At 43.4% G+C, this 123,291-nt stretch overlaps 7 protein-coding genes across 9 annotated transcripts; 2 read left to right on the top strand and 5 right to left on the bottom strand.

Moving 5' to 3' along the window:
* Positions 1-3,755: 3,755 nt before the first annotated feature.
* On the bottom strand, positions 3,756-24,704 carry upf2 (UPF2 regulator of nonsense mediated mRNA decay). Of its 2 annotated transcripts, none has more exons than XM_033614889.2 (21): positions 24,639-24,704; positions 21,658-22,026; positions 19,811-20,590; positions 19,564-19,724; positions 19,267-19,458; positions 19,035-19,184; positions 18,704-18,807; positions 18,420-18,505; positions 17,608-17,716; positions 17,363-17,476; positions 17,162-17,278; positions 16,482-16,871; positions 15,656-15,931; positions 14,917-15,100; positions 12,944-13,098; positions 12,176-12,280; positions 11,942-12,040; positions 10,552-10,725; positions 8,210-8,351; positions 6,575-6,695; positions 3,756-4,205 (listed from the first exon to the last, which is right to left on the bottom strand). In XM_033614889.2, the coding sequence occupies exons 1-21, from the start codon at positions 24,668-24,670 to the stop codon at positions 4,196-4,198; spliced, it is 3,870 nt and encodes a 1,289-aa protein (XP_033470780.2). In that variant the 5' UTR covers positions 24,671-24,704; the 3' UTR covers positions 3,756-4,195. The 2 variants fall into 2 exon arrangements, with proteins under 2 accessions (XP_033470780.2, XP_033470781.2); XM_033614890.2 differs by having other exon boundaries at positions 3,756-4,202.
* A 2,368-nt stretch (positions 24,705-27,072) lies between these two features.
* LOC144461800 (uncharacterized) lies at positions 27,073-28,299 on the bottom strand. The gene has a single exon (XM_078165400.1). The coding sequence runs from the start codon at positions 28,209-28,211 to the stop codon at positions 27,174-27,176; it is 1,038 nt and encodes a 345-aa protein (XP_078021526.1). The 5' UTR covers positions 28,212-28,299; the 3' UTR covers positions 27,073-27,173.
* Positions 28,300-29,098: 799 nt separating this feature from the next.
* On the bottom strand, positions 29,099-38,027 carry slc35e3 (solute carrier family 35 member E3). The gene is made up of 8 exons (XM_078165271.1): positions 37,835-38,027; positions 35,517-35,973; positions 34,007-34,117; positions 33,818-33,877; positions 32,554-32,652; positions 32,356-32,438; positions 30,593-30,677; positions 29,099-30,498 (listed from the first exon to the last, which is right to left on the bottom strand). The coding sequence occupies exons 2-8, from the start codon at positions 35,916-35,918 to the stop codon at positions 30,397-30,399; spliced, it is 942 nt and encodes a 313-aa protein (XP_078021397.1). The 5' UTR covers positions 35,919-35,973; positions 37,835-38,027; the 3' UTR covers positions 29,099-30,396.
* Positions 38,028-39,229: 1,202 nt separating this feature from the next.
* On the top strand, positions 39,230-48,578 carry nup107 (nucleoporin 107). The gene is made up of 27 exons (XM_033615398.2): positions 39,230-39,306; positions 41,553-41,632; positions 41,861-41,956; positions 42,071-42,165; positions 42,328-42,451; positions 42,534-42,637; positions 42,767-42,882; positions 42,963-43,008; positions 43,126-43,197; positions 43,302-43,390; positions 43,480-43,555; positions 43,832-43,945; positions 44,202-44,292; positions 44,993-45,072; positions 45,244-45,303; positions 45,533-45,678; positions 45,781-45,829; positions 45,928-45,997; positions 46,144-46,259; positions 46,474-46,663; positions 46,757-46,863; positions 46,964-47,066; positions 47,250-47,410; positions 47,537-47,662; positions 47,786-47,899; positions 48,048-48,215; positions 48,369-48,578. Exons 1-27 carry the CDS (start codon positions 39,299-39,301, stop codon positions 48,474-48,476), a joined length of 2,709 nt encoding a protein of 902 aa, XP_033471289.1. The 5' UTR covers positions 39,230-39,298; the 3' UTR covers positions 48,477-48,578.
* Positions 48,579-50,925: 2,347 nt separating this feature from the next.
* On the top strand, positions 50,926-65,583 carry mdm2 (MDM2 proto-oncogene). 2 transcript variants are annotated; one of them, XM_033614962.2, is made up of 13 exons: positions 50,926-51,066; positions 55,698-55,735; positions 58,540-58,607; positions 58,728-58,802; positions 58,918-59,051; positions 59,463-59,512; positions 60,584-60,642; positions 60,736-60,826; positions 60,915-61,108; positions 61,217-61,354; positions 61,575-61,646; positions 61,738-61,918; positions 63,069-65,583. In XM_033614962.2, exons 3-13 carry the CDS (start codon positions 58,557-58,559, stop codon positions 63,575-63,577), a joined length of 1,554 nt encoding a protein of 517 aa, XP_033470853.2. In that variant the 5' UTR covers positions 50,926-51,066; positions 55,698-55,735; positions 58,540-58,556; the 3' UTR covers positions 63,578-65,583. The 2 variants fall into 2 exon arrangements, with proteins under 2 accessions (XP_033470853.2, XP_078021570.1); XM_078165444.1 differs by lacking the exon at positions 55,698-55,735 and having other exon boundaries at positions 50,933-51,066.
* Positions 65,584-69,668: 4,085 nt separating this feature from the next.
* cpm (carboxypeptidase M) lies at positions 69,669-103,294 on the bottom strand. The gene is made up of 10 exons (XM_033615194.2): positions 103,108-103,294; positions 98,855-99,037; positions 96,069-96,166; positions 83,369-83,541; positions 80,099-80,198; positions 77,910-78,015; positions 76,357-76,527; positions 75,641-75,793; positions 75,361-75,509; positions 69,669-73,987 (listed from the first exon to the last, which is right to left on the bottom strand). Exons 2-10 carry the CDS (start codon positions 99,021-99,023, stop codon positions 73,718-73,720), a joined length of 1,389 nt encoding a protein of 462 aa, XP_033471085.1. The 5' UTR covers positions 99,024-99,037; positions 103,108-103,294; the 3' UTR covers positions 69,669-73,717.
* Positions 103,295-116,153: 12,859 nt separating this feature from the next.
* LOC117249598 (E3 ubiquitin-protein ligase TRIM21-like) lies at positions 116,154-122,032 on the bottom strand. Its single transcript, XM_078165478.1, has 2 exons — positions 121,883-122,032; positions 116,154-119,490 (listed from the first exon to the last, which is right to left on the bottom strand). The coding sequence occupies exon 2, from the start codon at positions 119,479-119,481 to the stop codon at positions 117,874-117,876; it is 1,608 nt and encodes a 535-aa protein (XP_078021604.1). The 5' UTR covers positions 119,482-119,490; positions 121,883-122,032; the 3' UTR covers positions 116,154-117,873.
* Positions 122,033-123,291: the final 1,259 nt, after the last annotated feature.

Below are 123,291 nucleotides of genomic sequence, written 5' to 3'. Positions count from 1 at the left end.
TGAATCACTCATTGTGTGTGGAGACCTGCCAGCGACTGCAGGGTGGAATTGTTTTAATACACAATGTGGTCAGGCTGCATGGAGTCTAATTTCACCTGCTGAGGTTCAGTCACGATGTGTTACACCTGCGTTAACGGGTTCCTACTGATCCAGACTGAATTTAAAGGGGAGCTACACCCAAAATACAAAACTCATACATGTTGTTCCTTTGGTCCAAGACTGTCTGAAAGTATTAATAAACCTGAAGAACATGCTCCAAAATCCAAACACTGGATCTGTGATGTTAGTCCCACTGTGACACTGAATGTGTCACAGTGGGACTAACACACCCAGATCATGTGACTCCTGCGTGTATACAGTCAATCAGACCCAAACTGGCCGAGGCGCTCTGAGCATGCTCCACAGTTTCCGCCCCGGGCTTTGACCCGGAAGTTGAACGCCATGAGAAGGTCTGTGGTTGACTATTAAAGGGATAGTGCACCCAAAAATGAAAATTCAGCCATTATCTACTCACCCATATGCCGAGGGAGGGTGCACCATCCCTTTAAATCACTGACATTACAAGTTATATGTTTTTACATGATGTATTTTATCATTGAAACACATTTCAGTGTGCCATCTGATGCTCCCACCTCCCTGCAGGTGTTGTAAAATGGTGCGCTCCGGCCATTGGTACCAACTATCTTGTCAGAAAGGGGTCAAATAATGCTCCAAAATTAGGCTAAATTTTGGCGAGAGAAAAAGGAGCATTGCCATTTCTTAAACTTATTCCTGCACACTGTGGTCCCTGAACTGTCCTGCAATTACATAAACTGAGAGTTAACAACGACACAGTCTGAACACCATGACCAATATTTGATTAAAGTATTATTTTTTCAATCATATTTTTTGATCTTACGGTGTAGTAATACCTTGCAGTAATTCCTTCAGTCAGTGTTTGATTTTACTTTTCTCTGATCATTCATTGGAGGATTGATTTGACCTGACCCCGCCCATATTCCCTGACGGCTGGCCTTGTCCTCTGCCTAAAAACTCTGAAGACCACTGAGTTAAAGGACAGGTCCACTCTGTTGTCCAGTCTCAGGTGTTCATATGAACTGTGACAGGTTTTAATTGATGTAATAATTCGTTCTGTTTCCACAGAGAAACAGGAAAATTCTGTCCAACAAAACTGACTTCAAATAAACATAGAAATAACTTTTCTGTAATCTGTGTCTTCTGTTCTGCTGAAGGTGTGACTATGAAGAAATGTTTTAATGTTACAGCCAGAAAAAACCTGTCAGCGTTCAGACAGACGCCTGAGAGCTGGAAACAACCTGGCAGTTACCTGATGTGCAGAGGGTGGTGGGTGGGTTGTGGGGGTCACCAGCAGATCTCGGCCCTTGGGCCCCTGAACAGGTCAGTCCGGCCATACTCGAGCACTGTTGCACACATGCAGTGTTTAGAGGAGTGAGGGCAGGAAATGAGGACATACTTATGTTCACTGCCTTGTAATTAGACCTCGACCAACAGGCGCGCCCTCTCAAAACACGCAAACGACCTCATTTACAGAGCTGGCACACAGCGATCATCTTCATACTTTTATTGTGATGCTTCTTCTGTCTGTCAGAGCCGACACACACAGATGGTTATTACTCTGCAGGAAAACAACAACAGACAAACAAACTAAGGCGGAGCCACCGCAGGACGCTTTACTACAACGACTAAAGATGTGGAGCAGAAAAGAGCCATGCAGCAGAACACAGAGAATATTGATCCATCTAAAATAATGTAGTCGTCATAAAGGAAGACCTTCAGGCACACGGTTATCCACGGTAACACTTCACAAATCAAAGCAAGCTGGTTATTGTTAAACTAACTCTTCAGATGCTCCTGACTCTGGAGGAGGAAACAAAACATCTAGCAGGAGAGAAGGTGGAGGAGATGAGGAGTCTGTACACCCAGGTGTCCGTCAGTGATCAGGTCTCAGGTCTCAGGGTGGACGAGTGTCGGCTGGGTTCACACTCGTGTTCTGGTTGTTGTGTCGCTTCTGAATGTGTCACTCATGTCCCACTGACTGGTTTCAGTTTCACGGAGCGATGAGACGATCGACCACGTTCACGTCTGTACGATAAATATGAAGCTACAGCTGGCAGCTGTTAGCTTAGCTTAACATAAAGACTGGAGACAGCTACAAACAGCTCTGTCCAAACATAACAAATCTGTCTATCAGCTCCGCTAAAGCTCAACAGTTATCATGTTGTTTTGCACTCATTGGTTATGTCTTTATCGTTACACTCCAAGACATTTGAGCTGTGAGACAACTTTTGTGCTTAAAGGGATAGTGCACCCAAAAATGAAAATTCAGCCATTATCTACTCACCCATATGCCGAGGGAGGCTCAGGTGAAGTTTTAGAGTCCTCACATCACTTGCGGAGGACAACTATTTATGTCGGGGCTTCAGGACACTTGGATCACTACGGACGAGCAGTATGGAGATATTTTGTGGTTTCAATGATGTGTTTTTGGACGTTTGAATCTGGGGCGCCGTCAGCCTCCATTAGGTGGAGTTGTGTTGCTACCTCCTCTCCCCTTGGATCTCTGCAAGTGATGTGAGGACTCTAAAACTTCACCTGAGCCTCCCTCGGCATATGGGTGAGTAGATAATGGCTGAATTTACATTTTTGGTGCACTATCCCTTTAATACAACACAGTTCAAGAATGATGTCGTTCCAATTTAATTATTTTTGCATACTGACATTCTTGATTTCGTCGTCTCTGAAATGAAGCCAGGCTAACTGTTTCTATTTGCTTCCAGTCTTTGAGCTAAGCTACGCTAACCAGCTGCTGCATGTAGCTGCATGTTCACTGCACAAACATGAGAGTGGTGTCAATCTGATCGTCTACGTCTCCGCCAGATAACGAATAAGTGTGTTTCCCCAAATATTTAAACTGTTCCTTTAACGCTTCGCTGGATGGAGGGCTGCTGTTACTGACATATAACGTGAGCAACATGATACCGATGTGCATCATGACGAGGGGTCAGGAACCAAAACCTGGTTCCAAATTAGATCTGAATCCTGTGATGCACATTCACGGTGACATCAGTAGACGCGATCCATTCTTTGTGAATTTACCCGTCAGTTGACTTCAGAAATCAGCAACTGCAGCTAATGATCATTTTAACTTTGTATTAATCGGATTATATTCTCAGTTATTCATATGGTCTATAAACTCTCAAAAGAAAAGTGAAAAATCCAAATTTTGCTGAGCATTGTTTTCATGTTTTTTCGGGGGGGTTCAACCAACCGCCCAAAAGTCGAAAATATTCCACTTAGAAATAATATAAAACAGAAAAACACTGGAGCGGCTACAAGTACAAAATGTTTCTTCTTCTCTGGAAGAATTAACGCTGGAAATTGCAGATCAGTTAAAAAAAGGTTACCAAATTGTGATCTGCTGATCAGAAGAGGTGTAGGACAGTAAAACATGAGTGTCATGAATCAGTAAACAGGAAGTGACGACCAGAAACCGTCAGTGACACAAACAAACCTCCAGAGCACGAGTCTGAAACCATCGGACACTCTTCATCTCCTCAGTCACATCATTCATGTACGAAACACCTCCACGTCACTGGGCGACCAGTTTATGAACCAGTGTCAACTGTCTGTCCCGCCCTTCGTCTCCTCCTCAGCGCCGCCTCGACGCCACGCTGCAGTGTTCCCGCTTTTATTTTGAAAGTACCAAAACAAACAAACAAACAAACAACAGGAAGTTCCCCTCACTATGTCTGGTTTAATGTTTTTCCACTCGCAGGTTTCTATCTCCTAATTATGAGTCACGTTTCCTCCAACTGGTGACGGCGGGAAGCGATCCATCCGTCCCTTCGTCCCGCCCCTTCATTCTGTCCCGTCTCGCCGTCCGGTCGGACGCTCACGTGTTGAGTCATCGTAGTTCTGATCCAGTTTGTTTTGTCGTCTCCCAGGCAACAGACAAAAAGAAAAGAGAGCCGTCTGTCTGACCCTGACCTCTGACCCCAGTGTGTCTCTCCTCCCTCAGCAGGGGGAGCAGTGTGTGTTCAGGTCAGGGCTTTGTCTGTCCCCGCTTCAGGACTCGTCCCCCGTTTGGACCGCTGTCCCTTCCGATCGTCTCTCTCTCTCACGCTTGTTCATTCGCTCTCTTGCTCGCTCGTTCAGCCCGGACCCAGAACTCCGATCAGCGTCTCCTGGAGGACAGAGCAGACATTACTGTAGACGTGATGGACAACAGGGACACCAGGACACTGTCCACCACCTCCTGAGGGGACATCTGTCTCTGTAGATCCACCTGCAGGACTCTGTGTCTGCTGTACAGAGTACCTGAGCAGGTAGAGGACAGAGTACCTGAGCAGGTAGAGGACAGAGTACCTGAGCAGGTAGAGGACAGAGTACCTGAGCAGGTACTGTGGTGTCAGGTGGTGTTTCACACAACTGAATGCTTTTATTCACATGGTGTATCAGATGAAGGACTCTTGGTGTCATCATTTTTAAAATTAGCCCAACTCTTTCTGGCTAATCCAAAAATTACGTATGTTACAAATCCTTTTCCCACATCCATCTAGGTAGAGAGAGACTAAAGACATGAAGTCAAAGACGACACATTTCCTCAGTATTTTAATCAAGATTCTTTATTTCAATCTTTTACAGCTTCAAAATAACACAAACTAAAAAGGGTCTGAAGCCAAAGTTTGGCCCCTGCATGGTCAGTGCTCAGCAGCGCCCCCTTCTTCTTGTATCCAGCTCAGAGTCTTTCAGTTCTTGTTTGGAGGATTTCTTCTTGGGCCGTCTTCATGTTCTGCTCTTTGAGCTCTATCCACAGATGTTTAATGATGTTTAGGTCGGGGGACTGTGAGGGGCGTGGCCTAACCTTCTGCTGGCTCCTCTTGAAGTCGTCCATCCACCCCCGTCTGTAACAGGTGGACAGGTGTCCCTTTGTGTCCACAGGACTTGTTTCCAAAAAGCATCAGGCGTGTCTCGATGTTCCTTCACAAACGTGTGAGTCTGAATTTAGTGGTGAGGACACAGGACAGGTTTTCTTCTGATGACTCTTCCATGAAGGTCATACCTGTCCAGGTGTGTCTGCACAGTAGAACAGTGCACCACCACTCTTCCTCTCTAACAATCCTACGAACAGTTCTCAGAAAGTTTTCAGCTTGACCTCCACAGTTCCTGTTAACCGCCATTTCTTAAAGGGATAGTGCACCCAAAAATGTAAATTCAGCCATTATCTGCTCACCCATATGGCGAGGGAGGCTCAGGTGAAGTTTTAGAGTCCTCACATCACTTGCAGAGATCCAAGGGGAGAGGAGGTAGCAACACAACTCCACCTAATGGAGGCTGACGGCGCCCCAGATTCAAACGTCCAAAAACACATCATTGAAACCACAAAATATCTCCATACTGCTCGTCCGTAGTGATCCAAGTGTCCTGAAGCCCCGACATAAAAAGTTGTTTGGAAAAACCTCATTTGAACTCTGTTTTTAGCCTCATTGTAGCCTGTAGCTCTGACTGCCTCTCTGGGCACTGCGCTCACGTGTGTGCGCTTGCATGAGACCATGAGACATGGGCACCGCCTTCATGTGTGTTCACGTGCTTTCGCTGGTCGCTTTGCCTCCCTCAGCATATGGGTGAGTAGATAATGGCTGAATTTTCATTTTTGGGTGCACTATCCCTTTAAGGTCAAAAGCTGTCTCACAGCTCAAATGTCTCGGAGTGTCCAAACGTTTGGACGGGGCTCCTTTAATTTATTCACTGTAAAACTGCACGAAACAAAAATAAAACACTGATCTTAAAATGTTAAAAGCATGTTTCATCTTTAACTTCATGTCTTTTGATTAAATTGAATTAAAGGCCTCTGCACACTGACTGTTTCTTTCAATTCATTTTTTAATCTGTCCTCCCAAAAATGGTGGTGCTCTAGTGAGTTTGTGTCAGCAGGTGTAAAATAAACAAGCGTGTGTTCATGGTGATGAAGGAACGTGTGTGTCTCACTGTGTGTTTTTGACAACAGTGGAGGAAGATCAGTAGCCTGTTGATACAAACATTTATTTATTGTCGACTTCAGGACTTATTATTTTTCTCTATTTTAAAAACTTCATGCTGTCGTTCCACTTTACAGAAACAAGAAAGACACACGGTGCTGCTGGTGTTCAAATATAAACTTCAAGTAACCTTTATTCAAACATGTTTCCAGAACGTTTAAGAAAAAGTCTCTTTAATAATCTTTAGAGTCTGAAAATCAGAATCTCTTCAAGGTGCAAATATGAACAGGCACTCCTCGACAGAACCTTCTCTGGTTTTATCCCTCGTCCTCCTGAAGCTTCATCTCTGGTGATAACGTTTAATTAGAGCCTTTACTGACGCTTGTCCTGTCTATTCCTGCCTGTCCTGAAATCCCTTCTTCTCCTGTCTCTCATGACTTTCTCTCTGTTTCAAGAGACACGTGTGGAGGTGGAGAGTCAGAACAAACTGCTGTCAGATAACGAGCCCTAATCCTCACATCACACACACATTCTGCCGTTAGTGTCTTTGAGTGTCGGCACTTCAGTGACCTCACCTTCCTCCGGTCTTGAAGATGAGGTCGGCGTTGGGAGCGCCTTTCGGGTGCTGGTAGCGAGGCCGGCGCTCCCGGTTGGTGTTGGCTGGAGCCGGGCGCTGAGCGAGGGACTGCATCATCTCTGTAACACACACACACAAAACACACACATTAGATGTGTGAATAGATGTCAGAGGTGACGGGCACTGAAACCTCCAACACAGAACATTATGGTGTGTTCAGGTGCATCAAAAGGTGTAAGAGGTAATGTGGTGTGTTCAGCAATGCCAATGAGGTATCATGGTACGTTCAGATAAACTGTGGTGTGTTCAGGTGCATCATGTCAGTGCTATGGTGCATTCAGAAAAATAAAAAAATCAGTATGGTGCATTCAGGAACATTTAAAATGCATAATGATGTGTTCAGGGACATAACATGTGTATTAGGTCATACTATGATGCATTCAGGAACATTTAAAAGACGTTATGATGCATTCAACAACAGTGTTAATTCTGTCAAGTAAAACTATGATGAAAAATATTCTGACAACATTTTCTGCACGACAAAAAACAGACCAGGACTGAGGACAAATGTAAAACCAAGAACCGTGACCACGTTAAAAACATTTTCATCAACAAATTAAAATAAAACAAAGTCAAATTAACTGATTATTTAAATTCAAATCCGATTTAACGATCACCTCCATCTGCAGAGACATCACTGCAGCTCCTGGTCAGTGAGAATTAACCGAGCCTAACGGTTTCTCACACAGAGTTACAATCTATGTGGCGTTAACTGAGGACAGGGCTGTTTTGTGCAGGTCAGTGAACGCAGCACAGGTGGGTTTCTCCTTCTTTCCTTCAGCAGCAGTCTAAGTCGTGGGGTGGGAATCCCCAGAGGCACCACGATACGATATGATCACAGTACAATGTTGATACGATTTTAAACAACCAAGTCATTATTTCGACAAAGTTAAGACCTTTTTTTCATCGCACTGGTGGAACTGGTCTTCCACAGAATCCCAACCAAACCCAGTATAAAGTTTTGAGCTTCAGTGACGGCAGTGAAGCGACAACGAGGAAATAAAGCTGCTTTTTTCTTATCAGCATCAACAGTGGGGTCAGGAGTTTAAAGAGCCTTAAAAGAAGTGAAACAACGCAGAACGACACTCCCTGATGTCGTGATAAAGGTCAGTTTATATTGTCTTTGAGGTGATTATCCTGTTGGTCAACTTTCTGTTGAAGGAATAGTTCACCCAAAAACGTCCTATCTATCCCTCACGTCCCCAGGGCTGATGGAAATCTGTAACTATCACTGGACAAACATCTTCAACCTGTGAAGGAATCTGCTGTGCAACAAACTGCTTCATGGGTAACAAATGTTTATCAATTGTTTAGTGAAAATAGTTGTGATGCTCAGAAAATGCTGCAGGGGAATTTTCAGAAAGTTGTTTTGGACATTTTCTAAACTTTACTTCCTGACTTTTGTTCAGTGTCTGTTTGCACTGGTATGGTTTCATTTTCATAACCTTCTCAGGGACGCAACTACTGTGTACAGTTAATAATTGTTTTTGAGTGAACTCTCCCTTTAACGCTTCCCATTCAGCGTCGCCCATTACAGTGAACAGTGACAGTTAAAGTGTGTAACCATAGTTACCTTGGTAGTCCTCCTGCTCCTGCCTCTCGTTGATGTCCAGGGTGAGTTTCTTCATCCTCATGCGCTCCTCCTGCTCCGCCTGCTGCTGGTTGAAGTGGTTGGCTGCCAGATGGGAGGACAGCGGCACGTTCAGGATCTTATACTGTCGGACAGACAGACAGACACACACACACACACACACACACACAAAGGTTCATGGATCAGCTGAGAACATTATCTGCAGATTAATCAGTCATTACAATCTGATGCGACCCTCACAGTCTGTCTCACTCCGCTCTGTTCCTGTGTTTCCTGTTTCTCTACTGACTGAAAGACAAAGACGTATTTCCGAAAAAATAATGTTGATTTCTTTCCTGAAGAACTACGATGGCACATCAGGGCCAGTGAAGGAGGTGGAAATGAAAATACTGAGCCAGAGGAGGGGGAAATAAACCTCTGATACTTTCTGAGATTTATGAAGTCACAAATTTACCAGCTTCCTGCCAGAAAGTCGACTGACACAGTGTAAAGAGTGACCAACGCAGGGAGGAGGTCACAGTGGATGAATGAGTGAAGTACAGGACTTTCACCCAGGAGGCCAGTGTGTGTGTCCTGTGTGACTTCACACTGACTCATTATTTCCAGATTTTAGGACGTATGAAGCTGAATTCACACTTCAGCAGAACAGCTGAACAAACCCGTTCGTGTAAAGCTTGTATTTCAACGTTGCCAGGGCGCCTGAGAATGACGTCCACTCAGTAACATCCTGGACTTTTATTTTGGAACTATTTTAACCATGACACGTTTTGATCGGACGTTCAACACCTCAATATTTGGTGGGATTTTCAGTTTACTGCCAGCGTCTCTGGTGTGATTCGTTTTTCTCGTAAATTTGTGACTTTAATTCCAGAAATTATTCTATTTTTTTCTTACACATTTGTGACTTTAGTCTCAGAGAGAATGCACATTTTCTCATATTAACTTGTGACAGAATTTCTGAGAATACACGTGTAAATTTGTGACACTGATATCAGAGAACATGGAAGACTTTTTTCAGTATACATTCGCGACTTTATTTTAGAGAATATTTGAGAATTTTACTCGTAAATTTACGACTTTAATCTAAAAAATTATAATGTTTTTATTTGGTGTATTACCTACAATGACCCTAATTTGATGTCATAGCAGATAAAATAATGAGTCAACCGTGTTTTTAAGCACCGCTGAAATCTCAGAGTCAGACGAGACGATCAGTAATGTGCGAGGTATCAATCTTCTCATCCGTCTTTCCACCAGAGTGACCAGAGTGTATCTCACACACACATGCACACACAAACACACACACACACAAACACACACAGGATGCTTTCATTCACCACTGACGCAGTGTGTGTTTACAGAAGTCATTTCCATCCACACACTCCTCACCTACAAAGATTTTCTGTGTCCTCGACAAACTTTCATATTTTCAGATGTAGTTTTTTTCTGCTGGTGTGTGTGTGTGTGTGTGTGTGTGTGTGTGTGTCTGGCTGCTGTCCTCTAAAACACACTGAACGCTCCATTAAACCTCAGAGTCCTAGACACACCCTGCTGCAGCACGAGAACCAGTCACTGGCCTCAAACCACACATTCCACCGCTCTCTCTCTCTCTCTCTCTCTCTCTCTCACACACACACACACACACAAACGCATGCACACACACCAGAGTCAATATTATTGCTGGGCTCAGTCAGACTGAGGAGAGTGTGTGTGTGTGTGTGTGTGTGTGTGCGGACAGTGAAAGTGTGTCAGTGCTCTCAGATGTTGAGTCGTCGACACACGGTTCATCAAACACTTAATAACTTTAGTTTCTTTTGCAGATTCAGATTATTAAAACATACAAAACTGTTTCAGGTTAAAAGCAGAACTACAGACTAACGACATCTCGTCCTCTTTGAGGACAGCAGAATGTGTTAGGAGGGACGGAGATCTTCCTCGGGACGCCATCGGGACAAACGGACACAGTAAACTCACTACGGACACGTCAGAGGACGCAGACTGTTGTTTACTGATAATGTTACACTGTGGACAACAAATCTGTGATGACATCAGCAGCAGGAGAAGAGCTGGTTAACGTTAGCAGCTAGTTGATGTTAGCTGTTAGCAGCTAGTTGATGTTAGCTGTTAGCTGGTGGCTGCAACTAACAGCTGAGGGAGGTTAGATTGAGTTACATTATGATGCGTTCATTCTCTATTCAGTAAAAATGAGTTCTGGGCAAAGGTAAATTAAAACATTCTCATGATGTGTTCACTGTCATCTTGTATAATGGACTTTTGAACTGTAACTGTTGTTCTGTATGTGTTAGTGTTTGGGCGCTCCTCACCTGCTGCTTGTTGCCTTTGCGTGTCAGCATGACGAACTGCATGGTGTCGGAGATGTCCGACTCCGCCTCCCCGATGCACGGCTCTCTGGAGCCGCCTTTCTTCAGCTGACTCTTGAGCTGCAGAGGAATGGCCACGTCCAGCTGGTGCACCTTCACCGTCTCACCGCTGCGCTGCTGCAGAGGAAAAAACACCCGTCAGAGTCGACCTGGGTGCTTCTATTTGCTTTTCTTTCATGGTTTTGTTTATTAGGGCGTCAGGGTATACAGGGTACACATGAATCAATCGTTCAGAGTCCGAGTTTGTAATAACTGTCGAGGTTCACAGACAAAACACTTGTTATTTTCCTGGTCACTCGTTGTTTTTAAAGATTATTTTTTTGGGCTTTTTGCCTTTAATATACAGGACAGTGTGAAATGGGGAGACAGAGAGGGTAGGGGGACGACATGCAGCAAAGGGTTGCAAACCGGAGTCGAACTCGCGACCGCTGCAGCGAGGCATCGCCTCTATACGTGGGGCGCCTGCACTATCCACTAAGCTACCGACACCCCCTGGTCACTGTCAGCTATACATTGCAGAAATCAGCCTAGCGGCTAGCGGAGACGTCCTCTCCTCATAGTTACACAATTTATATTTATTGATAGTTTCTCTGATTCACCGTTGGTTTAAGTCACTGTGTCTCCTGACAGAACAGTACAGCTGAATTTCAACCTGCTTTAACCTTTTTTTAGACTGAAACAGAGCAGCTGATGTTACTTTAATGAGAAGTTAGCGGAGTGAGATGCTCGTCTAAGCAAGTGCACCCTGTTTTATCTCATAACAGCATTGTTTACATATGGCACGTTCTTCGTCTGTTGACCTGTGTTTGCTCCGACATCAATAATAATTTCACTCAGCTGATTTATTCCCAAGTAATTAACGTTATTCTTATCGTCTTTCTCTCGGCTGCTCGTTGTCAGCCTGCTGCTGTTTGATGGTGACACAGACCTTCAAAATAAAAGTGTATCCTAAAGATGACAATATGGATCGATGTTTCCACTTTCAACACTTTCACTGTTTTCACCATCAATGACACTGGATCATTGAATCGATATATCGATGCAGATCGTTGGGTTGTTACACTCCTGTGCTCTGCTGCTCTGTATCCTCAGACAGAGTTCAGAGCTCTGACGTTAACAGAGTGTGGTGCTCTGAATAACTGAACGGTGCATTTCAACAGCCCTCAAATTAACAAACGGTCCAGTTTCTGCCACAGTGCTTGAAAATTAGCTATGAGCGTGTTATCAACATAATTTTAACTTTAACTGTGACCCTCTGTCGTCATTATTGTCCAGCCCTTTATTAAGAAATGCTTAGATGTGGCTTCAGCAGTGAGTTTACAGGACGTCGTACCTGCAGGTTCTCCAGCATCATCTTATCCAGAGCCTGAATGAAGTCCTCGTCCTCAGCACACGCCACGTGCTTCAGTCCTCCGCCGCGGATGGTGACCTCCTACACACACACACACACACACACACACACACACACACACACACACACAGCACATGTACAGGTTGTTACATTAAAACTGAAACCAGGGTTTGTTCTTAAACATTTCTGATCAGCAGCTCTTCTTATTGATCTCACATTGTTCTCCTCGTCGGTCTCGTTTTCTTTGTTGGAGTCAGTCAGGTAGTCGGTGTTCTCCTCCTCCTCTTCCTCTCTCTCCTCTTCTTCGTTCTCTGACCCTTCCTGTGGAAAAACAGTAACAGCTCATTAACTGACTGGATTCAGCCCATAAGAGTGACCAATACATGACTGATGATGCAGGATATGATAAAACCAACTTGTTTCATTCAAGCTTCTGACGGAAGCCAGTATAAGTTCTCCACCTGTGATATGAGGAAGACTTCTGTCTGATTAATGAAGCATGAATACAGATCACGCTGCACGAAACAAACACCAGCAGGTAAAAATCTTCACGTGCGGCAACATTTGTGCTGAAAAGGTTAAAAAAAAGTTTTTAAAAAAAACCCAGAGCTTGGTTCAGATCCTGGACTGAGGTGTTGGGAGCAGAGTCAACTTTGTCAACCAAAGCTAACTTCAGGTAACTGTTTACTTGCAGGTGCGTCACCCTCAGCAACACACAAGTGGCGACACCAGGTCTGAGTCCTCCCCCCTCTCGGCACCTCAACATCCGAGGGGTGCAAACATACAAACACCTGGGCGTGCACTTGGACAGGTCGGTGAAGCTCAGACCGCTGACACTTTTCTCTGCATCACTCTAAAACAGTTTGATCTCGTCGTGAATCTTTGGTCTGAACTGGGATTTTAACAAAGACTCAAAAACCAGCTGAGCAACAACCAGGATGAAGTTTTGGCCAATGAGGTCATCATCATAACAAAAGGACTCACATCCTCTTCCTGTTCATTCATTTCACTCTCGTTGCCCGACTGCTCCTCGGTCTCAGCGCCGCCCTCCTCGTCATCATCCCCGTCGTCGTCTTCCTCGTCGAGCACTTCCCCTTCGCTCATGGCACTGGACCGACCGTCCTTCTCCATGGCCAGACCTTCGCCAACACACACAGTACGACAGAAATGAATCTCTAACACACAGAATATTAAAGTGACACAGAAACAGGTGGCGATGACAGATGACATCATAAATACCTCAGAGCCGACCCGACCTGCAGAGCAGCTTCACTCAAACAAAAGCTTCAGTTATAAATAGAGAAAATATTCAGGAGGGAATCATTGTTTCATTAGTGTTTCATTAGTGTGTCCCACCTGGATGATGACAAGTGACCAATTAAAGAGCCCATTAGTGTAATTGTGATGACAAGTGAAGAAGAAGTGAAGTGAGGTGGGCGGAGCTGCAGATCAGGTCCTGTGTGACGGAGGAATGTCTGATCCTGGATAAAGTATGAAAGCTTCAACAATGACTCCACTGTGAGCTCAAGGGGCCTCCGTCAGCCTCATCAATCACTCTCACATACAGTCTAAGTGCATTTAGTTATGTAATGACATGAAATACAGGCAAACAGGAGCGGATACAAAGTATATATATAAAAATACAGAGGCAGCAGATCGCTCTGTGTTCCTACTGGTCAACGTGACGGCGGTGACGGGAGAAGTCGTGAAGGACAAAAGAAAATCAAACATGCTAGACTTTCTGTTGGGACGTCATGAGGCATAAGTCGCACTAACATGTTAACGTCTGTTTTGAAAGTCCGGTTTAAGTCGGACTAACATGTTTACGTGTCTTTTAAAAGTCGGGTTTAAGTCGCACTAACATGTTTACGTGTGTTTTAAAAGTCCGGTTTAAGTCGCACTAACATGTTTACGTGTATTTTAAAAGTCCGGTTTAAGTCGCACTAACATGTTTACGTGTATTTTAAAAGTCCGGTTTACGTGTATTTTAAAAGTCCGGTTTTAGTCAGACTAACATGTTTACGTGTCTTTTAAAAGTCCAGTTTAAGTCAGACTAACATGTTTACGTGTGTTTTAAAAGTCCAGTTTAAGTCAGACTAACATGTTTACGTGTGTTTTAAAAGTCCAGTTTAAGTCAGACTAACATGTTTACGTGTATTTTAAAAGTCTGAAAAAATAAATCCATTTCCTCTGTCGTCATGAAAACAGACTGAGTGAGTTATAATGAACCTTAATGAAACCTTAGTAGGTTAAAGTATAAAGTTCTACATTTTCCCGCCTCTGTCAAAGCTCACATTTCGAGTGCTTTAATTTTGGTGACAGCTGCACTTCATACTTTCATCATCTCTGGAGAAACATCTGGAGACATGACAGAAGCTGGTGTTTGTACTGCTAAATGACCAGGGCTGCGACTAACAGTTATTTTCACAATCAATTCACCTGACTGTTATTTTCTTAATTCATCATTGCATCAATAAAATGTCACAGAACAATGAAACATTTTCCAGAGCCCAAGATGGCGTCTGCAAATTGCTTGTTTTGTGGGACCGACAGTCCAACAGAGTTCACAGAGATAAATGATTATCAGTGAGCAGCTGAAGTTAACATTCCTGTCAAACGATGCATGTTATTTTTGGTGATGAGGACAAAACTATTTGGGTGAGCCGCCTTAATTTAACTCGGCATTCATTTTATTTCCTTATTTAATTATCATTCCTGAAGCCTCTGCACTGACTGAGCCCTTCGATGAGTGCATGTGTCAGGTATGTGTGTGTGTTTCTATGAACTGGAACCTGTCTGACAGATGAAGCACAGCGAGGAGTGACGCGGCAGGAATGCTGCTCAGCCGGGATGACAGAGAGCGGCTCGACCAGCGACACCGGCTGCTACTTTAACACTCTCACATGCCGGATACGGACATACGTCTCGATTACAAACACCTTCAGACATGCTCCTACCTAGTTTGACGAGCACCTCCCTCTCCAGGTCAGCGACCTGTTTGGTGGCCTCCTCCAGGGAGCAGCTGAGCCTCATCTTGGGCCGCAGCAGCTCCAGGGTGTCGCTGATCATGTAGTCGATGTCGATGGGGAACGGGTGGTCTTTGGTCCAAACATCGATGCTCTTCTTCCACCAGATGTAACGCTGCAGACACACACAACATCGTCTCATTTATTTACCCTTATTTCACCAGAGAGCTGCTTGTAATTCATCCTCCAGGTTGTATATGTTGCAAATTCATCTACCTGCCTGAGGCCAGTTTCTACTTACCCCCTTATGAATTGTTTCATTTATTAGAAGCTATCACATAATGACAAAGACTAAAGTTAACGTCATATTTAATCTGTCACCTGATTCTCACGTGCACTTCAGCTCAGAAACTTTGTCTTATCGCCACCCTTTACTCACAAACGATCTGTACCGAACGTATGAAGCTCTCTACAGAGATGAGAAGGAAGTGAGATGGCTCACTCCTAAACTACTTCCACCATCTGCTCCACAAAAAAGCGATGTGTTTAATTGATTCACTGGCCCTGGGGAATCGGTCAATCCTTATTTTTGAGCCCTGGAGAATGAACGAGGAAGTGATTTTTTTGGACGCAGAGACAGCAACAGACTATCACTATCCTTTAAAAAAGATCTGGATGAAATCATGTGAGAGGACACAGAGGAATAAAGACAGGGACTGGAGGTGCGCACCTGGAAGTAGATGAGGAAACAGTCCAGCTTCCTCTTGCTGGAGCCTCGGTCAAAGTACTGGCCGCAGGTGTCGAGCAGCGTGCACACCAGGCGGATGCGGAACAGGTGCTCCGGAGGGTCCAGCACGCTGGGGCTGCCGTCCTGATTGATCCCGAAGGAGATGAAGGAGAAGAGGGTGCGGAAGATGACGGCCGACTCCACCATGCGGTAGTTGTAGAGCTCGCCCAGGAACTTGGCGCTGCTGATCCGCCGCTGGTTGAACTTGGGCTGGTTGACCTGAGGATGGACAGCGAAGGAGGTCGTATTCAGATACTATGTTGAAGTAAAAGTAGCCAGACAACATTTAAAATACTCCTGCATTCAAATCTGAATCAGAAATACGAAGGCTCTGTCGCTTTTATTTTTACTTTAAATGTCTCTGTTTCAGATGTAAAAACATCGGCAGAGCTGGTTGAACCGGCGCTGGTTCTGGGATCAGTTGCGGGGCAGATTTGAGACAAATGTTTTGAACATGTTGTCAGGACCTGAGCTGTGGATTCAAACACGTGAAACAGTCTTAAGTGTTGTGTAAAACAACATGACTTCAAACTGAGGATGAAGCCAGACGACATTCTCACATGTCCTGCAACACGTAACAGTGTTCTTCACACTGATCACTGTAACAACACGGACTTTCTCATCACTTAACCCGTCAAAACTGTCAATGAAGATTAACACCTGGCTTTGTCTGTCTGTCATCGTGTGTTACATCACCATTCTATCAGCAGTGGAGAAATAAACCTGTCACATCTGTTTATCTTTAGTCAGTAAATAACACAACTATTACCTCCATCCCCAGCCGGATGTCCTCCAGCACTCCGTCCACCACGTGGATGCCCACGTCCTCCTGGTAGGCCACCAGGCCGGCCAGCAGGTTGGCCACACAGTGGATGCTGTTGTACTTGACGTTCCAGATGTTGACCATGCAGCAGATGAGGTAGCTCTTCACCTCGGGGTCCTGCCAGGGCAGCTTACGCATCTGCCTCAGCACCTTCTCCGTGGTGACCTTGGACAGGTCCTTGTAGAGCAGCTTGCGGATGTACTCCTGCAGCGGGGGCCTCTTCTTCTTCACTGTCTTCTCCATGGGCGGCGGGTTGCAGTAGTAGTAGGCGTTCTCCACCATCGTCACGTAGCGGGCGTCCAAATGCTGCGCCTGCTTTTTACGCATCATTTGCTCCTGGAACGCAGATGAGAAAACATCAGGCTAAAGTCTCAGAATGACCGATACTGTGGACAATATAACGATTAATAACAGATTTTCAGGAAGCTGCAGAAACTGTTGGACACAAGCACCCCAATTCCAATGTAGGAAAGGTGTAAAGAGACGCCTTCAGACGCTGTTCCACCATTTGGCAAACACTTGAGTTTGTTTTATTTGAGCTGGTGACAGACCTGAAAACTAACTGAAACCTTTAAAAACTGGACGAACAAAACATAGCGAATATTTTGTGAAAACAGTGAACTGACCAGCAGGACGCTGGTCCGCAGGTGAGAGTCGGGGGATCTGAAGAGGAAGCGGCCGCAGGTCTCCAGCAGCGTGCACGCCATCTCGATATGGTGATGGGTGAAATCAGACAGCAGCATCTGTTGGGACACAAACACATTTAATATAACTATCTTCCTCACATTGATCAGCTCAGAGATAACGGACAGAATTATTTCACCCACCTTGAGACACTGAAGCGTGTCGGTTTTTGAGAACATCTTGAACTTGGCCAGTTCCCCAATAAATCTGACCGTTTTGTTTTTGGTCTCGATGTTGATCTGGTCCTTCTTCCGAATCTACAGCACACAAACATTCACACAACTAAATTATTAAAATGAAATCAACTTCATAACTCAGAATATTATCATAGAAAAACTTCCAGCTTGAGTTTTTGTTGAAACTCTGTATGTGATTCAACAAGACGTACATGAAACCTGAAGTCTCCCTTCAGCATGGAGCAGAGATCTTCAGCCACGTCTGACATGCAGGGATGAAGTGTCGCCACCAGGCGAGAGTAGAAGGGCAGAAGATCCAACCTGCAGGAGGAGGAAGAGTCAGTGCTCATCTTCAGACTATAAACTATGACGTTAGCACCCCCTGGTGGTCTTTAAAGGTAGACTATGAGGCCAGCAACAGTCTGTTGTTTTCTTATTGTCAATAAAACTCAACCCAGTGAATGTGTCTCCTAAAAGGTGTCATGTGTGTTTACAGTCTGATATCATCAGTGAGACACTGTGTGACTGGCCGACATGTTCCTTCATCACCATGAACACACACTGTAGTTTATTTCACACACCGTCCTTCTGACACAAACTCACCGGAGCACCACAAAATAAAATAAAACAGAAGTGGCGTGGGGCTTTTTTCTGATCTGAGCTGAAGTTTTTTCCAACTCTAAAAATACATTTTCTACATTTATTTGGCAACTGTTTTTAGATGTATAATTTATAGTTATAGTAAAAAGTAAGTTATTAAAGCAGCTGTTTGGTCCTGAGCAGGATGTGTACGATACATTTATTATAACAATACACTGAACGAGGCAAAAGCGTTCATCAGAGCTGAGCAGAACTCTGCAGCGTCATGTCGTAACTCTCTGTACAAACACCTTTCACACACTCATTGATCCGCAGTTTATTACAGCAGCTTTATAAATGACTGGAGCTGTTAAAAGTTTAATCAAAGTTATAATCTCCACACACGATCCATCAGATGTACGGTATAAGGTGTGTGCAGCTTTACCTCTGCCTGGGGACAGTGAAGAGCGCTCGGACCAGCTTCCTCCTGTTAGACTTGGTGTTCATGTTCATGCAGAAGTCCATGGCGGCCTGTGGGAGTCGACACAGAGCTCAGACATCTTTACATAATAAATTCTTAACCTGTCAGCAACCTGTCGACACTCATCTGTTACTTCAAGAGTATCATTTGGTTTATATAAAGTCATCTAAACACGAAGTAGGCATTTACTCGTCCCAACAACATGGACATTGTGTTAAATATCAGACATCTTGTTTGTGTCTCCTCACCTTGTCTATGAGGTCTCTGTTGACACAGTTGGGCAGCTGCTGGATGAAGGCGTCCACGATCAGCTTCAGATGGGACCCTGTGTTCGCCTCTTCATCCTCTTGTTCTATGAGAATAAAGGGTCATAAAGTCAGGGCTGTTCTGATGACTCAGGAAAGATTCAGTCATTTCTCCGTTCTCGGCTGAGGTAGACTTCACAGCGCTGCGACACATAAATTCATTTTTACAGATTCTGTTTGAATTCAGGTTCAATGATTTGGAAAAAACATCTAACTGCAATTACTGTACTATGTTTCATTGTTACCACGTTAAATTCACCGTCACAGTGTTTACCTTGCTCATCCAGCAGCTTCTTGGCCAGTTCTTCGTTCTCTGCCTCGTCTGGTCCCTCCAGTTCCAGAGGTTCGTCTGTGATGTCCAGAGCCTCCAGCTCCAGCTCCAGCTCCTCTGTGGTGCTGGCCAAGTCCTTCCCCTCTCTGCCGTCTGAACCAAACAGCAACAGTCAGAACAAACCTCTGAGTGAAACTCTTTCCTCATCTGTCTGTGTCCTTTCTATCACATATACCTTTGCCATCCTCCTTGTCTTTGCCCTGGCCACTCTTCTCGTTGTCTTTGAAGAGGATGGCGGGGACAAACGCCTTCAGGTCCACCAAGTTCTCATAGAAGTTTCGAGCGTCTTCGTCCTCCCAGATCCCTCCTTCCAGGTCGTACTCTCCGGGCTTACCAGGAGTGAAGATGTCAATGCCGGGGCCGTGCTCTGAGAGAGCAGAAACAAGACGACGTTACATACATAAAAACAAATGTCATACTTTAAAGACCACTTTCAATGTATCTATGATTCTCATAAAGAGAGGAGACGCACCCTCCTGCACTGTCTTGTCCTGAGGAAGCTCTGGCATGTTCTCATCCAGCAGATCGGCCAGAGACTGAGTGTTGGCCAGCAGCTTCTGGTAGGAAGTGGCAAACTCTTCATACTGCTTGTGTCTGTCCTCACTCAGCTCCCCTTTGGAATGTAGGATACGCCTGGAGAGGAAGAAGAGAAGATGTCAGGAGGTCTCATCGCGGTGAAGAACAAAAAGTGACCATGGAGCTGAAAGCGTTAACGTCACCTGTTCTGCCTCTCTGTGTTCTGCAGCTCACGGTGGTCCTTCTTCAGGTGTTTGGTGAGAGAGGTGAAGTACTCCCTCAGAAGGTTCTGGAAGGGCTGCTGTTTCTCCGTGCTGATGATCTCGCTCGGAGGGAAGCTCAGGCCGAACTTCTCAGCTGCCAGTTTCACCTTTCGGGGCAGCAGACCGGCAATGTCGTCCCCACAGTGCTTACAGAAGCTGATCACCACCGACACGTGTGTGTGCGTCTCCCTGTCTGTCCCGATAATGTTCTTCAGCTGCTCATAAATGAGCGAGAGCCCCTCTTTGTCCGTGAACAGGCCGACGATGGTGAGCTCGGCTATGAAGCGCAGGTCTGTACGCAGCTTGCTCACGTTGGGCGCCTTGTCCTCCTTCCTTGCTTCAAAGTGCTTCTTCCACGCCTGGAGGAGTAACGGAGCGAACTCGGCGTAGCGCTGGTGGAAGAGGGAGCACAGGTGGACGGCGCCGCCCACGTCAGAGATCTTCAGCTTGGCCTCCACCACGGAGCTCACGGCCTCGCCGATGTACTTGCTGAGGTTCAGCGAGGCGAAGTCATTGGAGAGCGAGTCTCGCTGCTGTTCGGTGAGCGTGCGCAGCTTCTTCACGAAGGCGGTGTTCTTTTTAAGGCTGGAGTCCAGTCGGCTGAAGAAGGCCTCCTCGGGTCGACCCTCCTGGGCGTTCTGGTTCTTACTGCGGAGGTCCTTCCTGCACTGATGGCGCTCCCAGGCCTCCTGGTGCAGCTGATGCCCCTCCTCCTTTTCCCTGCAGACGTGAGAGGAAATGGAGAAAGATACATGATGAAGACCACGGTAAAAGAGACAATAACTACTCTGGGTTTGGCTTTCTGAATGGTTGCAGGAAACGTAATGCAACAGTAAATACATCACTTCCTTTTCAGGCCTTTTCTGACAAGGCGTACATCCTGATATCAACATGCTGTTCAATAATGAACGGTAATTTTCAGGTACAGAAAATATTTTGGGCTGTAGGATTTCCACGCAGCACAAAACAGAAGGGAAGAATTTATCAATAAAAACAGGATCAGTTGGACAGAGATAAATACCGTGACATTTGGATGTCTTCTTTTCTTATGACATTTTTCACTATTGAACTATGAGACAACTTTGTGAGACGATAACAGGCGTCACCAGCGTGAGTCCAAGCAAACAATCTCCATGGAAACTTTTCTTACTGTGAAATCTCTTTCATTGCAATAAATGTTTTTTTCTAAACTAAGGAAATCTTTTAAGGGATTCTGTGCAACTGTGCAGGTCCCCTAGCTAAGGAGAAATTAAGCCTTAAGTGTCATACTTCAGGAGAAAACTTTGCTTGTTTTGTGCAACTGGTCCCAGATCTTTCCCTGCCATTGTAAACGTCATTGTTGCATCTGCTCTTCCCTCAGAGACTTTGTTCTGCTCTGCCCGTGTTTGTCTCCAACTTTAGCAGCAGCTGGTTTGACCACAGAGATGCCAGTGACTGCGGGTTTGACCGCAGTCTTTTTCACGGTCAGCCAAGCCAGATCAAATCCTCCTGAGCAGCGTCTGATGTTTCTGTGTCACGCTAACCGTCACTCAAGTCTCCGTGGTCAAAGCAGCTGCAGCTAAAATTGGAGCGCTCCTGTATTCTGACCTGTAAACGCACTGAAACGACCTCGGATACTCAAATGACTACGTTTTCAAGACAAGGCGTTAACACAGTGTGAAAAGGCTTCAAATATGGAAACAAGATTATATTGTTATATTATTATTTATTTAAACAAAAATATGGTGCATTGTTGTGTTGCACCTAAATCCACAGCGTCATCAATATTATCAGCTAACTTGACTTACTTGAGGAGAGCTGCCTCCTCCTCACGTTGTCTCTTGGACTCCTCCTCCTGTAGCTTCCTCTCCTGCTCCTCCTGCTGTCTCTTCTCCTCCTCCTCTTTCTTCTTCTGCTCCTCCTCCGCTTTCTGTTTCTCCTCCTCTTTCTTTCTCCGCTCCTTTTCCTCCTTCTTCTTCTTCTCCTCCTCCAGACGCTTCCTCTTCTCCTCCTTGCCGCCGTCTTTTTTCCCGCTCATCTTGGCCTCGTCCTTTGCTTTGTCCCGGGCGGATGCTGGTCGTCTGTCACCGTCTCTGTCCTTCTCTTTGTCTTTGTTGCTGAAGCTGCAAACGTCTTTCTCGTCCATGTTTACTGAGCGCTTGCGTTCAGCAGGCATACTGAGGGGAGACGATGAGAACAAAAGTTATTTATGAGTCCAGATTCTTTAAAGACTCTTCGAATCATCTGTATGAATAAATATTTCATCTGTTGAACAACAGAAAACATAATTAACCCTCTTCCTAATTATCCTAATTCAGATAAAGATGGTGGACAGAGATGCCTCATGTTAGTCCCCTTGTTTAACAACATCAACACAATTTTTAAACTTTAATATCAGTTTTATTGGTGAACACCGATGTTTCTTTCAATACTGTTTTCTTTCCAAATTTACTCACAAATATTACTGATGTTACAATATTTTATAAGACATCTGTTAAAATCAAGCACAGCTACGTTAATGAAACTAATTCAGAGATGGTTTAAAAATCTTTTTAGTGCAGCAGATGAATTTTTAAAATTTTTTAAATCTTTTTTAATCTGAAAATATCTTCACAGTGAAATGATGTTAAACGACTTCCTGTATATTTTCAGATCAGCGGGTATTTGTTTTTCAGAGAGAAAAAGGAAGGATGTGACTAAAAATGTGAGAGGCAAACGAGAGGCACAAACCTGGAACGATTTGTGTGTGTGACATGAAGTAAAATTTTATAGTCTAATATTCTCACTTTGTATTTATATATAATTTTCTATGTGTATTTTTCTTTGTGTTTTTCCTTGTCCAGCACTTTGTGATCTCCAGTTTTGAAGTTCTAATATAAATAACTGTTATTATTATTTAGTTTAAATTTCTTGATGACTCCCTGGAGTGGGAGAATGTAACTAAGTACATTAACATATGATATACTTCTCCTTCTCCTCCATCTCAAAGGTAAATCTCGTACTTTTTACCACACTACATTTGTCTGACAGCTGTAGTTTCTTCCTGTCCACTGAAAACCATGTACCTCCCTGATGAGATACATGTAAAACACATACGCATATACATACGTATGTGGTCCTGTGCAGAGGCGGGTTTTAAGTAGAGATGTACCGCTACCACTTTTTCCTTCCTGATACCGATTCCGATCCCTGAACCTTAGGCATCTGCTGATACCGAATACCAATCCGTTACCAGCGCGTAAAATAAAAATGGATAAGATATGAACTGTTGTATGTCTCAACTCCTAAAACTCTATGTAAAATATTAAGAAATAAATACATAATAGTAGAATGAATGCCATAAAACTTTATTATTATTATTATTATTATTATTATTATTATTATTATTATCCAGTGTTGACACAGATCAAGACACAGGTTAAAGTGCAGCCACACAATTTGGTAAAAAAGACATTTTAAAGGCTACAGCAGAATGCTTTTTAAACTCTGCTCCGTTTCGTTTGCCTGTAGCGTGTGTATGCGTAATGATGTGAGGCATTACGTGGTATCAGATTGGTCATAGGCTGTACTCGCCGATACCCGATACCTCATTTTAGGCAGTATCGGAGGCATTTCCGATACTGGTATCGATACAACTCTAGTTTTAAGTAGGAATATGGTTGATAGAGTGAGTTAGATCAGTCTACATCTTACCAACAGGTGAGTGCAGGTATAAAGTAAAAAGACAGCATTAGATTCAGTGACAGGTGTAAAGATTGGGAACTTTCACACAGAAGAGCTGGACTCATTTTGACGACAAAAAAATATAAGGATGGAAAAATGAAATTAGATAACATCTCTGTGGCAATAAGGACGTCGCAAGTTCAACTTTAAGACTTTTTTTTTACTCTTAAGGCCTCATATTTATATATTTAAATTACAGTGAAGACATCTTAAGACTTTTAAAGGACCTGCAGACACATGATGATCTCACAGAATATGATGCATTGCTGAGGATGAAGCTGCCCAACAGTAGATATGTACAGCAGAAAATGACACATGTACAGCAGCAGGAATATTCATCAATCACATCACACAGAACAGAAAAACATTTAACTGCAACATACCGACTTTAACTTTAACTACTTTAGGTGCATGTTGTTGACACCAGCTTTTATTCAGTAAAGTTTTGACTGCAGGACTTTTACTTGTAGAGGAGTATTTCCACAGTGCGGTGACAGTAGTTTTACTGCAGAGTAGGATCTGAATACTTCTTCCACCGCTGCGGATAATACAGTGTACACATGCAGTATGTACATTTAAATATTTAAGACAGAGACTCGTTAAAAGTAGCATTCAAACAAGTCACCCACAGTGTGATCCTCCAGCCGCTCATACACACCCACACAGCAGCGCCGCTGCAGACAGCCTCCGTTAGCCACCTAGCCTAGCTGTGTTAGCTTGGTTAGCACGTTAGCTCTCTTTTAAATCAATACAACGGACGACAAATCAGTTTATTGTTGGCTGTTAAGAAGACAGTCCGCTTCGTGGCCATATTGAAACGCTGTCACGTTTTCAATGTGAACATAAATTAATAACGGAATCAGAGTTAGCATTAGCACAGCTAGCGCCGTTAGCCACCTGACTGCACGCACAGAAACGGATGTAAACAAACGTTTTGACAGCGTTAAACTGACAGTTAGTGTGTGTTAACTCCTCACAGCGACATCTTCAAATCATGTTCACCATAAATACACATTTAGCTGCTCTAACTTCCGTGTAAATATCACTGAAACATGAAAGTGTTTACCTGCTAGTTGTAGCATAACAAACATCGGTCATTACCGTCGGTTTCTGTGTGAACGGCGGAAGGACCCCTCATGTTGGCGCCACTGATTCTGCCTGACTGAAAATACATTCATTCATTCATTTCTGGGTGTGAGAAGAAGCCACCATTTTTCGACGTAGAAACTTTTTTCTTACGCCAAAAGCACTCATACCTTTGGTTTAGAAACATTTTCAATACAGAACCTTTACTTGTAGGACAATTATTTTATGTAATAATGATGTTTTTACATAAGGAAAGATGTGAATTCTTCTCTGCCACTGACAACATGCACCAGTAGCAGCAGCAGTTGTTCTTTGGGCTTTTATAACAAAATCGTGGGATGTAACTTTAACTGAACGGCTGTTACAAACCAAACTGAAGCTGAAATGTAATTAAATTAGAATTTAAAGGGTTTAAACTAAAGTGGAGCTCCAGAGAAACAGAACAGTCTCAGTGAGGTCGTGTTACAGCAGCTCTCAGACTCTCCTCCTCAGGACACGACAAATATTTTAAACACTCTCTTTTTCCAAATCCTTCATTCATCTGAAAGTTGCTGCCACACTGAGTGTGTGTGTGTGTGTGTGTGAGTGAGAACAAGGGTTGCTGTTGTAGCTTTATTGACACAGTGTTAATGAAACACACACTGACACACACACACACACACACACACACACACACACAGGGCGGCACTGAGAGCTGCACAGAGGAGCTGTTCAGTTAAACTCTGTTCGGTTGGTGTGTTTATAATAAATGAAACCATGTTCTCATTCTGTTTGACTTCTGTACCTACGGCAGGTTTATTGGCTCGTTACTGTTACACTTTAACTCGAGGCGAGCCTGAACATCACGTCTGCAGGGCTGAGGAGTTAGGCCCAATCCCAATACCCCCCCTTGTCCACTACCCCTTGGCCCTCAAAATGATGCAACGAGGGGTAGGGGTAGAAATCTTTCCCTAGGAATTGGGACACCACTCACTACGTCACCGCATCGGTTACGTTCACGCATACGTAACTATTTTAAACAGGAAGCTGCGAGTCATCTACATTTCCACCCAGCATCTACAATGGAGTCTCCGATTGAGTTCTACCGATCGCGTTTGCCGCATTCATCATGCTTCGTTTGATGAACGACAGACAACAGGGGACTTCTGCTAGCTAGCTAACCAGCTAACATTACGAGGCAGCATAGTTATACTAGCTGGCGTGTTATCATAATGTGAAAAGTCCGACAATTTTGCAGAACAGGACAGATGACAGACGCCAGATAGTGCAAGCTAGCTAGCTAGCTAGCTAGCTAACAAGCAACCTGAGGACGGTAACGTTAGCTAGCTGGCAAGTTCTGTCAACTCCAATCTAGACATCGTGAATAGCGATAAAAAAATGTTATACCGTTCTATACACAAATACACAGTTATTCAAAAACATTTTTACAAAAGTTCCGTGTTTATTTGCGAAATTATACGTACATGTATGAACTTTTTTTCCCGTCTCTTGCTCGGTGGTAGCCATGGCAACGATTACCCCTTGCTGGCAAGTCAGCATCTGAAATCCCTCGCTCCGAAGGGCTAGTTTTACGCCCCCTACCCCTACACGCAAAAAGGAATTGGGACACCACTACCCCTCGCGGGAACGAGCAAATGTAGGCGTAGGGCTAAGGGGGGTATTGGGACGGGCCCCAACTCAGTACTGTCAAAGAAATCAGAGCTGATGATTTAACAGCTGAGGAAGACTATGATGGATCTCACACAGTATTTAACGCAGGCTCGTTTGAGGCGAATCACATTTGAACACACAGAGTGTAACACAGTGTCCACAGACTCTGAGGGTGTCCTCGCCCATGTGTCCTTGTCTTTAACCCAAACAGTGTTCCCTTGTGAGTCACTCCACGTTCCCAAATTCTGTCCTGATCTCTGGCTGTGTGACGTTTCTATTGGTCACTGACTTTAACCAACCAGCCTGCTCACCTGGCTCTGAATCACCTCCACTGTCTCTAACAAAACCCACATATCTATACAGAGACTCTGGTCTGTTGAGCCTGAGACACAGGGCCGTGTCCCCTCCTCTTAACCTTGGGCGCTATGGCAACACAGCCAGCTAGGCACCTTATCTGGTCAGCTGTGCTCCCTCTGCCACGACTGGGAGACAAAGATGGAGTGTGTTCATAACAAAGGTCAAGCAGCCTGACCTCCTGCTGACCTGACTGTTGCCTTAATTATAACTGTCGCCCACTTCCTTCACTGAGCGAGGCTGAAGGCTGGAACACAAGATTCCTTCACAGATACGATTACTCACTTTAAACTTAGTTACTTGTACTTGAGTGTTTCCGTTCTCTGTTTTCTATACTTTCGCTCCACCATACATCTCAGAGAGAAAAACTGTACTTTTTCCTCCTCTACATTTACATGATGCGACTGTTACTCGTTATTTGCAGATGATGTGTGACAGGAAAACACAAGATTTTGAATTGCAATGAACTGTTTAAGGTTTTAAACAGTACTTCCATAAATGTTCCAACATTTTAAAACGGACAAAGAGGAATCCAAAAACTGAAAACTTTGCCTTCTTCGTCACCTTCTTCTTTGTCTTCTTCTTCATTGTCTTTGTCTTCTTCATCGTCTTCTTCTTCGTCTTCTTTTTCATCTTCTTCTTCGTCGTCGTCTTCCTCGTCTTCTTTTTCATCTTTTTCTTCGTCGTCGTCTTCTTCTTCATCGTCTTTGTCTTCTTCGTCGTTTTCGTCTTCTACTTCATCGTCTTCATCTTCTTCTTCGTCTTCTTTTTCATCTTTTTCTTCTTCTACATTGTCTTCTTCTTCTTCTTCTTCTTCTTCGTCTTCTTCATCTCCTTCGTTGTCTTCTTCGTTGTCGTCTTCTTCATCGTCTTTGTCTTCGTCTTCTTCGTCTTCTACTTCGCCTTCTTCTTCATCTTTTTCTTCTTCGTTGTCTTCTTCTTCATCGTCTTCTTCGTCTTCTTTTTCATCTTCTTCTTCGTCGTCGTCTTCTTCTTCATCGTCTTTGTCTTCTTCGTCTTCGTCTTCTACTTCATCTTTTTCTTCTTCTTTGTTGTCTTCTTCTTCTTCGTCCTCTTCTTCATCGTCTTCTTTTTCATCTTCTTCTTCGTCATCGTCTTCTTCGTCTTCTTCTTCATCGTCTTTGTCTTCTTCGTCATCTTTGTCTTCTTTTTCATCTTTTTCTTCTTCTTCGTTGTCGTCTTCTTCGTCTTCTTCTTCGTCTTCTTTTTCTTCTTCGTTGTCTTCGTCGTCGTCTTCTTCATCGTCTTTGTCTTCTTCGTCTTCTACTTCGTCTTCATCTTCTTCGTCGTCTTCTTTTTCATCTTCTTCTTCGTCTTCTTCTTCATCTTCTTCGTCGTCGTCTTCTTCATCTTCTTCTTCGTCGTCGTCTTCTTTTTCATCTTCTTCTTCTTCTTCGTTGTCTTCTTCGTCCTCTTCGTTGTTGTCTTCTTCTTCTTCGTCTTCTATCTCATTAATCATCAGACGACCCCTCAGATTTATCTGCTGACTCTCTGGAGGCGGCCCAACCACCAGAATAAATGTTGGCATCGTACATTTCTGCAGACCACAGATACATTTGTATGTTATTATGTAGTGACACACACTGAAACTTTCCTTTTCAACAACGCTGTGGTTAATATGATGTTAAGGCACAAAAACCACCTGTCTATGGTGAGGAAAAGGTCATGTTTTGACTTGTCTTGAAATACCTGATTTCAGGGACTCTGCTGCTGCTGGAAAAACAGTGACAGGATCAAACAACTACAACTAGTTTTATAGTTTGTTGGTCTTAACAGTGTCTGCAGCTCTGACGTGTCACACCATCCTCCATGTGCAAATGTAATATGCTGTAAAACTTCAATTAAAAGCCTCGTCCCACATTAACGACCCAGTCCCTTTTACCAGCTCAGTGTAGCTACACATTTAGACAAATAAAGGCCTGTCTCAATTAGAGGCCTGGTCTGGTAACCAAGCAGCTCATTTTTATAGAAGTTCTTTGAATGTATAAAACCAGATTGTTGACTTCCCACTCGAGCTAACATTAGTTAGCTGTTCAGATCTCACATACACATATGAATGTTTAAATGTTAGCTCGGTTCAGTTCATTTTACTGAAACCATGAGCACCAGAGAAGACTGTAACTCATTCAGATATAACTTACAGTATTTATGGTTTACAGAAATGTACAATGCTGGCATTTATTCTGGTGCCTGGGCTGCTGGAGGGGTCGGACCCTGAGGCTGAGTCACTGGACTGAGCTGTATATAGAGATGTTTAAACTAATGAAGCTCCAACTGAAGTTTTTTGTGCCTTGCTTTGATACTTGAGCTGATAATGCCTCTGTACTTTTACTGAAGTAAACGGACTAATATCTGAACACGTCTATATCTGTGGAAAGTCTCCACAGCCAGTGAACCAGCAGAGAAACAAACAGCTGCAAAGTCATCACATCAGGTTTTATTCAGCAGACTGAGAACATTGAACACAGTGAAGTAAAAATGACGACAGGGAGAGTTTTGCACTGACGATTCAGACCTACTGAGCATGCTCAGTTTGAACCTCTGTATTGATACAGACTTTAGATCCTGTTGTGACCTCGTCCCTGGTGCGTCCACACAGAGACGGTGCATCAGACCGCCTCCTGAAATGTTTTCTCACAAAGGAAATAAAAAACTGGAAATAAAAATGTAATAAAATCCTCATCACAGCCTCAGTCCTGTAAAAATGCTACAAATAAAAGAAAAATAAAGAAGAAAATGTATAAAAATGACAATGAACGAGACCGTAAACACTTTCGATTAAAAAAAGAGAAATCTATTACAAACTCTGGATATGAATCGATGATCGAATGTAGAGTTCACAGAGATCGTTTTATTTTAAACACGTGGTATCAAAAAAGTATTGAAGTACAGACACTGAGGATGAAGTACCGCGTTGAAACATTTTGTGCTCGCATTTTATTAACCCTCTGAAACCCGAGCAAACTGGCATGTCTTTCAAAAATATTGGAAGACGCAATGAGCAACAAACGAAAGACGAAATTACCCAAAAAATTTGCAAGACATTAATAAACAGAGAAAATGAAAAACAAGAAAATTAGTTGAAAAAAGTTTAAAAAATTTAAAACAATTCTGTAAAATAATTTTAAAATGTAATAATAATAATTATAAATAAAGCTTTTCCCTAGTTATTTTTTAAATTTCTAAATCTATTAATTTTTTGCAATTTTTCGGGCATTTCTCACCAAGTTGCTCGTTGCTATTTTTCCCCATGTTTCTGAAAGTAATCGATTCACTCAGGGTTCAATATTCATGAAAGCCGTAAAGTGACATCGCTCCAGGATTCAAAGGGTTAATCATTATTATATTGTTGTGACGGCAGCAAGTGCATCCAGCAGCAGATGGTTTGATGCTTTGCTCGAAGGCAAACAGCTCGCAACAAACAGCACAACCCCTCCTGCATCAGTCTGAGTGACAGCTGTTTGATAAAGTGTTCGTATATCTGCTTTGGATGAAACAAAGATGGTTTAATATTTAATTATCAAAGCTTTTCATGCTGCAGCCGCCGCAGGGAGGAGAGCAAAGAGCCAACGATGCGCCGACGTGTCGGTGAACCATGACGACAATCTTTACTCTCCTGAAAAGTACTCATAGCAGTATAAAAATATATAAAGAGGTCTGTGCAGCCGGTGGCCTGTCAGGAGTTTGTGCAGGTGACTGACAGGTGAACCTGCCTACGGTCTCTGAGCCAGCCGACTCTTCCCCTCCTCCTGCTCAGCCAGCTTGAAGTGAGTGTAGGACAGGATGCCAGCCAGAGTGCAGAGGATCCCAAACGCCTGAGACACAGACAGAGGGGAGGACAGAGGACAGGGTTTAGAGACATGACTGAAGCCAGAAGGTTGAATCATCAGAGCACCACAGCTGACTCACCTGGTTCAGGGACAGCGGGTCATGGAAGAGCAGGTATCCTCCAATCAGAGTGATGCAGAATTTAAAATGACCAAACATGTTGTAGCTGCAAGCCGGAGTCAGGAGAACAACAACACATCGAAAATATTCAAATCTAACATCTTAAAGTATTTCCTGAAGACCTCCAGGAACCCTTAATTAACTCCCAAGACTACCTGAAACCCCTTAACTCAACCAGAAACTTCAACAGATACTCAAATACCTCCTCAAAGGTTCAGTGACGCCTTCAGTGAGATCAGAAATCTCCTGACGGAGACGACTGGATTCCCTTTAGAATACAGGAAGTTTCTCAAGAACGCCTGAAAACCTTTTAACAGGGTAAGATAGCTCTTCGCAAACCTCCCCAAACAACCCAATGAGCCTCAAGGAGACCTCTGAAACCGTTTTCAGGTAACCAGGAAGCTCTTCACAAACATGTCAACCCTCCCAAAGAAGACCAAAGGTCCCTCAAGAACACCAGAAATCTTCTCTGGAAATTCTGACACCCTTTTAAGAAACCAGAAAGTTCTTCACAGTGCCGTCAAACCTCCTGCAGCAAACCAAAGAAACCCCCTGAACTCCTCAAGTTCCCAAGAAAGAAGACCAAAAGTCCTTCAAGAACACCAGAAATCTTCTCTAGAAGTTCTGAAACCCTTGTTTAATGACCGCAAAGCTCTTCACAAATCCGTCAACCCTCCTGGAGAAAACCAAAGACACCTTCAAGGAGACCAGAAACACCCAAAACCCCTTAAGTCCCCAAGAAAGAAGACCAAAGACCCCCTAAAGAACACCAGAAATCTTCTCTAGAAGTTCTGAAACCCTTGTCAAGTGACAAGGAAGCGCTTCACAAATCTGTCAACCATCCTGGAGAAAACAAAAGGCATCTTTGAGGAGACCAGAAACCCCCTCAAGAAAACCTCAAACCCCTTAAATCCCCTAGCAAGAAGACCAATGACACCCTCAAGAACACCAGAAATCTTCTCTGGAAATTCTGACACCCTTTTAAGAAACCAAAAAGTTCTTCACAGTGCCATCAAACCTCCTGCAGAAAACCAAAGAAACCTTAAAGGAGACCAGAAACACCCTGAACCCATTAGGTTCCCAAGAGAAGACCAAAGTGTCCCTCAAGAACACCAGAAATCTTCTCTAGAAGTTCTGAAACCCTTGTTTAATGACTGGGAGGTTCTTCAAAAAATCCGCCAACCCTCCCGAGGAAAACCAAAGAAACCGTAAAGGAAACCAGAAGCCCCCAAAAAAACCCTCAAACCCCTAAATCCCCTAGAAAGAAGGTCAATGACCCCCAAAGAGGTTCTGAAATCCACTAAGATAAGAAAGCTCCTTAAAAAGTGCTAAAACCTTAACAGAACCTGACAGACCTGTTAACACCCTGGAACCCTCACACCGGCCCTGAAGAACCTGGACCCTGACAGACCTGTTAACACCCTGGAACCCTCACACCGGCCCTGAAGAACCTGGACCCTGACAGACCTGTTAACACTCTGGAACCCTCACACCGGCCCTGAAGAACCTGGACCCTGACAGACCTGTTAACACTCTGGAACCCTCACACCGGCCCTGAAGAACCTGGACCCTGACAGACCTGTTAACACCCTGGAACCCTCACACCGGCCCTGAAGAACCTGGACCCTGACAGACCTGTTAACACCCTGGAACCCTCACACCGGCCCTGAAGAACCTGGACCCTGACAGACAGCGCTCAGAGGTCTGTTTATATTTGAGGATACGTGACAGCCGAGGTGTTTCCAATGATCCAGTAGATGGACAGGTTGACCAGGAACGCCACCACACCCGAGAACAGCACCGTCACCTAGGCAACAAGAGGAGAACACTGTTACCTTGGCAACAGGACAACGTACAGAATCATCCCAATAACAGCCTGGAGCCAGATGTTCATAGGTTTAAGTAGTAATGTGGAGTCTGACCAGAGCGGGCAGAGACCAGGGTCCAAATATTCCTCCGTCTCCAGTCAGTGGTTCAAACAGAGGGACGACACAGAGCAGGAAGCCTGAGGACAGAGGAGCCTGACAGACAGAACTCAGGTCATTACATCACATTATATATTCATGCAAACAGGAAACTGTGACAGTGTTAACGTTACATGATGTTGATACAGTCACTGTGTCAATACTGAGTGATGTCACAGAGCTGATCTGAATGCAAACAAATATTTTACCTGTCTGTTATTTAACAGTGTCACATCAAGTCCCAGGTCAAAATCAACAAGTCCCAAGTGACGACCAGTGACTGTATATACACTAACTGCCTAAAGTGACAGGAAGCATCTTTGAGAAAAGTTTATTTGAGGTGAACTTTGAGTTTTTAGTTAAGTTTTGGCCCATCTGCTGACATGAAGGAGGTGGGGCTTATGAGTCTGCCGCCAGGGGGCAATCCCTTTTGGGGAGCTGTCATGTCGTCCATCTTTATATACAGTCTATGTCTAAGACGAACAAGTTCCAGGTCAGATCTGTCATTAAGGGGAACAAGTCCAAAGTAAAGTTCCAGGTCATAATCAACAAGTCTCGGCTAACAAGTCCCAATTCAAGCCCCAGGTTAAAGGCCAACAAGTCCAAAGTCCTGGATTAAAGGCCAACAAGTCCAAAGTCCCGGATTAAAGGCTAACAAGTCCCAGCTAAAGTCCTGGGTTAAAGGCCAACAAGTCCCAACTCTAGCTCCAGGTTAAAGACCAACAACTCCAAAATCCTGAAATAAAGGCTAACAAATCCAAAGTCCTGGATTTAAGAATAACAAGTCCCAATTCAAGCCCCAGGTTAAAGGCTAACAAGTCCAAATTCCTGGATTAAAGGCCAACAAGTCCTAAATCCTGGATTAAAGGCTAACAAGTCCAAAGTCCTGGATTAAAGGCCAAAAGACCCAACTTTAGCCCCAGGTTAAAGGCCAACAAGTCCAAAGTCCCAGATTAAAGGCTAACAAGTCCCAACTCAAGTCCTGGGTTAAAGGCCAACAAGTCCTAAATTAAGGGATAAATGTCCTAAATTAAGGCCCAGGTCAAGATCAGTAAGTCATTAGCAGTTTCAGACAGCTTCTGTCAGTATGAGGAAGTCAATGTTCACTGTGCAGAAGAAAACAAAGTGATAAGACTCTCCATCAGGAGATACTGACCCCTGACCTGTTACAGTCACAATAATATCTGCAGTTACAGTATCAGTATTAAATTTTAAGTCTTACCTGATAGTACAGAAGCTGCATGGAGTTCACCTGGAGCTCATGTTGTTTAGCCCCAACCCACTGAAAGACAGAGACAGAGACAGAGACAGGCAGGAAGACAGAAAGATTTTATTCTTGTTAATCTCACAGAAGTCACTTTATCATTTCCTGTCTCTGAGGCGTTTCCTGCCAGTGTGTATATTAACTCACCACTTGGTAAAGTGACGTCACCAGAACACCCAGTGATGCAAACACCGTCCCCAGCAGGTTGAACCGCACGTCAAAGTACGAGTTCAGGATCACCCCTAACGTGATGGGCACCTGGAGACACAGAGGGAGACGGAGACAGAGACAGAGACACAGAGGGAGACAGAGACAGAGACACAGAGGGAGACGGAGACAGAGACAGAGACACAGAGGGAGACAGAGACAGAGACAGAGACACAGAGGGAGACGGAGACAGAGACAGAGACACAGAGGGAGACGGAGACAGAGACAGAGACACAGAGGGAGACAGAGACAGAGACACAGAGGGAGACGGAGACAGAGACAGAGACACAGACACAGAGGGAGACAGAGACAGAGACAGAGACACAGAGGGAGACGGAGACAGAGACAGAGACACAGAGGGAGACAGAGACAGAGACACAGAGGGAGACGGAGACAGAGACAGAGACACAGACACAGAGGGAGACAGAGACAGAGACGCAGAGGGAGACGGAGACAGAGACAGAGACACAGAGGGAGACGGAGACAGAGACAGAGACACAGAGGGAGACAGAGACACAGAGGGAGATGGAGACAGAGACAGAGACACAGAGGGAGACGGAGACAGAGACAGAGACACAGAGGGAGACAGAGACAGAGACAGAGACACAGAGGGAGACAGAGACAGAGACACAGAGGGAGACGGAGACAGAGACAGAGACACAGAGGGAGACGGAGACAGAGACAGAGACACAGAGGGAGACAGAGACAGAGACACAGAGGGAGACGGAGACAGAGACAGAGACACAGAGGGAGATGGAGACAGAGACAGAGACACAGAGGGAGACGGAGACAGAGACAGAGACACAGAGGGAGACAGAGACAGAGACAGAGACACAGAGGGAGACGGAGACAGAGACAGAGACACAGAGGGAGACGGAGACAGAGACAGAGACAGAGACACAGAGGGAGACAGAGACAGAGACAGAGACACAGAGGGAGACAGAGACAGAGACAGAGACACAGAGGGAGACACAGACAGAGACAAGGTCAAAACAACAAAACCACCGCTCACAGCTCATCACAGTGTCATATAACACTGAACATGAAACCCACGACCCACCAGGTCTCAGGACCCTTATGTTGTGTTACTCGTGTGAGTTTGAACGCAAGAACATTTTATGTTGACTCACTTCATACGAGTGAATAATGTTCGTCATACGCACATGAAGTCACATGTGAAAAAGGCGTCATACGTCCCCAGAGGATCTCAATGCTGATTGACTATCGCGGCGCAAATCAGTAACTGAAGTTAAGAGTTTTCAACTCTTGCGAATTAGCATATGACACAAATCGCACTACTCGCATCATCCGTGCTGCTTGTTTCAAGTCAATCGCATCGCATCAGTGGAATTTGCATCTAATCTCGTCTTTACATCGTCTTAACATGTTATATCCACGCACACAAACTGTTTTATTGGCACCCGGTGTGACAACATGAGACTTTCCTCACCAGTGTCAGTTTGATCTTGGTGGAGAAGGTCTTCTTGTAGTAGGTGGTCTGGATGAGGATGATGACGGGCGTGGTCATGGCTTTAGCCAGCTGGTACGTGCCTATGGAGTTGTTCTGCAGGGAAAGGTTGGTGAAGGCCACGAACCCACAGAAGCTCAGAGCCAGCCACACGATCCTGCGCACCGGGAGGCTCTTTGGAGAGAAGATGTCCATCTTTTGACAGATGTAGAGTCCCAGCCAGGTGACCACGAAGTGAACCAGGGTCAGCGTCATGTTGGGGAAGCCGTAGTGTACGTAGATCCATTTGTTGATGAAGACGATGCAGATGGAGGACAGCAGGTTGACCAGCAGGCCGGCGACGATGCGCCCGTTGCCTGATAAATTAAACAGTGTCTGATCCATGGTTCAGTGTAGCCGACCCAGAAGAGCTTTGATTAACTTAGCTGAGGTGTTCACACTGTAAAAACAAGAAAGACTTCATGTTAGAAAGTCTAAAACTTGTGTTAAAACTCTAACATGATGAATTAATTATGTTACAGAAGCGTTATGTAACAGCTAGAGTGCAAAAATGCTAATTTACAGTGTTTTCAAGATTCACAGAAGTGACGTAGAACTTAAGGAAACACTGCAGCGCAACATACGATTAAAAGTTTAAAGTCTTTTTTTAGCATGTAAGTCCTGTCACTTAAAGTCCAACCTTACATGACGTCATGCATGTTTACACTGCCTGTTCATGGCGAGAATTTCACAATGTTGCGCTGTTTTGCTGTTCTGTATAAAGGGTACAATGTTGGAATGGGGAGACGGAGTCGTCTCGCTTTTAAGGGTGGCAGCGGAGGTACTAACAACGCCGAAACAACCTCTGTATAACAGGACAGCTGGCAGGACGGGACTATGGGTGGCGAGGGTGTGATGTTTTAACGACTTATTATGTGTATGACCGGCCATGGGAGGTTTATGATGGAGCTGATAGCAGTTAGCAGCTAACTCAAAGACGAACAGCCGCCAAAAATGCTCATTGTGAAAACACTGCTTATGACTTTTTTAAAATTCATTTCTTTGTTTCTGCTATTTCTATTTATTTTTTATTATTTATTTTTAGAATTTCTTTATTTTTCTTAATTTACTTTAACTTTATTAACTTTAATTCTAATTTCTGTTGTTGTGTTGTGTGAAGGCAATTAAGAATTTCATTGTAGGGTGCAAAGCGCTGAGTTTTCTTCTCTGCATATGACAATAAACTTCTTGAATCTTAACACATGATACAATATTACTGTGATGTTAAAACATATATTGTTACGTTGCAATTTATTGAACTACAAATTATGTCCCCAAGGGAAATCTTTAAAGACGTTTTTTAATAAAGGTTTTAATCTGTTCATCATTATTGCAGAAAAACGCATCAGTGGACTAAACAGCAGTAGATTTTAATTTTCTGGGAGCTCCCAATTTTTCTTATTTATGTTTGCAATATTAATAATTCACATGATAAAAAATCAACACTTGGTTTCTGTGTATTGACACCATATCACCACGCTAAATATCACAATGACATTCTGTACTGATGTTTCCCCCACCACAACGTTATACTTCCATTTTAGTATGTTTCAGAAGGTAATCCCGTATTTTTACTGCACTACAGTTACACTTAAAAGTTACTTCAACTAGTCAAATCAGACGATATAATATGAAGCTTTGTTACAGACTTCAGGCTCTGACACAAGAATAATAACTTTACACTGAAACGGGAACATTTGCTTTTCATAAATACTCAGCTAGAAAATAAATATAGTGAAGTAAATAGTACAGCTGCCTCTAAAAAGTACTGCAGTAACATAACATGGACACAGGTACCTTAAATGTATAGTACTTTAATAAACATACTTTCTGTCACTGTTTTCACACCTCTAATAACATTAGTGAAAAACATTCTCTGTAAAATCACTGATTTTTTACACGAGGTTTGGCCTGAGTCAGCCATGCAGAGATAACTGTATTAAGGTTTTATATTATATTGTATTATATTGTATTACAGCTTATCTTATATAAATAGTTTGAAGACAGTCTGGACACACCACAGGTCAGTGAGTGGTTCACAGTAAAAATGTTGATTTTTTTAAATGAAGTTTGGTTTGAGTCAGAGACAGAGAACTAGTTAATGGAGGTTAAATCATAAATTAAATCTTAAAATATATGTTTTATTGTTTGTTTAAATGTATTAATAGTTTCAGGATAGTCTGACTACAGCACAGGTCTGTCCCTCTGTCTGTCTGTCTGTCTGTCTCTCAGTCCTTCTGCCACGCATTAACAAAGTTTACCTGGGGTCTCCATCTTCCCCTCAGCCGGCCTCCGGACACACACACACACCGCGGCAGGCAGCGCCTCTCCCCGGCAGACAGAGCTCCAGTCCCGGCTCTAAGAGTGACGAATCCCCGGTGCAGTCCTGGAGGATCTTCTGTCCCGGTGAACACAGCCCGTTTACAGCCGTGATTGCTGCTCACAAGCCGCCCCGTGTTTTCCTGCTTCCTCCGGGTTTAACGGTTTAACGTCGGTTAACGTGCCGGTGGTGACCCACAGCGGCCGGTAGCGGAGCGGAGGAGCACAGCAGAGATCGTGTGTAACGACAGAGGTCTCACTACACATCGGAAAAAAAAAAAAATGTAAATAATAAAATAATTTGAGTGAATCACAGTCAGTGGTTTAATGTAATAAAGTATTTTACTGAAGTACTGTACTTAAGTACAAAGTCAAGGTATTTGTAGCCTGCTTTAATGGTGTATTTTTATTTATGAATGTTTATGACGAGTTTTACTTTTCATAAATTACATTTTTCTGATAATACTTGTATAACTTTACTCGAGCATTAAATACAGGACTTTTATTTATTTTAATTTTTATTAGTTATTACACACACACACACACACACACACACAAACACACAGCTGATTCCAATAGTAAAATAAAATGCATGGGTCAGACTCACCTGATGAGATCATATATAATTGTGTAACAGCCACAGTTTTAATACCTGAACTACACATAAAATAAACTAAAGAAAATAAAATTAAATAAAACGTAACAGAACAAAACAAATAAAATTAAACAAAACAATGTTAAATAAAATATAACAAAAAATAAATAAAATTGAATTAAATCAAATTTAACAAAATAAAATTAAATACAATTAAACAAAACAAAAATAAATGAAGTAAAACAAAACAAAATTAAATAAATACATTTTAACAAAACAAAACAAATACAATGAAAATTTATTTTAAATAAATTAAACAAAATAAAATTAAATACAATTAAAATGAAATAAAATTAATTTAAAAAACAAAATTAAATAAAATGAATTTAATTTAAAAAGATAATATAAAATAAACGTAATAAAATAAAATTATATGAAACTTAACAGAACAAAACAAATAAAATAAAACAAAACAAAATTAAATAAAATTAAATGAAACAAAAAATAAAATTAAATAAAAAAATTAATTTAATTAAATAAAAAAATAATAAAACAAAATTGAATGAATTACAACTTAACAAATACAATAAAAAAAATCAATAAATTACATTAAAATAAATCAAACAAAATTAAATGAAACAAATTTAAAAAACAAAGCACCAACACTGACCTGTGGGGGGCAGCACCGTGCCGCACCGGTCATCCACTCTGCCGGGAATTCTACAGAAGAAGAAGACGAGAAAGTACAGAACACACGAAGAAGAGTCCTGTTGAGCCTCGTGAAGCGGGAACTGACAGCCCCGTTTTCATCATGGACTGGTGAATTATATTTTATTATCTGTGTCAGATTTTACAGCTGTTAGTTAAATGTTTAATTCTGTGTGTGAACCGTTAGCTTGTTGTTTAGCGGCTCGTTCTTTACTTGTTAGCTTGTGCTAACGGTGCTGTTCATTATCAGTGCTGATGCTAACCGGCTAACTCCCGGTTTGTTGACATGTTGAACCAGAACTGTTAATAAGGTCGTTCTCAGTCAGAAACTGGAGCTAAATACAGCTGATGATTATTATCGATTACCCTGTCGATACTGAGCAAACCAATAACAGCAACTGATCACTGTTGTTAGCTAACAGACTGCTGGTGTTAAAGTTTAACTGAGTTATTAATGAGTAACGTTAACTTACAGTGAGGATGAATATTAATGCTGTCTCTACTACACCTGGTAGTTACCTAAACTAAACACAAAAAGTAAAGACATTTGTGTCTGGTAGATTATTTCTTTGGTGTAACAAAGCTTCTTGGAGCCACATGTGTCAGGAACATGTATTTGTGGGATGAGCAGCAGAGCTGAGTGTGAGGGTTGTGCCCATGAAAATGAGCCAAATCTTCTGTGCTAATGCCAAACAGCTTTTTCTGCTGCTGCTATTGACTCTTGTTTTGAGCCTCTGGTGCCTCCAGGTGCTGACAGTCAGGTGCCTTCAAGCTGGTGTTCTGCTAAACCAAGTAATGGCATTATTTGGAGTGAGCCTTCGTACCATCTGCAAACTGTGTATCAGAGACAGGCCGCCAAATGATGTGTTTACAGTGTCAAACACTGTGGTAGAATGTAACTAATTACACTTAGTCAGGTACTTTATTTAAGCTTTTGAGGTACTAAACATGTGAGTATGTCTATTTTCTGCAACGTGTGCTCCAGTAACACATCTTAACACATCTTTTTACTGCACTACATTTGTTTAAAAACTTAAAGTAATATGCACATTTAGATTCTGCTACAAAATATAACCAGGTAAAAAATTATGGCGCCATAAAAATGAGCTCCACCTTTACACTAACAGTGTTGAACACATGAATGCATCAGTTATTATAATCCAGTAATATAACATAGATTTTTCAGGCCGTTCTGCATCATGAGTACTTTTACTTTTTGGTACTTTAAGTAGTACTTTTACTGAAGTAAAACTTTAGAAGCAGGACTTTACTTGTAACAGGGCTACAAAGTAGGAATTGACTGATATGTTTTTTTTCAGAGCCGATGCTGATACCGATTATTATGAAACAGATACCGATAGCCGATATTTACAACCAATATATGTCTGCTGTAAAAATCATAGTCACACACTCAAACTTAGACACACACATAAATTCAGTGACTGTAATGGTAAGGACTAAACAGTAGCAGGCTATTTCAACAGCACTCGGTAACTGAGGAAACACTATCATGAGTAAGGAAACACCAGAGGCAGGATTAAAGACTCAGAATAAAAATTGAAATTTTAGATCTTTCAATAAATAGGAAAATGAATAAGTTAAAAATGAATAAATAAATAACGAAGTTGAAGAATATGCCAGCTAAATAAAAACAGATTAATGAAAAGAAATAAACAAATACACGATAGTCATAAATACAAAATTAAAAAAATAAAATGAAAAACAATAAAAAAAATAAAATAAAATTTCCTAGAGCCGAGAGTGGTGCGTGCAGGCAGTGAGAAGCACGCCAGGGGCAAAACAGAGCAGCTCAGGAACACTGTATATCGGCATATTGGTGGAAAAAATCCCCGATACCATAACCCTAAAAATTCATAATATCGGCCCAATAATCGACCAGGCTGATTATCTGTCGACCCACACACAAGTGTCACTCCATTCCACATCTCTCTACGACTGAAGATGCATAGATAGACGCCACAATGCTGTCACACTGGTGACACAGTTGTCACACATAATAGTTAAATTCTTACACAACGCTGCAAGCAAATAACTTCTTCTGTTCCAAACTTGACAAATAAAATCTACCACACAAGAAGTTTCCTGTTACAGTCTATAGTTGTTCATCCAGAACTTTCACCCCTCAAATCCTCAGAAGTAGATTCAGGGGAAGTTTCTGCACATCTTCTTTGTGTGAAGACAAAATTAAACATGGATGATTTCGTGTTCTGCAGTGTGTCACGTGATGCTTTGGCTCCACTGAGCGTAAGTCAAAGGTGAAGACTCGTGGGAAGACGTAAACTCTGTTGTGTTTTCACTCACAAACACATACTGTACGTACTCGTCTTGTCTTCCAGTGGTCAGGATGAGTTGCTGTCTCCAGTGGTGCGAGATGAGTTTGTGTCGCTCGCTGCTCGCAGGATGAAGAAGGTGGCCTGTATCCTAACCTGCTGGAAGAGAGAGAGAGAGAGAGAGAGAGAGAGAGAGAGTGTGTGTGTGTGTGTGTGTGTGTGTGATTAATTTCATGAAATAGCAAAAAGCGTTTCAGGCTGCTGGAAACCTCTTTAAATAAATACCCTCTATGTAGCACAGTGACATCACCAGTCGTCACTAATGATGTCATAAGTGTCATCAGTATCGTTGTTTTCCTGACGGTTGCTCTCAGTCCCGTCACCTGACAGCGGCACCCCCATCGCCTCCACAGTGACGCCTGCCCGCTCTCTGCTGAGGAACACTCCGGCTTCACTGTTCAGACAGGCTGGTAGGACACACACACGCGCGCGCGCACACACACTTTTATTGATTACACACGATTATTGATTACACTGTGATCTCAGACTAAATCCCTCGCCTCATGTCTCTCTGTCTCTGTCAGTAACTCCCAGATTTTCAGATGTTTCCTCCATCTTGGCTTCAGGAGGTCGAACGCCTCGATACACACACACACCCAGAAACGCATTCAGCAGTATGGTGAGACACACACACACACACACGCTCTGTTGTGGCTTCAGGCTTTGACGTTAAGATCTGAGGCACATACGATAATATTCTCTGTCAGTCGTTTCAACTCGTCTCGGCGTCAGTCTTTGGTCTGAACTGAGCGTTAAATGAATGATGTGTTTTTGTGTGTAGGATTTGGACGACAGTGATTGGACCGCCTCTCCTGTGTCTGTGATGGAGAACATCAGCTCCTTCTCAGAAGACCTCACCGACCTCAGCTCGGCGCTACTGAAGGAGGACGACCCTGGAGAGGCTGGTGGGTAAAACAAACACTCCCAGAAGCCTCTTCCTGTTACTTAGCAGCGTTCATTGTTTTTTTTTTTTTTTTAATCTTTCAGCGGCCGCCAGTCTCTTCCCAGAGTTCCTCGCATCCTTCCTGAAACACTCTTCCTCTGCGGTGTTTGATCTGCTGGAGGACTACCAGACTCTCTGCCAGAAGAAGGTCGGATCAGTTTCTGTTCAGTCAAACTGTCGTGTTTTTCATTTGAAACAAAAATAAGTTAGCTGAACAAAATGTCAGGACATGGTTAGCTTAGCTTAGCTCACCTTTGTCTCTGTCCCCGTGTTGAAGACGGACGTGCTGCTGTCCGTGGTCCTCAGAGCGGGTCAGAAGAGTAAGGCAGCAGGAGTCTACTGGCTGCTGCAGCAGGAGAACTGCTCCTGGAGACTCATCACCTCGCTGTACAAGTACGCACCTGTCCATGTCTACCTGTCTGTCTGCCTGTCTGTCCACTTGTCTCTGACTGATGAGCTGTCTGTGTCTGCAGGGACCGGGTCCAGTTGGCGCTGGAAGATGACATCACAGACATGGTTGTGAGTTACAGTTTAGAGACTTTGAGACACACACACACTTTTAAACCCTCAATTACGCATGACTCTGAGGCTGTACATGTGACGTGCGTGTGTGTGTGTGTGTGTGTGTGTGTGAAGGCTCCCAGTGAGAGTGAGAAGGTCGTGGTGGAGCGGCTGTTCCAGCGGGACGCCGTTGTACGTCAGAGTCAGGTAACAGACACTTCCTGCGTCCTCCTCCTGAAGGAGTGTTAAATAAACGGTCTGGAGCAGGACGAGGAGACGACCACTGAACAGAGTTTGTTTTTGTGTCACAGCTGGTTGTTGATTGGCTGGAGAGCATCGCCAAGGATCAGATCGGAGACTTTTCCGACAACATAGAATACTATGCCAAAAACGTCTGCTGGTGAGTCTGTCTGTCACTCTTTAAATATCACGCCTACAGTTGTGTGTATTATTACGATGTGTGTGTGTGTGTGTGTGTGTGTGTGTCAGGGAGAACACCCTCCACTCACTGAAGCTGAGGAGGAAGAGCGGCACTGCCTTCACCGTTCCCCTGGTCACTGAACTGGTGAGGATTGTTACCATGGCAACAAACACACAGGTTACACACACAGTAATGTGTGTTTTTAAGAGGACAACAGTCTCCACACACAGGAGTGTTTAGCATTCATTCATCATCTGTAGCTGCTTATCCTGTTGGTGGGCGCGGGGGGGGGGGGCGCGGGGGGGGGTGGAGCCTGGGTTCACCCCAGTCACCAGACTATTACAGGGCTGACACACTTCAAACGAATCAGTGTGGATACAGCCATAGGTGATGTGTGTGTGTGTGTGTGTGTGTGCTCAGGACCCAGATGCTCCTCTGCGGCAGCAGCGCCCCCTGGCTGACCTGGACAGAGAAGATGACGCCCGACTGCTGAAGAACCTGTTCACTCTGATCAGAGCGGGGATGACTGAGGAGGTAAAGAGACGAGCAGGGGGTAAAGACAGATTTAAAGGGCCATTACACACATTTAAAATAAATGGATTAACTTTTACCACCTACTCCTCGTGGTGTCAAACATGCAGGTTGTTTCAGCTTCATCTTCTGAGGTTTGAAGGTGACCATCTCTGGGATTTTTTTTTTTTTACAACTGACAAATCTGACACTGTAATTGTTTCATCTTGAAACTTAAAGCTGTTTGTGTGTGTGTGTGTGTGTGTGTGTGTGTGTGTAGGCTCAGAGGCTTTGTAAGCGCTGTGGTCAGGCCTGGAGAGCTGCAACCCTGGAAGGCTGGAAACTTTACCACGATCCCAACATGAACTCAGGTAACCTTTGACGCCAGTCTGACCTGAGTGATGATCAGAGTTTTCTTAAAGGGATAGTGCACCCAAAAATGAAAATTCAGCCATTATCTACTCACCCATATGCCGAGGGAGGCTCAGGTGAAGTTTTAGAGTCCTCACATCACTTGCAGAGATCCAAGGGGAGAGGAGGTAGCAACACAACTCCACCTAATGGAGGCTGACGGCGCCCCAGATTCAAACGTCCAAAAACACATCATTGAAACCACAAAATATCTCCATACTGCTCGTCCGTAGTGATCCAAGTGTCCTGAAGCCCCGACATAAAAAGTTGTTTGGAAAAACCTCATTTGAGCTCTGTTTTTAGCCTCATTGTAGCCTGTAGCTCTGACTGCTTCTCTGGGCACCACGCGCACGTGTGTGCGCTTGCGTGAGACCAATATTTTGTGGTTTCAATGATGTGTTTTTGGACGTTTGAATCTGGGGCGCCGTCAGCCTCCATTAGGTGGAGTTGTGTTGCTACCTCCTCTCCCCTTGGATCTCTGCAAGTGATGTGAGGACTCTAAAACTTCACCTGAGCCTCCCTCGGCATATGGGTGAGTAGATAATGGCTGAATTTTCAGTTTTGGGGGCACTATCCCTTAAAGTCTGTAAACGTGCACACACACCTGTGAACAACTCGTCACTCACCCGTCTTCGTGACGTCTCCATCGTGTCTCTGCAGGCAGCGGGCAGCTGCAGCCTGTTGAAGGAAACCCTCAGAGAGGAATCTGGAAGGCCTGCTGCTGGAGGATGGCTGAGGAGGTACCACACACACACACACACACACACACACACTGCCCACTGTGTCCAAGATGCCAGAACTGTCCTCTTCAGAAGAACCTGCACAAAAGACAGATTGAGTGAAAAGATTTTATAAAGAACAAAACATTGTTAATGTGTGTGTGTGTGTGTGTGTGTGTGTGTGTGTTTCAGGGGCAGTTACACAGATATGAGCGAGCTATCTACGCCAGCCTGAGTGGAAACCTCAAACCGGTAATTTTGTATCTGTGTGTCTTCATGTGTGTGTCCTTCTGTTTCAGTACATGGTATTAATGACAGGACACATTTGTCCACCTCACACTAGATTTAGAATCAGCAGATTTAGGTTTTGAGTCATTTTATGAAGTTTAGTGCTGCAAATTATGGAAACTGTCATTATTGATTGATCCGGCATCTTTATCCCTCCTGTGTGTGTGTGTGTGTGTGTGTGTGTGTGTGTCAGCTCCTGGTAGTGTGTGAGTCGTGGGAGGACTATGTGTGGGCGCACTTCAGAGTGATGGTGGACTCACTGGTTGAAAAAGAGCTGATGTCATCGGGAATGGCCCACCAGGAAGTCGAGATGCTGCCGCGGGAATACCTGGAGGCCAAGTGCGTCTCACACACACACACACACACACACACACACGCAGAGAAATGTTAGTAAAATAAAAACACAGCTGACATGTGTCTGATCGTGTTTCTGTCTCTCAGCTGGACGATGGAGAAGGTGTTCGAGGAACTTCAGGCATCGGAGCTGAAGGTGAAACTCTCACTATCTGAATGTGATCAGTGACTCACATGACTGAACCTACACGTATAAAACCAGCTTTCTTTTTCTGTGTGTGTTTGTGTGTGTAGAGGGTGTTGGAGGAAACCAGAGAGCATCACCACGTCATCCAGAAGTTTGTCATCCTGGGAGACCTGGACGGTAAATATCTGTTCACACTTAAGATTCACGACGAGATGAGTTGAAACAAACGTTGACAGGAAGTGACCACCATGAGAGGGCGTATCATCTCTAGTCAACAACTCTCTGTGCTTCCGTTAACCTCTCTTTGTCTTTGTCTCTCTCAGGTCTGTTGGAGGAGTTTTCTGATTGGCTGACAGCCTCTAAGCCCCTCCCCTCCCACCTGCTGCGTTTCATGACTCACCTGCTGCTGTTCTTCCGCTCTCTTGGTGTGGCTCTGAAGGTAAAGTAGACGAACTTGTCAGATTTATGATGTCACGGTCCGCCACTTTGATCCACACTGAAATATATTTACCCCTCTGGCGCCGTCATGAGTTTCACGTCTGTTGTACAGACATGTTTTCTCTCAGGACGCACTGTAACGACTGTGGTGACTTTTCGTCTCGGTTGACGTTTGCTCACTTGTCCGTGTCTCTGTTCCTCCGTCTGTCTCTCAGGAGGAGGTGTGTGTGGACGTGGTGAAGGCGTACGTCTCCCTCCTGATCCGGGATCAGCAGACAGACCTCGTGGCGAGCTACGTCAGCCAGCTACCCGCCGAGCTTGCCACCATTCAATACGCTGCCTTCTTGGAGACCGTCACTCAGCCGGCACTCCGCCCCCGCTGCCTGCAGCTCGCCACTGAAGCTGGTGAGGAAACAAACACTGAATCACACACACGGTGAGTTGAGGAAGACGACAAACAAGATCACTGAGAGAAGATGTTTGTTTCTGTGTGTGCAGGTCTGGATGTCGCTGCGATAACCAAGCTGGTGGTGGAGATGGTGAGAGAGAGGGACGAAACCGAGTTCGCACATCACAGCCAGACGCTGGAGACGGGAACGTCAAAGGTATGGACGACACAATGGAACAGACGCTACCACCACAAAATATCTGTCGACCAAAACTTAAAAAATTGAATGCCACCACTGTGACGCTGTGCCCTGATAGGAGGACCTGAGGAAGATCGATGTCATCGACTGGCTGCTGTTTGACCCCGCCCATCGAGCCGAGGCCCTGAAACAGTCCAACGCCATCATGAGGAAGTTTCTGGGTACTTTGTCTATTTATTTATTAATCTGTCTCAGCTGTCATGTTCACCTCTGAGTCACTGACATGGAGATCCTGGACGGATCGCTACAGTCACGTGACCCTCGCAGCAGCCCGTCTTGAGTGTCCCGTACTGACAGCAAGGACCATGATGCATTGCTTCCACCTGACTGTGTGACTGTTTCAGCTCTGCAGAAACACGACGCAGCGAAGGCGGTGTTCTCTAAAGTTCCTGAGGATTCAATGAGGGAGATTTGCTGCCAGTGGTCGGGGATGGGTCAGACCACGCCTCTACCTGCGGAGGACGAGAACGCCATCAGAGAACACCTGTGTATCAGAGCATACCTGGTCTGTCCCCCGTCTGTCCTAAGAATGTCGTTACCATGACTGTAACCATGGTGATAAGATGTTAATGATGAGAGAATCCCTCTGTAGGGATCAATCAGGTTATTGATCTGAACGTGTCTCTCACAGGAAGCTCACGAGGCGTTCACTGACTGGTTCAGCCACAGCAGCTCCGCCCCCCAGAAGCCAGCGCCCGCCCCTGAGGCCAAATTCACAGAGAGAGTAGCCAATGAGATGCGAGAAAAGGAGTACCAGGTACACACACACACACACACACACACACACACACACACACACACGGTTCATATCTACGTTTTCAAACATTACTCTGATGCAGCTTATAAAGTGTGTGTGTGTGTGTGTGTGTGTCTCTCTCAGACCTCCCTGTCTGCCTGGTCGTGCCGTCTTGAAGTTCTAACCGAAGACGTGAAAGAGAGAATCTACAACGTGCTGCTGTTCGTAGACGGAGGATGGATGAACGACAACCGACAGGTAACTGTTGACCACGCGACACGTTGAGGGCGTTTCCACGGCAGCGACATTCCAGAGAAATAATAAAGTTAAAAATACTTTGCCCGCAGATGATCTGACTCATGAAGATGATGAATTGATTGATTGATGATTATTGGATTGTTTCCAGGATTCAGAGCCAGATTCAGAGCGCAGCCACCAGATGGCGGCGCTACGTTCACTGTGTCTGCCCCGTCTCACCTTCCTGCTGCTCAGCGTGCTGCAGAACTCCTCCAGACACCAGGAGGCGCTGCGACTCGCTGACATCATCTCATCTGACCAGCACCGCCTCTACCAGGTAATTAAAGCGTCTTAATTGATCCTGTACGCTAAATTAACTAATGCTGTATCTGTCTGTATTTTCTCTTTCTAAATCTGATCGAGGTTTTGTTTCTGTCTCTGATTTTATCTCATCGCCATCAACACGGTTCGTTTCTCTCCTTTAACTCAGGTTTTCTCTAAAGAGGAGCTGAGGAGGTTTCTCCAGAAACTCAGGGAGTCGTCTCTTGCTCTGTTGGACCAAGGACTCGACCCACTGGGCTACGAGTTACAGCCATGAACACACACACACACACACACACACACACACACTGAGCGGTGTTTGACTCACAGTTGATTCTTTGGATTGTGTTGTTTTTGTAAAATAAAAAGTTTTTCTGTAGTTATGTCGTGTGAACTTTGTTTGAAGCACATCCTGATAACACACACAGTGTAGAACTTTAACTGCTGCTGATCAAAATGATCCGATTGACTTTTTTATGTCGATTAAATGATGACAGAGTTCAGATAAAGCAACAAGAGAAAATGTTTTGTGATACGAATTTAAGAGGCCACTGAGTTTAGTCTTTAATATCACAATGAAAAATAATTTTTGGAGGCTGAAGTTGTGTTTGCGAAGAAAAGAATTCAGGCTTCACAAAGGGACAGTTTCTGCACCGACATTCACTGAGGTTTTAAACGTGTTATGTCAGTGTCATAGTTTTGTTTCTTAATTGATCAGTGGGAGAAATTCATGTTACAGCAGAGAAGGAACTAAATTAGAGCGGTGACATTAAGCTAAGCTGTTATAATAAACGGGGTTCACACACAAAATTCCAAAACGTTTCCATGACTTTTCAAGGACCCCTGATAAAGAAATATTTTTCTCTTTCCTGGAGTTTTACGAACTATTCAAATATGATTTCAGCAAGCTAGAAAACATCCAGGGAGAGAAAAAGAAACGTTGATACACTGACGCATATTAGAGCTACGTTACATCGACAGCTGCAGAATAATTGATAAATAAATTTGCCCTTATGTCACGTTACATGGAAGATTATCCTGTTTTTTGTGGTAATTTTTTTCTGTTGTTCGGGGTCATTTTTTTTTTCCTGAACGAGGAGACGAGATACTTCAAAATCTCGTGAGAAGCTCCCACCTGGCACCTGCAAGTGATGATAATGATTGATTCTTTATTTCGAATATATTTAAAAAAAGAAAGTAAAAGAAAAGACATAAAATAAATCATACCAGTTATAGTTTCTCAAAAAACAAAACCAATGTTCAAATCAATAAACAACGTATGTTTGAAAAGGAGCAGGAGGAAGCTAAGCTTTTCAGTTCCCACCCCTTATTCACCGCTCCATCATTACATATTCAAAACAAAACAAAAAAAACCCTGCATCCATGGTGACTCCTGCTCATGCATGTATTTTGCCATATGTGTCCAACTGATTCTGGAGAAACACTGCAGTGTCCAGCAGATCTGAATGGGCTTTTTGTCTGAACAACCGCAAAGTCTTAAGGTGTCTGCGTAAAGTCGACAAACTAATGATAACACCATCTATATGACTTAAAGACAAGAGGATCTCCCAGTGTCTCAAACCCAAAACAAAGTAAAACTGGATTCAACTAAACAAGCGGGTCATGTTTGCTTCCATTATATGGAGCTCTCAAGAAAGGAATGAAAGCGCCTGTTGTTCTATTGCTCTCTTACCTCAGAAAAAAATACTCAGAAAAACAGAAAAAAAACCCCACGAAAAACAGAAAATGAATTACCACAAAAACAGAAATAAATACCACGAAAAACAGAAAAAAAAATACTCAGAAAACAGAAAAAATTACACCAAAAAACAAAAAAGAAATAGCACGAAAAACAGAAAAAAAATTACACCGAGAAACAGAAAAAAAAATACTCAGAAAAAAGAAAAATTACACCGAAAGACAGAAAAAATTAACACAAAAATCAGAAAAAAATCACCATGAAAATCAGAAAAAAATTACCATGAAAAATAGAAAAAATTACCACGAAAAACAGAAAAAAAATTACCACGAAAAATAGAAAAAAATTACCACAAAAATAGAAAAAATTACCCCGAAAAACAACAAAAAAATTACCATGAAAAACAGAAAAATAAAAAAATTACTCAGAAAAACTGAAAAAAATCCTCAATAAAACAGATTTTTTTTTTAATTTGTCAAGTGAATGCAATACGCTTCCGTAGGACCAATAGTTTGTTTATCCCAAATAAAGATCTGCTTCATCAGCCTACTTTCCACCATATCAAGCGACTGATTCCATCACTGAACTACACATATCTTACAGAGAACCTCACATGATTCCAATCCCATGGCCCCACTAAAGCAGCTTTGGGACATATTTGTGCACACCCAGGAAATACCTTATAGCACTATTTTGTACTGATTAACACAAAGACATATTTCTGAGGCCTGTGGTAATATAAACACACTATACAGCACATTTATATGCAACATACAGTAAAGAGAATATTATGATGTATAACAATATATTACAGGAAAATTAAAGCCTTTTAACTCTTAAACAAGTGTTTAACCCGTGGAAACAAAGAGGCAGACTGATGGCGTATAAATAGAAAATAATTTTAATTAAAAAAAAATATAACAATAAATTTTACACGTTAAAGTTTTTAAGTATTAAAGTAAAAACATGTGAATGACATGTGTCATGTTGTGATCCTGAGCTGCAGTGTTAGTGTTTGACCACCAGGGGCGCCGCACGCTCTCAACAGTGTGAAGGACCCGCACAGAATCAGATCGGTTATTAACGTTAGCGGATCAACTGCCCGGTAAACTGGCGGATTAACGCTGCTGAAGGATATTATTTTATTGAATCAAGAATAAAGAACAAGGTAGGTGAATATATGTGATGTAATGTTTGAGTTTAATCGCGCCACAGTTTTGGCGCTGTAGCGTTAGCAGTAGCAGGTGGTTAGCATTATGCTAACAGGCCGCGGAGCCTCGTGTTTTCCTGGCTGAGTAGAGCGGGACTGAGGAGCAGCGACGCGGCCGCGGCCTGTTAACCAGGTCACGGTGAAAACGAACAGGTAGCACACATTTAACTTAACTCAAAGGACTTAATTAACAGGTTTTAATTACGGCTTGAGTCTCAATGTTCGTTTATAGTGATTAATATTAAATAGTGCGTAGCTAACAAAAGTTAGCTTAAGATTCACAAGTTTCTGTAAGTTAGCTAACGTCGATTAAATTCTACATAACACAGCTGCACACACACTTATAATAGGGTGATTGTGACGTGATATGATTTTGTGAATTATTAAAATTCAGCTAAAAGTGAGAGCTGTGTTTTTAGCCTGCTAGCTGATAACAACAGTTGGATATTAAAGGTTTGCTTTGCAGACTATAAGACGCAGTGTTGCATGCACACTCGTGTCCGTTATAATGTTAGAAACACAAGCTTTAACACATAGTTTACTAGAAATAAATATTTGTCACAGTGAAGCAGCATGCACAGTGAAACACAAGCTTCAATATCATGCACAGACTGCAGGGTAAAAGCAAAGTGTTGAACCTCCAACAAAGTTTCACTGTTTTTGTGTTTGAATTCAAAGTTTCTGCAGATTCGTCCTCCATAAATGCACGGTGACTTGTTCTTATAGTGTCCTGACATGGTGGAGGAGCTGTAGTCTGTCTTCAGCAGATAAGTCAGTGATGAAGAAAGTGAAAGACGACAGGGAGACAGACAGACAGAGAGACACAGAGAGAGAGAGAGAGAGGGGAGCGGGACATGTCCGGGCATATCTGCTTGCCTGTGTTTGTGTCGTAATGGTAACCGTTGAACAGCTGAGTCATGCTTACAGTCAGCTGGAGGTGTTTCTGTGCACACACTGAGACTAATGCCCAGACATATTCACACTTCAGGGCCACAGCATGGACTGAGACATGTTGTCCTCACAGCCTGCCAAAATATACACATTGATATTTGGGGAAACTTTCCTCTGTGCTGTCTGACTGACGAGAGGGTTAATTTAAATGTTAGTTCTTCATCACAAGCTTCACGATGCAGCCAGCTGGAGTTTCACACTCAGCTGTATTTTTGCTTGTAATGTGGATTACAGAACATAACACCAAGTCAAACTGTAAATGCACAGCTGTATGGTACAGATATTTCTTAACTGATGTCGTTTCATTAAGTGTATAAATCAGGGCTGCAGCTACATTAAGGGACGCAACAGTGTGAGATTTTCACAGTGCGATAACCATCTCAGAAAACATTCATGGTATTAAATTATTTGTATTATTATGAGTCAGCATGAGCCTTAAAGCGATTAAAACCGAAGGGTTATTGTTGGTTGAACAAATGTTTTAGGGGCCAATCACACCTACAGGTGGCGCTAGAAAAGCGGACGCTTCAAAGATGCTTGAAATGCCTGAAACGCTCTTTCAGTAGCCATGTTTCCATCAGCCTGTTTAGATGCGCATCAAGAAGTATCGCATCGGAAAATTATAACGGAAACGCCAAAATTCGAATTAAAACCCCCTGATTCACACAAACTAAAATACGCTCGCTTTAGCCGGGTTTTGGTTGATTAAAAAAAATGTTGATTGGAAAAACGGGGGATGGAAACAGTTATGTTCGACTTAAGTCTGACGTAGCGCACCTCTCTCCATGGTGATATCCACACTCCGGGTCGGGAAGGCGGTAATGCATTTACAAGCTGGTTGCCAACCGCCAGAAAACGTAGAAGAAGAAGAATGCGAGACTTGTTTTGTTTCCGGTTCTGCGGCAAACTCGCGCGAGTTCATAGTTTTCACCAAAGTCCGTACATTTAATGGAAACACACAGGATTCGTGTTTCTTTTAATGCGCATTTCCCAATGATTCAAATCACTTTTGGATGGAAACATAGCTCCTGTATATGTCGTCTGAAATGCAGCGATATCAAGTGCTTTATTTTTACAGAACATAATCCAGCAGATGGTTGGACTAAATTAGAGAGAACAAATTCCCAATGACGTTCACTCTGTCCATGCACTGATGTCAGTTTTGACAAAGTTAAAATTAAATATCCTTCCTCAAGTCTTTGATGATCAAATATTAGAGATAACTGCAGTGTGAATAGATAGATAGATGGATGGATTTAAGGGATTATGAAAAAACTGATTGTTAATGTAACTAATAATTGATGAAGGGCTTACGATTTCCTAATAGGTATTTATAGTTACAGATCTGTAGCGACACAGATAGATTGAATATTGGCCGATATATCAATATAATTTTTTTTTTACTCCTTAATATCAGTCTCAGCAGTGGCCCTCGGCTTCCAATCAGAGTAGTTGACAGTTAATTTTCTGTCTAAACTAAATGATTAATTGACTAACTGTCAGATTTATGTTTTATTATTTTTAATAAACGTCAGTCTCTCTAAAAAATGTGATATGACTCTGCTGTGATGTCACGTGAACCCCTCGTGAGGTCACAACTAGGGCTGTCCCGAATGCCATTTTTTTAACATTCGGACCTTCGGCAGAATTTATAATGAATATTCGAATATTCGTTCACGGCGGGCGGGCGGGGGGTACTGTGGCCATGCTGCGGCCGTGTTGCCTGCTCTCTCCGGTTTTATGCCAGGCTTGGCTCCTTTCAAGACTCCTTGCGGAGCACTCCTCCGGGGTTTTTTTGGACCTAATTGTATTGCGGAGTTTTGCACAGCAGCGACCGAAACTTTGCTCTCAAACCACAAAAAATGTGATGGCACAACAGTCTCCTTCAGTACATTATTCTATGCTTTCTTTTGATTTTCACATTGGCTAGTCATCCTGTTTAATTTGTCTTCTGATTAAATCGGATCTGTTGAAACAAGTTGTAGGAAGACTGCAAGTAATTGGTTGCTGGCAGACACTCTGTGCTGCAATAAAATGGTTAATCAGCAGTGCCGTGCACTGTAGAGCCGATGCGCTGCTGGTTCTGCCGGCCTGAATAGAATATAATGTCTATAGCCTTACTGTTGTGTACAGCCTTTATAGACTGAGCTGAGTAGTGATGCGCGGGTCGACCCGTAACCCGCGGGACCTGCAAATGGACCTGCGGGTCGGGCAGCAGTGATCGTCTGTTAAATCGGTCTGTAAATGATATTTTGACATTATTGGCTATTACTGTCATGGCATCTGAAGGTACTGATGCGTTGAGCAGGTGACAGTCCGCGGTCGTTTTCAAAACACACTTGTGTCACGCACTCCAAAAGAAACTTGTTGAAACTTTATTGTACAAAACGGGGGAAACAAACGTTGACAAAAACGGTTCCATAATTCATATTAAATTCAAAAGATAACGAAAAAACAGCTACAAGTTAGAGGGAATAGTGATAAAGTGGTAAAACTTGGCATTGATCCACAGCCTCAGACGATGCGCTCAAGCCTGCCATGCGCACAAGCTCCGTTGATAGGCGATACTATATTTTCACGTTTTTAACAATGCAATTTAAAAGTTTTGATTTTTATTGATAACCTACATTTACCAACAACAAAAAGACTACATTTAGCACCAAAAAATATGTAAAAAAAAAAAAAAATAATAATAAAAAAAATAAGTAAATAAAAAAATGAATATCGAATACCAGATTTTCATAACGAATACCTACCCACAGAAACGAATATCCGAATATTTGGGTACAGCCCTAGTCACAACCTAGTGACCTAGTCAGGATGCTCTGCTCCGTCACTCAGGGCTCAGCCTCCCACACTGATAATACAGACAGCTTCATCATCATCATCGTCATCCAGCTGTTCACAGAAACTCAAAACAACTGTTGTTACCTGATAAAATACATTTCATGAGAGCTCCTGAGTCCTCACACAGATTAGATCTTCTCTGTGTCTCTTAAATGTTTCCACATGTCTGAAAACCTCAAACTGTTTCCTCATCACACTAAACATCTATTTAGGTGTAAGTCAAAGTATTTTACGTTATATAAGTAATCGTCCATGACTGTAACTGTCCTCACGACTGTCGCAGACTTCATCCAGACAGACTGTTGAACAAACCAAATCAAAAACATCTGAAAATGTGTTTGGGTGGGACTAGATTTGGAAACGTGGGATGATGTGGATGTTTTTTATCCACTGTTCCTTTTCCCTTAAAGCCTGAGGACAGTGGTGTTCAGACCACATCACAGTCACATCCAGGCTCCAGCCCTCAGTCTGCTCAGCGTTGGTTAGTAACGCTGGTCAGCCGTGGTCATCTCACCCTGACAGCGATGACTCATCCTGGACTAGTAGTGACATGTCCACACAGAATGTGATTCAATCAGCTGTTCCACTCAGTTGTAACATACAACACACACACACACACATGGCTGCTGACTCAGCCCTGATCGGCCCTGTTAGGCCCTGATAGGCCCCAGCCAGGCTAGGCCGGGCCCTTTAGTCTGGTCTAGTCCTGACATGTCTGAGCAGGTCTATAAGAGGCTGCAGCTCCCTCACATCCACTCTGACTGCACTTTATCTGTTTCTACTTTGCACAGGATGAGCTGCTGATACTTTCTACTCTGTAAATATACTGGTAAGACTTTTTATTTCTATCTGGGACATTTACAGAAACACTGTGGGCGTGATTATTAACTGTATAATGACAAAGGACTCTGTTGCTGCTGTTTTACACTTGTTGTTGTAAACTGATGATTCTAAGAAAATGTTTTTGAACTAACAAACTTTATGGTTAAAGTTATGTGGAGAGTTTTTAAGGGTTAATGCATGATAGTGGAGACAGATCATTAAACTGAACTTGACACTGAGCTGTCATTTTGTCTCCCTCTGGCATATTGTCACCAGGGTGCAATGGTATGAGATTTTGATCTGGTGTTACAGCCTTTATATTATCAGTCAGAATGAGCCTTAAAGGAATGAAAACAAGGATTATTTTTGGTTGAACAAATGTTTTATTGCTTAAATTCAAACTTGAAAACATTGATTTTAATGGAAGTTCGTGTAAAAGTCTCCATTTAGAAAATAACTCAAATTAAGGTGAGATTCAACGTCCAGTTGCATTTTGTTTTTGTTTTTAATATCGTCGATAAGAAAATGTACACAGTATGATAAATGTTTTATTTTTAGTTTTGGTCAGACAATTGTAAAATGTGCCCGTCACAAGTTCCCATAACAAATTTAAAGTGATTGTTTCATCCAACCAACAGCTCAAAATCCAAAGGTTTCGGTTCACTGTGCTAGATAATTAAAAACCACGTGATGCAGAATGTAGTGATCAGCCAGGACAAACTGTGAGGACAAAGTGTCCCCATCTGCTGAGTCGCTCTGACTCACATCTGAGGTTTGAAGGATTTCAAGTGAGACTGTAACTTTTACTGAGCAGCATCCACCAGTGGCAACGACAGGACGATGTCACATTAAATTCCCCTCGAGATATCGGCGTCAGTTGTTTAGAAGTTTCCTGAATCAATATTTTGATCCCAACAACATAAATAAACGAGTGTATGATGTGAAGGTGAAACTATCACTCACCTCTGCAGCTCCTTCAGCTCTCAGGACTGTTTTATCCTCTCTCAGCTCATTGTTGACCTCACAGCTTGTCAGTGTCGTTTCCCGCAGCAGCAGCACAGCTGTTTCCAGGAAACAAACAAACAAACAAACAATATGGTAAACCCACTGTGCACTTCCTGTTCAGCACCAGACAGTAGCTGTAGCTGTGAACACAGTAGGACATTGATCAGCAGGAGAAGTGGATGTTTTTCCTCGGCAGGTGGTGGAGACCAAAGCAGAGCTAAAAGAGGAGTGAATTTAGTTGTGTTCATTAGATTACCAGAATATGACTCCATTAATTGTTAATGTTGCTGTCTGTCTGCTGGATGTGTAAATAGCCCCCCCCAACATTTTAACTACAGCTGCATTGATTAGTTGATCAATTGACCAACAGAAAATTGGCAACTGTTTTCATCAAATAATGTTTTAGTATTTTAACACTTGTTGGTCCGATAAAACAAACCATCTGCAGACGGGCTCTGCGTAATTACACAGCAGGACATGATTTAGTGTTTTCTGACAGATTATTGACAAAATAATTAATCAGTTAATGGAGAAAATAACCAGATTGCGAATAATGAAATTAATCATAAGTTGCAGCTGTAGCTCAGTGATGTTAGTGACAAAACAATATCTGTCTTGTTTTCTAACAGCAGCCAACAGTTTCTTTAAAGGTCCTGTAACAGCAATACTAGGCCCGTTTCCACTGAAGAAGTTCCTGGTACTATTTGGGGGGCAGGAACTTTACAGGAACCTTCCTCCTACTCGGCTCTCTCAACCGCCGTGTCTCCACTGAGAGGGCGGAGTAGGAGGAAGGTTCCTGTAAAGTTACCGGGCTCTGGATGTGACGTAATCGTTCCTCGTCTGCTGAGTTTTAAAAGTGCCGGCTATTCTGTTGCGTTCTGATGACGTCAAATCCCGCCCTGAGTATATCCAATCAGCACCAAGTAATCCCCAAGCCCCAGCCAGGAGTTTCTCGGGGCCGTTCTGAGTACCTACTCTGAGGCAGGGACTTGTTGAGCCCCTGTAAAAGTTCCTGAACTCTGTCCTTCGGGGGTGGTTCCTGCGGTGGAGACACGCACCAACAGCCCTGTAAAAGTACCCTGAAGTTCCTGCGGTGGAAACGGGCCTAATAAACTCAGTTTACTCAACAACCCAGAAAAGTTCCTTTTAAAGGTTTTAAAACCCAAATGAAGATAAAATACAAATCCTAAAGATTTCCTCCTGTTTGCGGTTATAAAACATCTTTGTATCAGACGGCGGGCGGTCCGGAGACGTCACACACCTGTGGAGTCAAACACTTTACTCTTAAATGAACGTGAAAGAATTAATAATATACAACTGTTTAATCAAGCCATCGTCTTTCTGCTGCGTCTCTGGGTCCAGGTCAAGTTAATTTATTATGTTATTAGGAATTATTAATGTTTACTGCTGGAAAGTGCTAAAAAATCTATGATTATAATCACCACTAATTAGGGGCAATATAATCATGCTGCTGGTTTTGGTTTGGTGTGATTGTGTTCTTTGTGGTATTAGTTTCATTTCTGTTTGATTTGATGGAGGTGTGTATTATGAACACTGGGGTGAACGTTTGAACATTAAAGTTTAACATCAAGTTTTATTAATAAAATATAAAACAGCTTGGACTTGATGAGTGTTCACTTCCTCCTCCTTTTGGGACATCAAATACTTCATTATGTTGTTTATTGATTGTTTGCTGTAAACATTTGTTGGTCTGTTTGTTTTCACACTACAATCAAATCTACTGTAAACGTATAAAATCACTGACGAGCTGTGTGTGTGTGTGTGTGTGTGTGTGTGTGTGTGCAGAAACAATCAGCTTCACAATGTCAGCTGACCGGGAGCTCAGCGCAGACGCCGCTGACGACAACAAACTGGTGAGAGAAACAAGTTATTGACTCTTTACTGGTTGTTTACTCTCCATCAGCTGGTTTACACTTTGACCTGACGTGTTGCTGTTCTTTTTTAACTTAACGTTTTCCTGTGTGTGTGTTCAGGTGCGACCAAAGGTAGAGTTCCAGTCTTTGCTGCAGCACGCAGGAGCCACTAAAGATGTGTTCACCATGAAGGAGGTACAGCATGTCCCTCAGTGCTCTGATAGAACACACCGCTTTTATAACATGTACCTTTAATGCTTCATTCAGCCTGTCTGAACAGTCTGATGCATCTGTGGCCGTCTCCCTGCAGGTGATGTTCTACCTGGGTCAGTACATCATCCAGAAGCAGCTGTACGACCAGAAGCAGCAGCACATCGTCCACTGTTCCCAGGATGCACTGGGGCGGGTGCTGGGCGTCGACAGCTTCTCTGTTAAAGAGCCGCGGTGAGAAAAAGAGAAACACACGTGATTTTTTGATTTGGTTATTTGTTGTTTGTGACTGTTTGATGGTTTTAGTTCATCTGATTATTTTGTTCTTGTTCTGTTTAAAAGCGTTGATTTGTTTGGATTAATATTTCGGACGCTGACAGCTGTAAATTGAACTTTATTTAATGATAACTATATAAAAATGAAGAGGGGGCAGGACCAGAAAAGATTTTAACTTCTCATTCCCCCTTCAGAACATGAACAACATTATTTGAGTTGCTCATTTGATTCTGAGGATCCTGTTTGTTGTGTTTTTATTGCTGATAAGATTTATTTTGTGTCTGTATTAACACGTTCAATAAGTTAGAGCATACATCATATAATATGTACAGTATGAAATGTAATAAATCTGATGTGTTTGTGTTTCAGAGTTCTGTATGCGATGATCACTAAGAACCTGGTGGCCGTAAAGAACCAAGGTAAGAACGCTCTCCTCTCTGTGGCTGAATCCAAATGTACAAACTTTATTTAGTGCCTCACAAAGCCACTGCTCATCACGTTTGACAATTAATGTATTTGTATAGTTTTACCCTCAGTGTGACGTACGATCAGTGGCGCCAGATGTGTCTTAATGTACCATCATTTGATCAACGCACATAAACCTCGCCCACTGAGGCCAATGTGTTTTTTTGTTCCATGCATCGTGACAAAATGAAAAGACATATTTCCTCTCTTGCTTCTCTTCACTGGAGTTATTGATCCATTACCGCTGTCTCTCCTCATGTCGCTCATTTCAACGAGCGAGATCTCAATGTGTCACAGTGTTATTTCTTCCCCACGCTGCCCGGCGCCCTCGCAGACTGAACAGTGAACACCTAGATTTAACTGTTCTGTCTGTTGCCGTCTTCACACTACAGGCGACGCAGCTGCAGCGTGACCAGCGACATTACCGCCGTGTCGCCGTTTAAGTGTTGCTCAAGTGCTCATTAATATAGTCTGGTGATGTCATCATGAGCTTGTGTTTGTCTGCGACTGAACGTCATCTCAAGTTTGTCTTTGGTCAAATATATATCCATGCCTTCATCAGTGTTTGAGTCCCATCTTAACACCACATTTTGTCGTCCCGTTCCATCACCGCGACGCTTCACTGCGTCATCGGAGCGCTGGGGAAATTGGGTCCAGATCAGGGTGGATTTGTAGCTGTGTCACCCGTCATATGAACCTCACGTAACACCTCTTCTTTTCTTTCCCTCAGACGCTTTCTCAGTTTCTCCTCTTGTCTTCTGCCTCCTTGTTTTTCATCTCTCTCCCCTTAATTTTATTTAAAACATGACGAACGGTCAAGAAGAATTTCTTCATTTCCTCTTTGCCTCGGGCTCTCTGATGCACCTCCTCCTCCTCTTCCTCCTCCTCATGAATGTCTACTGCTCTTTATCTGCCCTCTCAGCCTCCCCTTTCACCTCCTCCTCTTTCACCTCCTTTTCCGTCTCCTCCCTCTCTTCCTGCTGCTCAGATCTAAATTAAACCGTCTCTCTGTCTCTGTTTCTCAGAGTCCTCGCCAACTGTAAGTGAAGCACACAGCGACAGTCAGGCCAGCAGAGGGGCGGAGGTGAGTTTGTTTTGAGCACATCGAACTTTTAGTTCCAGTTAATGACAGATTTAACAATTAAATATCTATATGAATCTGTATTTGTGCTTCCAGGAGGCTGAATCAGCAAGTTGCTCTTCATCGCCAGAGAGGAGAGGGAGGCGGAGGAGGAGGTGGAGTCGCAGGAGCAGGAGCAGCGAACCTGGTGAGTTTCTCCTCTGAGGCGGTGTCACCTCATCAGAGCTCATAATCAAAGGCTGTGATATTAAACTCCACCCACCGGGTCTCCTCAGGCCCCTCCCACAGTTTAGACCCTGATGAAGACCAGGAGGAGTCAGAGGAGGAAGAGGAAGGAGAGGGCAGGAAGAGGAGGCGGTCTGACAGCTACTCCCTGACGTTCGATGACAGTCTGTCGTGGTGTGTGATTGGAGGACTGGGGAGCGTACGGGACCGACACAGCAGCCAGTCGTCGGACTCACACAGCACAGTGAGTGTTGAATAAACACACACACACACACACACACACGCACACACTGATACACTTAATTTTACTATAGCCGTTTATAACACGTACTGTGTGTGTGTGTGTGTTCAGTCTGGGAGGTCAGAGGTCACGGTGGCGGCTTCAGACTCAGACTCAGAGAGCGACAACTTCAGCGTGGAATTCGAGGTGGAATCTGTCGACTCTGACGACTACAACGAAGACGACGCCTCGCTGTCTGCAGACGACCAGGTAAACACCGCGACCGCAGACGGACATGTTGGTTTGATGTTCTGTACGGACGATCCTAAAGATTAATTTCACTTATTGATATTAAGAAAATGTAGAATAAAACCAGACTCATATTTTACAGCTGTGACGATGTGAATTTCAGCCACGTGTCAACGAGATGTTTAGAAAACAAGCCCCTCCTCTTACCTGTCCGTCTGTGCATCTGTCTGTCTGTCTCCAGGTTTATGAGGTCACCATCTTCGAGGCGGAGGACGAGGACTCCTTCGACGAAGACACGGAGATCACTGAAGCCGTGAGTCTGCACACAAACACACACACACACACACACACACACACACACGTGTCACACACTGCAGGGCTAACTGTGTGTGTCTCTGTCTCAGGACTACTGGCGCTGTTCCAAGTGTGACGAGCTGAACCCGCCTCTGCCCAGAAACTGTCTCCGCTGCTGGACGCTGCACCAGGATTGGCTGCCTGACGTGTCCCTCGAAAAGTCCGCCTCCTGCAGTCCCAAAGCCCTGCCCCCAAAGCCCACCAACCAATCAGCAGCCAGAGAAACTCCAGGTAGGGCGACATTGACGACAATTCAAAAATAAAATGATACAAGACATAAAACTGAACACGGAGAATTTTTATCAGAGAATTATTTTATGGATCAAAATAAAAGGAAACCACTTTATTTCAGCAGGTTTTAACTGACACTGACGTTCTTAAGAAGTCTTACACTTTATTTAATTTAAGGTCATCGAATGTCTGAAACTAAAATTTTATTTTTAATCATGAAAATTCTTAAAAAATTTTGGAATTCATAACCAAAAATTGTGTGGAAAAAAATATCTTATTTTTTTAAATATATAAAGTCTTAAATTGTATTTACTTTTAGAATTAAAGGCCATAAAATGTCTTGAATTTTTGTTTTTAATTAGGAAAAGTCTTAAATTCAATTTCTCAATAAATGTCTTTTAAAACTTCCCTTTTTTAATTACTGAAGGTCGTTAATTTATTTTAATGTCTTTTATTTTGATGTTTTTAATAAGTTTTACTTTTAAAGTACAAAAAGTCTTCAATTTATTATTATTTTTTTAGAATTTTGGGCCATAAAGTGTCTTAAAACTTCCCTTTTTTAAAAATTAATCATAGAAGGTCATTAATTGTTTGCATTTAATGACATAAAATTTCTTTTTAAAGAAATGTTAAAAATAAAAAAGTTATTATAAAATGTCTTAAATTCTATTTACTTTCAGAATTAAAGACCATAAAATGTCTTTTTTTATTTTTAAATTATGAAATTTCTAAAATGTCTTTTTTTTTTTTTTAGAAGTTAAGGTCATAAAAGTTTTTAGAAAACATCTTATTTTTAATTAGGAAAAGTCTTAAATTCAAATTCTCGGATTTTAGGCCATAAATGTCTTTTAAAACTTCCCTTTTTTTTAAATTACTGAAGGTCGTTAATTTTATTTTAATGTCTTTTGTTTTGATGTTTTTAATAAGTTTTATTTTTAAAGTACAAAAAGTCTTAAATTTAATTTTTTTTTCGAATTTAAAGACATAAAATGTCTTAAAAATTCCCCTTTTTTATTAATTATAGAAGGTCGTTCATTTCATTTGTTGCATTGAAGGACGTAAAATGTCTTTTTAAATAAACAGTACTTCTGCACGAATTATTGATTGATTGATTGATTGACTGACCGACTGATTGCTGTTTCTCCTGAAGGTTCCGATGGCGAGGAGAATGATGGAGTCGATGTCCCAGATGGAAAACGAGCAAAGACTCCTCCCCTGTCTCAGTGTCTGTCAGACTCCACCTCCTCTGCTCCCAACTCCCAGGACCTCCTCTCCTCCTCCCAGCCGTCCTCCTCCTCCCAGCAGAAGCTCTGGACTCCTGACTCCCAGCCCTCCTCCTCCTACTCCTCCGTCGACTCCCAGGAGCTCCTCCCGTCCTCCCCCGCCACTCCTCCTCCTCCTAATCCTCCACCTCCCTTTCCTCCTCCCGTCGTCCCCGAGCTGGAGCGCAGCTCCTCCGCAGAGTGGCGTCTGCCGGACTCGTGCCTGGACCCGTGTCTCATCTGTCAGTCCCGGCCCAAGAACGGCTGCATCGTCCACGGACGGACGGGACACCTGATGTCCTGCTACGTCTGCGCCAGGAAGCTGAAGAAGAGGAACAAGTTGTGTCCCGTCTGCCGGCTGCCCATCCAGTCAGTCATCCTCACCTACCTCAGCTGAGACGCCATGTCTGTCCCCACCCCGTCTGTCCTCGCCTACCTCAGCTGAGACGCCATGTCTGTCCCCACCCCGTCTGTCCTCGCCTACCTCAGCTGAGACGCCATGTCTGTCCCCACCCCGTCTGTCCTCGCCTACCTCAGCTGAGACGCCATGTCTGTCCCCACCCCGTCTGTCCTCACCTACCTCAGCTGAGACGCCATGTCTGTCCCCACCCCGTCTGTCCTCGCCTACCTCAGCTGAGACGCCATGTCTGTCCTCACCTTCACATCCCGCTCATACAGCAGATAAATGTAGGACAAAGTCTCTCTGTGGTGAGACGTCAGTTTACAGTCCAGTTGCTCACATGTCACAGTAACCATGGTGACACCCATGATTAATAATTACTAAGTTAAAGTTTAGTTTCATTTCTCTGTGTGGGACGCTGGTGTGTGTTTGGCCTTAGTCTTTACTTTTTATTAACACTCCCCAAAAACAGACCAAGAGCAACAATCTGTCTCTCTGACCCCTGAAATGACCCCTCACAGGTTTAAGGGTGAATCACTGAATCAGCCGGGACAGTGGTTTGATGTTAAACTGAAAGTCGCAGTTAATTTGCCTTTTTCTTAATTAATCATTTTTTCTTATTAGCCTCAGAAAATGGTGAAAAATTCAGTGAGAAACAGGCGAAGCAGCACAACGTCACATTTGACCGACTTAACTTTTTGGATTAAAATATAATTGATTTAAAACAGGAAGGTTTGTTGGGGACTATTTTCAGCGGTGGATTAATACACATTTGGGGCAACAGGATGGTGATACTCAACTTGCAGCCCGTGGGCCAAATCTGTCCCTCAGCACGCTGCCAGGGGCCCGACGAGTGTTTTCTAACTCACAATGAAATTAAATGAATTCACAGAGAGATTGTATTTGTTCTCTGAGTGTAAATAAAGTCCAGAGTTCATTAGAAACATCAAATGCGTGCAGCTGAACATCCTGCGGGGCCTCTAGGTGAAGATGAGTGAGGACAACAAACATCTGAAGGTTTAAAGCAGGCAGTTATTTTTTATACATGCTGATAAATATTATTAATGTTCATTAACGGGCCCCTGGTCTCCTGTCATGTAGGCAGAGTGGCCCCGGGTGAAGCAGGTTGAGTCTCTGGTGTCGGGTTTCAGATTCACACACACATTACATGTCAAACAAAGCTTCAACCAAAATATCAAATCAGTTTTATTTTCCACCTCTCGTCCTCTCCTGCTTCAGCTGATCTCACACTTAAAGGAACACTCCGTCCTGTTTCCTGTTTCCTGTCCGACACAAACTCAGATGACATCATCAGGATCAGTTTCACCTCTGCGTCCAGAACTCAGAGGTCTGTTTAAACTGAGCAAATAAAAACCAGCTCACACCTTCGTCTCGTCTGAATTTGGGTCAGAAGCTGAATCAGGACTCTGAAAATGTCGGACTGTTCCTTTAATGTTGTCCTCACTTCCGGTAACACTGCTTGGTAACGTTTGATTTTATGGGTCTGTAGTTTTATTGAAACATTTCCTCCAGAGAGTTCTGACTCTCAGATTAACTCTGTCCAGGACACTTAGTCTAGAGATTACAGAGAAACGATTACAGAGAAACGATGGATCCATGAAATGAAACTTTACCTTTAATTTTACAGGTGAGTTGTTTCCTCATTTAAAGTTTCTGTGAAGAAAAAAGTCATTTGGTTTAAATTAAAGTAAAAACATGAAGAAAATCTTCATTTATTTATTATTTGAAACTGTTTTAACTCTTTTCTCTCCAGATAATTGAAACCAAATGACTTCGATCTTTCGAGGAAACTTTGTGGAAACGACAACCTGAGAACTGAAGTGTTACTACACATGTATATTATTTATTATAAGTTTATTTAAGATGCTCATGTATATTTAAGCAGAGACTTTTCTATGAGCTCTTTAAATAAGATGAATTTATGAGATCTCTAATATTTTCTGTTAAAAGTTTTCTGTTTACAGAATAAAGTTTAACTTGTGTTAACACGAGCCTCTTTATTTGGTCTGGAAACACTCTGATTATTATCACTAGTCCGTACACACTGGTAGCTTTGTCCCCTTCTACCTATGCCAATCCTCAATGCCTATGTGCAGCTTCACATAGATTGACCACGTCAGTGAGCAGAAAAACGTGGGACACACACGCACGCACACACACACACACACAGTTTTCATCATATAGTGAGACAGAGGAAACCAGGTCCAGGTCTCTAAGTGTCTCTGTACCGCCCTCTACTGGAGACACAGCTCTGCTGATTGAAAAAGTAAACTTTAAATATCAGTATAATCAGCAGGAAACTTTAATATTGTGTTTATGTGTGTTTATACTGAAACAGTAACACAACCAGGGCTCCTCATATTATCTCTGAATATAAATATGTATAAACGGCCATTTTCTGCTCTGTGATTGGCTGATAGCAGATTTTGAGTTTCCACTTCACGTTTTCACCTATATTTGTGAACATTTCAGCTCACTGGCGCTGATTAAAGTACGCCGAATTACTTAGTAGCATCTCCTGTTTACAGTGAAGCCATTTATGTCCAGACAACTGTCACCGATTTACATGAATACAGAAGAAAACCTAAAAATATGATGATTCTCAGGCAGGTTCTGCAGCGTCTTTTTTTTTCTATGACTTAAAGCGGATTTACAGACGTTTACTCGCGATGAACATCAAAGATAATGATGTCATCTGAAAGTGTAGGTCACACTGAATCTATATATATATATATATATATATATATATATATGAATTCAAAAAGTACCTTAATATTCTCCCTGATGCGTGAGTCCCGTGCACTACAGCTGCGGACTGCGTTGATTAAACGGTGAAATCAGCGGTTAAACAACAATAACTGACTTCCGGCTTGATCACCTGATCCTTTTGTAAAATTTATACGACTCCATCTTGGTAATCTTTTATTCGGCTTCTCTGATATTTGTCTGAACTGCTTCTTTATTGATACACAACACTTTATGTTGTGTTGAAGCTGCTGCTGTTTAAAGGTGAAGTTCTTTATATGAACACAGGGAGGCAGTGTTGTCACATATTCATCTCTACATGGTGTATTATTGTTATAATCAATGATATATTATCATTGATTATAACAATAATAACACAGCATTTCTCTGATACACAATAAAGTCAAAATAACAACAGAATAAATGTAATATACTCACCAAACTGTCTGAGGGAGTGTTGGAGAAATATCCTCACGTGTCCACATCAGGAGAAACGTCTGCACAAACAAACTAACTCAGAGTTAGTACAAAGTACATTTACTCAAGTACAGTTCTGAGGTATCTGTATTTTGATGCGATGCTACTTTCTACTGTTGTATAACCAAAGTGAGAGCTGTGGCTGCGCACTCGGTGTAAGTCAAACGTTCTTGGTGGGTGTTGTTCCTCCACCACGGTCGCAGCCGGGGGGAGGAAGGGGTCCGATTTGGGGACCTCAGAATTGCGTCTCTGCTTTTATGCAGATGATGTGGTTCTGTTGGCTTCATCACAGCGTGACCTCCAGCATGAGGTGAAGCGGTTGGAACAAGAGTCAGCACCTCCAGATCTGAGGTCATGGTTCTCTGCAGGAGAACGGTGGATTGTTCCCTCTGGGTTGGGAGAGAGTTACTGCCTCAAGAGAAGGAGGTCAAGTATCTCAGGGTCTTGTTCACAGTGAGGGCAGAATGGAGTGTGAGATGGATCGGCGGTTTGGTGTGGCGTCAGACCATCATGGCTCAGAAGGAGCTGAGCCAGAAGGCAACGCTTTCCATTTCCTGGTCCATCTCCGTCCCAACCCTCACCTATGGTCATGAGCTCTGGGCTGGAAGAAACATTCATTTCTAGGGATGCATGAGATCTTTTGCCCATATCCAATATGCCGATACGTAACAACTCATCTGGCCGATAATTGATACTGATATCGATATATCCACTTTTTTCCCACCTAATCTCAGTGATCATCATCAAGTCTCTTCTGCAGATGGATTAACATCACATTATACGCACAGACTCTTATGGTGACGGCCCACCAGCAGATGGAGACATGAAACACAACAATAAATAGAAATAAGAAAAGTCATATTGGCCGATATTGATGACGTGCTGATGTAATCGTGCACCCCTGTTCATCTGTTTGAGTGAAATGATCTGTGTGTGAAAATGATGTAGGCTACATATAATCAGATAAAACATACTTCAATAATCAAAGTTGTGGCCGCTGAGTTCTACTTTATGTACATTTTTAATTTCAGTTTTTCTGTCTCATCTGATGAAGGTGAAATAAAGTTTGGAGCTGAATCATGAGTTGATCAACAGAAAATTATTCAGCAGCTATTCTGATGATCAGTTAATCGTTGATGATGATTTATTGATCAAACAAAAACACCAAGTGTTCTCCAGAGTGAGGAGGGTCAGACTGACGTACCTGTCACGTGTTCCTCCTCCTGCAGCTTTAACTGTTTGTTTTCCACAGCTTTGGAGGAAAATATCGACTTCACATATATTTCTGCATCACTTTGCACCAACTCCAAGAATTTTTAAAAGGGGCTAACGTTTGTGAACGGTTTCAGTCTGGTTTTAATCCTCTTCACAGCACTCAAACTGCTCTTTTAAAAGTTTTTAATGATCTTTTGTTAAACCTTGATTCTGGTAACTGTGCCATTTTAATTCTTCTTGACCTGACAGCGGCGTTTGACACAGTGGATCACACAATTCTCCTGTCACGCCTAGAGCACTGTGTAGGTATAAAAGGCACTGTTTTAAGTTGGTTTAAATCGTACCTCTCGGACAGATCCCTTTCTGTTCTTATGGGGCAGTTTTCCTCCTCAGTGGCCCCTCTGACCTGCGGGGTCCCCCAGGGGTCAGTTCTGGGCCCCCTGTTGTTCTCCCTTTATATGCTACCCCTGGGGTCGATATTTAGGAAGCATGGTATTCCCTTTCACTGCTTTGCTGATGACGTGCAGGTGTATTTGCAGGTGTAAGAGTCACTTCAGGTCATGCTAAACTACGTAAGTGACATTAAAACATGGATGGACTTAAACTTCTTAAAATTAAATGAAAACAAAACAGCCCAGCTCCCTGGGCCCACTAGCACCTCACATGAGATCCCATGCTAGGAATCTTGGTGTGATTATTGATGGTGCTTTTAAGCTAGACAAACAGGTCAGCTCAGTGGTCAAGTCTAGCTTTTTTCAGCTGAGGCTTTTAGCCAAAGTTAAACTCTATCTAAGCCAGAAAGACCTCGAAACAGTTATCCATGCTTTTATTACCTCTCACTTAGATTACTGTAACTCCCTGCACGTCTGCATTGAGCAGTCAGAGCTTAACCACCTGCAGCTTGTTCAGAATGCAGCAGCTTGTCTCCTAACTGGGACAAAGAAACACGAGCACATAACTCCGGTGCTCTCTTCACTTCACTGGCTTCTGGTTAGGTACAGGATTGATTTTAAGATTCTTTTATCTGTTAAGTCTCTGAATGAGCTGGCTCCAGAATACCTATCTGACCTTGTCGTGTTGCATCGGCCCCCCAGAGCCCTCAGATCAGCGAATCAGATGGTCTTGAATGTTCCTCGATCACTATTAAAAACTAGAAGAGATCCTTTGTTATATTTCACTCTATAAATGTTTCTGTGTGTTGTTGTTTTTGCTTATGTTAACTGTAAAGCACTTTGGTTGGCCGTTGGCTGTTTTAAAGGTGCTATATAAATGAAGCTGACATTGACATTGACTTTGTCACAAAAAGTCTTTGTAAAATCCAGCAAAATGCACCATCTCACTGTGTACTATACCATAAAACTTCTATTAATAGCCCCGGTCTATTATTAGCTTAAATCCCTGAACTCAACAGGCCTGTATTTGAGACAGGCCTTTAATTAATTTCACATAAAACTGTTGCTCAGCAAAGATCAGGAAATACAATCAAACTGTTTATTAAAACCAGTATGAATGTAACTTGTATAAAAATTAGGCTTCGAATAATAAATCAATTATGAATCATTCATTTGATTGCAGCTCTGACAGACAGCACGTCAGAGAGAGTTACAGCACCCAGCACACTGACACAACACCACTTTGATTAATTTTTATGAAAATCCCTTTTGATCCTTTTGATCTGAGGACTCTTACAGACTGAAGGAGTATGAAGAATTTACAGGGTAATCCAGGAACAGACACAAAATCTGAGGTAGCCAACAACCTGCTTTTATACAGCTGAAGACCAGGCCTCTAATGGAGACAGGCCTAAATTTGTAGAAGACACTGGACATTTAATTGAAGTTTTACGGTACTTCCCATCAGTATTTTTATTGTTATCATAAACCAAACACACCAACACAATTAACACACTGTGATCTTTCAGATCTTTGTATGTTTAATGCTTCGTTTCCTTTGAGAACCAGTTGAGTGACAGTTTACTTCAGGTCCAGTAGGATTCAGTACGTTTGGTGTTTCACAGTGAAACAGAGGTCAAACTTTAATGAGGTCTGATGTTTCAGGTGCAACTGAATCCTGCAGTCACCACAGGTCCAACATGGCACAGACGAGTTTCATATCAAACATACAAAAGTAGAAAAACAGTCAAAGATATTTGGCAAAAAAACCCAGTTTAAACAAAGGGAGAGAAACGAGGACGAGGCGTTCACTGACCTCTGACCTCTGCGTTAAAACTGGTGTCACACCTGTTTAGTTACTGGAGCTGCTGTGAACCTGATACACATCTGTGTCCATATACTGTATAGAAATACATACTGTGTACAGATACTGTATGAGCTCACAGATGGTGATCGCAGGTTTGAGTCCCAGTTATCAGGTTGTACTGGTTTTTCTTTAAACCAGTGGTCCTTGACCTTTTTGGCTAAAAATAAAAATGACGTCGATGAGACTCAGAGACACCAAAAAATCTAGATAGTTCAACATGAGGCAGGTTTAAATGAATGGATTTTTGTCTTACTTCTATAAGGGGGATAATCCTGCTCTAAGTTTGATAAACCACACTTCCCATAATGCTTAGGGGCTTTAAAGAGGAAATATACTACTGCCATGGAGTCAGATAGTTACATGTGGGCTACAAATATTATTGTTAGCCTATATTTTTTACATTTTGACAAAGTGGCACATTAAAAGTGAGCTGAATTATCTAAAAACAGCTTCACAGTGAACTCATGAACGTAGACGACTCTCACTGGGTCACTCTGATACAGAAGAAAACTTAAAAACATGAAAATTCTAAGGCAGGTTCTACAGCATCTTTTTTCTATGATTTCTGATGATAGTGATGAAATTCACAATAAAAAAGGCACAATTAGAGAAAGGTTTTTTTAAGGTATTTTCTAATTTCCTATCTTGTTAATCATTTCGTGACCCCTCAGGTTAATTCTGTGGCCCCATGAGGGGTCTCAAGCCTCAGGTTGGGAACCACCAGACTCAGCTGTCCTCTAGGAATTAATGGGACGGTGTAAACCACCCTCCACACACACACACACACACAAGTAGAAAGGACGAACGCCTGCATGAACATGCGAGATGACTCGTCTGGAGTCGTAAATCAAACGCACCTCAGTGAGTTCAGATCGATGACTGATGTGCGTCTCGCTTCATTTCAACACTCGGATGATGTCATGTCCGTTTCTGTGGTTTAAATACTTCCCTCTCTAAAAACAGTCCCTGCAAGTGCTAATTTTAAAGTGCTCCTCCTCTCAGATAAAATTACATGGTCCAGCTCCACCACACTTACAGTAATGAGACTTATCGCTGCTGACGCCCCGTCACACGATGGAGCGTTTCAGCAGCGACAACTGAATCCTCAGGCAGCAGTTTAACCTCCAGTGAATCATTTCAACAGAATGGACTCTCAGCTAGACCCTACTTATTCCTCTGCATCACGTGTCTCTATACTTTGTGTCCTGGGCTGTTTTTTCTTTATCTCGTAAATTTTAGTCATGGAGTCCACCCTGGTCTGTGGTTGGGGCTGGATTAGTTTTTGAAGGAAATCTTTTTTTAAAAAAAAATCTAGAAATGCAAAGTTGTCACATGTCCAGCAGCTCTTTTAATAAATTTCACTTCTAAGAATAAATTTTCAAAAATCAAACCATTACTAATAAGTCTCCGAGAGAGTTGCTAATCATCTAAAATGGTGGAAATTTACCACCAAATAAATTATTTTCACTTTAACCACTGTGAATAAATCTGTGGAAACTTTTTGTCAGTGAATTTCCACATTGATAGCAAAAAAACCCCATCTAAACAGTGCTGATTTAATGAAACGGAGTGCCAAAGAGTCCAAAACAGAAGATGCTAATTAGCGACCTAGCTGAGTTGCACCGTCACATTTGATATAACTTCCTCTGACGGAGAACAAACTGCATCACACAAAAAAGGAATGGTTTGGAGACAGTTGTGAGACTGAAGTCAGAGGTGTAAGTAGGGTTTCTGGATAAATTCAACCTTGAACATTTAGAGGCTGAGCTAGTGTTCGCTAGTTAGCGAATCAGCTGCCTGAGGCTGTTGTGACTGATTAGCTGTTAGCTCGCCAGCTACAGTAGTTCTCCAGTAGTTAACAATGTCAGTGTGAATAAACTGTGTGGTTTTATTGTGACACAAAACATAAACTAAATCCTGGTTGCTTGTTAGCAACCCAGCTAGCTTTGCCATTTAACTGACAAGCACTCGCATTTTCACTGGTGGTTCGTGTGTTAGCTGATTTGCTTGCTAGCTACAATGGTTCACCTTATAACCCTGCCAGTATGAATAAACTGTTGGGATTTATCGTCACAAAGAAAAAATACTAAATACTGGAAGCTAATTAGCAAGCCAGCTAGCTTAGCTACTGTAACTGAGATGCACTCCCAATGTTCACTGGCAGATAACGTGTTAGCTGATTAGCTCACTAGCTACAGTAGTGTGCCAGTTAACCTGGGAAGTATGACTGAACTGTGTGATTTTATTGTGACTCAACAAAAATGTTGCATATCAATTCGCTCACTTAACACTTGCTATTTTGAGTATAAGAGCATTCACGCTGCCAGGTACGGCAAAATGCAGTGTGCTACCCGGATGGTGTACGCGAAGTGATAAAGTGGACTGTGAAACGCTGGACACTGCTCACCCTAGTGGTGGCCATCTTGGCTATGCAGCAGAAGGAAGCGACCACCAAAACTGTAACAATGGTGGGCGAGGAAGCTGCACAAGCGATCAAGCTGGCAGATATGTTGGCGGCAATAACTGTGGTCAAATGTTGGCGGTAATGCTACATTTGGCTGCAATTGCCAAAAAAGAAGAACCGGTCAAATGTTGGGATTGTCATTTCCCGTAAGTGCTAATCAGCCACGTTCGCATTTGAGAGCACAGCTTGAAATTATGCAAGTGCATAGTGTACAGTGAACTACATGGAAGGTTGTAGGCTACTATCCAAACTGAGGTACGACAATACTAAATCCTGATAGCTAGTCGACAAGCCAGCGAGCTTGGCCATAGTGACTGACAAGACTCGCAATGTTCGCTAGTGGCTAACATGTTAGCTGTTATTTTGCCAGGTGCAGTAGTTCACCATTAACCAGGAGGGTATGAATAAACTGTGTGGTTTTATCGTCACACAAAACAAATGCTAGATTTGTCCTGGTATACGAGCTGGCTATTTAGCAAGCCAGCTAGATTGGCCATTACAATGTTACCAGCTGCTAGCGTGTTAGGTTGCTAGCTACAGTAGTTTGCCAGTAGGGCTTTTATACAATAGATATTTTATATTGATCATAGTAGAAAGAACACAATAATGTTAGCGATGGCTTTGTTTTCTTCAAGTGTTTTCTTCAGTGTCAAAATGTCTTCTGTGGAACCGGCCTCTGATGGCGAGCAGTCACAACGTCCAAAAGCTTCAAGCACCGCCTCTTCTGTGAGGACATGCATATGAAGTACTGCTTTCTGTTGTAACCAGGGTTTTAAACTCCGCCCTGCTTCACCCCTTTGCCCTCAGAGTAGAATCTTTCAGTAGTGACGAAGCTGATGGCGAGTGGTTAACCTTCAGAAACTTCTGGTCAACCACGTTATTGTGCTTTGTTTGTTTGCCTTCTTGCAGGTCGAGGGTTCAAACCTGCGACCATCACACCGAGCACCAGGGCTGCTTCAGTCGATTAGGGATCGAAGCGCCGCCACGAGGCCGAGCCCTGCACCCAGCCCTGTCAATGAGGGCCCAGAGATGGCTCCGCCTCCCTCCAGGTGTAAGGTGTAGTTACAGGGAGGGGTGGTGTTAGCTTGGGAGGGGTGAACCGGGGTGCGGCCAGTCGTTGTGGGGATTTGACGCAACAGGAAGTCATGTGTCATGGCAGAGTAGTGATCAGGACCATACGGTACATTAAGAGTCTCCGTCAAAACCTCGTGACCCGGGTACGTCACCTGTCAATCAAAGAGATCAGAAGAAAGAGTCGTTAATGTGTCATCATGAGTTTAACTGTAACGAACAAACAACAGAAGCAGTGAAACTGAGGAACATTTTTCAGGCTGGTGAAGAAATGGAGCAACAAAAATATCGTAAAGCCCCATTTTATGCTGTTTACGTTAATTATAAATGTTCATAGCTGCCATAGAAGCTACATTAAAAATAAAGATGCACTTGGGGGGGTAGATGGGTCAAGTAACACGGGACTTTCCTCAGGAGACCAGTGTTCGATGCCTTGTGAACTTTGAGTTATTTTGTGGTATGTCTTCTCTGGCTGTTCTCATAAACTGTTCATACGTTTTCCTACGAAACGTAATGCACCTGGATTCGTACATATCCCTTGTGTAAGCAGTAATTAGTGCATAACCCGTGTATTTTGGAAGGCTGCGATCATGTGACCCATGTACTGACAGGAGTAAACAAGGAAGTGGTGCAGAGCAGTCTGTAGGGAGGCAGGTTGGTGCAGTGGATGGGTCACAAAATCATGGACTTTCCCCTTGAGACGGGTGTTTGGTACTGTGTGAACTTTGAGTCATCCATGTTTCTCTTGCCTAAACCTAACGTCTTCAAATTTATGTTAATAACGTAAGTTCACATTAAGGACGTACCACTGTGGGGCGCAAATTCGTAGGATATCATACGAACCGTTCTATGAGGATACGTTGGTCTTCACCACGTTTCTCTTCCTAAACCTAACCACAGTAACTTTACGTGCCTTAATTTAACCTCCGTAACTTTACGTTACTTGTGTAACTTTACGTTTGGGATGTAACTAAATTCTTGGGTTGCTAATTTGTAGGATACCATACGAACTGTTGTATGAGGATACATTTTCTGTGCATGTAAGAATATCTCATTCTAAATCTCACCGACACTGAACTAGCTCTAAACTTACGACGCTAACAGACGCAAGAAAAAAGTCCACTGTATTCAAAAGCTGACAGTTACTGCTACTCTGCTAACTGGTTTTATGTTATCTTAGATGGGATCCATTTTGTCTCTCAAAATGGATGCAGCTTATTGCTAGAAAACAAAAACAAATTTAGCACATTTTTGTTTCAGCTTTAGCTAAGGCGCATCGGTCGCTAACTTATTAGCTAGCTTTCACTTGCTATAGCTCGTAGGATCGAGCTGAACACTCGGATGGAACGAGTATCCGGTACAGATAATGTCATTTTTACGAATATGAGTATCATACAAGTAAAATGAGTCAATATCTGTATTTGTGATGAAGGAAAATTTCATTTGGGGAGCTTAAACCCCACCCACTAGTTGCATAAACTCCGCCCACTCCAAGTGTGTGTGTGTGTGTGTGTGTGTGTGTGTTTACTGTGAAGCTGTAGTTCCCAGGCAGCAGCAGTCTGTAATATTCTCCATGTCTGTCGGTTCTGAACGGACACAGATTCCTGCGACCTTTGACCTCCACCACTGCATTCTGGACCGGCACTCCGGAGCCATTGAACACACGACCTTTGACCCCTGAACACACACACACACACGGCATCAGGTGATTATTAATTATTGATCCTGGTTCAGTCTAACACCAGAGGAGAGACAGACAGGTGGACACACAGGCAGGTAAGGAGACAGTTGGACAGACAGGTACTGACCCAGGTGAACCTGCTGGATGAAGGACAGCAGAGACTTCCTGTTCTCCGTCCACAGAGCAGGAAGTTGTTCGGCGGGAGGAAACTTGCAGCAGGAAACCTCCAGAGTCAACTCCAAACACTGACCCCACACGTAGTTATAGTCCTGCATCCCACCTGCACACACACACACACACACACACACACACACACACTGTGACTAAAGCCCAAGATTATATTGACTCCACGTGGTGTTACAGTACCGGTGTTACACCACATTCTGTGACCACCATGAAGCGGTCAACATGACTCAGATGCGACTTATGCGTCTAGATGTCGCCCTCTAGAGGAAGTCCTATCTGAACCCAGACGTGTTACTGACAACTCACAGTTTGAGTTTTGACACTGCTGTTATTTGTTGGATGGATGAACCTGGATAAGAGATTATAACCAGGGTTAGATTTATCACATGGACACCAGTGTGCATGTTGAATTAAACTCAAGTCTCGCTGAATGATTTGATCAGTGGAGGTTGTTCCAGCTGCAGAGTTTGGGTCTCTCAGGTTACACTGATCAGATTTCTGCAGCAAGAAAACCAGAGGAGACAGATCAGTGATGTTCTGTCTTTAGTTTCTGTCTCTGCAGGTCTCCTCTGACCTGCCTCTAAGAGAAGAGCACTGCGTCCTTCATGTAGAGAGCAGGAGTTTGAACTGAAGGATATTTAAAGGCGGCATGCTGACCTGCCAGAGGATACCACTGGTACCCGTTGGTGACGCCGTCTAGGAACGGTCTGCTGTCTGCGCAGCGGTCGCCGTGGTGCATGGAGCCGTGGTTGTGGGAGTACACCTTGGCCAGGTGAATGAACACGTCGTCGTCGGGGGAGATGCTGGCCCCGCCCACCAGCTCACTGCCTGGAGAAACCGACATCAAGCTAAGATGTTAACGTGATGTTTAAATGAGACACAGAAAGTTTTATATAAACACAAGGCGATAAAAAGTGATTCACACTGAGGCTGGAACAAAAGAATAAAATTTAGATTTCAAAATAAAAAGCAGCCAAAAAGTTAGTTAAAACCCAAATAAACCTGGTTCATTATATTTACCACAGAGCTCTGTGTGTTTGTTCCTCTTTGTTAGTGACTGGGACAGTTTCTGTGTGACATCTCTACTGTTTCAAATCTTCTTCTCCAATGTGAACAGAGTTTTATTTTAATTTTTATTTGTTGAGAAACTGCTTCAGTCTGAGCTGTACTGCAACATCTACAGCTGCCAGCAGAGGGCGCCGACTGCATCAAAATGATCTTCAGGTTTCTTTTCTTCTACATTTTGTGTTTAGGTAATGTAAGATAAAGGGAGATATTATTGGTTAAAATTTGAAATATCACTTCTTGTACAACCCATACATCACAATGTCTGTAAATTCAGTTTTCTAATTCCATCTTTTGTGTGCAACAGTTTGTCTGTTACTGTCCAACGAAAATTAGAATATCTTGTATTTGTTGGTTATTTTTTTCGCCATGATCCTTTTCATCTGACTTTTCATCTTTTGCCACCATCAGGTCACAATAACATGACCCTCAGGAAAGAGTCCTGCACCGGGTCAGGAGCCCATGGGTAATGGGTAAAAATATGTATATATAAATTCATGGGTTATGGGTTTTTATTTTTTGTAGTAAAACTCAGTAAAAAGCTGTGCAGTATATGTGTCATATTGTGACATTTCCTTTTATTTTGAAAATCAGTGACACAAGTGTAACCTTTGACCCCGTGGTCACATTGGTCACCGACGTGGAGGACTCCAGCCATGAAACTTTGCAGCCCGAGGATGAGGTGGCAGCCTACATGGAGTTGGGATCCTTTGGAGGTTTGATGGTGGTGGAAGGAGCATGCTAACATGTTTCCTAACCTGGCAGTGATTGAATGTTTTTACCATCCAGTCAAAGAGACGTCCAATTCAAGAACGGAGAACCAGCTTCATGTGAGGGACTGGAGCCTGGGGGGGTTTGATCATGGGTGGAGGGTCAGGGGACTTTTAGTAACGGGTTTGGGCGAGTGCAGGTTTTGAAAAATGGTCCCGTGCAGGACTCTGGGGCCTCAGGACTCGTACGTATGAAGACACTTTTATTCAGGGGGGTATATTGGCATGAATGGAAAATAATATAATCAGTATGTTTTCTTTAGGTCTCCCCGATGTTCTACAGTAGCCCAGAATGGACAAACAAAACACTGGCCCCAGAGTTCTTATATATGTGTGTGTGTGTGTGTGTGTGTGTGTGTGTGCGTGTGTGTTTACCTCCGTTGCTGTTGTCGTAAGGATAACTGGCCACCAGAGCTCCTCCGTGGAGGTTTGCAGAGAGAACAAAACTCTCCATCTTCAACCAGCCAATCACAGCTCTGACCTGAAACACATCACAGAACAACCAGCCAATCACAATCACTGTTATGATAATGTTAATGTTAATGATTGTTTAAAGATTAAATCAATCAATCAATTCAATCAATTTTATTTATAAAGCCCAATATCACAAATCACAATTTGCCTCACAGGGCTTTACAGCATACGACATCCCTCTGTCCTTATGACCCTCACAGCTGATCAGGAAAAACTCCCCAAAAAACCCTTTAACCTCAGGAAGAGCAGCTGAGGAGGGATCCCTCTTCCAGGACGGACAGACGTGCAATAGATGTCGTACAGAACAGATCAGCATAATAAATTAACAGTAATCCGTATGACACAATGAGACAGAGAGAGAGAGAGAGAGATGCAGGTAATGACAGTAGCTTACAACAACATTATTGAAAGTAATAATATTATAGTTATAGTTCTGGCTACTGTGGTACAATATGTTGAAAGTATGTATTAATATCTGGCAGTATACATGTGTGACAATAGTCATATGTGTATAATAACAGTAGAAGTATGACTAATGACTAATGATGGCAGCAGCAGCAGGAGGCATCTGGCAGGACCACGGCAGCAGCACAACCACACACGTCACACTGTCCAGGCACCGCTGTGATATGAGTTAATCTGAGAGACAGTGGAGCACAAAGGCTCCGGAGAAGAAGCCGAGTTAGTGACATCCAGAATGGCCGAGTTAGCAAGATGCAGTAATAGAATACGAGAGAGAGAGAGAGAGAGAGAGAGAGAGAGAGAGAGAGAGAGAGAGAGAGAGAGAGAGAGAAGGTGCCCGGTGTATTATAGGGGGGTCCTCCGGCAGACTAGGCCTAAGTCAGCCTAACTAGGGGCTGGTACAGGGCAAGCCTGAGCCAGCCCTAACTATAAGCTTTATCAAAGAGGAAAGTCTTAAGTCTAGTCTTAAATGTGGAGACGGTGTCTGCCTCCCGGACCGTAACAGGAAGATGATTCCACAGGAGAGGAGCCTGATAGCTGAAGGCTCTGGCTCCTGATCTACTTTTGGAGACTTTAGGGACCACGAGTAACCCTGCGTTCTCAGAGCGCAGTGTTCTGGTGGGATAATATGGCACTATGAGCTCTCTAAGATATGATGGAGCTTGACCATTTAGAGCTTTATAAGTTAACAGTAGGATTTTAAATTCAATTCTGGTGATAATTTGTAGTTGTGATCAAACGAACGAGAGGAAACAGTGACTTTGTCAGGGACTATTTAAGGGTGGCGGACGAATCCACATTTGGTGTCCTATAGTGAGTATTTGAGCCTGATGTTAATATGCGTCTCAGGTGATCTGATCACAGGTGGACAGCACTAAATACAAGTGTAAACGGACACCAAGACACATGATGATCCCATCACTGAAACCACGTGTCGAGGTGGTCTCAGAATCATTCAACCACATATCTTTCCTACTGTAAACACTAACAGTGCCCTGGTGTGTCCATGACGGGGATGACGTCATCAGTGCAGGGAGTGGTGGTTGATTTGGCGACAGAGCTCTGACGCCCTATAACTTACCCATGTTATGACGAGTTGGATGAAGTATGACTGTCCATTGTTTTGCCTTCTTGAGGGAGACGTGTCGAATCCTGCTGACAGCGATATCTGCAGCTGTACCATGGATGTATACAGAGACCTGGATACAGCGTCAGTGGCCAGGCTTCATTCAGTCCCATGGGAGTTGCTCAGTGGAACATGAAGCCCATATCGCTCTGTTTTTGCGGTATTAAATCACCCATGTGATCAGCGCTGCTACACATCGTCGGGCCCATAGAGCAGGCGCACTTGGGACTTATGGAATACAAGTGGTGACAGAGACGCATCATAGGCACACGTACGAACTGTGATGCATCTCGGCCAACAACTTCTGATCGGATCACCAGGTACAAACAGGCACATTGTGTCGGCAGGACGGTGTGTAAAATAAACTACAGTGTGTGTTCATGAACAACAGTGTGACTCACTCACCAATCATATCTCATACTGTAGATACAATCTGTACCTGTTGGTTTGGATCTGTTAATGGGATTTATTAACAATAAGACAAACAGAGAAAATCACCGACCTCTGCCTCCCTCTTCTCCTCGTCAATCTGCTGCTGCTTCCGGAGACCAGCGAAGGCATCGGGGAAATTCCTGTTCAGATCAATGCCGTTATGGTTGACCCTGAAACAGACACAGACTCTACTGTGATCAACTCCAGGAGCTCATTCAACAACACACGTTTTTAGAGATAGAGGTCAACACAGCGTCGCCCCGACTCATCTGAGATCTCTCAGTCGATATCAGACATGCTTCTTTTCTTCTAGTGCTGAAACCATTTGTCGACTCGATCCATGACTTTGTCAATGATCTGAGTCATTTGTTGAACAAACAAGACTAACAGCACTATTTAAATAATTTTTGGGCCTGTCTCTCCTTGATGGTTAAATGGTGCATAATCTGGGTGCGAAGTAAGACACAAAGGGCAAAGGGGTTGTATTTAGTCCCTTGGTGCTGCTCAAAGTCAAAGATGCTTCCTTGGTAGGACGGGTCCTTCCAAGTTGGGTCCTACAGAAGCTAAGCAAGACTCCTTCTTTGCAATCTGTGAACACACATTGCAACAGGCTAGCAAGTGCTCAGGTGTGCATCACTTTAGAGGCCCCGCCTTCAATTCCAATAATTGTGGGTAATTGTGAGATACACACATGCATCCTTGAAAATTCTCTGAGGAAAGGACTCGGTCATCGGTAGAATTTGAAAGACTCTTGACATTCGAACAGTCCTTCAGTGGGATTCAATGACGTAGCCTCCTTAAAATTTAGCCGTTAAAGGATCCTTCCTCAACTTTGAGAAACACCACCTTAATTTATCATAAGTATGTTTTGGGTGTGACATGAATTCATCCAATCAGTTTCACCTCCCAATCCCTTTAAAAGCTGGGTGTGAAAAAAGAACATTTTAAGATTTTGAATAACGATCGGGCTGAGACAAGACGAAGGTTATTTCTCAGGAGCTGAATTTAAGGAGTTTACGGAGAAAATTGTCAAAATCTCACACTGATGTTATATTGAGCTCAGTTATGTGCAGTAGAAACAGGCTGGACAAACAAGAGATCTTGTTTTAAATTTTTCTTTCTTTTGGGCAGCAGAGTGATACAGAAAGAGTCGCACAGTGTCTCTCTGCAGTTCTGCTCTGACCTCTGCTACGTTCACATTTAACAGAAAGTCACTGCAGTTAATATCAAAACTAAAAACTGTCGTTATAAACCTGATAGAAGAAACAGAACTGACCTTTTACCTCCTAAAATAATGATTAGTAAAGTTTTGCTCCTCATTGTGTGTAAATGTGCACAGCGTCTCTCTACAGCTCTGCTCTACTCTACTTTCTGCTACGTTCACATTTTACAGAATGTCACTGCAGTTAAAAACCAAAGTGAAAACTTAAGTTACAAACTTTACAGAGGAAACAACTAAACTTTTGGCTTCTGAAATAATCAGTGAAGTTACTCTGCTCCTGGTGTGTCAATGTGCACAATGCCTCTACGGCTCTGCTCTGATCTCTGCTATGTTCACATTTAACAGAAAGTCACTGCAGTTAATATCAAAACTAAAAACTGTAGTTATAAACTTGATAGAAGAAACAGAACTGACCTTTTACCTCCTAAAATAATGATTAGTAAAGTTTTGCTCCTCATTGTGTGTAAATGTGCACAGTGTCTCTCTACAGCTCTGCTCTACTCTCTGCTACGTTCACATTTTACAGAATGTCACTGCAGTTAAAAACCAAAGTGAAAACTTAAGTTACAAACTTTACAGAGGAAACAGAACTAAACTTTTGGCTTCTGAAATAATCAGTGAAGTTACACTGCTCCTGGTGCTGTAAAAATGGCAACCGCATCGATCTGACATTAGCAATGACGGTTGACTGCGATATACACTCCTTTAAACCAAGTGTGAAATAGAGCCCGCAGTCTGAGTTCAGCAGGTACGATGTTTACCATGTTTACCATCTTATGTTAGTGGTTGTGCACGTATTTGTTTAGAAACCGAAGTGTTAAACACACTTTTTTTGGACCAAATTTTACTCCATCCCATAGCTGTCAAGATATTTCACTCCAAACCAGGATTGATGGATTCGGTCAGTCCAAAAGAAACAGCAGCTGCTGCCAAGGCTCCCATGGGCAAGGCACTCATGTTTCCCACGATCCTCCTACCTCCAGGAAGTCAGAGAGTTTGTATTTATACAGCTGAGTCACAGGGGGACGTTTTACTGAAGGACCACTTCTGATATTTTAAATACATCTTTGTGATGAAATTACTTCTGAGTATTTTTTTACATCACTGTGGTGATACTTCAGGATCTGCACACTTCCTGTATCAGTCGTCCACAACAACAAAAAGATCAACACAATAACCTGGAAATTAAAGTTAACAACAATGAACAAGTTTTTGTCTCCTCATCCACCTGAACACTGACTCACATCAACAAGTCTTGTTTTTCTACAATCGATCTTAAAAATCAGGACAGTCGAGTCAATAAAACTTAGATCTGACTCTTTAAACGAGTTTGTTTTTGTCCCAAACATAAAGTGAAATCATCTCAAAGGCTCCGGTGAAACACTCCCTTATACGGTTTGGAAAGTGGTGACCCGCAGAACAGACCACACACACACACACACACACACACACAAATGTAATAAAAGTTAAAATCAACCTGAAGTCTAAATTGACGTGAATAAATGTGACTGACTCTGACGCAGTGCAGCAGAGTGAACACTGAGTGATTTCTGGAGTTTATTTGATTAAAAAACACAGAGTCTTTTATTAAACACAAACACTAAATCCTAACATGCAACAGTTCAAGTCTTTGTGTGCGTCCCCGTAATGAAGCTGTGTGAACGTATTTATGTCCCCACAGTGTGATTAATAGTCACACACTCACAACAGTGTCCCATATACAGAACATTAGAAGAAGTCAAAACACTTCTAATTAGATACTTAGAGGCTTCAACTGTGACTGTGATCTGTGTGTGTGTGTGTGTGTGTGTGTGTGATACAGATCTGTGTGTGCCTGGTTTCCTGCTTATCACAGTGTTTTGGGCGTTGGAGCGTCACACAGTTTAGTCTACACACATCAAAAATGTCGGCTTCAAGTGTGTGTGTGTGTGTGTGTGTCGTCTCGAGTCTTTAAAGTCTGTTTTGACATTTGGTCTGACACACGCACACACACTCATTTTAACCCTGTATGGTTGATGTGTTTGCAGTGGACCAGAAGCAGCAGCTGTTTTTCCTGGAGCAAACGTGACAGTGGTTGAACCTCTGTGTGTGTGTGTGTGTGTGTGTGTGTGTGTGTACCTGCCCTGGCTGTACTGGCAGTCTGTGTCCGACGCGTCGAAGCCGTCGGGGTTCATTGTCGGCAGGATGTGGATCCGGGTGCTGTTCAGTAACTGCAGTGACCATGTTTCGTTGTTACGGTAACCACGCAGCAGGTCGTCGATGAGCTGTAGCATCAACACCCGGCCGAGAACCTGCACACACACACACACACATTAACAAAAACTTAATGTAAGCTCAAATTAAGAACATTTAAATCTGAGAAGTGCCCTAAAAATATGACGTCATTTTTGGGGTTTAATTTGGTAAAAAGTTGACGAGGTTTGTGGCGTCAGAACGAACATGAACTACTTCCTGCTGCTCCTCATCATCCTTCATCCTCTGATTCATTCATTTCTGCCAACTTGTGTTTTTTTAAACACGTCATGACATTTCGTTGCATGTTCTCTCCTGCTGGAAACGGCGGGGGAGGAAGTGATGTCGTGAGTCAGCAAGGAATCGTAATGCGATCCGGAGACGAGTCAGAGGCCGTTTCTCTCTGAGACACTTTGTGAATGAATGAGAGCCTCAGGAGGCAGAAAGAGAGAAGGGTGGGAAAGGTGAGGAGGTGTGTGTGTGCAGAGCTGCAACACACACACACACACACACACACACACATGTCAGGACTAGCACAGCCTCCAGCCATTATTTTGTTTTCCTCCAACACTTCTCTAAACTGTCTCTGTGTTCTCTGTGTGCTGCCGTCACACTCTGAGCCCAGCAGTGAAGCCACAGTCTGATATACTGTTGTCAGAAACACATCAGTGAGTCACATGTTCCTTTGTTACCATGGACACACACACTTTATTTCATACACCGTCCTGCTGAAACTAATACTCACTATAGCATGAAGTGAGGATTAATCCGCTGCTGAAAAGAGTCCCCAATAAAGTCCCTGTTTCCTCTTGTTTGTTTGATGAAAAATACTTCAGACTTTTTTAAAATATGAAACTGTGGATTTTGTCATGACGACTTTTGAGCTCTGGCGTCTCGCCTTAACGGGACAGTCCAGATTTATCAAAGTGTGTTTGTGTGAGGCGTTTAAAGCTCCAGTGTGTAGGATTCAGGGGGATATTTTAACGCTCTTACGTCTCCTGTGAAAGAAAAACGCGTTTCCCAGATCGCTCTTAGCTTCAGAAGATCTTTCACTAAGAAGGAGTTGTAAGATGGAGCTGACCCACTCTTAACAGTCTTCTTAGCCACCAAACGCTCACAGATCCAGTCGTGGCAGGCACATTAATATTACACTAAGCAAGGAGATGTTAAAACAGCGCGCAGCGTATAAATTTGATCTATTTTATACTTCAGATTGACAGTGACAGAAAAGAACCAATTTCATTCTGCAGGGAAACATGTGTCCTTACTGTGCATATTGAATCTTGAATCTATGTTTTATGAAGACCCTGTGTGCGCTCAGAGCTGTGGCACAAGTTACGCACCCAAATCTGGCGGAAGAAAAATAATAATAAGACGAAAAACAAGTATGAGGAATAACAAGTGTGTTCCTGTATGTGCTGTGCACATCAGCCACACAAATCAAATGAATCATCATGACGATCATTTATCACAATTTGTCCGCACATATCCCACATCTGTATGCACATATCAGATAGTTTACCACACCCAAAAAATGCATCAGGGCTCAACAGAAACACATCCACCCTCCAAACCTGCGACACTCAGATATCAGGCAGCTGACAGGTGTAACTGAGCTCAGCTGGAACCTCATCAAGGGACGCTCCACCCGCTACTCTACATAAAGGTGTTGCCACATCACACACGTGTGAGATACCATGGCTGCTTTACAGCATGTTCTCGCTGCTAACCAACAGCGTCGCTGTGTGTGAAGCCAAACCGTATGTGTAAATACATTTGTGCGTCAGCACTTCAGCCCACTGGACGTGCTGTCAGACCGGGCTGTCCAAATGAAGTAGCGGCTGAGATACAACGCCTTATCAACTTTTGTCTCCACACATCCGGAGGGCAACCCGGTGCAATGTGGCCCTCAGCCCGGAGGTGCAGTGCCTGGCTGCGCTGCGTTTTTACGCAGTGGGGAGCTTCCTGGAGGTGGTGGGAGACGGCACCGGCCTCAGCAAGGCGTCTGTGTTCTGTTGTTTAAATATAAAACATGTCCTCATGGTTCTCTTACCAAGACTACTTCTTATTTAGTCCTAGTCTAGTTTTCATCATGACAATAGGTCATTAACAAATATTTATCGTCTTAGTTTTTCATTAGAATTATTAGAACACACATACACACGAGCAGCAGGGAGTTAGTGCGTTAGGTAGCAGCGCTGTGTGTGACTTATGGCTGATGAAGTGGTGACTGATCGATGTGCCTGACATCCATTGATTTAGTTTCAGCACTGCGGTAGTGTCCAGCTCCTGTTAAGAGCTTCTTAAAGAGCGATCTTTAGAGCGACCCTGAGAAGGGCATTAAGAACGCATGTGGCAAACATTCTTAGTATCTTAGCGACCCTTCTTAGCTAAGACGTTCTTAACTGTGCTCTTAAGTCTTCAGATCGCTCTAAAACTGGGAAACACGGCTAATGACTTTAGTTGTTCTTTTATCCCAGACATGTGTTAGGATGTCACATACCTTGACATGTTTCGGTGGAAACTTCGGCCTTCCTCTGAAGTTTCACTTGGCGGTGGTTGTGATGTGCCTTTATCAGCTGATCTGTCTGTGAGATCAGCTGATAAAGACGCATCACAACCACCAGATCACAGTGCTCTGTTGTATATGAATGTCTCAGATTGTAAAGCCGTCACTCATCACTGTAGGCTTTATTCCAGGACTGGTCGGCCATCTTTGACCTCTCGTAGGCTCGGTTACTGGTATTTGTTCATTCATAAAGCCGTACTAGTTAAACTCCCTTCGTACATTAGTACCTTGAACAGAGCTCTGACTGTAGCTACAGTTCACATCTGTATCATCTAATGACATTAAGTTTCCAGTCTGTATTTAGTGGACTGAAAATATAATTCATTGTATTATTCTAGTTGGCTACCAAAAGTTTTATTTGTCATTTTAATAATTTATATAATAAAAATCATTACTTGGCATCCATGTGATGACACAACAGTGCCACACAAAAATATCACGATACTCTGCTGCATCAATCTCCAGCCCTACTTCTGTGTAAAATAAAAATGGATCCATCTTATTTTCAGACGACGTTGTGGACATGTGAGTTCTCATCTTTTGTGCGGCGCTCTCTGCTTCCAGGCTGCTGATGTTTTCATGCTTTAACATGTATGTGATGAGGCAATCAGCATGCCTTAAATGTCTGGAATACCTCAGGTGTTAAAGGGACAGTTCACCTCAAAATCAAAAATCCATATTTCTCCTCTCACCTGTAGAGCTGTTTATTAATCTGGATAGTTTTGCTCTGAGTTGCAGATTGTTGGAAATATCAGCCGTAGTGATGTCTGCCTTCTCTCCAGTATAATGGAACTAGGTGGCACTCCAAAAAATAGTGTCTCTTTCCAGAAATCACGACCTTGAGACCTGAGACTACTTGAGATCATCCACAGAGCTTGTTGTGAGCAGTGTCATGTAGGAACCAGGGCTGCCAAGAATAAATTCCTGCTGTGAAAGTATTAAAAAAATTTCAGTTCAATTGAATGTTGTCAGACGTGTCGTAGTGAAGCTGCTGGATGTTGGACACAGTTGTCCCCCCGTCCTCGACCACCCAAACTGGTCTGCAGTCCATTCTGTGAGGGAGTCAGTGAGTCGGTCACAGATAGACTGACTCAGTCTGAGCGCCTGGTCGAGGCTGGCTGCTAGCGTTAGCATCAGAGGCTATGAACTCCAGGTTTGTGTTGAGGTGATATTTCAGACTGAAGTTCTCTGACGGTATGAAAACTCCTTCCTGCAGAACCTGCAGAGAACGCTGCTCCTATCAACAGCTCCATCTGGGTGTTTTTGAAATGTAAATGTTCCGTTCACGGGACCGAGCAGCGTCGTCTCATCTGCCTCCATCACACGACAAAGACACTGTGGCCTTCAATGACGCACCAGGTTGAAGGGCACCACGGGACGCCATTAATCAGCGTTAATTTTTCTGTGATTAATTTATTGAAATGAACGTGTTATTTCGACAGCCCTAGGAGGAACTACTTTCTTTCTGCTGAACTACACCCGCCAACTGTATCACTGCGCAGAAGGAAGCGTGCATCTACTCACGGATGAGAGGTTTGTGCTCGCAACAGTACGAGATGTAACCATTAACTGTGTCCTCCTCTGTAATGTTAGCTAGCTTAGTGGTGCTAGGTGAGCTAGCAGTAGATGCACTCTTCCTTCTGCACAGTGATACAGTTGGCGGGTGTAGGTTGGTAGAGAGAAAATAGTTCCTACACGAAGCTGCTCCCAACAAGGTCTGTGGGTTGTTGTGAGTAACCAGGTCATGATTTCTGCAGAGAGATGTTGATGTTGAGGTTATTTTTTTGGCGCTTTGAGGAACAGTCAGCGGGAGGGGGAGGGGCCAGTTTCCCTTCTGACATCAAAGAAGTTTAGATAACCGCATGACAGCATGTTTATGTTTCTGTCGCCGCCTCCCTCCTGTTACACTGTCCTCAGAAACACAAACAGCTGAGAGCCACACATAGCAGCCGAGCTAGAGGAGGAAGGAAACTCTGTTCCCTCTGTCGCCCACACACACACACACACACACACACACACACAGTTCTTTAACACAATCAATTTAAGAAAACAAACTGATACAGTGAGCAGATTAGTGCTGTGTGCTGCTCTGTGATTCAGTTAATCTGTGAACTCAGTTGGCTCAACAGCTGCTCCGAGTCTCACACAGTGTCCTCGAGGAACAGAACTAAACATTATATTTATCATCGACTCTCTGCAGATTAATCAATCGATCGTTTAGTCGATAAAATGTCAGAAAATTGTGAAAACTGTTCATCAGTTTCCCAGGACCCAGTATACCGTCATATCTGACAAATAAAAGCATCTCAATCTCACGTTTAAGAAGCTGTAAGCTGCAAATATTCAACGTTTTTACAAACCAAATGTCAAAATAGTTTTTTTGACTGATTGATTGCAGCTGATAAAAGCCTGTGAGACAATGGAAACTTCTTGTTTCTGATTGCACAACAGGAGCGCTCAGAGATCAGATCAACAGTTTAAAGATTTACTCTGCAGGGTTTTCCTAAAAAACAACGTATAGACTCAAACAGTGATCTCTCTCAGTGTGTGGAGGTGTATTTATCTGTGAGCAGCTGAGGTTAGGAAGGTAGCGACCAGGTGTCACACTCTCAGCCGCAGGTATCCAAAAGTTAGTCATGAAAATTGTTGACACAGCAGCGAAAACAACCCCCATTTCCAACCGCTTTATTGAAGGTCGCGGGGGCAGCAGGCTGAGCAAAATATTCAGGTGCATTGTGTTATTTGTGTCTCATTCGGGCGTGAATAAAACAATTAGCGTGAGTGAATTACACTTGAAGTCAATGTAAAGATGTGATTAGACGTGAATTCCCGCTGAGCCGTGTGATGGACGTGACATGAATGGCATGAAATACAAGACTTCAGAGGCAGGAAAGATCCTCCAGGGACGTATGAGTGATTCTACGCGCGTATGATACAAGTCAACACAAAATATTTTAGCGTTCAGGCTCATGCAAGTAACACATGAAAATGTGAACATAAGAAGGTTTATTCTGGCCGCGGCTATCATCGGCGCTGAGACATAAAAACCCCGTCCTTCCCTCAGTTGTTCCCGACTCTTTAGGAATTTTGTCATTTTCTTTTAGACGTTAAGCTTTCCGTCATCCAGTCTGTTTTCAGGTAAGTTTTAAATTCTGAAATATCAAACTCTGTGATTATTTTCTGTTTTATTATAAAAGCTTTACCAAACAATATTACAGTGTTACTGATCTCTGATTCGCTGCTACTTTAGTCCCCAAAATGACTGTCTGTAAGCTGTATATCTATTACTATACATCATCATCCACCTTTGGACTGTTTCCCAAATGAAGCAACGATGGGACAACAGCAGCTCTGCAGGTGTCTGCTCATAAACTAAGTATTGGACACATTTAAATGTTCACTGAATCAGAGGATCACCAGAGTAACTTCAGGTTCATCCTGAGGGGAACATGAATGTGTGAACTAAATTTAATCACAATCTGTTGATTATTTGTGGTGATATTTCACTCAAAACTACGAACACAAACCTCACTGTGGTGCTACGACATGTCTTCATCCTCAGAGTCATCAGGGTTCATCCTCTGGGGATCATGAATCAGTCTGGACAGACACTGAATCCATCCAGCCTGAAATGAGCGATCACAGAGCTGAGAGATTTGTTCACGCTGCACAGAAGAGATAAAATCACTGACAGGTGTCAGCGTGACGGAGCAGCTGTTAAAGTGTGAAGTCAGCAGATTAACACTGTTGACAGACGAATGTCTGATGTGACATTAGTGAACGTACCAGTTCTCAGTGATTATTAACAGACCATGTAACACTGAACAGACATGATTATTTTTCCGACGCAGCGGACGACATTCCTGCTTCTGACTGAGCGACATTCTGTCAGAACGACACGACTGTTTCCATCTCTGCTCATCTTAACACTGATGACAGACACATCCTCCGTCCTCTGACCTCGACTGATTCTCTGCCGTACAGTGGATGTTGTTTACTTCCTGTGTTTTGAAACGTTTGCTAAACAACAGAGAGCAGATGTGTAAACAAAGGGCGTGAACAAAAACCATGAATACGCCATGTTCCTCACAGACAGCAGGATTTCTAAATACAGAATGCAGCAAGAATGCATGCACCATGTGGACACAAGTATGTGGACACCAGATCGTGTGATGCTGGAACATCATGGACCTGAATCTGCTGCTAAATGTTTCCTCTGAGACCCTGAATGTCTGTACAACATTTTGTGGACACAATCTAGCAGGTGTTGAAGCTGTTTTACAAGACAAGTGGAAACACTGAGCTGCTGACGGTCAGACGATCACCAAAGTCAGTAGGATTCATCCTCTCATGACCATGAATGTGTGAACATAATCACAATCCATCCAGTAGCTGATAAGACATAAGTCCAGTCAGTCTCGACCAAAGCGGTGGACCGACCGACCATTAGACCGTACAAGTATCTCCATTTCCTGTTATGTTCTGTGTATTTTAACTTTTGGTACTCTCAGTATATTTTGATGCCTGAGTGCTTCACAAACACATGGTATTTTCAATTTTTCTTACAATACATCACAACAAACAGCCTTATGCACGGCTGGGTGGCGTGCCTGGGTGTGTGCAGGCGTTTGACCCATGGGTATATAAAGAGACCTGAGGACAGCGTTGGAGGCGGGGCCTCGTCCTCGTGCACTGTGCGGCCCATCGAGCAGGCACACTAGAGACTTTCGGCTTACTTCCTGTTTAGCGCCCCGCTAACTTGAATGGGGATTAAATCATTTTGTGGCTCTTGTAGACTTTCCAAATGTTATCGGACTGAATGGATCAAATTCTGATACTGAAACGAGTCATTTTGTGGGCGTGGTGATGCTCAAAATATGTATCCACTGATTTATGGACATCTCTTTCCCTGTGTAAGACACTAAATCGAATTATTGGCTTAGTCCAACTGAAACCGGACTTTTAAATGCATGTAAACAGCTTAGTCTGACTTACTGACTGTGAAAGTCTTTTTGGGCCACAGGGTGCCACTTGACGGACATAGTTACACTGTTTGTTCACTATGAAAACTGGCATCAAAGCCTGGCGCACTTTCTGGAGAACTGGTTTGAACTCTGATCCTGACTGTAGTTGTTCTTTTATCTCAGACATGTGTTAGGATGTCACATACCTTGATGAGTTTCAGCCGAAACAGGACAGTCATGATCAGATATTAAGGTATGTAACACCTTAATACATGTCTGAGATAAAACAACAACTAAAGTCATTATCAGGAACTAAAGACATAATGAACCCCTTTGAACTATTGTTTCAACTCTGTTCAAGCAGAGCACATACGCATGCACATGCCCGGGCACGCTAAGGGCAACTACTTGTAGGTAAAAGAATTTTAATAGTACGGTTTTACTGAAAAATAGGTGAAGGTATACAGTGCTCCAGGGATGATGTTTTTCTGTCGTCCTGGTTCCTTCTTCAAAAAGCCATTAACAATCTACACTATGGTCACATGACTTAGGCCTCATTTACACCGCAAGCAATGCGTTCGCAAAGCGGTCCACAAGCGTAGCAGCAGCACATGTGTATTCACACCAAAACCGAAGAGATGCGTCCCGTCAAAATACACACCACACCCGAACAGTTGGTGGCGGTAGTGCACCGTGTTTGCAAATTTCCAATAAACCCCAAAGAAGAAGAAGTGAGTTTGGACCCAAAGCCCAGGGTGGACAGGTTCACGTGCCAGTGATTATTCCAACGCTTGGAGAATTAATATTTAGCACTACAAATGGGTGAGTAGTCTTTGTCTGCTTTGTATTACTAGCCTTAGCACAAAAAGCCCATTTGTCTCAATGTTAGCCTCATTGCTACATCTTTTGTTGTGACCTCTCTTGGCTTCCATAGATGTCGATTTTTTGTTGAGTACAGCGACCATTCGCTCATGACTCGCACAAAAAAAAATGGCGCCTCTTCTATTTTCAAGCTTGCTCGCGAAAGCAGTGCGACTCGAGAGGTGCGCAGAATGGATGTGGTGTGTTAACAGCGACCGTTCGCGAGCGCTACGTGAATGCATCGCTTGCGGTGTAAATGAGGCCTTATTGTCACCACAACAACGAGGCTGTTCAGCGTGATGAAGTTCTGTAGTGTTCTATGTCCAGCTTGTGTTAACCATCGACCTTATTTCACACATCTAACCAAAAACACACTGACCTCAAGATGAGGGAACAGGAAGTGCTAACATGCTAACTCATGTCCCAGGTTTCAGGACTCATTCCTGGAGCAGCGACATGACTTATCCACCACACTTCCAAGGGAAGTACTGATCATACAACTGGATAAATGAGACTTGGAATATACTGCTCAAGTTGTGTGAGAGCTTTTGAACCAAGTCTCAAGTTGTCTGTGACTTGGTTTTGAAAATAACCTCTCATGATCTATTTTGGTTCATAAAGGGAGAATGAATGAGTCTGAAGAAAGCCTGAATCATCAGTGTGTGACTGCAGGGAGTGATGACCCGTGCTGCCTCTGGGGGAGCGTAACAGGAAGGAGATAGAAGTTGGAAAGAAGAAGAAGTCTGTCTGATGAAGTTTCATCTCCGGCACTGTCGTCACCACCGACAGCAGACGACAGTTTCTCCGTCTCCGCAGTATAAATGAGGACATTAAGAGTTTGTTGGCCTCACAGGAAATTAAACTCCTGTCACACAGAGGGATGTTTTCTGGGAACTGCTAACATCAACACACACACAGCGATCTCTACACGACACCTTTTCAACTTTTCCACAGAGGCTACATTCCTGCTGCTATAATGTGTGTGAGTGTGTGTGTGTGTGTGTGTGTGGACTCCGTGAAAAGGCCTTTTTCTGGAAGTTTCCTCTGAACCGACACACTCCACTGACTCTGTTTGCTGACTGGGTAACACACTGTTTAAGTGTGTGTGTGTGTGTGTGTGTGTGTGTGTGTGTGTCGAGGCGTGACTTGTCTATTTAAGGACATTTCCATTGACTTTCACACACACATGCAGTGTGATCAGCGGTAGACCGTCACCACGGTAACCAGATGCTGGTCAGAGGTCGCTAAGTTTCCGTTTCTGTTTTTTTCTTCCTCTTTTTTTATTTCTTATCTATTTATTTATTTTATTTATGTAAACTAAAATATTTCAGGTTGATTTTTTTGTCTTATTCTCTGAAATTCACTTTACTGCATCAAACAGTAACAGATATGATTCAAGGGCTTATGATCAGCTCTTATATTGATGTTTTCCTTCCTCCTTCCTTTCTTACTGTAATTCTTTGTACGTGGGTGGAGATCACTCCGTCATCTGCAGTCAGAACAAAACTTAGCCGCTCGTCTTCTAACTGGGAAAAATAAAACGGGTCATATGACACCAGCATCGGCCTCCCTTCACTGACTTCCTGTCCATTCCAGGATTGATATTACGGGCCAGTCCCAATACCCCCCTTAGCCCTACACCTACATTTGCACGTTCCCGCGTGTAGGAGTAGGGGGCATAACGAGGGGTAGCGGGTATGAAACCATTCCTTCGGAGCGAGGGATTTCAGATGCTGACTTGCCAGCGAGGGGTAGACGTTGCCATGGCTACCACTGAGCAAGAGACGGGGAAAAAAGTTCATACATAGCTAACGTTACCATCGTCAGGTTGCTTGTTAGCTAGCTAGCTAGCTCGCACTATCTGGCATCTGTCATCTGTCCTGTTCTGCAAAATTGTCGGATTTTTCACATTACACCAACTATGCGTGTGTTAGTTAATGTTAGCTAGCTAGTTAGCTAGCAGAAGTCCCCTGTCGTCTGTCGTTCATCAAACGAAGCATGATAAATAATGCAAACACGATCAGTAGGATGAACTCAACTGGAGACTCCATTGTAGATGCTGGTTGGAAATGTAGATGGCTCGCAGCTTCCTGTTTAAAATAGTTGCTTCATTTTGAGGGCCAACGGGTAGGGTCAAGGGCTAAGGGGTAGGGCCAAGAGCTAAGAGGTAGTGGCCAAGGGCTAAGGGGTAGGGCCAAAGGCTAAGGGGTAGGGCCAAGGGCTAAGAGGTAGTGGCCAAGGGCTAAGGGGTAGTGGCCAAGGGCTAAGGGGTAGGGCCAAAGGCTAAGAGGTAGGGCCAAGAGCTAAGAGGTAGTGGCCAAGGGCTAAGGGGTAGGGCCAAAGGCTAAGGGGTAGGGCCAAGGGCTAAGAGGTAGTGGCCAAGGGCTAAGGGGTAGGGCCAAGGGCTAAGGGGTAGGGCCAAGAGCTAAGAGGTAGTGGCCAAGGGCTAAGGGGTAGGGCCAAAGGCTAAGGGGTAGGGCCAAGGGCTAAGAGGTAGTGGCCAAGGGCTAAGGGGTAGGGCCAAGGGCTAAGAGGTAGTGGCCAAGGGCTAAGGGGTAGTGGCCAAGGGCTAAGGGGTAGGGCCAAAGGCTAAGGGGTAGGGCCAAGGGCTAAGAGGTAGTGGCCAAAGGCTTAGGGGTAGGGCCAAAGGCTAAGGGGTAGGGCCAAGGGCTAAGAGGTAGTGGCCAAAGGCTTAGGGGTAGGGCCAAAGGCTAAGGGGTAGGGCCAAGGGCTAAGAGGTAGTGGCCAAGGGCTAAGGGGTAGGGCCAAAGGCTAAGGGGTAGGGCCAAGGGCTAAGAGGTAGTGGCCAAGGGCTAAGGGGTAGGGCCAAAGGCTAAGGGGTAAGGCCAAGGGCTAAGAGGTAGTGGCCAAGAGCTAAGGGGTAAGGGGTAGGGCCAAAGGTTAAGGGGTAGGGCCAAGAGCTAAGGGGTAGGGCCAAAGGCTTAGGGGTAGTGGCCAAGGGCTAAGGGGTAGTGGGCAAGGGCTAAGGGGTAGGGCCAAGGGCTCAGGGGTAGGGCCAAAGGCTTAGGGGTAGGGCCAAGGGCTAAGGGGTAGGGCCAAAGGCTAAGGGGTAGGGCCAAAGGCTAAGCGGTAGTGGACAAGGGGGGGTATTGGGATTGTGCCTAAGAGTTGATTGCTGGTTTTTAAGGTTTTAAATCCTCTAGCACCTTCTTATCTAACAGCACTATTGTATCTTATGCTCCAGTTAGAGCTCTGAGGTCAACTGATCGGAGACGTCTGGATGTTTCTAGAAGTAGACATAAAACCAGTGGCGACCGAGTCTCTGCGATGGCCGCACCTAAACTCTTGAACAGCTCGTCCGTTCATGTAAAAACTCCTCTGACTGAGAAACCTATCAGTCGCTGCTGAAGACCCGCCTCTTCTTGTTGGCGTACAACTGATTATTCGAGCTTGATTCCTTTGGTCAGCAGTGGTTGACTGAAGTTTGACTTGACTTACTTCTGTTTTATATCAGCTTCTTGTTCAGTCTCTCTTTTAAAGTCTGTGCCAATCAATTCTGAACAATGTTCATGCGCTGCTTGGATCCATACAGAATTTGTGGTAGCATGTCATTGCATCGCACCCACGTGTCCACTCAGGTGTCATGTTTCCATCACTACCAATCGACTGATAAATCCCCCTCACTACTGCAGAGTCATTTATCCAGGAATGAATGCTGACTGTAACGTTTCCTACTAAAGACAAACCCAGATGTTGGAGGGTTTTTGTCCAAGGATCTATACACTGATGACTGATCTGAACACTCCCCGTCCCCACCAATGTAAGTGTAACTGTCACTGCACTGTTCTGCTCCAGCAGACTGTACTAATCCCTCTGAGTGTACCTGAATCACAGATGTGTTCTTCTCGCTGTGACAGTTTGTGTGTTTGATATTTAACATAATGAAGTTCTTTCCTGTCGGTTGTTGCTGCTGTTGTTTCTGATGGAGTCATTAATCCGCAGATTTGTTTCATAGTGTCGTCTAATACTTTAATGTTGACTCAGTGTACTGTCTACACACACACACACACACACACACACACACACACGGTCCGTCGTCTGAATACAAAAGTGTGTTTGACTCTGAATGGCTTTTGTTGATCTCTTTAGTCTCCTTTTAGTCCTGCTTCCTGTCAACAGGGAGGGGTCCTGTTGTGTGTGTGTGTGTGTGTGTGTGTGTGTATTCACTCACCTCGTTTCCATGCATGTTAGCCACATATTTGAACTCGGGGATGCCGACAGTGTGACGGCGAGGACTGAGACCCAGAGCCAACACCCACAGCTGCTGACCTGAGAGAGACGAGTCAGAGACAGAGTTTTTACATGTCGCTGTTTCTAAGGAAAATATTCAGCTGAGATGTTTTATACCGAATCACTGCAGATGGATAAAGTTCAGCTCTAAACCGACTCCGGACACTGGCTTTGGATAGACTTATTTCACTTCTCCTCCAGTGTGGAAACAGACCTGAAACCTGCACCTGTATATCTGTGCGTAATGTGAAAGACGTCGCACGTAGTGATGAACACACAGAGAATAATCACTTCTGCAGTTCCTCTTAAAGTGTTTCACTGTTTTGATTCATCTCAGCAACACATTCTCAATACCACTTATATATCCTCATCAAATACCAACAAAAACAACACTCTAGTTACCCTCCAGGGTCAGTTTTGGACTCTCAGGGATGGCAAGTCAAACTACGCTTGTTACATGCATTGTGTCTTTTCAAAAGACACAATGCATGTCTTTCCTGTGGAAATGGATGTTTCCACTCATTAAATTCAAACAGTCTCAAAATAGACATAGAATTTAGGTTACCGTTGTTTTTTGATTTACTTCCTAAAGTTTATGCAACAGAAGCACGTGGTTAGGTTCAGAAAAAAACCCATCATGGTTTGGCCTAAAATAAGAACGATTGTTAACTGAGCACAGTGTTAGTTCAGGCAGAACATGATGTCCACACCAGCTCAAATCCCAGCTACATCAGCTGATCTCAAACAGGCCAATCAACTGATGGATCAGCTGATAGATCACATGATTCCTTTCTATGCAACCAATTGGCAAATCTCATTCAGGGCACCCTATTTAAACTGACTTACACTGGAATTCCACTGGATGTGTGTCCTTTGTGGAACGGCTGCGCTGGTTATCCACTGCGTGCTCCGCCGTCCGTCAACACCCACCGGCTGCGTTTGCTGTGCGGAGCGGTGCAGCGCCGCCGGACAGCGGGACCCACGAGATCTCGCAAATTCATGCATAATCACGCGATATAACAAAAAGTAGTTTCTATAAACAGAACCACAAAACCAGAGGAGTAGTAGGAAGACATCTGGGTGCACCTCCATGATTAACATCTCCTCGTCCATGGTGTCAACGGGGTGAAATGACGTCTGGAAATCTCTGACCTGTTGACTTCAGGCCTGCCTCCGCCCATTATGACGTTTTCAAGGTGTAGTGCAGGGAAATATGATCCGCCGTGAACACTGTGTATTTTATTTTGAAAATTAACCAGATGTTTTATTTTGTTTCTGTGCAAGACTTCCTGCCCCGCACAGTCTGCTCTGTGCTGAATTGCTGCGTTGTGCTCCGGCGTCCGGCAAAAATAGAAGTCCTGCATATCTGTTGCAGAGGGCTCCGGAGCGCCGCAGCTGTGACGGAGCTGGAACGCAGCACAGCCGCAGCCGGTGGAAACACACACATTGACTGGAATTGAAACGAACCGGCTCCGCTGCCGTTCTGGAGCGCAGACGCAACCAACACGCATCTAGTGGAATTTGGGGGTAATGCAGACGGTAAGGATGCCTGGGGGTGTCAGTGTCTGACACCAAAGTCACATCAGCCACAACAAATTTGATCGCACCTGTGTGTTGCTGTGTTGCCTGTGTTCTATTGAATGTCCAAGACAAATTTTTCCTATGGAAGACACTAAAGGCTTATCTTATCTTATCTTATCTTATCTTATCACAGTAACACCTTAATGTCAGCTCTGTGAGTTAAACTCAAACTGGAGCTAATATTTACCCAGAAGAGTCCGTCTGAGTGGTCAGTGTGATATTCATGACTTGTTCTCAGCTGAAAACATGGAATCATTAACCTCTGTTTGAAAAAGGGATTATCGTCACATGTTCTCACAACACTGAACCACTGAAGCACCAAGCGACTTCTGAAATTAAAAACACCGTCACACAGATTTATGCACTCGATCTATGTCCATGTCAAAGTTTAAAGTCTCCTCAGACGACGAGTTCTGCAGCAGCAGCAGCTCAGTTTGAATTTTCACTGCTGCTGATTTTTGGTCGTTAAAAATTTCCATGTAAACAAAACTACTGTAACTCATGTAGGTGAATGAATGAAGCTCTGCAGGCATCAGCACGTCTGTAACACACACACACACACACACACACATACACACACACAGGGCAGTAAAGTGTGAACAAGTCCTCAGCAACATGAAGGAAAGACGAGGAACAGACGAGGTGACACACAAACACAAAAAGACACACACTCAGGTTGGACGCAGGCCAGCTGGTGTCCTGGATTAGTTCAGATTATCTGTGTGTGTATGTGTGTGTGTGTGTGTGTGTGTGTGTGATTAGTCAGATTAAGTTGTTCCTCAGATTAAGTTAACCACCGTTTACAGTCCTGTTATGTGATCACACCAACAGACACACACTCAAGTCAAACCCATGGTTGTCATGGTGACGGACACCTGACACTTTATCAGTCATGCATCATCCCCTATGTGTGTGTGTGTGTGTGTATGTGTGTGTAAGATCTTTTGAGCTGTTGGACGTCATAATTACGAGATAAAGTGTCCAACCTTTTTCTTGGTAAATGTAACGTGCCTCTGTTCTTTTACATGTTGAAAAATAAGTTGGAAACGGGCAGTAAGACAGACAGACAGACAGACAGACAATCAGACAGACAGTGAGACAGACAGACAGTGAGACAGACAGTCAGACAGACATGTGTGCCGTTACCTCTGACAGAGCGGCCGATGCTGTACAGATGTGTGACGTCAGGGTTGGAGGCGTTGACCTGGAGGAGGTACTGCTCGATCTCACGGTTGTTATGGTAACGGAACTCCAACATGGAGGCCGGGGTGAGGATGAGGAAGGGCAGGAGGAAGACGAGGAGGAGTGATGACATCACTGTAGTGTGACCTGTGGGAGCAGAAAACAGGAAGTCAGCAGTTTTAAAACAACAACACGAACAGCGAGGAAGACGTCGTGTGTGAGTGACATTAAAACAGCTGATGATTCTTCGCACATTTTAACTAGCGTTTAAAAAGATCTGATGAAACTGTTCCTCTCATCTCATTGGCTGTTCTGAGACTCGTTCAGGCGGCAGATTGTCAGGTGTGTGACTCATGATGACACATCAGGTCCAAAGGTGCTCCGTCTGTAAACAAAGGTTCAGTGTTTCTCCTGGAAACACTTTGTGTGTCCTCCAGGCCTGAAAACTGCTGAATGTTTTCACTGGCTGGCTTCATCATCATCATCATCATCATCTTCTTCTTCTTCTTCACCTCTGCTGGCGACACTTCTTGGCGTGTTTCCGCTGCCAAGTCAATCAGGTGACTCAGTTCATTACCTGCGTGCCTGAGCATGTGGACCTGCATTTGTATAGCTCCTTTCTAGTCTTCCGACCAGTCAACGCGCTTTTTACACTACGAGTCACACTCACACTCTGGTGGCCGAGGCTACGATACAAGGTGCCACCTGCTACTCACTCACACACCGATGGAAGCGTCATCGGGAGCAATTTGGGGTTGATTAGCTTGCTCAAGGATACTTTGACATGCAAACTGGAGGAACCGGGGATTGATGAGGATTTCCTGGTCGCATCAACAGTTGTTCTCGCCCCGACCCGTTGGTGTTCCTGTTATCTAGCAAGCGGCTGCGCTTGACGAAAGAAGGAGTAAACTAGTAAGTTAGTTAGCTCTAAATCATGGACCAGACATAGTTATTATATTTAGCTTTTATTTAATACTTGAGGAGATGATTCACCACCAGAGACACAGTCGTCTGACGTATTTCAGGCTGATGGAGTGTTTTCAGGTGAACTTACTAAATTCAGATTGTTTAAGCTATGTGCTTTTAGCTAACGTAATGTTAACAACAGTTAACCGTTAGCTTGTAAGTTAGTTAGCCTTAAATCATGGACCCGGAGATTGTTAGTTTTTATTGAGTCCTTGAGGAGATGATTCATCGTCGTGTGACACGTTTCAGGCTGATGGAGTGTTTTCAGGTAAACTTATTTATTTATTTTTATTTAAGCTTTATTTAACCAGGCAAGTCATTAAGAACAAATTCTTATTGACAATGGCGGCCTGGCAAACTCAGATTGTTTAAGCTGTGTGCTTTTAGCTAACGTAATGTTAACAACAGTTAACCGTTAGCTAGTTAGTTCACTAAACTTAATATATAATAGTCACCGGCGCTCAATGCATCTTGGGATAGGCTGAGCCATGAAGGATTCATCTGTTGCATCCTCCAGATCCTGGGAAAGAAGGCTGCATTTCTCGGCCACATGTGAAGGAGCGTTCGACATGGGACGGCCTTGGTCGCGCCGATGTGACGCGATCAGTCCTCAAATGCAGCCTTCAAAAGCTGCAGCCCTGAACTGAGACACAGTCACTGTGTGTGTTCACCCACTGTAGAGAGACCTGCATTTATATCTGTGCACAATAGCGTTTATAATGTGTGTCATCACTCCTGAGCCTGAGTCCGACAGATGGAGCTGGTTTCTGCCTCGGACTGTTCTTTGGGAAAAACAAGACATTTAAAGACGTCAGCTGGGCTTCAAGAAATCTGTTTTCTGACATTTTATGGCCCAAATAATCGATTCTTAGAGAAGATCACTGAGAGACTGATCAATGATAAAGACAGAGTTAGTTACAGTCCTGTTTCTGTGTCTGAAAACAACAATAAGATGTGAAATAAAAAATAAAACAGAAGCTTGATGGCGCCGTTTGTCTGCTGGAGGACGACTGAACACTCATCAGGAAGTAATGATCGTTTTGCAGATGGATGCTGGGAAGTGAGATCAGAGCAGCTGCAGACACACGAGCATTCATGCAGACGCTCAGGAAGTCATGGGTGACTGTCACATTAAACCTGTCAGCAGGGACAGACACATGAATGAAGACACGACTGTGAAAGCAGAGAGACGTTTTATTTAAGTGTCTTTCTGTTCCCGTCACTGACAGTAACTGACATCTGTCCTCTGTACATGCCGTCTGTCCTGAGCTGCTGCCTGTCAGCTGCGTCTTTTCAGGAATTTAAAGTGATGCGTAAATGTGTAATTACAGTTTGAGGTGTCTGCAGGTCGTCATCAGGAACACTGTCACAGCCACAGAGCGGCTCCGTGACTTTACAAACAGGTTACTGTCAGATAATAAGCAGTCTTCACTCAGTCGAGGCCTCACGTCTCTTACAACTGTTTGTTTCTGCTCTTTATATTTGGTTCATGTGTTTTACTTCATTGATATTTACATGAATGTCCTCGACTGGCTCCAAAATTAAAGTTAAAGCAACATAAATAATTCAAGCTCAAATTATATTGTTTCCATCATCGGCCTTGTTACTATGTTGCGTACATGTGCACAGTACACATTCGTTGCAGCTTCATCGTGCACATGCAGATAAACAGCTTCTAAGAAACGAAACCTCTTCACTGGGTTTTATTTTGGTTTTGTTGGTTTAGTCGAGTTAAGTTTAGTCAAACTTTCATTTTCAGTGTCACAGTTCAGTCTTGACTTTGGAGACAAACACTAAAAAAATCCTGTTCTGTAACTCAAAGTCTGAAGACAACAAGAGACGGTCGAAAGCTCTGGATCAGTGGATCTGGAGTTTAAAATAGTTTTGTGAAAACTTGTCAACACATAAACTACAAACAAAGATCCACAGAAACATGATATAAACATGACGTGGTGTGGTAGCTGGAGAGATGCCAGTTTGCCTCCTGGGCACAGCCTTCGAGCAAGGCACTGAACTCCTAAATGTTCGGGGCCCCTGTCCATGGGCAGCCCCCTTCACTGTGACATCTCACTATGTAATGTATGTATAGGTCCTGTTTATGTGTGTGAATATGACATCGATCCAATATCCTGCATCCGTCATCAAACTGTACTTTAAGTACCAAAAGTAAAAGTACTCGTTATGCATCAAATTATATCTTTGTCCATGATGATAAATCAGAATTGCATGCATCATAATTTGTTGATGATATTTTATATTTATTTACCCAGATCTGTGAAGTAAATAAAGGCAGTAAAGTAAATAAAGTATTCAGTTACTTTACTTTAGTAACACACGTCGTTTAAATACAACATCATCTCTGCACTTGTGCTATTTTTTGGCCATTTTGCTTTCAATGGACAGGACAGCCAAGTGTGAAAAGGGGAGAGAGAGAGAGGGGATGACATGCAGCAAAGGGCCACAGGTGGGACTCGAACCCGGGCTGCTGCGGCAACAGCCTTGTACATGGGGCGCCTGCTCTATCCACTAAGCCATGGGCGCCCCCACTTGTGCTATTTTTAATGTTGAGGTTTTTTTTACAATTATAAATAATTTAGTAATTAATTTTACCTTTTTTCTCTTTTTGTATATTCATATCATTATCATATTTTATATTTTTATCACTCTGTAAATCACCTTGAATTGCCCTGCTGTATGAAACGTGCTGTACAAATAAAGCTGCCTCACACTAAACGTTACAGTCCTGTGTCACTGATGAAATAATTCATATTATTATCAAAATGTACCTAAAGCTATAACATCTAATTATATATTGTGTTATTATTAATACTGATGGATTTGTGTGTAATTTGCATTTTACTGAACTTGTTGGAGCTGATTTGAACCATTTCATACACTGTTGCATGTTTTAATATTTGTACAAAACATAATGATTTAAAATGAGTCAGCCTAGTGACTACAGCTGTCTGATCAATGTGCAGTAAATTATATTTCCATGTGAGAAGCAGTGGAGTAAAAGTATGAATGGAGAAACTTCAGTGAAGAAGAACCTTGAGTTTGAACTTGATGTGTTGAGCTGAGACTGACGGTGTGAGCTCAGCACCAGACAACACAAACACACAAACACACAAACACAACAACAACTTGAGGACATGTGACTTATTGATCACACATGCAGGAGTGTGACAGACAGACAGATCGATAACAGACAGACAGACAGACAGATCAGTAGCGACGGTCAGAGGTCTTACCTGTCCGCTATCTGTCGGTCCGCCGGTCCGTCTGTGACTCCAACACCGACCAACACCAACCAACACCGGCCCCGGTGACCGCACTGCTGCCGCTGCTGCAGAGGTGACACACTGTCTGACTGTCTGTCTGTCTGTCTGTCTGACTGTGTGTGTGTGTGTGTGTGTGTGTGTGTGTGTGTCTGTGTGTCCGCTTCTTTGAATGAATGTTACTTATTCACCAGCGGGTCTCCCTGTCTCTGCCCGGGAGGGGCGGAGCTTAGAGGACTCTGTGTGTGTGTGTGTGTGTGTGTGTGTGTGTGTGTGTGTGTGTGTGCTGCAGATTCAACAGGTTTATGAATAAAACAGAGGATCCATCCAGTTTAACAGGACAGAGACAGGACAAGTTAATCATCACTACTGTGTGAAACTAAATAAATTCATGAATTTAAGCTAAATGTGATCATGACACATTCAGGGTGCAGCTAAGTTTCAGTTTGGAGGAAGACGTGCCCTCAGAACAAAGTCAGTTACTGTAACATTAGAAATATTTGGATGTGTTGTTATCATGTGCAGGATGATGATGATGATGATGAAGAAACCAGTGTCGGGAGAAATAAACTGGTACAGTGGCCAGTTCTGTTGTTCCAGCACAAGGGGCATACTGGGCCCAAAATAAAATGAATAACTCTCCCACATATCCTCCAGTATCATATATATTGGCCTCTTATTAAAGGGGCATGTTGGCCACTTTATTAGGAACAGATGCCCCCCGCCCAGGGCAACAAGCTAAAAACAAGCTATTGAAATAAAACAAGTTAATTAACGATGATCTAGAAGACTTTTAACATTCACTTGAGGCTAATTGTTTTTAATTTCAGGGCGTCTTCCTTTAGCAAGCTCGCTAAAAATGTTAGATAACTCCAGGCGGCGAGCAATGCTAATGATTGCTAGCTAGCTAATAACACTAAAACTATGATACGATACTACTACTATAGATATGAACTATATGAAGTCACATATGACTGTATATTAGATAATCTCAATAATATATTGGAGGTTATATAATATTATATAAATGCTAAAAGAAACATGCTAACATGTTAACAATGACAATGCTAATCTGCCTTTTAGCAGGTGTAATCGGAGTCCACACAGTCATGGAAAACCTGGAAAAAAATGTTAGTAAGGGTCCTTGATAAGTCATGGAAAAGTTTTGAAATTTTGTCAGTGAAAATGTGTGGGACACCTGTACAATGTTTACTTCGTTAACCATCTTAGTTTAGAGTGTTAGCATGCTATCATGCTCACAGTGGCAATGCTAATACGTTAGTGTTTAAAAATTGTATTACAAAATGTTAATATGCAATGGTCTTTTGGGATAAATGCTCAGGTAACATGCTAACATGCTCACACTGACAATGCTAATATGTTGATCAGCAGGTATGATGTTCACAAAGTTAACCATCTCAGTTTAGTTTGTTAGCATGCTAACTTGCCCAAAGTGGCTATGCTAATATGCTAGTGTTTAGAAGCTTCACCATTTAGGCTGTTAGCATGCAAACATTTACAAATTACAAGTAAATGAGAAAGACACATTCGTAGGGAACTTTGATGAGATTGTTGGACTTAAGGCTGTGGGAGCCTTGAAGAGGTTGCACAGGAGCCCTTAAGGAGGTTTGTAGGGGACCTTGGAGAGACTGGGGGGATCTTTGAAGAGGATAGTCCTTGGCAAGGTTGTAGGACTTCATGGGGAGGTGGTGAGGGCCTTGAAGAGACTGTGGGACTTCTTGAGGAGGTTTATGGGGGATCAAGAGGTTATAGGGGTCAATGAAGAGATTGTTAGTCCCCTTGAAGTAGTTGTAGTGTTCTTGAGGAGGTTGTTGAACTTCTTGAGGATGTCTTGTCGGTCCATCAAGAAGTTGTAAGGGGAGCTGAAGAGGTCATAAGGACCTTGGAGAAGTATAGGGGCCATGAAGAGGTTGTAGGAGTCCTAAAGGGACAGTTTAGTCCTTGTGGATGGTTTAGGAATCCCCGAGAGGGTTGTATGGATCATTTAGTAGGTTGTAGGGGCCCTTGAGGAGATTGTTAATATTTGGAGAAGTTGTTGGGTCCTTGAAGATGTTCTAAGGCTCCTTAGAGGAGGTTGTATGGGTCATCGAAGAGATTGAAAGGTTTCTTGAAGCACTTGTCAGATCCTTAATAAGGTTCTAAAACGTCTTGAGGATGATGTATGGTTCTAGGGAGGGGTCGCATGGATTGTTAAGGTGGTTGTAGCAATTCTTGAAGAAGCTGTAGGGTCTTTGAAAGCCCTTGAGGTGGTTGTATGGGTCATTGAGGAGGATGCAGGGTTCCTTGAAGAAGTTTCTTCAAAAGGTGTTCTAAGGGAAGTTGTAAGGGTCCAGGAAACAGGTTGTAGTAAACCTGGAAGATGTTGAAGTCTTTGAGGCTGTTGTAGGAATTAGTAACTTATTATAGTGTTTTACAAATATGTTTAATTTGTTTGAGGTGTTGTGAACATTAAACCACAAGTGACTGACTTCGATAAAATATAGACCAAATGTTTCAAGTCCTTCATCTTGAATTTAGGAACAGACTGAGACAAACTGCTCCACAGATGATTGTAGTCATTAGTTTTACTCCTAAAAGTGACAATTTTTTCATGTAACGACCCTGATCTTTATAAGAAAAGTTAGTGTGTGGTGGCATTTACAATTAAAGGTTGTTAGAAGTGTCAATGGAATTTGAAAAGTTCTACTTTGGTGCCCCCAAGTGGCAGCATAAAAAAACACACTGTGGCAGAACAGTCAGAATTATTTCAAAGATTCTGTAAGACATATGAAAATGTAGTGTTTATCCCCACTTATTTATATCTTGTTGTGCTAATTTATTAACCCATAGAGAACTTCTTTTATTGTAGTTAAGATTATTTATATACACATTTCATACACAGAGGAAACTCAAGGTGCTTTACAGAGTTTAGTAAGAGAAATAAAACTGCATACAAATTATTATTATTATCATTATTATTATTATCACATAAAGGCCCTTAGAAACAGATAATAATAATATTATTAAAAACTATAAGAGGCAGACAAAAGGCAAAATAAAAATGCAGTTTAAGTGCAAATCTAACAGAGAACGCAAGGTGTGGTTGTTTAAATTCTTTTTTTGGTTTGATGTTTGCAAGTGTGAGTCTTCTTTTATCAGCATTGTTGAATTATTTGGATCATTTTACGTGTTTTTATTGCAGTGAGATGCTGGTTTTATTAAATGTTTTTATTAAAGCAATTATATGTCTTGTTATACACTAAATTTTCACTATTGGACCTCATTAGTATTCATGTATGCAGGTACATGTGTATATCTGCACATATGTGTTTGTGTGTAGAGCTGCAAAGAGTCAGTTAATTGATTCCCAGAAAATTAAATTGCAACTATTTTGATAATTGATTCATCGTTTCAGTTTTTCAAGCAAAGATGCCAAAAAAGGATCTGGTTCCAGCATCTTAAATGTGATTTGTTTTTTATCCTTGTCGTATAGTAAATAAAATATCATGAGGTTTTGAACTGTCCGACAAAACATGCTTTTTGTCAATAGAATAAACGATTAATTGAGAAAATAATAATCAGATTGCAGAATAAAGAAATGAATCCTTAGTTGCAGCCTCATGTGCGTACAGATGTGTGTATGTTTACTAATGTGGTTAGGTTTGTTTTCGATCATCTGACATGTTTATAAGATATTTGCACATATTGTAAAAGAAAATCATCATGAGAAAACATTTTCACCTTAAAACCACATCAGACTTTTATCGGGCCCAAACGATCACTCACTGAAACATTAGTATCTGAGATTTAGTCTCCAGGTCCTGGGCCCAGATCCTCGGCTCAGTGATGAGACTAAACCAGGACTGAAGACTGTGAAGGAGGGAAGAGGTCTCACTCTGACAGATGTGTCAGTCACTGAAGAAACCAGCTGAATGAAATCAAACAGGAAGTGTCAATGACATCAGGTTTGTTTTATGATGATCTGGCACCATCTCCTGGCTACAGCTACAAACTACAAGTATGACATCAATTTCACCATGTGGGGAAGTTTTCCACACGTGGAATACTTAATATTCCAGGGTGATGTCCTTCACCAGAGGTCCATAACTAACCAGACAAGGTAACACAGCAAGATTTTAATGTTTAGATGAGTAAATAAGTGGTGTCCTTGAGTCCTTGAGGAGGCTGTGCTGGTCTTTGCATATAATTTATGGATGCTTAAAAAGATTCTACTGTCCCTGAGAGTGGTCCTACAGGAGGCTGATAGGGGTCCTTGAACAGATTGTAGGAGTCCTTGAGAATATTTTAGTCCCTTAGAAGATTGTAGACATATTTGAGAATGTTGTAGAGGGTTTTGTAGGGGATGTCAGGGCCTTAGGAAAGTTTTGGGTTCCTTTAAGAAATTGTAAGGGTTCTTGAGAAGATTGTCATTGGAGAGATTGTAAGGGTGACCTTACAGGGAGACCTTATAGAGGTTGTAGGAGTCATTAAGGAGGTTGTTGGAATCCTTGAAGAACATTTAGGGTCCTGAGAAGACAGCAGGAGGCACTGGAGTCACTTAAGAGGTTGTAAGGTGCTTAAAAAGGTTAAAGAGGCCCTTGAGGTGGCTGTAGGGGTCAATGACGAGGTTGTGGGGTCCTTGAGGAAACTGTAATATTCCTTGAGAAAGTTGTAAGAGCACATGGGAAGGCTTGGTGGATCCTTGATATTGTAGTCCTTGAAATTGTTGTAGAAATCCTATCAGAGGAGGTTTCAGATAATGCTAGGGAGGTTGTAGGGTCCTTGAGGAAGCTTAAGTGGCCTTGAAGCGGTTGTAAAAGTCTTGAAGAGTTTGCATGCGTCATTTAAGAGGTAAAGGTACTTAAAGAGGTTATACGCATCACTGGGGTCATTGAAGAGGTTGTACAGCTCTTTGGCCTTGAGGAGCTTGTAGGGGTCCTTAAGTAGGTTAAGTAGGAGTCACTGTATAAATGACACGTGTGCTTGAGAATGTTGTGTGGGTCCTGAGGATGTTGTAGTCCTTGAGATGGTTGTAGGAATCTGTGAGGAGGTTGTAGCAGTCCTTGAGGATAATGTAGTCCTTAAGGTGGTTGTAGGGGCTCCAAGGAAGGTTGAGCAGCCTTGAATGGGTTGTAAGGGTCCTGGGTAGGTGTTAGGGGTCAGTGTGGAGGTTGTTAGACTCCTCAAAAAAGTGACAGGTTCCTAAATAAGTTGTAAGAGCATTTAAGAAGGCTTTGGGGGTCCTTGATCATTTTTAGTCCTTGACTTGGTTGTAGGAATCATTTTAGATGAGGTTTCAGAATTCCTTGAGGAAGATCAAGGGGTCTTGAAGGAGTTGTAGGAGTCTTGAAAATGCTGCTAGGTTCCTTAAGGAGGTTGTTGGGGTCCTTGAAGAAACTGCAGGTGTCATTAGAGTCATTAAAGAGGTAGTAGGGGGCCTTGAGGAGATTGCAGAAGTCCTCAAGGATGTTGTATTCCTTGAGATGGTTGTAGGAATCCTTGAGGAGGTTTTTACAGTCTTTGAGGACATGTTAGTCCTTGAGGAGGTTGTAGGGACCACAAGGGAAGTTGTAGGGGTATTTCAGAAGTATCACTGAAGAGGTTGTGTGGCTCATTGAAGAGGCTGTAGGTGGCCTCACAGAGCTTGTAGAAGTACTTGAGAAAGCTTTGAGGGTCCTTGAGACAGTTGTATTCTTTGAGGTGGTTGGAGGAATCCGTAAGGAGGGTGTAACAGTCCTTTAGGAGGTTGTAGGGACCCCAAGGGAAGCTCAAGGGGTGTTGAATTGGTTATAACAGTATTTGAGGAAGCTGTAAGAGTCATACAGGGGATTGTTATGATCCTTGAAGAAACTGAAGGTGGCACTGGAATCACTGAAGAGGTTCTACAGCTCCTTGAAGAATTTGTAGAAGTACTTAAGGAGGCTGTAAGAGACTGAAAGTCTTTGAGGATGTTGTATTCCTTGAGATGGTTGTAGAAATCCTTGGGGACCCCCAGGGAAGCTCAAGGGGCCTTGAATAGGTTGTAGGGGTATTTCAGAGAAGGTTGTAGGAGTCATTAAGGAGGTTGTAAGGAACCTTGAAGAAACTGCAGGTGAGTGAGTCACTGAAGAGGTTGTTGGGGGCCTTGAGGAGCTTGTAGTCCTTGCGATGGTTGTAGGATTTCTTGAGGAGGATGTAGGGACCCCAGTGAAGCTTAAGGGGCCTTGAATTGGTTGTTAGGGTCCTTGAGGAGGTTGTAATCCCTGTGGAGGTTTTAGTCATCCTAAACGTTTCTCGCCCCACAGCGTATCTGAAACTGGAAAAGTAAAAGTCATTAGTGAGATTTTTCTGGAGACGTTTGGAAAACAAAAATCAGAGAAACATTTTTACTGACTATTAAAGTGTCTTCATTTGAAGTTAGCCGTCGTGTTCGGAGTCGCAGTTTCTTCGTTGGTGTGAATCTTGTATCGTCTTGTTTCAGTATAAAACTGTGCCGAACATTTCGAATTGTCCGAACAGTCGACACTCAGTGACGACACGTTGGGATTTAAGACAGAACAGGAAACACAAGCTGAGCTGTTAATGTTCAGTATCTTTGTTTTTTCTCCTTCAGCTGAATCAAAGTTGAAATTAATATTCTGTCATTTCCCTCGCTGAGCGTCGGGTGTAGTTTTCTGCTGCCTCAGCTTATGCTGGCATTAAAGTGAACCGACAGCACTGAAGCTGTTGTTAATCCTCCGTCTTGTACGTTGAGGTAATAATGTCGGAGTAATTGTGGCTCGGGGGGCCGGCGGGCTGACTGACAGCTCATTTAAAACAGACACGGCGAAGGAGACGAGGAGGCGAGAATCAGAAACAGGAAGTTAATGAAGCTGGAGGGATGAGCGACAGGTACAACATCACCGATACACTTGTCTGTCTCTGTGTAATTGAAACCTCGTTTAGTAAAACACAGCCATGATGATTCACCCGTTTTCTCTGAAACCAAAGAATACAGGAAAAAAACTCTAATTTACCTGGAAACAAAGAATTTAAGAGACAGACGGACTCAGCTGGACTCTGACAGGGTCCTTGAGGAGATAAAACAGCAGCAGATTTGTGTCTTGTTCAAACACCTGATGTGTCAGTTTAAAGGAACAGTTCAACATTTTGGAAAAGATGCTCATTTGCCTCTCTGCAGAGTTAAATCACAGGATTGACATCGCTCTGATGTCTGTACGGTAAATATCCAGCTGCTCGTTAGCTTAGCATAAAGTACGGAAGCCCTGAGAGCTCAATGCTACACTAAGTTATAAAATCACATTAACATACAGGACATATTAATTCACTCCGTAACCGCTTATCCTTTTTCTTTTTGTCAGAGCACCTGGAGGAAACCCACGCTGACACAGGGAGAACATGTCAGAGCACCTGGAGGAAACCCACGCTGACACGGGGAGAACATGTCAGAGCACCTGGAGGAAACCCACGCTGACACGGGGAGAACATGTGGGAGCACCTGGAGGAAACCCACACTGACACAGGGAGAACATGTCAGAGCACCTGGAGGAAACCCATGCTGACACGGGGAGAACATGTGGGAGCACCTGGAGGAAACCCACGCTGACACAGGGAGAACATGTCAGAGCACCTGGAGGAAACCCATGCTGACACGGGGAGAACATGTGGGAGCACCTGGAGGAAACCCACGCTGACACAGGGAGAACATGTCAGAGCACCTGGAGGAAACCCATGCTGACACGGGGAGAACATGTGGGAGCACCTGGAGGAAACCCACGCTGACACAGGGAGAACATGTCAGAGCACCTGGAGGAAACCCACGCTGACACAGGGAGAACATGTCTGAGCACCTGGAGGAAACCCACGCTGACACGGGGAGAACATGTGGGAGCACCTGGAGGAAACCCACACAGACACAGGGAGAACATGTCAGAGCACCTGGAGGAAACCCACGCTGACACAGGGAGAACATGTGGGAGCACCTGGAGGAAACCCACGCTGACACAGGGAGAACATGTCAGAGCACCTGGAGGAAACCCACGCTGACACAGGGAGAACATGTCAGAGCACCTGGAGGAAACCCACACTGACACAGGGAGAACATGTGGGAGCACCTGGAGGAAACCCACGCTGACACAGGGACAACATGTGGGAGCACCTGGAGGAAACCCACGCTGACACAGGGAGAACATGTCAGAGCACCTGGAGGAAACCCACGCTGACAGGGGGAGAACATGTCAGAGCACCTGGAGGAAACCCACGCTGACACAGGGAGAACATGTCAGAGCACCTGGAGGAAACCCACGCTGACACAGGGAGAACTTGTCAGAGCACCTGGAGGAAACCCACGCTGACACAGGGAGAACATGTGGGAGCACCTGGAGGAAACCCACGCTGACACAGGGAGAACATGTCAGAGCACCTGGAGGAAACCCACGCTGACACAGGGAGAACATGTCAGAGCACCTGGAGGAAACCCACGCTGACACAGGGAGAACTTGTCAGAGCACCTGGAGGAAACCCACGCTGACACGGGGAGAACATGTGGGAGCACCTGGAGGAAACCCACACTGACACAGGGAGAACATGTGGGAGCACCTGGAGGAAACCCACGCTGACACAGGGAGAACATGTGGGAGCACCTGGAGGAAACCCACGCTGACACAGGGAGAACATGTCAGAGCACCTGGAGGAAACCCACGCTGACACAGGGAGAACATGTCAGAGCACCTGGAGGAAACCCACGCTGACACAGGGAGAACATGTCAGCTCCCCCACTCTGGGTTCAATCCTCCTGCTGTGAGGCGACAATGCTAACCACTGCACCACATATTAATGCGTATACACTAAGTGTAAAAGTGTCAGTTGGTGCAGTTTGATGGGGTAAACACTGAACCTGCTCCACATAAACATGATAACATGCTGACATTAGCTGACTGCAGCCTCACAGAGCTGTTAGCTGTTAGCTCTGTGTTGTTTTAAGGAGCACAGATAGTGTAAAGATGGACGACCTGCTCTCTTGATAACAGACTGTGAGCTTCATTCTTCAGATTCTTGTCTCTGAAGCTACGCAGATATAAAAATAGTTTTATTATGACTGATGTGTGTTTGTGCCGGTGGTCATAAAACAGGTGCATCTGACATTTAAACATTGTCTAACACACACTCTGGATTAATAACACAAGTTCATGGAGAATGACGGCCATTTCAGGTGAAGCTCAACCAATCAGAGGAGGGAATGTCAGAAACAATGACAGCAGAAACTAAAACAGGCAAGGCAACAAAAATCAGAAGAAAATGTTTCCGTAAACCACCAATACATCAACGTTTCTAAAGTGACGTAGTAGCTGACTGTCATCAGGAGGTGAGGAGGAGAGACGCCTGCTGAGCTGCAGACACTGTTCAACACCAACACACAACACTGGTTGTTTTTTTAGTGAGTCACTGCTGTGTTTGCAGCATTTTTTACTCACTAAATGTGGGTGTTTTGTGGAGACCTACAGCTGTTTTTCCAGCGGGACATGAAAAGTGGTCGTTCGTTAACTGAGACATCACAGCATTATTTGCACGATTGTGCCACAAAAGGTTGCCGAGACACCGCTGTGTTTCCTGCCGAGGTAGTGCCACGTGTATTTCACTGTTCAACACCAACAAACCCGGTCATTTTAGTGAGTCATCTCTGTATTTCCAGCAGCTTTTTAGCCTCCAAACGTGAGTGTTTTGCAGTGACCTGTCACAGTTTTTAAACCAGGAATAATGCAATGAAATGCAGTTGTTTTTTTTTTTTACCAAGACATCTCTGTGTTTCCAGCAGCTTTTTAGTCTCCAGACGTGGGTGTTCTTTGGAGAGCCATTGCTGTTTTTCCAGCAGAATAATAGCATGAAAAGTGGTCGTTTTGTTAACTGAGACATTGCAGCATCAACACTCACCTGGGCAGTGGCCCCCAGACTGGGGTGTTTTGTTAGCCTGAGTGCCTCCATTGAAGGCGATTTACAAGGGGGAGGGAATTTGATTTTTTCCCTAACCAATCAGTAGAGATCAACGACTCACCCAGAATCTGACGTCATTAGTATCCATGCCTCGGGGGTGCCGAAAACAAGTGAGCATTGCCCGTCGTTGTGCACGCCCAGCTGCACCGCCGTTAAATCCAGTTTAGCAGCTTCCTTAATTTGGTCCTCCATTAACGTGAGTAGTTGCGAAATACCTCGATAGCATCGTTAATGTGGTCTGTAGGATCTGTAGCGGTCGCCATTGTTGCTATCCTCACCAGTTACCCACCGGCGTACAGCTTGACATCAGCGTGGCGCTGATTGGCTAATCGCTAGACCCGCCCTCACACCCGGCGTTCGTTGGTCCGTCCATCGTTTGGACGAGATAAATCGCAAATTCATTGCAGTATGCCAGACCAGAGATGCAAGCCTACTCAGTTGAGTGGGTGGGGTCTATGGTCTGGAACCAGGCTAGTGTTTTGTGTCTTTTGTTTCTAAACTGAACTACACATGAACCATGACGTTGTTGAAACATAAAGTTTTAATGTACTTGTAACATAATAATGTGCAAATATAACGTATCTGTGGTTTGCAGAAATGCACGATGCCATCATTTATTCTGGTGACTGGGCTGTGAACAGTAACTAAAGCTGTCAGACTGTAGTGCAGTAAAGAGACACCACTGACCTCAGAGATAAATGAAGGAGTTAAAGTTATATAAATTTACTACAAAGTACTGCGTGATGTAAAATACCAGCTCAGACCTGAGAGCAGCTGCTGACAAAAACTCAACAAACATCTCAGGATGCAGAAACACATCTTAAATCCTCCACCTCAGTCATTACCTGCGCTCCATCGTTGTCGTGCTGTGTGTGCAGAGAGGCGGTGCACGGAGGTGAGTTGGCACAGTTGGCCTTGTCTGTCACACAGGTACGGCAGGTTTGAGTTGAGTTGGCAAGGAGAAGGATAATCCACATTATGTGGAGCTGTGAGACAGACAGACGGACGGAGACACACCTCTGAAGACAGACAGGAGGAACATGAGAACAAGAGTCAGGTTGAGAGAGAGACAGACCTCCACAGAAAGTTAATCTGTTTGAGATAAGACTCTAAGTCTGTGAGCTTTGGAGGAAACCTGAAATCCAGACCATCATATTTCCATAATCTGCCTCGTATCCTAACCAACAGGCCCAGACACGCTCATCTCCATTCCCATCATGCACTTGGCCTCTGACACATTACCATAATCCATCCAGCCTGTGCAGACTTCGGGACGGAGTTTTGGAAGGATGCACGCTGCGAGCTGCAGCTGCTCTCATATTTTTGAGTGAGGATCTCGTGTAGCTCGACTTACTGTATGAAAATAATATTTCATTTTACAGTATTTGAATAATATTTTTTACAGAACGCTTGGAGGCTGGTGTCTTTCTCTGTTGTTGCAATTCAAATTATTCATGACAACAGCCACAGAAGCATCAGACGGAAGAAAATGTTGGCACTGAACGTTTCTAAGAACCATGAGTAGGCTGCATTTGTATGTTTCAAACGTATCATACCAACATTTCTTAAGTGATGTAACATATGAGCTGACTGCGTCATCAGCAGGTGGAGGGGATGGTGGATGGTGGATGGTGGATGGTGGGACACAGAGGAGAGAAGCCTGCTGAGCTGCAGACACTGTTCAACACCAACAAACAACTAAACTGGTTGTTTTTCGGCGACCCATCACTGCATTTCCAGCGGGGATTGTGCCCCTAAAACTGGGTATCTCACATAGTAAGAGTCAAATGTAACTTACCCGTGATTTGCCGAAATGTACAATGCCAACATTTTTTCTGCAGATTGGATTGTCACAGTAAGTTATTGCATACCTTCTGTGCTTCTGCAACCTCTTGTGTGTTTTGATCCTCTTCACTGAACCTCTCTTCTTCCATGCTCGACCTTTTCCTTCTCTCCCTGTATCTCCTGAAACAGATTTTACAGGTTGAGGCCTCTGTAACAAAAGTGTGTGCTTTAAATATGATGTTTATCTCTGATAAATTCGTCAGACAATAGCCCCTCTGAGGCCTGTATTGTTGAAGTGCCTGACTGTGTCTCACTGATCTCTCTACAAATCTCCCAGAAATCACAGAGCAGTGAAATTACCCAGCGTTTTCTGAAATCAGACACATCATCCACTCACAGTTTGAAGGACTTCAGACCTACCTGCTCATCATGTTGTGTCCTCAGGGTCCACTCCTTGTCTACCAGTGCCTGCTCACTGTGTTCCCAGTATGCTTCCAGTGCCTCAGGCTTCCTGCCCAGTGCATTCTGGGGATGCAGATGTGGATGTTTCCAGTTTTCTTTCTGTCAGCTCTGCGAAATGTGTGCTGCATTTATGCTCTTATGATTATTCTGCATGTGTTGATGGTGCTTTTTGTGGTTGGTGTTCGATGGTGGTGGCGTGTGACTGTGAGTCACTCATCAGCCAGGTCGATGTAAACATCAGTAAGCATCAAGGGAACAATGTAGAAAAATGGGCACCAGCTGAAGTAGCGTCCTGCTAGCCGCTGTACAGACGCTGGAGATAAACTGGACGACCTCCATGCTGCGTCAGTTTCTAACGGGATATCAGGGACTGTAAGACCCTTTGATTCACTGAAATCTTGGACAGTGCCATTCAACCATGTGACACTTTTTCTGTATACTGATCTGACAGAGCAGAGGACTCTGGGAGAGAAGGGGAGAGCTTTACGGTGAATAAAGACTGGTGTGATGGTGGGAATGTGAGCTGCTGTCCTGTTCCTGCTGTGGATCACTGCTGTACACCGTCCAGAGGCAGCTGCAGAGCGATGCTGCCCGTGTTCACGAGGAGCAGCCACGCAGCTGTCTTGTTGAGGTCGGGATGTGCAGCAGAGGTGGGTAGAGTAGCCAAATATTGTACTCAAGTAAGAGTACTGATATTTTAGAACAATATTACTCAAGTAAAAGTAAAAAGTAGTCATCCAAATAATTACTTGAGTAAGAGTAAAAGAGTATTTGGTGAAAAAACTACTCAAGTACTGAGTAACTGTTGTGTAATGTCTGATTTATTTGTAAAATAAGAACATGAACGTAATCAATCAATCAAAAATAATAATCTGCAAATTCAAACGATACCCCTTTAACTAAAACAAAAATAAATTAAATCTTTACAAACATAACATAAATCAAGGCACAAGAAACACAAATATATTCTTATATATACTGTGTATATATATATATATATACATATATATATATATATATGTAATTATGTACTCAGAGGTGGGTAGAGTAGCCAAATATTGTACTCAAGTAAGAGTATTGTTGCTTTAAAACAATATAACTCAAGTAAAAGTAAAACATATTTTGCATTAAAACTACTCTGAAAAGTACAATTTATCCAAAAAGTTACTCAAGTAAATGTAACTGAGTAAATGTAACTAGTTACTACCCACCTCTGATGTGCACACAGTTAAATCATTCAAAAGCCAGAACCATCCTGAAACACTGACGATTTAGCAACAACCGAAGACGACGTAAAAAAGGAGCTGATGGGAATCACATTTCACTGGAGTTGTACCTCGTATAATTCCATGTGACTAATAAATTATTAATTAATTCTTCTTATGAGCCACCAGTTGTCTTCTCAGCATTATTCTGTGGCTGACTGGTACTATATTATATATTCTGTATATATATATGTATTGTTACAGCCATTTGGTTCACCAAGTCTTCAGAACTCAAGAAGCCTCTTGGATGAGAGGTGAAACGTCTTTTAGAAACTCAAGCAAGTCCAGTTGCCTACAATATAACACTTAGGACACTAATAAAACCAACTAACAATTAATTTGTTGCAGCTGTGAGTACACTAAACAAAAATCTAAACACTTTTGCTTTTGCTCCCATTTTTCACAGGTTTAACTTAAAGATGTAAAACTGTTTTTATTGATATATTTCTCTCAAACTTTGGTCGCAAATTTGCTTAGTGTCACTTCTGCTTTCCCAAAATAATCCATCCACAGGTGACAGGTGTGTTTTGGGATGGTCACAATGAAAGAACACCTGAAAATGTGACGTTTGATCACAACACAACGACACAGACGTCACATCGGCACACTCCCTCGAACCAAACATAAGCCATCCCTAATGTTGTTTCTGTGGATTTTGTAGTACATCCAACCAGCCTCACAACTATAGACCACATGTAGCCACACCAGCTCAGGACCTCCACATCCATCACTTGCCAGATTATCTTAAGCCAACAAAACTGGTCAGCTGGCAATTTGTCTGCACAACTGAAGAATTTCAACACAAATTGTCAGAAACTGTCTCAGAGAAGCTCAACTGAATACTTGACATCCTCAACAGGGTCATATCCGACTTGTGAAGTTGTGTGGTTGGTTGGATGTACTGTCAAATTCACGGACATCACATTGAAGACGACTTATGATCATGAAATGAACATTAAGTTCACAGTCAACAGCTCTGATGGACATACCGGCGGTCAGCATGTTAACAACACGCTCCATCTGTGTCACTGTGTGATCAAACATCACATTTTACTGTGACCGTCCCAATACACACCTGTGTAGGAATGATGCTGTTTAATCAGACACACCTGTCAGGTAGATGGAGAAGTGCTCACTGACACAGATTCTAACAAATTTGTGAACAAAATTTCTTAACTTAATCCTGCGAAAAATGGGAGCAAAAAACAAACGTGTATAAAATAGCAGATTGTTGCAAAAGCAATGATTAGTTTCATCTTTACTGGTTGACCGGGGAGATAATCAGAGGGGCGGAGTCACTAACACCAGGACTGAAGAGTGGGTAGAGTTTCTCGGTGAAGGAGCAGCCGGTGAAGGAGTAGAGAAGAGCTCCAGAATCTGCATTATAAAAGGAGACCAGACCCTCCTCATAATCCACAAACACTCTGACCTTCTCAGGCGGATCACTGACAGAGAGAGGAACCTCCTCGCCAGGGAGTGCAAAGAAGTCTTTATGAAACTGAAGTATAATCCAGTAGTTGTTCTCAGAGTTTAGGTAAAGTTCTTCATTCCTGGCAGACTCTTTGACCACTCCTAAAACCCATGCCGTCTTCCCTTTAACTTGAACATCGTAGGAAAATCTTTCACAAGAGAAAGCCTGCTTTCCCAGGACAAAGTTGTCTTGCAATTCATCCTCGGTCTCACCACCGTAGTGAACTTGTTTCCCATCATCAGACAGAATCAGAGTAGGATGTGCGGTGTCAGGATCCAGAGTCACATCTACTGCCATCTGCTGAATGCTCTTCAGATCAGCTTCATCCAGCTTCTCCATATTATTTCTGGCTGACTTCGTCAGCTGATCCACCGCAGTCATCAGAGTTGTCCTCAAGATTCGTCCATACGATACTGGACAGACACTGAACTCTGGCAACTTGTTGGCGAGTGGAGCTGCAGTCACAGATGGGAAGCTCTGGAGGAAGTGGAGGTGGTCCTCTGAGCGTGAGAGCTGCTCCACCTCATCGCGTCTCCTGATCAGCTCAGAGATTTCCTGCTCCAGCCCTTGGATGAAATCTTTGGCCTGTTTATTTGTGGTTTTCTGCTTGGCTTCAGTCATCCCGATGAGCTCGGCCTGAGCTCTTTCCAAAGACTGGATCAAAGTGTTGGAGACCTGAACAACATCATCCCTCTCTCTGTCTGTAGCTTCCTTGCTGAGCTTCACCCATTGTCTGATCTCCTGAAGCTTCAGTTTCCTCTCCACGATCTTATCCAGAATTGCAGCCTCTGTTTTCAAAAGCTCTGTCTTTTTCACTTCGTATTCTTCTTTCAGAGGAACAACATGGTGAAATTTGTGACTTGTATCAGCGCAGGTCTGACATATGGGCTTCTGTTCATCCTTGCAGTAGAGCTCCAGAGGTTTGCCATGCACAGGACACATGTGCTCATCAGTATCAAACAGCTGATGGATTTTCAGGCTGGATTGTGTTTGATGAAGCTGGTAGTTAATTGCTAAGCCGACGGTCAGACATGCCAGGCCTAACCACAGGCAGGACTTCAGCCTAGTGCGTTTGGTTCCAGTAGGAACGTCAGAGGAAGCTTCTGCAGGTGTCTCAACTTGTTGCTCTGAGCTGTTCCCTGCTTTCCTTTCAGCTGACTGTCTGAACTGAGCAGCCATCTCAGATATGAAGGTATTCACCTTCAGCTTACATTTTCTATTAACTTGCTCTTTACACATGGGACACCGGTGCTGCGAATTAGAACTCAAGTGCTGCGTGATGCAGCTTTTGCAGAAGTTGTGTCCACATGGTAATGTGACTGGATCTGTGAACACCTCCAGGCAGATGCTGCACAGCAGCTGGTCCTCACTCGGCAGACAGTTGGCAGCCATCATGTTGAAACCCTGGAACCAAAAGAGAAAGAATGACTTCAGCCGGGCTTAGACTACAGGAGTTTTAAAATCCTAACCCATTTTGAAATCTGGTTGCATCACAGATGGTCTTCTCTCTGATCTAGTCTCAAACCTGCACGCACTACAAGACATGAAAACACACGACAGGATATTAAGAATATTGTGCCAAAGGGAGCATGAATGCACCACATCTGATCTTAGATCTCTCAGAGTCCGCGTTCAGTACCCATCCAGGACGACCCCGCACATGTCAGAGCACCTGGAGGAAACCCAGGCTGACACAGGGAGAACATGTGGGAGCACCTGGAGGAAACCCACGCTGACACGGGGAGAACATGTCAGAGCACCTGGAGGAAACCCACGCTGACACGGGGAGAACATGTGGGAGCACCTGGAGGAAACCCACGCTGACACAGGGAGAACATGTCAGAGCACCTGGAGGAAACCCACGCTGACACAGGGAGAACATGTCAGAGCACCTGGAGGAAACCCACGCTGACACGGGGAGAACATGTGGGAGCACCTGGAGGAAACCCACGCTGACACGGGGAGAACATGTCAGAGCACCTGGAGGAAACCCACGCTGACACGGGGAGAACATGTGGGAGCACCTGGAGGAAACCCACGCTGACACGGGGAGAACATGTGGGAGCACCTGGAGGAAACCCACGCTGACACAGGGAGAACATGTCAGAGCACCTGGAGGAAACCCACACTGACACAGGGAGAACATGTGGGAGCACCTGGAGGAAACCCACGCTGACACGGGGAGAACATGTGGGAGCACCTGGAGGAAACCCACGCTGACACGGGGAGAACATGTGGGAGCACCTGGAGGAAACCCACGCTGACACGGGGAGAACATGTGGGAGCACCTGGAGGAAACCCACGCTGACATGGGGAGAACATGTCAGAGCACCTGGAGGAAACCCATGCTGACACGGGGAGAACATGTGGGAGCACCTGGAGGAAACCCACGTTGACACGGGGAGAACATGTGGGAGCACCTGGAGGAAACCCACGCTGACACGGGGAGAACATGTGGGAGCACCTGGAGGAAACCCACGCTGACACGGGGAGAACATGTGGGAGCACCTGGAGGAAACCCACGCTGACACGGGGAGAACATGTGGGAGCACCTGGAGGAAACCCACGCTGACACGGGGAGAACATGTCAGAGCACCTGGAGGAAACCCACGCTGACATGGGGAGAACATGTCAGAGCACCTGGAGGAAACCCACGCTGACACGGGGAGAACATGTGGGAGCACCTGGAGGAAACCCACGCTGACACGGGGAGAACATGTGGGAGCACCTGGAGGAAACCCACGCTGACATGGGGAGAACATGTCAGAGCACCTGGAGGAAACCCACGCTGACATGGGGAGAACATGTCAGAGCACCTGGAGGAAACCCACGCTGACATGGGGAGAACATGTCAGAGCACCTGGAGGAAACCCACGCTGACACAGGGAGAACATGCAAACTCCTCACCCCAGGGTTCAAACCAGGAACCCTCCTGCTGTGAGGCGACAATGCTAACCAGTTTCAACACATCGTGACTTTACTTTAGGATGTTTTTAACAAACCCACTCACCAGAAAAATAGTGCCATTGTACTTTTCTGTAAACTGTGGATACGTTACATTTGCATGTTATTCTGTAGGCTGGCGGATACATTTAAACTTTATTTTTCAACAACACTGTCATTAAGGTGTGGGTTGGTTTAGGCACACAAACAACACGCTTTCCATGGCCCTATCCCAGCTGGAAACACACTGATGGATCACTAAATCACAACCGGTTTTGTTGTGTGTTGGTGTTGAACAGCTGTCTGCAGCTTGGCAGGCATCTTGCTGAGGTGTGACACCATCCCCTCCACCTCTAGGTGAAAAACCAGCTCATATGTTACGTCACTCTGGAAACGTTGATATGATAAATATGAAATGTACAAATGTAACAAATCTGTGTGCAGAAACAGTGCCAAAATTTTCCTCTGGTGATTTTACAGGCATCACTCTGCTGACAGCAACGACAAACTTGAGCTGTAACAGTCAGTTTCATGTGTTCTCCTCAGTGACACAATGCTCCTGATGAGCCTGACAACCGTCTGTTAAAAATAAAAATGTTCCTTTCACAGAGAACAGCAGCTGATAGACTTAACTTCCTGTCAGTTTCAGTGCTGACAAGTTTCACCGTGGAGAAACAACAACATGTTAACGCCTGAAACCTGTAACACAACACTTCTTTGTTCAGATATGATCTTCACAAAACAAAAGTTTGAGTCATATTCTGACCCACGGCCACCTGTCGAGCCCACACTTTTATCCTCTGAATAAATATACATTTTACATTTAATAACACAAGTCACTTTCTGTACTGACCTGTTTGTGCTGCTGTGATGAAACAAGCTTCAGTGATCGTCAGACTGAAACTGATCCGACCTGCAGCTCTGTCGTCAGTCTGAGCGACGTGATGCTCAGGAAACCGAAACTCCTCCTGACGACAGGTCACTGCCAGAGACACAAACCCACAACTGTTCTGCACAATTAAAGCACGATAATAAAACTCTAATACTCCAACAGAAAGGTAAAAAAATCAAACACATTAATTGATAAGCACCAAACAAATGTATGAGTTTAATTACAGTCACAGACAGGACGATCATCAGTGAAGTCAAACCAGTAAAATCAGAAGGAACACTTGATGCAAACACTCTAACAACTATCTCCCTTTCTTAAAATAATGCAGGAATTTTCACTTCCTCTAAATGTCCCATATTTTTTTGTCATTTAATTTTTTTGTGGTTTTCTTTTAAACAGATATTCTACACCCAAACAGATGACTTATAAAACAAAAACAGAAGGACAGTCTATTACAACAACGAAAATATTTCACTGGTGCTCCCATATGAACGTTAATGTGTGAGTGTACAGCTTTACTTAGTATAGTTGTATACCAAATAGCATAGTTTGTTGTTTTTTTTACAGTTTTTAAACTTTTTCTTTTGTATTTATTTAACTTATATTGTGCCTGTTGTTTATCATGTTTGTTCTCACTTGCTGTTTGTCTTTAGTATCCTTTAAATAGCACTGAATCTGAGAGCTCCACCTCAATTTCGTTGTACTTGCACAATGACAATAAAGATATTCTGATTCTGATGTCTCGAGACCTTAGTAAATAGAAAGACGTTATCCCAGACTTCAGCAAATGTCCCTGTTGTATCATTAATTTGAGCCAATAAATATTCAAAGGATTCAGTTTCTGTCATCAGTCTGATTCATTCAGTGAATTCTTGTATTTTGTATTTTGCCAGTACTTTAGAACGACTCTTTCTGCAGAAATGAAACTGGTTACTAACAAACCAAACTGAGCCACAGTGACACCTGGTGGCAGAAATGTTTCATCCCTGAGAAGACAGAACTGATGATGACGGTGAAGGCTGCTCTTCACGTTCACCAAGTTTCACCAGCACTCCTTTCCAGAAGGAAGAACCACAGAGCGTTCACACACAGCGTGCAACAATGTGCCCAACACATCCTCACACCTCCAACACTTTCTATCATGTATCAGGCCCATCCTAAAAAGCTTTGACGAGGTGTAACCAGGTATGGGCAGTATTTCTATTACTTGTATTTAAAATATGTACTTCAATTACATTTGAGTATTTTGTAATTAGTATTTGTATTTGATAAGGCCGATAAAAAGCAAATGTAATTTGGAACAAAATACTTTTGAGTGGAGTAATTTTGTATTTAAAATACTCAGAATACTTTCTCCACGGATCAAAAAA

Source organism: Epinephelus lanceolatus, chromosome 23 (assembly GCF_041903045.1).
Source record: "Epinephelus lanceolatus isolate andai-2023 chromosome 23, ASM4190304v1, whole genome shotgun sequence".
Taxonomy (NCBI): Eukaryota; Metazoa; Chordata; class Actinopteri; order Perciformes; family Serranidae; genus Epinephelus; species Epinephelus lanceolatus.
This window is presented reverse-complemented; position numbering and strand designations above follow the sequence as displayed.

Bases quoted from the DNA above. Each gene is read 5' to 3' on its own strand.
- upf2 (XM_033614889.2), bottom strand. From the start codon at position 24,670: ATGACCGATGTTTGTTATGCTACAACTAGCAG. The intron at 17,477-17,607 runs GTACGTCTTGTT...TGTGTGCTGTAG, and splicing joins AGGGAGACTTCAGGTTTCAT to ATTCGGAAGAAGGACCAGAT. The intron at 13,099-14,916 runs GTAGGAGCATGT...GTGTTGGCGAAG, and splicing joins GGAGGTGCTCGTCAAACTAG to GTCTGGCCATGGAGAAGGAC.
- LOC144461800 (XM_078165400.1), bottom strand. From the start codon at position 28,211: ATGCCAACATTTATTCTGGTGGTTGGGCCGCCTCCAGAGAGTCAGCAG.
- slc35e3 (XM_078165271.1), bottom strand. From the start codon at position 35,918: ATGGATCAGACACTGTTTAATTTATCAGGCAACGGGCGCATCGTCGCC. The intron at 32,653-33,817 runs GTAAGACTTAAA...TCTGTCTGTCAG, and splicing joins TGCAGCTTCTGTACTATCAG to GCTCCTCTGTCCTCAGGCTT. The intron at 30,678-32,355 runs GTATCCTCAAAT...TCCGGCTTGCAG, and splicing joins GGAAACACCTCGGCTGTCAC to CTACAACATGTTTGGTCATT.
- nup107 (XM_033615398.2), top strand. The intron at 45,073-45,243 runs GTACCACACACA...TGTGTGTTTCAG, and splicing joins GCTGGAGGATGGCTGAGGAG to GGGCAGTTACACAGATATGA. The intron at 47,663-47,785 runs GTACACACACAC...TGTCTCTCTCAG, and splicing joins TGCGAGAAAAGGAGTACCAG to ACCTCCCTGTCTGCCTGGTC.
- mdm2 (XM_033614962.2), top strand. From the start codon at position 58,557: ATGTCAGCTGACCGGGAGCTCAGCGCAGACGCCGCTGACGACAACAAA. The intron at 61,647-61,737 runs GTGAGTCTGCAC...TCTCTGTCTCAG, and splicing joins ACACGGAGATCACTGAAGCC to GACTACTGGCGCTGTTCCAA. The intron at 61,919-63,068 runs GTAGGGCGACAT...TTTCTCCTGAAG, and splicing joins AGCAGCCAGAGAAACTCCAG to GTTCCGATGGCGAGGAGAAT.
- cpm (XM_033615194.2), bottom strand. From the start codon at position 99,023: ATGTCATCACTCCTCCTCGTCTTCCTCCTGCCCTTCCTCATCCTCACC. The intron at 96,167-98,854 runs GTAACGGCACAC...CGTCTCTCTCAG, and splicing joins CATCGGCCGCTCTGTCAGAG to GTCAGCAGCTGTGGGTGTTG. The intron at 83,542-96,068 runs GTGAGTGAATAC...GTGTGTGTGCAG, and splicing joins CTAACATGCATGGAAACGAG to GTTCTCGGCCGGGTGTTGAT.
- LOC117249598 (XM_078165478.1), bottom strand. From the start codon at position 119,481: ATGATGGCTGCCAACTGTCTGCCGAGTGAGGACCAGCTGCTGTGCAGC.